We start from the raw sequence: 142,755 nt of genomic DNA, 5'->3' as shown, positions 1-142,755 counted from the left end.
AATGAGATTTTCAGTGAAGAGCAGCCAGGCACATTTTTAGCAAGTTTTACTTGTAAGTGGGGTTGGAAACACTTTTCAGGCTCAGTACTGGCCTCAAAAGATGCAGCCCTGATGTCTCTCATGATAGCAGGTGGTTAAGTAGAAATTCACTGCTCGGCTGACCCGGCAGGAACAAACGTATGCCAAAAATGTACGTAGAATGAGATTTTCAGTGAAGAGCAGCCAGGCACATTTTAGCAAGTTTTACTTGTAGGTGGGGATAGAAACGCTTTTCCGGCTCAGTACTGGGCTCAAAAGATGCAGCCCTGATGTCTCTCATGATAGCAGGTGGTTAAGTAGAAATTCGCTGCTCGGCTGACCCAGCAGGAGCAAACGTATGCCAAAAATGTACGTAGAATGAGATTTTCAGTGAATAGCAGCCAGGCACATTTTAGCAAGTATTACTTGTAAGTGGGGATGGAAACGCTTTTTAGGCTCAGTACTGGGCTCAAAAGATGCAGCCCTGATGTCTCTCATGATAGCAGGTGGTTAAGTAGAAATTCGCTGCTCGGCTGATCCAGCAGGAGCAAACATATGCGAAAAATGTTCGTAGAATGAGATTTTCAGTGAAGAGCAGCCAGGCACATTTTAGCAAGTTTTACTTGTAAGTGGATGTGGAAACGCTTTTCAGGCTCAGTACTGGGCTCAAAACATGCAGCCCTGATGTCTCTCATGATAGCAGGTGGTTAAGTAGAAATTCGCTGCTCGGCTGATCCAGCAGGAGCAAACATATGCTAAAAATGTACGTAGAATGAGATTTTCAGGGAAGAGCAGCCAGGCACATTTTTAGCAAGTTTTACTTGTAAGTGGGGTTGGAAACGCTTTTCAGGCTCAATACTGGGCTCAAAAGATGCAGCCCTGATGTCTCTCATGATAGCAGGTGGTTAAGTAGAAATTCGCTGCTCGGCTGACCCTGCAGGAGCAAACTTATGCTGAAAATGTTCATAGAATGAGATTTTCAGTGAAGAGCAGCCAGGCACATTTTAGCAAGTTTTACTTGTAAGTGGGGTTTAGCAAGTTTTACTTGTAAGTGGATGTGGAAACGCTTTTCAGGCTCAGTACTGGGCTCAAAACATGCAGCCCTGATGTCTCTCATGATAGCAGGTGGTTAAGTAGAAATTCGCTGCTCGGCTGATCCAGCAGGAGCAAACATATGCTAAAAATGTTCGTAGAATGAGATTTTCAGTGAAGAGCAGCCAGGCACATTTTTAGCAAGTTTTACTTGTAAGTGGGGTTGGAAACACTTTTCAGGCTCAGTACTGGCCTCAAAAGATGCAGCCCTGATGTCTCTCATGATAGCAGGTGGTTAAGTAGAAATTCACTGCTCGGCTGACCCGGCAGGAACAAACGTATGCCAAAAATGTACGTAGAATGAGATTTTCAGTGAAGAGCAGCCAGGCACATTTTAGCAAGTTTTACTTGTAGGTGGGGATAGAAACGCTTTTCCGGCTCAGTACTGGGCTCAAAAGATGCAGCCCTGATGTCTCTCATGATAGCAGGTGGTTAAGTAGAAATTCGCTGCTCGGCTGACCCAGCAGGAGCAAACGTATGCCAAAAATGTACGTAGAATGAGATTTTCAGTGAATAGCAGCCAGGCACATTTTAGCAAGTATTACTTGTAAGTGGGGATGGAAACGCTTTTTAGGCTCAGTACTGGGCTCAAAAGATGCAGCCCTGATGTCTCTCATGATAGCAGGTGGTTAAGTAGAAATTCGCTGCTCGGCTGATCCAGCAGGAGCAAACATATGCGAAAAATTTACCTAGAATGAGCTTTTCAGTGAAGAGCAGCCAGGCACATTTTAGCAAGTTTTACTTGTAAGTGGATGTGGAAACGCTTTTCAGGCTCAGTACTGGGCTCAAAACATGCAGCCCTGATGTCTCTCATGATAGCAGGTGGTTAAGTAGAAATTCGCTGCTCGGCTGATCCAGCAGGAGCAAACATACGCTAAAAATGTACGTAGAATGAGATTTTCAGGGAAGAGCAGCCAGGCACATTTTTAGCAAGTTTTACTTGTAAGTGGGGTTGGAAACGCTTTTCAGGCTCAATACTGGGCTCAAAAGATGCAGCCCTGATGTCTCTCATGATAGCAGGTGGTTAAGTAGAAATTCGCTGCTCGGCTGATCCAGCAGGAGCAAACATATGCGAAAAATGTACGTAGAATGAGCTTTTCAGTGAAGAGCAGCCAGGCACATTTTAGCAAGTTTTACTTGTAAGTGGATGTGGAAACGCTTTTCAGGCTCAGTACTGGGCTCAAAACATGCAGCCCTGATGTCTCTCATGATAGCAGGTGGTTAAGTAGAAATTCGCTGCTCGGCTGATGCAGCAGGAGCAAACATATGCTAAAAATGTACGTAGAATGAGATTTTCAGGGAAGAGCAGTCAGGCACATTTTTAGCAAGTTTTACTTGTAAGTGGGGTTGGAAACGCTTTTCAGGCTCAATACTGGGCTCAAAAGATGCAGCCCTGATGTCTCTCATGATAGCAGGTGGTTAAGTAGAAATTCGCTGCTCGGCTGACCCGGCAGGAACAAATGTATGCCAAAAATGTACGTAGAATGAGATTTTCAGTGAATAGCAGCCAGGCACATTTTAGCAAGTTTTACTTGTAAGTGGGGATGGAAACGCTTTTCAGGCTCAGTACTGGGCTCAAAAGATGCAGCCCTGATGTCTCTCATGATAGCAGGTGGTTAAGTAGAAATTCGCTGCTCGGCTGACCGGGCAGGAACAAACGTATGCTAAAAATGTACGTAGAATGAGATTTTCAGTGAAGAGCAGCCAGGCACATTTTAGCAAGTTTTACTTGTAGGTGGGGATAGAAACACTTTTCCGGCTCAGTACTGGGCTCAAAAGATGCAGCCCTGATGTCTCTCATGATAGCAGGTGGTTAAGTAGAAATTCGCTGCTCGGCTGACCCAGCAGGAGCAAACGTATGCCAAAAATGTACGTAGAATGAGATTTTCAGTGAATAGCAGCCAGGCACATTTTAGCAAGTATTACTTGTAAGTGGGGATGGAAACGCTTTTTAGGCTCAGTACTGGGCTCAAAAGATGCAGCCCTGATGTCTCTCATGATAGCAGGTGATTAAGTAGAAATTCGCTGCTCGGCTGATCCAGCAGGAGCAAACATATGTGAAAAATGTACCTAGAATGAGCTTTTCAGTGAAGAGCAGCCAGGCACATTTTAGCAAGTTTTACTTGTAAGTGGATGTGGAAACGCTTTTCAGGCTCAGTACTGGGCTCAAAACATGCAGCCCTGATGTCTCTCATGATAGCAGGTGGTTAAGTAGAAATTCGCTGCTCGGCTGATCCAGCAGGAGCAAACATATGCTAAAAATGTACGTAGAATGAGATTTTCAGGGAAGAGCAGCCAGGCACATTTTTAGCAAGTTTTACTTGTAAGTGGGGTTGGAAACGCTTTTCAGGCTCAATACTGGGCTCAAAAGATGCAGCCCTGATGTCTCTCATGATAGCAGGTGGTTAAGTAGAAATTCGCTGCTTGGCTGACCCTGCAGGAGCAAACGTATGCTAAAAATGTTCGTAGAATGAGATTTCCAGTGAAGAGCAGCCAGGCACATTTTAGCAAGTTTTACTTGTAAGTGGGGTTGGATACGCTTTTCAGGTTCAGTACTGGGCTCAAAAGATGCAGCCCTGATGTCTCTCATGATAGAAGGTGGTTAAGTAGAAATTCGCTGCTCGGCTGACCCGGCAGGAGCAAACATATGCTAAAAATGTACGTAGAATGAGCTTTTCAGTGAAGAGCAGCCAGGCACATTTTAGCAAGTTTTACTTGTAAGTGGATGTGGAAACGCTTTTCAGGCTCAGTACTGGGCTCAAAACATGCAGCCCTGATGTCTCTCATGATAGCAGGTGGTTAAGTAGAAATTCGCTGCTCGGCTGATCCAGCAGGAGCAAACATATGCTAAAAATGTTCGTAGAATGAGATTTTCAGTGAAGAGCAGCCAGGCACATTTTTAGCAAGTTTTACTTGTAAGTGGGGTTGGAAACACTTTTCAGGCTCAGTACTGGCCTCAAAAGTTGCAGCCCTGATGTCTCTCATGATAGCAGGTGGTTAAGTAGAAATTCGCTGCTCGGCTGACCCTGCAGGAGCAAACGTATGCGAAAAATGTTCGTAGAATGAGCTTTTCAGTGAAGAGCAGCCAGGCACATTTTAGCAAGTTTTACTTGTAAGTGGGGTTGGAAACGCTTTTCAGGCTCAATACTGGGCTCAAAAGAAGCAGCCCTGATGTCTCTCATGATAGCAGGTGGTTAAGTAGAAATTCGCTGCTCGGCTGATCCAGCAGGAGCAAACATATGTGAAAAATGTACGTAGAATGAGCTTTTCAGTGAAGAGCAGCCAGGCACATTTTAGCAAGTTTTACTTGTAAGTGGATGTGGAAACGCTTTTCAGGCTCAGTACTGGGCTCAAAACATGCAGCCCTGATGTCTCTCATGATAGCAGGTGGTTAAGTAGAAATTTGCTGCTCGGCTGATCCAGCAGGAGCAAACATATGCTAAAAATGTACGTAGAATGAGATTTTCAGGGAAGAGCAGTCAGGCACATTTTTAGCAAGTTTTACTTGTAAGTGGGGTTGGAAACGCTTTTCAGGCTCAGTACTGGGCTCAAAACATGCAGCCCTGATGTCTCTCATGATAGCAGGTGGTTAAGTAGAAATTCGCTGCTCGGCTGATCCAGCAGGAGCAAACATATGCGAAAAATTTACCTAGAATGAGCTTTTCAGTGAAGAGCAGCCAGGCACATTTTAGCAAGTTTTACTTGTAAGTGGATGTGGAAACGCTTTTCAGGCTCAGTACTGGGCTCAAAAGATGCAGCCCTGATGTCTCTCATGATAGCAGGTGGTTAAGTAGAAATTCGCTGCTCGGCTGATCCAGCAGGAGCAAACATATGCGAAAAATGTACGTAGAATGAGCTTTTCAGTGAAGAGCAGCCAGGCACATTTTAGCAAGTTTTACTTGTAAGTGGATGTGGAAACGCTTTTCAGGCTCAGTACTGGGCTCAAAACATGCAGCCCTGATGTCTCTCATGATAGCAGGTGGTTAAGTAGAAATTCGCTGCTCGGCTGATGCAGCAGGAGCAAACATATGCTAAAAATGTACGTCGAATGAGATTTTCAGGGAAGAGCAGTCAGGCACATTTTTAGCAAGTTTTACTTGTAAGTGGGGTTGGAAACGCTTTTCAGGCTCAATACTGGGCTCAAAAGATGCAGCCCTGATGTCTCTCATGATAGCAGGTGGTTAAGTAGAAATTCGCTGCTCGGCTGACCCTGCAGGAGCAAACTTATGCTGAAAATGTTCATAGAATGAGATTTTCAGTGAAGAGCAGCCAGGCACATTTTAGCAAGTTTTACTTGTAAGTGGGGTTTAGCAAGTTTTACTTGTAAGTGGATGTGGAAACGCTTTTCAGGCTCAGTACTGGGCTCAAAACATGCAGCCCTGATGTCTCTCATGATAGCAGGTGGTTAAGTAGAAATTCGCTGCTCGGCTGATCCAGCAGGAGCAAACATATGCTAAAAATGTACGTAGAATGAGATTTTCAGGGAAGAGCAGCCAGGCACATTTTTAGCAAGTTTTACTTGTAAGTGGGGTTGGAAACGCTTTTCAGGCTCAATACTGGGCTCAAAAGATGCAGCCCTGATGTCTCTCATGATAGCAGGTGGTTAAGTAGAAATTCGCTGCTCGGCTGACCCTGCAGGAGCAAACTTATGATGAAAATGTTCATAGAATGAGATTTTCAGTGAAGAGCAGCCAGGCACATTTTAGCAAGTTTTACTTGTAAGTGGGGTTGGAAACGCTTTTCAGGCTCAGTACTGGGCTCAAAAGATGCAGCCCGGATGTCTCTCATGATAGCAGGTGGTTAAGTAGAAATTCGCTGCTCGGCTGACCCGGCAGGAACAAATGTATGCCAAAAATGTACATAGAATGAGATTTTCAGTGCATAGCAGCCAGACACATTTTAGCAAGTTTTACTTGTAAGTGGGGATGGAAACGCTTTTCAGGCTCAGTACTGGGCTCAAAAGATGCAGCCCTGATGTCTCTCATGATAGCAGGTGGTTAAGTAGAAATTCGCTGCTCGGCTGATCCAGCAGGAGCAAACATATGCAAAAAATGTACGTAGAATGAGCTTTTCAGTGAAGAGCAGCCAGGCACATTTTAGCAAGTTTTACTTGTAAGTGGGGATGGAAACGCTATTCAGGCTCAGTACTGGGCTCAAAAGATGCAGCCTTGATGTCTCTCATGATAGCAGGTGGTTAGTAGAAATTCGCTGCTCGGCTGACCCGGCAGGAACAAACGTATGCCAAAAATGTACGTAGAATGAGATTTTCAGTGAAGAGCAGCCAGGCACATTTTAGCAAGTTTTACTTGTAGGTGGGGATAGAAACGCTTTTCAGGCTCAGTACTGGGCTCAAAAGATGCAGCCCTGATGTCTCTCATGATAGCAGGTGGTTAAGTAGAAATTCGCTGCTCGGCTGACCCAGCAGGAGCAAACGTATGCCAAAAATGTACGTGGAATGAGATTTTCAGTGAATAGCAGCCAGGCACATTTTAGCAAGTTTTACTTGTAGGTGGGGATGGAAACGCTTTTTAGGCTCAGTACTGGGCTCAAAAGATGCAGCCCTGATGTCTCTCATGATAGCAGGTGGTTAAGTAGAAATTCGCTGCTCGGCTGATCCAGCAGGAGCAAACATAAGCGAAAAATGTACGTAGAATGAGCTTTTCAGTGAAGAGCAGCCAGGCACATTTTAGCAAGTTTTACTTGTAAGTGGATGTGGAAACGCTTTTCAGGCTCAGTACTGGGCTCAAAAGATGCAGCCCTGATGTCTCTCATGATAGCAGGTGGTTAAGTAGAAATTCGCTGCTCGGCTGACCCTGCAGGAGCAAACGTATGCTAAAAATGTTCGTACAATGAGATTTTCAGTGAAGAGCAGCCAGGCACATTTTAGCAAGTTTTACTTGTAAGTGGGGTTGGAAACGCTTTTCAGGCTCAGTACTGGGCTCAAAAGATGCAGCCCTGATGTCTCTCATGATAGCAGGTGGTTAAGTAGAAATTCGCTGCTCGGCTGATCCAGCAGGAGCAAACATATGCGAAAAATGTACGTAGAATGAGCTTTTCAGTGAAGAGCAGCCAGGCACATTTTAGCAAGTTTTACTTGTAAGTGGATGTGGAAACGCTTTTCAGGCTCAGTACTGGGCTCAAAAGATGCAGCCCTGATGTCTCTCATGATAGCAGGTGGTTAAGTAGAAATTCGCTGCTCGGCTGACCCTGCAGGAGCAAACGTATGCTAAAAATGTTCGTACAATGAGATTTTCAGTGAAGAGCAGCCAGGCACATTTTAGCAAGTTTTACTTGTAAGTGGATGTGGAAACGCTTTTCAGGCTCAGTACTGGGCTCAAAAGATGCAGCCCTGATGTCTCTCATGATAGCAGGTGGTTAAGTAGAAATTCGCTGCTCGGCTGATCCAGCAGGAGCAAACATATGCGAAAAATGTACGTAGAATGAGCTTTTCAGTGAAGAGCAGCCAGGCACATTTTAGCAAGTTTTACTTGTAAGTGGATGTGGAAACGCTTTTCAGGCTCAGTACTGGGCTCAAAACATGCAGCCCTGATGTCTCTCATGATAGCAGGTGGTTAAGTAGAAATTCGCTGCTCGGCTGATGCAGCAGGAGCAAACATATGCTAAAAATGTACGTCGAATGAGATTTTCAGGGAAGAGCAGTCAGGCACATTTTTAGCAAGTTTTACTTGTAAGTGGGGTTGGAAACGCTTTTCAGGCTCAATACTGGGCTCAAAAGATGCAGCCCTGATGTCTCTCATGATAGCAGGTGGTTAAGTAGAAATTCGCTGCTCGGCTGACCCTGCAGGAGCAAACTTATGCTGAAAATGTTCATAGAATGAGATTTTCAGTGAAGAGCAGCCAGGCACATTTTAGCAAGTTTTACTTGTAAGTGGGGTTTAGCAAGTTTTACTTGTAAGTGGATGTGGAAACGCTTTTCAGGCTCAGTACTGGGCTCAAAACATGCAGCCCTGATGTCTCTCATGATAGCAGGTGGTTAAGTAGAAATTCGCTGCTCGGCTGATCCAGCAGGAGCAAACATATGCTAAAAATGTACGTAGAATGAGATTTTCAGGGAAGAGCAGCCAGGCACATTTTTAGCAAGTTTTACTTGTAAGTGGGGTTGGAAACGCTTTTCAGGCTCAATACTGGGCTCAAAAGATGCAGCCCTGATGTCTCTCATGATAGCAGGTGGTTAAGTAGAAATTCGCTGCTCGGCTGACCCTGCAGGAGCAAACTTATGCTGAAAATGTTCATAGAATGAGATTTTCAGTGAAGAGCAGCCAGGCACATTTTAGCAAGTTTTACTTGTAAGTGGGGTTGGAAACGCTTTTCAGGCTCAGTACTGGGCTCAAAAGATGCAGCCCGGATGTCTCTCATGATAGCAGGTGGTTAAGTAGAAATTCGCTGCTCGGCTGACCCGGCAGGAACAAATGTATGCCAAAAATGTACATAGAATGAGATTTTCAGTGCATAGCAGCCAGACACATTTTAGCAAGTTTTACTTGTAAGTGGGGATGGAAACGCTTTTCAGGCTCAGTACTGGGCTCAAAAGATGCAGCCCTGATGTCTCTCATGATAGCAGGTGGTTAAGTAGAAATTCGCTGCTCGGCTGATCCAGCAGGAGCAAACATATGCAAAAAATGTACGTAGAATGAGCTTTTCAGTGAAGAGCAGCCAGGCACATTTTAGCAAGTTTTACTTGTAAGTGGGGATGGAAACGCTATTCAGGCTCAGTACTGGGCTCAAAAGATGCAGCCTTGATGTCTCTCATGATAGCAGGTGGTTAGTAGAAATTCGCTGCTCGGCTGACCCGGCAGGAACAAACGTATGCCAAAAATGTACGTAGAATGAGATTTTCAGTGAAGAGCAGCCAGGCACATTTTAGCAAGTTTTACTTGTAGGTGGGGATAGAAACGCTTTTCAGGCTCAGTACTGGGCTCAAAAGATGCAGCCCTGATGTCTCTCATGATAGCAGGTGGTTAAGTAGAAATTTGCTGCTCGGCTGATCCAGCAGGAGCAAACATATGCGAAAAATGTACGTAGAATGAGCTTTTCAGTGAAGAGCAGCCAGGCACATTTTAGCAAGTTTTACTTGTAAGTGGATGTGGAAACGCTTTTCAGGCTCAGTACTGGGCTCAAAACATGCAGCCCTGATGTCTCTCAGGATAGCAGGTGGTTAAGTAGAAATTCGCTGCTCGGCTGATCCAGCAGGAGCAAACATATGCTAAAAATGTACGTAGAATGAGATTTTCAGGGAAGAGCAGCCAGGCACATTTTTTGCAAGTTTTACTTGTAAGTGGGGTTGGAAACGCTTTTCAGGCTCAATACTGGGCTCAAAAGATGCAGCCCTGATGTCTCTCATGATAGCAGGTGGTTAAGTAGAAATTCGCTGCTCGGCTGACCCTGCAGGAGCAAACGTATGTTAAAAATGTTCGTACAATGAGATTTTCAGTGAAGAGCAGCCAGGCACATTTTAGCAAGTTTTACTTGTGAGTGGGGTTGGAAACGCTTTTCAGGCTCAGTACTGGGCTCAAAAGATGCAACCCTGATGTCTCTCATGATAGCAGGTGGTTAAGTAGAAATTCGCTGCTCGGCTGACCCGGCAGGAACAAATGTATGCCAAAAATGAACATAGAATGAGATTTTCAGTGCATAGCAGCCAGGCACATTTTAGCAAGTTTTACTTGTAAGTGGGGATGGAAACGCTTTTTAGGCTCAGTACTGGGCTCAAAAGATGCAGCCCTGATGTCTCTCATGATAGCAGGTGGTTAAGTAGAAATTCGCTGCTCGGCTGATCCAGCAGGAGCAAACATATGCGAAAAATGTTCGTAGAATGAGATTTTCAGTGAAGAGCAGCCAGGCACATTTTAGCAAGTTTTACTTGTAAGTGGGGTTGGAAACACTTTTCAGGCTCAGTACTGGCCTCAAAAGATGCAGCCCTGATATCTCTCATGATAGCAGGTGGTTAAGTAGAAATTCGCTGCTCGGCTGACCCTGCAGGAGCAAACGTATGCTAAAAATGTTCGTAGAATGAGCTTTTCAGTGAAGAGCAGCCAGGCACATTTTAGCAAGTTTTACTTGTAAGTGGGGTTGGAAATGCTTTTCAGGCTCAATACTGGGCTCAAAAGATGCAGCCCTGATGTCTCTCATGATAGCAGGTGGTTAAGTAGAAATTCGCTGCTCGGCAGACCCGGCAGGAACAAACGTATGCCAAAAATGTACGTAGAATGAGATTTTCAGTGAATAGCAGCCAGGCACATTTTAGCAAGTTTTACTTGTAAGTGGGGATGGAAACGCTTTTTAGGCTCAGTACTGGGCTCAAAAGATGCAGCCCTGATGTCTCTCATGATAGCAGGTGGTTAAGTAGAAATTCGCTGCTCGGCTGATCCAGCAGGAGCAAACATATGCGAAAAATGTTCGTAGAATGAGATTTTCAGTGAAGAGCAGCCAGGCACATTTTAGCAAGTTTTACTTGTAAGTGGATGTGGAAACGCTTTTCAGGCTCAGTACTGGGCTCAAAACATGCAGCCCTGATGTCTCTCATGATAGCAGGTGGTTAAGTAGAAATTCGCTGCTCGGCTGATCCAGCAGGAGCAAACATATGCTAAAAATGTACGTAGAATGAGATTTTCAGGGAAGAGCAGCCAGGCACATTTTTAGCAAGTTTTACTTGTAAGTGGGGTTGGAAACGCTTTTCAGGCTCAATACTGGGCTCAAAAGATGCAGCCCTGATGTCTCTCATGATAGCAGGTGGTTAAGTAGAAATTCGCTGCTCGGCTGACCCTGCAGGAGCAAACTTATGCTGAAAATGTTCATAGAATGAGATTTTCAGTGAAGAGCAGCCAGGCACATTTTAGCAAGTTTTACTTGTAAGTGGGGTTGGAAACGCTTTTCAGGCTCAGTACTGGGCTCAAAAGATGCAGCCCGGATGTCTCTCATGATAGCAGGTGGTTAAGTAGAAATTCGCTGCTCGGCTGACCCGGCAGGAACAAATGTATGCCAAAAATGTACATAGAATGAGATTTTCAGTGCATAGCAGCCAGACACATTTTAGCAAGTTTTACTTGTAAGTGGGGATGGAAACGCTTTTCAGGCTCAGTACTGGGCTCAAAAGATGCAGCCCTGATGTCTCTCATGATAGCAGGTGGTTAAGTAGAAATTCGCTGCTCGGCTGATCCAGCAGGAGCAAACATATGCAAAAAATGTACGTAGAATGAGCTTTTCAGTGAAGAGCAGCCAGGCACATTTTAGCAAGTTTTACTTGTAAGTGGGGATGGAAACGCTATTCAGGCTCAGTACTGGGCTCAAAAGATGCAGCCTTGATGTCTCTCATGATAGCAGGTGGTTAGTAGAAATTCGCTGCTCGGCTGACCCGGCAGGAACAAACGTATGCCAAAAATGTACGTAGAATGAGATTTTCAGTGAAGAGCAGCCAGGCACATTTTAGCAAGTTTTACTTGTAGGTGGGGATAGAAACGCTTTTCAGGCTCAGTACTGGGCTCAAAAGATGCAGCCCTGATGTCTCTCATGATAGCAGGTGGTTAAGTAGAAATTCGCTGCTCGGCTGACCCAGCAGGAGCAAACGTATGCCAAAAATGTACGTGGAATGAGATTTTCAGTGAATAGCAGCCAGGCACATTTTAGCAAGTTTTACTTGTAGGTGGGGATGGAAACGCTTTTTAGGCTCAGTACTGGGCTCAAAAGATGCAGCCCTGATGTCTCTCATGATAGCAGGTGGTTAAGTAGAAATTCGCTGCTCGGCTGATCCAGCAGGAGCAAACATAAGCGAAAAATGTACGTAGAATGAGCTTTTCAGTGAAGAGCAGCCAGGCACATTTTAGCAAGTTTTACTTGTAAGTGGGGTTGGAAACACTTTTCAGGCTCAGTACTGGCCTCAAAAGATGCAGCCCTGATGTCTCTCATGATAGCAGGTGGTTAAGTAGAAATTCGCTGCTCGGCTGACCCTGCAGGAGCAAACGTATGCTAAAAATGTTCGTAGAATGAGCTTTTCAGTGAAGAGCAGCCAGGCACATTTTAGCAAGTTTTACTTGTAAGTGGGGTTGGAAACGCTTTTCAGGCTCAATACTGGGCTCAAAAGATGCAGCCCTGATGTCTCTCATGATAGCAGGTGGTTAAGTAGAAATTCGCTGCTCGGCAGACCCGGCAGGAACAAACGTATGCCAAAAATGTATGTAGAATGAGATTTTCAGTGAATAGCAGCCAGGCACATTTTAGCAAGTTTTACTTGTAAGTGGGGATGGAACGCTTTTTAGGCTCAGTACTGGGCTCAAAAGATGCAGCCCTGATGTCTCTCATGATAGCAGGTGGTTAAGTAGAAATTCACTGCTCGGCTGATCCAGCAGGAGCAAACATATGCGAAAAATGTTCGTAGAATGAGATTTTCAGTGAAGAGCAGCCAGGCACATTTTAGCAAGTTTTGCTTGTAAGTGGGGTTGGAAACGCTTTTTAGGCTCAATACTGGGCTCAAAAGATGCAGCCCTGATGTCTCTCATGATAGCAGGTGGTTAAGTAGAAATTCGCTGCTCGGCTGACCCGGCAGGAACAAATGCATGCCAAAAATATACGTAGAATGAGATTTTCAGTGAATGGCAGCCAGGCACATTTTAGCAAGTTTTACTTGTAAGTGGGGATGGAAACGCTTTTCAGGCTCAGTACTGGGCTCAAAAGATGCAGCCCTGATGTCTCTCATGCTAGCAGGTGGTTAAGTAGAAATTCGCTGCTCGGCTGACCCGGCAGGAACAAACGTATGCCAAAAATGTACGTAGAATGAGATTTTCAGTGAAGAGCAGCCAGGTACATTTTAGCAAGTTTTACTTGTAAGTGGATGTGGAAACAATTTTCAGGCTCAGTACTATGCAGCCCTGATGTCTCTCATGATAGCAGGTGGTTAAGTAGAAATTCGCTGCTCGGCTGATCCAGCAGGAGCAAACATATGCAAAAAATGTACGTAGAATGAGCTTTTCAGTGAAGAGCAGCCAGGCACATTTTAGTAAGTTTTACTTGTAAGTGGGGATGGAAACGCTTTTCAGGCTCAGTACTGGGCTCAAAAGATGCAGCCTTGATGTCTCTCATGATAGCAGGTGGTTAGTAGAAATTCGCTGCTCGGCTGACCCGGCAGGAACAAACGTATGCCAAAAATGTACGTAGAATGAGATTTTCAGTGAAGAGCAGCCAGGCACATTTTAGCAAGTTTTACTTGTAGGTGGGGATAGAAACGCTTTTCAGGCTCAGTACTGGGCTCAAAAGATGCAGCCCTGATGTCTCTCATGATAGCAGGTGGTTAAGTAGAAATTCGCTGCTCGGCTGACCCAGCAGGAGCAAACGTATGCCAAAAATGTACGTAGAATGAGATTTTCAGTGAATAGCACCCAGGCACATTTTAGCAAGTTTTACTTGTAAGTGGGGATGGAAACACTTTTTAGGCTCAGTACTGGGCTCAAAAGATGCAGCCCTGATGTCTCTCATGATAGCAGGTGGTTAAGTAGAAATTCGCTGCTCGGCTGATCCAGCAGGAGCAAACATATGCGAAAAATGTACGTAGAATGAGCTTTTCAGTGAAGAGCAGCCAGGCACATTTTAGCAAGTTTTACTTGTAAGTGGATGTGGAAACGCTTTTCAGGCTCAGTACTGGGCTCAAAACATGCAGCCCTGATGTCTCTCATGATAGCAGGTGGTTAAGTAGAAATTCGCTGCTCGGCTGATCCAGCAGGAGCAAACATATGCTAAAAATGTACGTAGAATGAGATTTTCAGGGAAGAGCAGCCAGGCACATTTTTTGCAAGTTTTACTTGTAAGTGGGGTTGGAAACGCTTTTCAGGCTCAATACTGGGCTCAAAAGATGCAGCCCTGATGTCTCTCATGATAGCAGGTGGTTAAGTAGAAATTCGCTGCTCGGCTGACCCTGCAGGAGCAAACGTATGCTAAAAATGTTCGTACAATGAGATTTTCAGTGAAGAGCAGCCAGGCACATTTTAGCAAGTTTTACTTGTGAGTGGGGTTGGAAACGCTTTTCAGGCTCAGTACTGGGCTCAAAAGATGCAACCCTGATGTCTCTCATGATAGCAGGTGGTTAAGTAGAAATTCGCTGCTCGGCTGACCCGGCAGGAACAAATGTATGCCAAAAATGAACATAGAATGAGATTTTCAGTGCATAGCAGCCAGGCACATTTTAGCAAGTTTTACTTGTAAGTGGGGATGGAAACGCTTTTTAGGCTCAGTACTGGGCTCAAAAGATGCAGCCCTGATGTCTCTCATGATAGCAGGTGGTTAAGTAGAAATTCGCTGCTCGGCTGATCCAGCAGGAGCAAACATATGCGAAAAATGTTCGTAGAATGAGATTTTCAGTGAAGAGCAGCCAGGCACATTTTAGCAAGTTTTACTTGTAAGTGGGGTTGGAAACACTTTTCAGGCTCAGTACTGGCCTCAAAAGATGCAGCCCTGATGTCTCTCATGATAGCAGGTGGTTAAGTAGAAATTCGCTGCTCGGCTGACCCTGCAGGAGCAAACGTATGCTAAAAATGTTCGTAGAATGAGCTTTTCAGTGAAGAGCAGCCAGGCACATTTTAGCAAGTTTTACTTGTAAGTGGGGTTGGAAATGCTTTTCAGGCTCAATACTGGGCTCAAAAGATGCAGCCCTGATGTCTCTCATGATAGCAGGTGGTTAAGTAGAAATTCGCTGCTCGGCAGACCCGGCAGGAACAAACGTATGCCAAAAATGTACGTAGAATGAGATTTTCAGTGAATAGCAGCCAGGCACATTTTAGCAAGTTTTACTTGTAAGTGGGGATGGAAACGCTTTTTAGGCTCAGTACTGGGCTCAAAAGATGCAGCCCTGATGTCTCTCATGATAGCAGGTGGTTAAGTAGAAATTCGCTGCTCGGCTGATCCAGCAGGAGCAAACATATGCGAAAAATGTTCGTAGAATGAGATTTTCAGTGAAGAGCAGCCAGGCACATTTTAGCAAGTTTTACTTGTAAGTGGATGTGGAAACGCTTTTCAGGCTCAGTACTGGGCTCAAAACATGCAGCCCTGATGTCTCTCATGATAGCAGGTGGTTAAGTAGAAATTCGCTGCTCGGCTGATCCAGCAGGAGCAAACATATGCTAAAAATGTACGTAGAATGAGATTTTCAGGGAAGAGCAGCCAGGCACATTTTTAGCAAGTTTTACTTGTAAGTGGGGTTGGAAACGCTTTTCAGGCTCAATACTGGGCTCAAAAGATGCAGCCCTGATGTCTCTCATGATAGCAGGTGGTTAAGTAGAAATTCGCTGCTCGGCTGACCCTGCAGGAGCAAACTTATGCTGAAAATGTTCATAGAATGAGATTTTCAGTGAAGAGCAGCCAGGCACATTTTAGCAAGTTTTACTTGTAAGTGGGGTTTAGCAAGTTTTACTTGTAAGTGGATGTGGAAACGCTTTTCAGGCTCAGTACTGGGCTCAAAACATGCAGCCCTGATGTCTCTCATGATAGCAGGTGGTTAAGTAGAAATTCGCTGCTCGGCTGATCCAGCAGGAGCAAACATATGCTAAAAATGTTCGTAGAATGAGATTTTCAGTGAAGAGCAGCCAGGCACATTTTTAGCAAGTTTTACTTGTAAGTGGGGTTGGAAACACTTTTCAGGCTCAGTACTGGCCTCAAAAGATGCAGCCCTGATGTCTCTCATGATAGCAGGTGGTTAAGTAGAAATTCACTGCTCGGCTGACCCGGCAGGAACAAACGTATGCCAAAAATGTACGTAGAATGAGATTTTCAGTGAAGAGCAGCCAGGCACATTTTAGCAAGTTTTACTTGTAGGTGGGGATAGAAACGCTTTTCCGGCTCAGTACTGGGCTCAAAAGATGCAGCCCTGATGTCTCTCATGATAGCAGGTGGTTAAGTAGAAATTCGCTGCTCGGCTGACCCAGCAGGAGCAAACGTATGCCAAAAATGTACGTAGAATGAGATTTTCAGTGAATAGCAGCCAGGCACATTTTAGCAAGTATTACTTGTAAGTGGGGATGGAAACGCTTTTTAGGCTCAGTACTGGGCTCAAAAGATGCAGCCCTGATGTCTCTCATGATAGCAGGTGGTTAAGTAGAAATTCGCTGCTCGGCTGATCCAGCAGGAGCAAACATATGCGAAAAATGTTCGTAGAATGAGATTTTCAGTGAAGAGCAGCCAGGCACATTTTAGCAAGTTTTACTTGTAAGTGGATGTGGAAACGCTTTTCAGGCTCAGTACTGGGCTCAAAACATGCAGCCCTGATGTCTCTCATGATAGCAGGTGGTTAAGTAGAAATTCGCTGCTCGGCTGATCCAGCAGGAGCAAACATATGCTAAAAATGTACGTAGAATGAGATTTTCAGGGAAGAGCAGCCAGGCACATTTTTAGCAAGTTTTACTTGTAAGTGGGGTTGGAAACGCTTTTCAGGCTCAATACTGGGCTCAAAAGATGCAGCCCTGATGTCTCTCATGATAGCAGGTGGTTAAGTAGAAATTCGCTGCTCGGCTGACCCTGCAGGAGCAAACTTATGCTGAAAATGTTCATAGAATGAGATTTTCAGTGAAGAGCAGCCAGGCACATTTTAGCAAGTTTTACTTGTAAGTGGGGTTTAGCAAGTTTTACTTGTAAGTGGATGTGGAAACGCTTTTCAGGCTCAGTACTGGGCTCAAAACATGCAGCCCTGATGTCTCTCATGATAGCAGGTGGTTAAGTAGAAATTCGCTGCTCGGCTGATCCAGCAGGAGCAAACATATGCTAAAAATGTTCGTAGAATGAGATTTTCAGTGAAGAGCAGCCAGGCACATTTTTAGCAAGTTTTACTTGTAAGTGGGGTTGGAAACACTTTTCAGGCTCAGTACTGGCCTCAAAAGATGCAGCCCTGATGTCTCTCATGATAGCAGGTGGTTAAGTAGAAATTCACTGCTCGGCTGACCCGGCAGGAACAAACGTATGCCAAAAATGTACGTAGAATGAGATTTTCAGTGAAGAGCAGCCAGGCACATTTTAGCAAGTTTTACTTGTAGGTGGGGATAGAAACGCTTTTCCGGCTCAGTACTGGGCTCAAAAGATGCAGCCCTGATGTCTCTCATGATAGCAGGTGGTTAAGTAGAAATTCGCTGCTCGGCTGACCCAGCAGGAGCAAACGTATGCCAAAAATGTACGTAGAATGAGATTTTCAGTGAATAGCAGCCAGGCACATTTTAGCAAGTATTACTTGTAAGTGGGGATGGAAACGCTTTTTAGGCTCAGTACTGGGCTCAAAAGATGCAGCCCTGATGTCTCTCATGATAGCAGGTGGTTAAGTAGAAATTCGCTGCTCGGCTGATCCAGCAGGAGCAAACATATGCGAAAAATTTACCTAGAATGAGCTTTTCAGTGAAGAGCAGCCAGGCACATTTTAGCAAGTTTTACTTGTAAGTGGATGTGGAAACGCTTTTCAGGCTCAGTACTGGGCTCAAAACATGCAGCCCTGATGTCTCTCATGATAGCAGGTGGTTAAGTAGAAATTCGCTGCTCGGCTGATCCAGCAGGAGCAAACATATGCTAAAAATGTACGTAGAATGAGATTTTCAGGGAAGAGCAGCCAGGCACATTTTTAGCAAGTTTTACTTGTAAGTGGGGTTGGAAACGCTTTTCAGGCTCAATACTGGGCTCAAAAGATGCAGCCCTGATGTCTCTCATGATAGCAGGTGGTTAAGTAGAAATTCGCTGCTCGGCTGACCCTGCAGGAGCAAACTTATGCTGAAAATGTTCATAGAATGAGATTTTCAGTGAAGAGCAGCCAGGCACATTTTAGCAAGTTTTACTTGTAAGTGGGGTTTAGCAAGTTTTACTTGTAAGTGGATGTGGAAACGCTTTTCAGGCTCAGTACTGGGCTCAAAACATGCAGCCCTGATGTCTCTCATGATAGCAGGTGGTTAAGTAGAAATTCGCTGCTCGGCTGATCCAGCAGGAGCAAACATATGCTAAAAATGTTCGTAGAATGAGATTTTCAGTGAAGAGCAGCCAGGCACATTTTTAGCAAGTTTTACTTGTAAGTGGGGTTGGAAACACTTTTCAGGCTCAGTACTGGCCTCAAAAGATGCAGCCCTGATGTCTCTCATGATAGCAGGTGGTTAAGTAGAAATTCACTGCTCGGCTGACCCGGCAGGAACAAACGTATGCCAAAAATGTACGTAGAATGAGATTTTCAGTGAAGAGCAGCCAGGCACATTTTAGCAAGTTTTACTTGTAGGTGGGGATAGAAACGCTTTTCCGGCTCAGTACTGGGCTCAAAAGATGCAGCCCTGATGTCTCTCATGATAGCAGGTGGTTAAGTAGAAATTCGCTGCTCGGCTGACCCAGCAGGAGCAAACGTATGCCAAAAATGTACGTAGAATGAGATTTTCAGTGAATAGCAGCCAGGCACATTTTAGCAAGTATTACTTGTAAGTGGGGATGGAAACGCTTTTTAGGCTCAGTACTGGGCTCAAAAGATGCAGCCCTGATGTCTCTCATGATAGCAGGTGGTTAAGTAGAAATTCGCTGCTCGGCTGATCCAGCAGGAGCAAACATATGCGAAAAATTTACCTAGAATGAGCTTTTCAGTGAAGAGCAGCCAGGCACATTTTAGCAAGTTTTACTTGTAAGTGGATGTGGAAACGCTTTTCAGGCTCAGTACTGGGCTCAAAACATGCAGCCCTGATGTCTCTCATGATAGCAGGTGGTTAAGTAGAAATTCGCTGCTCGGCTGATCCAGCAGGAGCAAACATATGCTAAAAATGTACGTAGAATGAGATTTTCAGGGAAGAGCAGCCAGGCACATTTTTAGCAAGTTTTACTTGTAAGTGGGGTTGGAAACGCTTTTCAGGCTCAATACTGGGCTCAAAAGATGCAGCCCTGATGTCTCTCATGATAGCAGGTGGTTAAGTAGAAATTCGCTGCTCGGCTGATCCAGCAGGAGCAAACATATGCGAAAAATGTACGTAGAATGAGCTTTTCAGTGAAGAGCAGCCAGGCACATTTTAGCAAGTTTTACTTGTAAGTGGATGTGGAAACGCTTTTCAGGCTCAGTACTGGGCTCAAAACATGCAGCCCTGATGTCTCTCATGATAGCAGGTGGTTAAGTAGAAATTCGCTGCTCGGCTGATGCAGCAGGAGCAAACATATGCTAAAAATGTACGTAGAATGAGATTTTCAGGGAAGAGCAGTCAGGCACATTTTTAGCAAGTTTTACTTGTAAGTGGGGTTGGAAACGCTTTTCAGGCTCAATACTGGGCTCAAAAGATGCAGCCCTGATGTCTCTCATGATAGCAGGTGGTTAAGTAGAAATTCGCTGCTCGGCTGACCCGGCAGGAACAAATGTATGCCAAAAATGTACGTAGAATGAGATTTTCAGTGAATAGCAGCCAGGCACATTTTAGCAAGTTTTACTTGTAAGTGGGGATGGAAACGCTTTTCAGGCTCAGTACTGGGCTCAAAAGATGCAGCCCTGATGTCTCTCATGATAGCAGGTGGTTAAGTAGAAATTCGCTGCTCGGCTGACCGGGCAGGAACAAACGTATGCTAAAAATGTACGTAGAATGAGATTTTCAGTGAAGAGCAGCCAGGCACATTTTAGCAAGTTTTACTTGTAGGTGGGGATAGAAACACTTTTCCGGCTCAGTACTGGGCTCAAAAGATGCAGCCCTGATGTCTCTCATGATAGCAGGTGGTTAAGTAGAAATTCGCTGCTCGGCTGACCCAGCAGGAGCAAACGTATGCCAAAAATGTACGTAGAATGAGATTTTCAGTGAATAGCAGCCAGGCACATTTTAGCAAGTATTACTTGTAAGTGGGGATGGAAACGCTTTTTAGGCTCAGTACTGGGCTCAAAAGATGCAGCCCTGATGTCTCTCATGATAGCAGGTGATTAAGTAGAAATTCGCTGCTCGGCTGATCCAGCAGGAGCAAACATATGTGAAAAATGTACCTAGAATGAGCTTTTCAGTGAAGAGCAGCCAGGCACATTTTAGCAAGTTTTACTTGTAAGTGGATGTGGAAACGCTTTTCAGGCTCAGTACTGGGCTCAAAACATGCAGCCCTGATGTCTCTCATGATAGCAGGTGGTTAAGTAGAAATTCGCTGCTCGGCTGATCCAGCAGGAGCAAACATATGCTAAAAATGTACGTAGAATGAGATTTTCAGGGAAGAGCAGCCAGGCACATTTTTAGCAAGTTTTACTTGTAAGTGGGGTTGGAAACGCTTTTCAGGCTCAATACTGGGCTCAAAAGATGCAGCCCTGATGTCTCTCATGATAGCAGGTGGTTAAGTAGAAATTCGCTGCTTGGCTGACCCTGCAGGAGCAAACGTATGCTAAAAATGTTCGTAGAATGAGATTTCCAGTGAAGAGCAGCCAGGCACATTTTAGCAAGTTTTACTTGTAAGTGGGGTTGGATACGCTTTTCAGGTTCAGTACTGGGCTCAAAAGATGCAGCCCTGATGTCTCTCATGATAGAAGGTGGTTAAGTAGAAATTCGCTGCTCGGCTGACCCGGCAGGAGCAAACATATGCTAAAAATGTACGTAGAATGAGCTTTTCAGTGAAGAGCAGCCAGGCACATTTTAGCAAGTTTTACTTGTAAGTGGATGTGGAAACGCTTTTCAGGCTCAGTACTGGGCTCTAAACATGCAGCCCTGATGTCTCTCATGATAGCAGGTGGTTAAGTAGAAATTCGCTGCTCGGCTGATCCAGCAGGAGCAAACATATGCTAAAAATGTTCGTAGAATGAGATTTTCAGTGAAGAGCAGCCAGGCACATTTTTAGCAAGTTTTACTTGTAAGTGGGGTTGGAAACACTTTTCAGGCTCAGTACTGGCCTCAAAAGATGCAGCCCTGATGTCTCTCATGATAGCAGGTGGTTAAGTAGAAATTCGCTGCTCGGCTGACCCTGCAGGAGCAAACGTATGCGAAAAATGTTCGTAGAATGAGCTTTTCAGTGAAGAGCAGCCAGGCACATTTTAGCAAGTTTTACTTGTAAGTGGGGTTGGAAACGCTTTTCAGGCTCAATACTGGGCTCAAAAGAAGCAGCCCTGATGTCTCTCATGATAGCAGGTGGTTAAGTAGAAATTCGCTGCTCGGCTGATCCAGCAGGAGCAAACATATGTGAAAAATGTACGTAGAATGAGCTTTTCAGTGAAGAGCAGCCAGGCACATTTTAGCAAGTTTTACTTGTAAGTGGATGTGGAAACGCTTTTCAGGCTCAGTACTGGGCTCAAAACATGCAGCCCTGATGTCTCTCATGATAGCAGGTGGTTAAGTAGAAATTTGCTGCTCGGCTGATCCAGCAGGAGCAAACATATGCTAAAAATGTACGTAGAATGAGATTTTCAGGGAAGAGCAGTCAGGCACATTTTTAGCAAGTTTTACTTGTAAGTGGGGTTGGAAACGCTTTTCAGGCTCAGTACTGGGCTCAAAACATGCAGCCCTGATGTCTCTCATGATAGCAGGTGGTTAAGTAGAAATTCGCTGCTCGGCTGATCCAGCAGGAGCAAACATATGCGAAAAATTTACCTAGAATGAGCTTTTCAGTGAAGAGCAGCCAGGCACATTTTAGCAAGTTTTACTTGTAAGTGGATGTGGAAACGCTTTTCAGGCTCAGTACTGGGCTCAAAAGATGCAGCCCTGATGTCTCTCATGATAGCAGGTGGTTAAGTAGAAATTCGCTGCTCGGCTGATCCAGCAGGAGCAAACATATGCGAAAAATTTACGTAGAATGAGCTTTTCAGTGAAGAGCAGCCAGGCACATTTTAGCAAGTTTTACTTGTAAGTGGATGTGGAAACGCTTTTCAGGCTCAGTACTGGGCTCAAAACATGCAGCCCTGATGTCTCTCATGATAGCAGGTGGTTAAGTAGAAATTCGCTGCTCGGCTGATGCAGCAGGAGCAAACATATGCTAAAAATGTACGTCGAATGAGATTTTCAGGGAAGAGCAGTCAGGCACATTTTTAGCAAGTTTTACTTGTAAGTGGGGTTGGAAACGCTTTTCAGGCTCAATACTGGGCTCAAAAGATGCAGCCCTGATGTCTCTCATGATAGCAGGTGGTTAAGTAGAAATTCGCTGCTCGGCTGACCCTGCAGGAGCAAACTTATGCTGAAAATGTTCATAGAATGAGATTTTCAGTGAAGAGCAGCCAGGCACATTTTAGCAAGTTTTACTTGTAAGTGGGGTTTAGCAAGTTTTACTTGTAAGTGGATGTGGAAACGCTTTTCAGGCTCAGTACTGGGCTCAAAACATGCAGCCCTGATGTCTCTCATGATAGCAGGTGGTTAAGTAGAAATTCGCTGCTCGGCTGATCCAGCAGGAGCAAACATATGCTAAAAATGTACGTAGAATGAGATTTTCAGGGAAGAGCAGCCAGGCACATTTTTAGCAAGTTTTACTTGTAAGTGGGGTTGGAAACGCTTTTCAGGCTCAATACTGGGCTCAAAAGATGCAGCCCTGATGTCTCTCATGATAGCAGGTGGTTAAGTAGAAATTCGCTGCTCGGCTGACCCTGCAGGAGCAAACTTATGCTGAAAATGTTCATAGAATGAGATTTTCAGTGAAGAGCAGCCAGGCACATTTTAGCAAGTTTTACTTGTAAGTGGGGTTGGAAACGCTTTTCAGGCTCAGTACTGGGCTCAAAAGATGCAGCCCGGATGTCTCTCATGATAGCAGGTGGTTAAGTAGAAATTCGCTGCTCGGCTGACCCGGCAGGAACAAATGTATGCCAAAAATGTACATAGAATGAGATTTTCAGTGCATAGCAGCCAGACACATTTTAGCAAGTTTTACTTGTAAGTGGGGATGGAAACGCTTTTCAGGCTCAGTACTGGGCTCAAAAGATGCAGCCCTGATGTCTCTCATGATAGCAGGTGGTTAAGTAGAAATTCGCTGCTCGGCTGATCCAGCAGGAGCAAACATATGCAAAAAATGTACGTAGAATGAGCTTTTCAGTGAAGAGCAGCCAGGCACATTTTAGCAAGTTTTACTTGTAAGTGGGGATGGAAACGCTATTCAGGCTCAGTACTGGGCTCAAAAGATGCAGCCTTGATGTCTCTCATGATAGCAGGTGGTTAGTAGAAATTCGCTGCTCGGCTGACCCGGCAGGAACAAACGTATGCCAAAAATGTACGTAGAATGAGATTTTCAGTGAAGAGCAGCCAGGCACATTTTAGCAAGTTTTACTTGTAGGTGGGGATAGAAACGCTTTTCAGGCTCAGTACTGGGCTCAAAAGATGCAGCCCTGATGTCTCTCATGATAGCAGGTGGTTAAGTAGAAATTCGCTGCTCGGCTGACCCAGCAGGAGCAAACGTATGCCAAAAATGTACGTGGAATGAGATTTTCAGTGAATAGCAGCCAGGCACATTTTAGCAAGTTTTACTTGTAGGTGGGGATGGAAACGCTTTTTAGGCTCAGTACTGGGCTCAAAAGATGCAGCCCTGATGTCTCTCATGATAGCAGGTGGTTAAGTAGAAATTCGCTGCTCGGCTGATCCAGCAGGAGCAAACATAAGCGAAAAATGTACGTAGAATGAGCTTTTCAGTGAAGAGCAGCCAGGCACATTTTAGCAAGTTTTACTTGTAAGTGGATGTGGAAACGCTTTTCAGGCTCAGTACTGGGCTCAAAAGATGCAGCCCTGATGTCTCTCATGATAGCAGGTGGTTAAGTAGAAATTCGCTGCTCGGCTGACCCTGCAGGAGCAAACGTATGCTAAAAATGTTCGTACAATGAGATTTTCAGTGAAGAGCAGCCAGGCACATTTTAGCAAGTTTTACTTGTAAGTGGGGTTGGAAACGCTTTTCAGGCTCAGTACTGGGCTCAAAAGATGCAGCCCTGATGTCTCTCATGATAGCAGGTGGTTAAGTAGAAATTCGCTGCTCGGCTGATCCAGCAGGAGCAAACATATGCGAAAAATGTACGTAGAATGAGCTTTTCAGTGAAGAGCAGCCAGGCACATTTTAGCAAGTTTTACTTGTAAGTGGATGTGGAAACGCTTTTCAGGCTCAGTACTGGGCTCAAAAGATGCAGCCCTGATGTCTCTCATGATAGCAGGTGGTTAAGTAGAAATTCGCTGCTCGGCTGACCCTGCAGGAGCAAACGTATGCTAAAAATGTTCGTACAATGAGATTTTCAGTGAAGAGCAGCCAGGCACATTTTAGCAAGTTTTACTTGTAAGTGGATGTGGAAACGCTTTTCAGGCTCAGTACTGGGCTCAAAAGATGCAGCCCTGATGTCTCTCATGATAGCAGGTGGTTAAGTAGAAATTCGCTGCTCGGCTGATCCAGCAGGAGCAAACATATGCGAAAAATGTACGTAGAATGAGCTTTTCAGTGAAGAGCAGCCAGGCACATTTTAGCAAGTTTTACTTGTAAGTGGATGTGGAAACGCTTTTCAGGCTCAGTACTGGGCTCAAAACATGCAGCCCTGATGTCTCTCATGATAGCAGGTGGTTAAGTAGAAATTCGCTGCTCGGCTGATGCAGCAGGAGCAAACATATGCTAAAAATGTACGTCGAATGAGATTTTCAGGGAAGAGCAGTCAGGCACATTTTTAGCAAGTTTTACTTGTAAGTGGGGTTGGAAACGCTTTTCAGGCTCAATACTGGGCTCAAAAGATGCAGCCCTGATGTCTCTCATGATAGCAGGTGGTTAAGTAGAAATTCGCTGCTCGGCTGACCCTGCAGGAGCAAACTTATGCTGAAAATGTTCATAGAATGAGATTTTCAGTGAAGAGCAGCCAGGCACATTTTAGCAAGTTTTACTTGTAAGTGGGGTTTAGCAAGTTTTACTTGTAAGTGGATGTGGAAACGCTTTTCAGGCTCAGTACTGGGCTCAAAACATGCAGCCCTGATGTCTCTCATGATAGCAGGTGGTTAAGTAGAAATTCGCTGCTCGGCTGATCCAGCAGGAGCAAACATATGCTAAAAATGTACGTAGAATGAGATTTTCAGGGAAGAGCAGCCAGGCACATTTTTAGCAAGTTTTACTTGTAAGTGGGGTTGGAAACGCTTTTCAGGCTCAATACTGGGCTCAAAAGATGCAGCCCTGATGTCTCTCATGATAGCAGGTGGTTAAGTAGAAATTCGCTGCTCGGCTGACCCTGCAGGAGCAAACTTATGCTGAAAATGTTCATAGAATGAGATTTTCAGTGAAGAGCAGCCAGGCACATTTTAGCAAGTTTTACTTGTAAGTGGGGTTGGAAACGCTTTTCAGGCTCAGTACTGGGCTCAAAAGATGCAGCCCGGATGTCTCTCATGATAGCAGGTGGTTAAGTAGAAATTCGCTGCTCGGCTGACCCGGCAGGAACAAATGTATGCCAAAAATGTACATAGAATGAGATTTTCAGTGCATAGCAGCCAGACACATTTTAGCAAGTTTTACTTGTAAGTGGGGATGGAAACGCTTTTCAGGCTCAGTACTGGGCTCAAAAGATGCAGCCCTGATGTCTCTCATGATAGCAGGTGGTTAAGTAGAAATTCGCTGCTCGGCTGATCCAGCAGGAGCAAACATATGCAAAAAATGTACGTAGAATGAGCTTTTCAGTGAAGAGCAGCCAGGCACATTTTAGCAAGTTTTACTTGTAAGTGGGGATGGAAACGCTATTCAGGCTCAGTACTGGGCTCAAAAGATGCAGCCTTGATGTCTCTCATGATAGCAGGTGGTTAGTAGAAATTCGCTGCTCGGCTGACCCGGCAGGAACAAACGTATGCCAAAAATGTACGTAGAATGAGATTTTCAGTGAAGAGCAGCCAGGCACATTTTAGCAAGTTTTACTTGTAGGTGGGGATAGAAACGCTTTTCAGGCTCAGTACTGGGCTCAAAAGATGCAGCCCTGATGTCTCTCATGATAGCAGGTGGTTAAGTAGAAATTCGCTGCTCGGCTGACCCAGCAGGAGCAAACGTATGCCAAAAATGTACGTGGAATGAGATTTTCAGTGAATAGCAGCCAGGCACATTTTAGCAAGTTTTACTTGTAGGTGGGGATGGAAACGCTTTTTAGGCTCAGTACTGGGCTCAAAAGATGCAGCCCTGATGTCTCTCATGATAGCAGGTGGTTAAGTAGAAATTCGCTGCTCGGCTGATCCAGCAGGAGCAAACATAAGCGAAAAATGTACGTAGAATGAGCTTTTCAGTGAAGAGCAGCCAGGCACATTTTAGCAAGTTTTACTTGTAAGTGGATGTGGAAACGCTTTTCAGGCTCAGTACTGGGCTCAAAAGATGCAGCCCTGATGTCTCTCATGATAGCAGGTGGTTAAGTAGAAATTCGCTGCTCGGCTGACCCTGCAGGAGCAAACGTATGCTAAAAATGTTCGTACAATGAGATTTTCAGTGAAGAGCAGCCAGGCACATTTTAGCAAGTTTTACTTGTAAGTGGGGTTGGAAACGCTTTTCAGGCTCAGTACTGGGCTCAAAAGATGCAGCCCTGATGTCTCTCATGATAGCAGGTGGTTAAGTAGAAATTCGCTGCTCGGCTGACCCGGCAGGAACAAATGTATGCCAAAAATGAACATAGAATGAGATTTTCAGTGCATAGCAGCCAGGCACATTTTAGCAAGTTTTACTTGTAAGTGGGGATGGAAACGCTTTTTAGGCTCAGTACTGGGCTCAAAAGATGCAGCCCTGATGTCTCTCATGATAGCAGGTGGTTAAGTAGAAATTCGCTGCTCGGCTGATCCAGCAGGAGCAAACATATGCGAAAAATGTTCGTACAATGAGATTTTCAGTGAAGAGCAGCCAGGCACATTTTAGCAAGTTTTACTTGTAAGTGGGGTTGGAAACACTTTTCAGGCTCAGTACTGGCCTCAAAAGATGCAGCCCTGATGTCTCTCATGATAGCAGGTGGTTAAGTAGAAATTCGCTGCTCGGCTGACCCTGCAGGAGCAAACGTATGCTAAAAATGTTCGTAGAATGAGCTTTTCAGTGAAGAGCAGCCAGGCACATTTTAGCAAGTTTTACTTGTAAGTGGGGTTGGAAACGCTTTTCAGGCTCAATACTGGGCTCAAAAGATGCAGCCCTGATGTCTCTCATGATAGCAGGTGGTTAAGTAGAAATTCGCTGCTCGGCAGACCCGGCAGGAACAAACGTATGCCAAAAATGTATGTAGAATGAGATTTTCAGTGAATAGCAGCCAGGCACATTTTAGCAAGTTTTACTTGTAAGTGGGGATGGAACGCTTTTTAGGCTCAGTACTGGGCTCAAAAGATGCAGCCCTGATGTCTCTCATGATAGCAGGTGGTTAAGTAGAAATTCACTGCTCGGCTGATCCAGCAGGAGCAAACATATGCGAAAAATGTTCGTAGAATGAGATTTTCAGTGAAGAGCAGCCAGGCACATTTTAGCAAGTTTTGCTTGTAAGTGGGGTTGGAAACGCTTTTTAGGCTCAATACTGGGCTCAAAAGATGCAGCCCTGATGTCTCTCATGATAGCAGGTGGTTAAGTAGAAATTCGCTGCTCGGCTGATCCAGCAGGAGCAAACATATGTGAAAAATGTACGTAGAATGAGCTTTTCAGTGAAGAGCAGCCAGGCACATTTTAGCAAGTTTTACTTGTAAGTGGATGTGGAAACGCTTTTCAGGCTCAGTACTGGGCTCAAAACATGCAGCCCTGATGTCTCTCATGATAGCAGGTGGTTAAGTAGAAATTCGCTGCTCGGCTGATGCAGCAGGAGCAAACATATGCTAAAAATGTACGTAGAATGAGATTTTCAGGGAAGAGCAGTCAGGCACATTTTTAGCAAGTTTTACTTGTAAGTGGGGTTGGAAACGCTTTTCAGGCTCAATACTGGGCTCAAAAGATGCAGCCCTGATGTCTCTCATGATAGCAGGTGGTTAAGTAGAAATTCGCTGCTCGGCTGACCCGGCAGGAACAAATGTATGCCAAAAATGTACGTAGAATGAGATTTTCAGTGAATAGCAGCCAGGCACATTTTAGCAAGTTTTACTTGTAAGTGGGGATGGAAACGCTTTTCAGGCTCAGTACTGGGCTCAAAAGATGCAGCCCTGATGTCTCTCATGATAGCAGGTGGTTAAGTAGAAATTCGCTGCTCGGCTGACCGGGCAGGAACAAACGTATGCTAAAAATGTACGTAGAATGAGATTTTCAGTGAAGAGCAGCCAGGCACATTTTAGTAAGTTTTACTTGTAGGTGGGGATAGAAACACTTTTCCGGCTCAGTACTGGGCTCAAAAGATGCAGCCCTGATGTCTCTCATGATAGCAGGTGGTTAAGTAGAAATTCGCTGCTCGGCTGACCCAGCAGGAGCAAACGTATGCCAAAAATGTACGTAGAATGAGATTTTCAGTGAATAGCAGCCAGGCACATTTTAGCAAGTATTACTTGTAAGTGGGGATGGAAACGCTTTTTAGGCTCAGTACTGGGCTCAAAAGATGCAGCCCTGATGTCTCTCATGATAGCAGGTGATTAAGTAGAAATTCGCTGCTCGGCTGATCCAGCAGGAGCAAACATATGTGAAAAATGTACCTAGAATGAGCTTTTCAGTGAAGAGCAGCCAGGCACATTTTAGCAAGTTTTACTTGTAAGTGGATGTGGAAACGCTTTTCAGGCTCAGTACTGGGCTCAAAACATGCAGCCCTGATGTCTCTCATGATAGCAGGTGGTTAAGTAGAAATTCGCTGCTCGGCTGATCCAGCAGGAGCAAACATATGCTAAAAATGTACGTAGAATGAGATTTTCAGGGAAGAGCAGCCAGGCACATTTTTAGCAAGTTTTACTTGTAAGTGGGGTTGGAAACGCTTTTCAGGCTCAATACTGGGCTCAAAAGATGCAGCCCTGATGTCTCTCATGATAGCAGGTGGTTAAGTAGAAATTCGCTGCTTGGCTGACCCTGCAGGAGCAAACGTATGCTAAAAATGTTCGTAGAATGAGATTTCCAGTGAAGAGCAGCCAGGCACATTTTAGCAAGTTTTACTTGTAAGTGGGGTTGGATACGCTTTTCAGGTTCAGTACTGGGCTCAAAAGATGCAGCCCTGATGTCTCTCATGATAGAAGGTGGTTAAGTAGAAATTCGCTGCTCGGCTGACCCGGCAGGAGCAAACATATGCTAAAAATGTACGTAGAATGAGCTTTTCAGTGAAGAGCAGCCAGGCACATTTTAGCAAGTTTTACTTGTAAGTGGATGTGGAAACGCTTTTCAGGCTCAGTACTGGGCTCTAAACATGCAGCCCTGATGTCTCTCATGATAGCAGGTGGTTAAGTAGAAATTCGCTGCTCGGCTGATCCAGCAGGAGCAAACATATGCTAAAAATGTTCGTAGAATGAGATTTTCAGTGAAGAGCAGCCAGGCACATTTTTAGCAAGTTTTACTTGTAAGTGGGGTTGGAAACACTTTTCAGGCTCAGTACTGGCCTCAAAAGATGCAGCCCTGATGTCTCTCATGATAGCAGGTGGTTAAGTAGAAATTCGCTGCTCGGCTGACCCTGCAGGAGCAAACGTATGCGAAAAATGTTCGTAGAATGAGCTTTTCAGTGAAGAGCAGCCAGGCACATTTTAGCAAGTTTTACTTGTAAGTGGGGTTGGAAACGCTTTTCAGGCTCAATACTGGGCTCAAAAGAAGCAGCCCTGATGTCTCTCATGATAGCAGGTGGTTAAGTAGAAATTCGCTGCTCGGCTGATCCAGCAGGAGCAAACATATGTGAAAAATGTACGTAGAATGAGCTTTTCAGTGAAGAGCAGCCAGGCACATTTTAGCAAGTTTTACTTGTAAGTGGATGTGGAAACGCTTTTCAGGCTCAGTACTGGGCTCAAAACATGCAGCCCTGATGTCTCTCATGATAGCAGGTGGTTAAGTAGAAATTTGCTGCTCGGCTGATCCAGCAGGAGCAAACATATGCTAAAAATGTACGTAGAATGAGATTTTCAGGGAAGAGCAGTCAGGCACATTTTTAGCAAGTTTTACTTGTAAGTGGGGTTGGAAACGCTTTTCAGGCTCAGTACTGGGCTCAAAACATGCAGCCCTGATGTCTCTCATGATAGCAGGTGGTTAAGTAGAAATTCGCTGCTCGGCTGATCCAGCAGGAGCAAACATATGCGAAAAATTTACCTAGAATGAGCTTTTCAGTGAAGAGCAGCCAGGCACATTTTAGCAAGTTTTACTTGTAAGTGGATGTGGAAACGCTTTTCAGGCTCAGTACTGGGCTCAAAAGATGCAGCCCTGATGTCTCTCATGATAGCAGGTGGTTAAGTAGAAATTCGCTGCTCGGCTGATCCAGCAGGAGCAAACATATGCGAAAAATGTACGTAGAATGAGCTTTTCAGTGAAGAGCAGCCAGGCACATTTTAGCAAGTTTTACTTGTAAGTGGATGTGGAAACGCTTTTCAGGCTCAGTACTGGGCTCAAAACATGCAGCCCTGATGTCTCTCATGATAGCAGGTGGTTAAGTAGAAATTCGCTGCTCGGCTGATGCAGCAGGAGCAAACATATGCTAAAAATGTACGTCGAATGAGATTTTCAGGGAAGAGCAGTCAGGCACATTTTTAGCAAGTTTTACTTGTAAGTGGGGTTGGAAACGCTTTTCAGGCTCAATACTGGGCTCAAAAGATGCAGCCCTGATGTCTCTCATGATAGCAGGTGGTTAAGTAGAAATTCGCTGCTCGGCTGACCCTGCAGGAGCAAACTTATGCTGAAAATGTTCATAGAATGAGATTTTCAGTGAAGAGCAGCCAGGCACATTTTAGCAAGTTTTACTTGTAAGTGGGGTTTAGCAAGTTTTACTTGTAAGTGGATGTGGAAACGCTTTTCAGGCTCAGTACTGGGCTCAAAACATGCAGCCCTGATGTCTCTCATGATAGCAGGTGGTTAAGTAGAAATTCGCTGCTCGGCTGATCCAGCAGGAGCAAACATATGCTAAAAATGTACGTAGAATGAGATTTTCAGGGAAGAGCAGCCAGGCACATTTTTAGCAAGTTTTACTTGTAAGTGGGGTTGGAAACGCTTTTCAGGCTCAATACTGGGCTCAAAAGATGCAGCCCTGATGTCTCTCATGATAGCAGGTGGTTAAGTAGAAATTCGCTGCTCGGCTGACCCTGCAGGAGCAAACTTATGCTGAAAATGTTCATAGAATGAGATTTTCAGTGAAGAGCAGCCAGGCACATTTTAGCAAGTTTTACTTGTAAGTGGGGTTGGAAACGCTTTTCAGGCTCAGTACTGGGCTCAAAAGATGCAGCCCGGATGTCTCTCATGATAGCAGGTGGTTAAGTAGAAATTCGCTGCTCGGCTGACCCGGCAGGAACAAATGTATGCCAAAAATGTACATAGAATGAGATTTTCAGTGCATAGCAGCCAGACACATTTTAGCAAGTTTTACTTGTAAGTGGGGATGGAAACGCTTTTCAGGCTCAGTACTGGGCTCAAAAGATGCAGCCCTGATGTCTCTCATGATAGCAGGTGGTTAAGTAGAAATTCGCTGCTCGGCTGATCCAGCAGGAGCAAACATATGCAAAAAATGTACGTAGAATGAGCTTTTCAGTGAAGAGCAGCCAGGCACATTTTAGCAAGTTTTACTTGTAAGTGGGGATGGAAACGCTATTCAGGCTCAGTACTGGGCTCAAAAGATGCAGCCTTGATGTCTCTCATGATAGCAGGTGGTTAGTAGAAATTCGCTGCTCGGCTGACCCGGCAGGAACAAACGTATGCCAAAAATGTACGTAGAATGAGATTTTCAGTGAAGAGCAGCCAGGCACATTTTAGCAAGTTTTACTTGTAGGTGGGGATAGAAACGCTTTTCAGGCTCAGTACTGGGCTCAAAAGATGCAGCCCTGATGTCTCTCATGATAGCAGGTGGTTAAGTAGAAATTCGCTGCTCGGCTGACCCAGCAGGAGCAAACGTATGCCAAAAATGTACGTGGAATGAGATTTTCAGTGAATAGCAGCCAGGCACATTTTAGCAAGTTTTACTTGTAGGTGGGGATGGAAACGCTTTTTAGGCTCAGTACTGGGCTCAAAAGATGCAGCCCTGATGTCTCTCATGATAGCAGGTGGTTAAGTAGAAATTCGCTGCTCGGCTGATCCAGCAGGAGCAAACATAAGCGAAAAATGTACGTAGAATGAGCTTTTCAGTGAAGAGCAGCCAGGCACATTTTAGCAAGTTTTACTTGTAAGTGGATGTGGAAACGCTTTTCAGGCTCAGTACTGGGCTCAAAAGATGCAGCCCTGATGTCTCTCATGATAGCAGGTGGTTAAGTAGAAATTCGCTGCTCGGCTGACCCTGCAGGAGCAAACGTATGCTAAAAATGTTCGTACAATGAGATTTTCAGTGAAGAGCAGCCAGGCACATTTTAGCAAGTTTTACTTGTAAGTGGGGTTGGAAACGCTTTTCAGGCTCAGTACTGGGCTCAAAAGATGCAGCCCTGATGTCTCTCATGATAGCAGGTGGTTAAGTAGAAATTCGCTGCTCGGCTGATCCAGCAGGAGCAAACATATGCGAAAAATGTACGTAGAATGAGCTTTTCAGTGAAGAGCAGCCAGGCACATTTTAGCAAGTTTTACTTGTAAGTGGATGTGGAAACGCTTTTCAGGCTCAGTACTGGGCTCAAAAGATGCAGCCCTGATGTCTCTCATGATAGCAGGTGGTTAAGTAGAAATTCGCTGCTCGGCTGACCCTGCAGGAGCAAACGTATGCTAAAAATGTTCGTACAATGAGATTTTCAGTGAAGAGCAGCCAGGCACATTTTAGCAAGTTTTACTTGTAAGTGGATGTGGAAACGCTTTTCAGGCTCAGTACTGGGCTCAAAAGATGCAGCCCTGATGTCTCTCATGATAGCAGGTGGTTAAGTAGAAATTCGCTGCTCGGCTGATCCAGCAGGAGCAAACATATGCGAAAAATGTACGTAGAATGAGCTTTTCAGTGAAGAGCAGCCAGGCACATTTTAGCAAGTTTTACTTGTAAGTGGATGTGGAAACGCTTTTCAGGCTCAGTACTGGGCTCAAAACATGCAGCCCTGATGTCTCTCATGATAGCAGGTGGTTAAGTAGAAATTTGCTGCTCGGCTGATGCAGCAGGAGCAAACATATGCTAAAAATGTACGTCGAATGAGATTTTCAGGGAAGAGCAGTCAGGCACATTTTTAGCAAGTTTTACTTGTAAGTGGGGTTGGAAACGCTTTTCAGGCTCAATACTGGGCTCAAAAGATGCAGCCCTGATGTCTCTCATGATAGCAGGTGGTTAAGTAGAAATTCGCTGCTCGGCTGACCCTGCAGGAGCAAACTTATGCTGAAAATGTTCATAGAATGAGATTTTCAGTGAAGAGCAGCCAGGCACATTTTAGCAAGTTTTACTTGTAAGTGGGGTTTAGCAAGTTTTACTTGTAAGTGGATGTGGAAACGCTTTTCAGGCTCAGTACTGGGCTCAAAACATGCAGCCCTGATGTCTCTCATGATAGCAGGTGGTTAAGTAGAAATTCGCTGCTCGGCTGATCCAGCAGGAGCAAACATATGCTAAAAATGTACGTAGAATGAGATTTTCAGGGAAGAGCAGCCAGGCACATTTTTAGCAAGTTTTACTTGTAAGTGGGGTTGGAAACGCTTTTCAGGCTCAATACTGGGCTCAAAAGATGCTGCCCTGATGTCTCTCATGATAGCAGGTGGTTAAGTAGAAATTCGCTGCTCGGCTGACCCTGCAGGAGCAAACTTATGCTGAAAATGTTCATAGAATGAGATTTTCAGTGAAGAGCAGCCAGGCACATTTTAGCAAGTTTTACTTGTAAGTGGGGTTGGAAACGCTTTTCAGGCTCAGTACTGGGCTCAAAAGATGCAGCCCGGATGTCTCTCATGATAGCAGGTGGTTAAGTAGAAATTCGCTGCTCGGCTGACCCGGCAGGAACAAATGTATGCCAAAAATGTACATAGAATGAGATTTTCAGTGCATAGCAGCCAGACACATTTTAGCAAGTTTTACTTGTAAGTGGGGATGGAAACGCTTTTCAGGCTCAGTACTGGGCTCAAAAGATGCAGCCCTGATGTCTCTCATGATAGCAGGTGGTTAAGTAGAAATTCGCTGCTCGGCTGATCCAGCAGGAGCAAACATATGCAAAAAATGTACGTAGAATGAGCTTTTCAGTGAAGAGCAGCCAGGCACATTTTAGCAAGTTTTACTTGTAAGTGGGGATGGAAACGCTATTCAGGCTCAGTACTGGGCTCAAAAGATGCAGCCTTGATGTCTCTCATGATAGCAGGTGGTTAGTAGAAATTCGCTGCTCGGCTGACCCGGCAGGAACAAACGTATGCCAAAAATGTACGTAGAATGAGATTTTCAGTGAAGAGCAGCCAGGCACATTTTAGCAAGTTTTACTTGTAGGTGGGGATAGAAACGCTTTTCAGGCTCAGTACTGGGCTCAAAAGATGCAGCCCTGATGTCTCTCATGATAGCAGGTGGTTAAGTAGAAATTCGCTGCTCGGCTGACCCAGCAGGAGCAAACGTATGCCAAAAATGTACGTGGAATGAGATTTTCAGTGAATAGCAGCCAGGCACATTTTAGCAAGTTTTACTTGTAGGTGGGGATGGAAACGCTTTTTAGGCTCAGTACTGGGCTCAAAAGATGCAGCCCTGATGTCTCTCATGATAGCAGGTGGTTAAGTAGAAATTCGCTGCTCGGCTGATCCAGCAGGAGCAAACATAAGCGAAAAATGTACGTAGAATGAGCTTTTCAGTGAAGAGCAGCCAGGCACATTTTAGCAAGTTTTACTTGTAAGTGGATGTGGAAACGCTTTTCAGGCTCAGTACTGGGCTCAAAAGATGCAGCCCTGATGTCTCTCATGATAGCAGGTGGTTAAGTAGAAATTCGCTGCTCGGCTGACCCTGCAGGAGCAAACGTATGCTAAAAATGTTCGTACAATGAGATTTTCAGTGAAGAGCAGCCAGGCACATTTTAGCAAGTTTTACTTGTAAGTGGGGTTGGAAACGCTTTTCAGGCTCAGTACTGGGCTCAAAAGATGCAGCCCTGATGTCTCTCATGATAGCAGGTGGTTAAGTAGAAATTCGCTGCTCGGCTGATCCAGCAGGAGCAAACATATGCGAAAAATGTACGTAGAATGAGCTTTTCAGTGAAGAGCAGCCAGGCACATTTTAGCAAGTTTTACTTGTAAGTGGATGTGGAAACGCTTTTCAGGCTCAGTACTGGGCTCAAAAGATGCAGCCCTGATGTCTCTCATGATAGCAGGTGGTTAAGTAGAAATTCGCTGCTCGGCTGACCCTGCAGGAGCAAACGTATGCTAAAAATGTTCGTACAATGAGATTTTCAGTGAAGAGCAGCCAGGCACATTTTAGCAAGTTTTACTTGTAAGTGGATGTGGAAACGCTTTTCAGGCTCAGTACTGGGCTCAAAAGATGCAGCCCTGATGTCTCTCATGATAGCAGGTGGTTAAGTAGAAATTCGCTGCTCGGCTGATCCAGCAGGAGCAAACATATGCGAAAAATGTACGTAGAATGAGCTTTTCAGTGAAGAGCAGCCAGGCACATTTTAGCAAGTTTTACTTGTAAGTGGATGTGGAAACGCTTTTCAGGCTCAGTACTGGGCTCAAAACATGCAGCCCTGATGTCTCTCATGATAGCAGGTGGTTAAGTAGAAATTCGCTGCTCGGCTGATGCAGCAGGAGCAAACATATGCTAAAAATGTACGTCGAATGAGATTTTCAGGGAAGAGCAGTCAGGCACATTTTTAGCAAGTTTTACTTGTAAGTGGGGTTGGAAACGCTTTTCAGGCTCAATACTGGGCTCAAAAGATGCAGCCCTGATGTCTCTCATGATAGCAGGTGGTTAAGTAGAAATTCGCTGCTCGGCTGACCCTGCAGGAGCAAACTTATGCTGAAAATGTTCATAGAATGAGATTTTCAGTGAAGAGCAGCCAGGCACATTTTAGCAAGTTTTACTTGTAAGTGGGGTTTAGCAAGTTTTACTTGTAAGTGGATGTGGAAACGCTTTTCAGGCTCAGTACTGGGCTCAAAACATGCAGCCCTGATGTCTCTCATGATAGCAGGTGGTTAAGTAGAAATTCGCTGCTCGGCTGATCCAGCAGGAGCAAACATATGCTAAAAATGTACGTAGAATGAGATTTTCAGGGAAGAGCAGCCAGGCACATTTTTAGCAAGTTTTACTTGTAAGTGGGGTTGGAAACGCTTTTCAGGCTCAATACTGGGCTCAAAAGATGCAGCCCTGATGTCTCTCATGATAGCAGGTGGTTAAGTAGAAATTCGCTGCTCGGCTGACCCTGCAGGAGCAAACTTATGCTGAAAATGTTCATAGAATGAGATTTTCAGTGAAGAGCAGCCAGGCACATTTTAGCAAGTTTTACTTGTAAGTGGGGTTGGAAACGCTTTTCAGGCTCAGTACTGGGCTCAAAAGATGCAGCCCGGATGTCTCTCATGATAGCAGGTGGTTAAGTAGAAATTCGCTGCTCGGCTGACCCGGCAGGAACAAATGTATGCCAAAAATGTACATAGAATGAGATTTTCAGTGCATAGCAGCCAGACACATTTTAGCAAGTTTTACTTGTAAGTGGGGATGGAAACGCTTTTCAGGCTCAGTACTGGGCTCAAAAGATGCAGCCCTGATGTCTCTCATGATAGCAGGTGGTTAAGTAGAAATTCGCTGCTCGGCTGATCCAGCAGGAGCAAACATATGCAAAAAATGTACGTAGAATGAGCTTTTCAGTGAAGAGCAGCCAGGCACATTTTAGCAAGTTTTACTTGTAAGTGGGGATGGAAACGCTATTCAGGCTCAGTACTGGGCTCAAAAGATGCAGCCTTGATGTCTCTCATGATAGCAGGTGGTTAGTAGAAATTCGCTGCTCGGCTGACCCGGCAGGAACAAACGTATGCCAAAAATGTACGTAGAATGAGATTTTCAGTGAAGAGCAGGCAGGCACATTTTAGCAAGTTTTACTTGTAGGTGGGGATAGAAACGCTTTTCAGGCTCAGTACTGGGCTCAAAAGATGCAGCCCTGATGTCTCTCATGATAGCAGGTGGTTAAGTAGAAATTCGCTGCTCGGCTGACCCAGCAGGAGCAAACGTATGCCAAAAATGTACGTGGAATGAGATTTTCAGTGAATAGCAGCCAGGCACATTTTAGCAAGTTTTACTTGTAGGTGGGGATGGAAACGCTTTTTAGGCTCAGTACTGGGCTCAAAAGATGCAGCCCTGATGTCTCTCATGATAGCAGGTGGTTAAGTAGAAATTCGCTGCTCGGCTGATCCAGCAGGAGCAAACATAAGCGAAAAATGTACGTAGAATGAGCTTTTCAGTGAAGAGCAGCCAGGCACATTTTAGCAAGTTTTACTTGTAAGTGGATGTGGAAACGCTTTTCAGGCTCAGTACTGGGCTCAAAAGATGCAGCCCTGATGTCTCTCATGATAGCAGGTGGTTAAGTAGAAATTCGCTGCTCGGCTGACCCTGCAGGAGCAAACGTATGCTAAAAATGTTCGTACAATGAGATTTTCAGTGAAGAGCAGCCAGGCACATTTTAGCAAGTTTTACTTGTAAGTGGGGTTGGAAACGCTTTTCAGGCTCAGTACTGGGCTCAAAAGATGCAGCCCTGATGTCTCTCATGATAGCAGGTGGTTAAGTAGAAATTCGCTGCTCGGCTGACCCGGCAGGAACAAATGTATGCCAAAAATGAACATAGAATGAGATTTTCAGTGCATAGCAGCCAGGCACATTTTAGCAAGTTTTACTTGTAAGTGGGGATGGAAACGCTTTTTAGGCTCAGTACTGGGCTCAAAAGATGCAGCCCTGATGTCTCTCATGATAGCAGGTGGTTAAGTAGAAATTCGCTGCTCGGCTGATCCAGCAGGAGCAAACATATGCGAAAAATGTTCGTACAATGAGATTTTCAGTGAAGAGCAGCCAGGCACATTTTAGCAAGTTTTACTTGTAAGTGGGGTTGGAAACACTTTTCAGGCTCAGTACTGGCCTCAAAAGATGCAGCCCTGATGTCTCTCATGATAGCAGGTGGTTAAGTAGAAATTCGCTGCTCGGCTGACCCTGCAGGAGCAAACGTATGCTAAAAATGTTCGTAGAATGAGCTTTTCAGTGAAGAGCAGCCAGGCACATTTTAGCAAGTTTTACTTGTAAGTGGGGTTGGAAACGCTTTTCAGGCTCAATACTGGGCTCAAAAGATGCAGCCCTGATGTCTCTCATGATAGCAGGTGGTTAAGTAGAAATTCGCTGCTCGGCAGACCCGGCAGGAACAAACGTATGCCAAAAATGTATGTAGAATGAGATTTTCAGTGAATAGCAGCCAGGCACATTTTAGCAAGTTTTACTTGTAAGTGGGGATGGAACGCTTTTTAGGCTCAGTACTGGGCTCAAAAGATGCAGCCCTGATGTCTCTCATGATAGCAGGTGGTTAAGTAGAAATTCACTGCTCGGCTGATCCAGCAGGAGCAAACATATGCGAAAAATGTTCGTAGAATGAGATTTTCAGTGAAGAGCAGCCAGGCACATTTTAGCAAGTTTTGCTTGTAAGTGGGGTTGGAAACGCTTTTTAGGCTCAATACTGGGCTCAAAAGATGCAGCCCTGATGTCTCTCATGATAGCAGGTGGTTAAGTAGAAATTCGCTGCTCGGCTGACCCGGCAGGAACAAATGCATGCCAAAAATATACGTAGAATGAGATTTTCAGTGAATGGCAGCCAGGCACATTTTAGCAAGTTTTACTTGTAAGTGGGGATGGAAACGCTTTTCAGGCTCAGTACTGGGCTCAAAAGATGCAGCCCTGATGTCTCTCATGCTAGCAGGTGGTTAAGTAGAAATTCGCTGCTCGGCTGACCCGGCAGGAACAAACGTATGCCAAAAATGTACGTAGAATGAGATTTTCAGTGAAGAGCAGCCAGGTACATTTTAGCAAGTTTTACTTGTAAGTGGATGTGGAAACAATTTTCAGGCTCAGTACTATGCAGCCCTGATGTCTCTCATGATAGCAGGTGGTTAAGTAGAAATTCGCTGCTCGGCTGATCCAGCAGGAGCAAACATATGCAAAAAATGTACGTAGAATGAGCTTTTCAGTGAAGAGCAGCCAGGCACATTTTAGTAAGTTTTACTTGTAAGTGGGGATGGAAACGCTTTTCAGGCTCAGTACTGGGCTCAAAAGATGCAGCCTTGATGTCTCTCATGATAGCAGGTGGTTAGTAGAAATTCGCTGCTCGGCTGACCTGGCAGGAACAAACGTATGCCAAAAATGTACGTAGAATGAGATTTTCAGTGAAGAGCAGCCAGGCACATTTTAGCAAGTTTTACTTGTAGGTGGGGATAGAAACGCTTTTCAGGCTCAGTACTGGGCTCAAAAGATGCAGCCCTGATGTCTCTCATGATAGCAGGTGGTTAAGTAGAAATTCGCTGCTCGGCTGACCCAGCAGGAGCAAACGTATGCCAAAAATGTACGTAGAATGAGATTTTCAGTGAATAGCACCCAGGCACATTTTAGCAAGTTTTACTTGTAAGTGGGGATGGAAACACTTTTTAGGCTCAGTACTGGGCTCAAAAGATGCAGCCCTGATGTCTCTCATGATAGCAGGTGGTTAAGTAGAAATTCGCTGCTCGGCTGATCCAGCAGGAGCAAACATATGCGAAAAATGTACGTAGAATGAGCTTTTCAGTGAAGAGCAGCCAGGCACATTTTAGCAAGTTTTACTTGTAAGTGGATGTGGAAACGCTTTTCAGGCTCAGTACTGGGCTCAAAACATGCAGCCCTGATGTCTCTCATGATAGCAGGTGGTTAAGTAGAAATTCGCTGCTCGGCTGATCCAGCAGGAGCAAACATATGCTAAAAATGTACGTAGAATGAGATTTTCAGGGAAGAGCAGCCAGGCACATTTTTTGCAAGTTTTACTTGTAAGTGGGGTTGGAAACGCTTTTCAGGCTCAATACTGGGCTCAAAAGATGCAGCCCTGATGTCTCTCATGATAGCAGGTGGTTAAGTAGAAATTCGCTGCTCGGCTGACCCTGCAGGAGCAAACGTATGCTAAAAATGTTCGTACAATGAGATTTTCAGTGAAGAGCAGCCAGGCACATTTTAGCAAGTTTTACTTGTGAGTGGGGTTGGAAACGCTTTTCAGGCTCAGTACTGGGCTCAAAAGATGCAACCCTGATGTCTCTCATGATAGCAGGTGGTTAAGTAGAAATTCGCTGCTCGGCTGACCCGGCAGGAACAAATGTATGCCAAAAATGAACATAGAATGAGATTTTCAGTGCATAGCAGCCAGGCACATTTTAGCAAGTTTTACTTGTAAGTGGGGATGGAAACGCTTTTTAGGCTCAGTACTGGGCTCAAAAGATGCAGCCCTGATGTCTCTCATGATAGCAGGTGGTTAAGTAGAAATTCGCTGCTCGGCTGATCCAGCAGGAGCAAACATATGCGAAAAATGTTCGTAGAATGAGATTTTCAGTGAAGAGCAGCCAGGCACATTTTAGCAAGTTTTACTTGTAAGTGGGGTTGGAAACACTTTTCAGGCTCAGTACTGGCCTCAAAAGATGCAGCCCTGATGTCTCTCATGATAGCAGGTGGTTAAGTAGAAATTCGCTGCTCGGCTGACCCTGCAGGAGCAAACGTATGCTAAAAATGTTCGTAGAATGAGCTTTTCAGTGAAGAGCAGCCAGGCACATTTTAGCAAGTTTTACTTGTAAGTGGGGTTGGAAATGCTTTTCAGGCTCAATACTGGGCTCAAAAGATGCAGCCCTGATGTCTCTCATGATAGCAGGTGGTTAAGTAGAAATTCGCTGCTCGGCAGACCCGGCAGGAACAAACGTATGCCAAAAATGTACGTAGAATGAGATTTTCAGTGAATAGCAGCCAGGCACATTTTAGCAAGTTTTACTTGTAAGTGGGGATGGAAACGCTTTTTAGGCTCAGTACTGGGCTCAAAAGATGCAGCCCTGATGTCTCTCATGATAGCAGGTGGTTAAGTAGAAATTCGCTGCTCGGCTGATCCAGCAGGAGCAAACATATGCGAAAAATGTTCGTAGAATGAGATTTTCAGTGAAGAGCAGCCAGGCACATTTTAGCAAGTTTTACTTGTAAGTGGATGTGGAAACGCTTTTCAGGCTCAGTACTGGGCTCAAAACATGCAGCCCTGATGTCTCTCATGATAGCAGGTGGTTAAGTAGAAATTCGCTGCTCGGCTGATCCAGCAGGAGCAAACATATGCTAAAAATGTACGTAGAATGAGATTTTCAGGGAAGAGCAGCCAGGCACATTTTTAGCAAGTTTTACTTGTAAGTGGGGTTGGAAACGCTTTTCAGGCTCAATACTGGGCTCAAAAGATGCAGCCCTGATGTCTCTCATGATAGCAGGTGGTTAAGTAGAAATTCGCTGCTCGGCTGACCCTGCAGGAGCAAACTTATGCTGAAAATGTTCATAGAATGAGATTTTCAGTGAAGAGCAGCCAGGCACATTTTAGCAAGTTTTACTTGTAAGTGGGGTTTAGCAAGTTTTACTTGTAAGTGGATGTGGAAACGCTTTTCAGGCTCAGTACTGGGCTCAAAACATGCAGCCCTGATGTCTCTCATGATAGCAGGTGGTTAAGTAGAAATTCGCTGCTCGGCTGATCCAGCAGGAGCAAACATATGCTAAAAATGTTCGTAGAATGAGATTTTCAGTGAAGAGCAGCCAGGCACATTTTTAGCAAGTTTTACTTGTAAGTGGGGTTGGAAACACTTTTCAGGCTCAGTACTGGCCTCAAAAGATGCAGCCCTGATGTCTCTCATGATAGCAGGTGGTTAAGTAGAAATTCACTGCTCGGCTGACCCGGCAGGAACAAACGTATGCCAAAAATGTACGTAGAATGAGATTTTCAGTGAAGAGCAGCCAGGCACATTTTAGCAAGTTTTACTTGTAGGTGGGGATAGAAACGCTTTTCCGGCTCAGTACTGGGCTCAAAAGATGCAGCCCTGATGTCTCTCATGATAGCAGGTGGTTAAGTAGAAATTCGCTGCTCGGCTGATCCAGCAGGAGCAAACATATGCGAAAAATTTACCTAGAATGAGCTTTTCAGTGAAGAGCAGCCAGGCACATTTTAGCAAGTTTTACTTGTAAGTGGATGTGGAAACGCTTTTCAGGCTCAGTACTGGGCTCAAAACATGCAGCCCTGATGTCTCTCATGATAGCAGGTGGTTAAGTAGAAATTCGCTGCTCGGCTGATCCAGCAGGAGCAAACATATGCTAAAAATGTACGTAGAATGAGATTTTCAGGGAAGAGCAGCCAGGCACATTTTTAGCAAGTTTTACTTGTAAGTGGGGTTGGAAACGCTTTTCAGGCTCAATACTGGGCTCAAAAGATGCAGCCCTGATGTCTCTCATGATAGCAGGTGGTTAAGTAGAAATTCGCTGCTCGGCTGATCCAGCAGGAGCAAACATATGCGAAAAATGTACGTAGAATGAGCTTTTCAGTGAAGAGCAGCCAGGCACATTTTAGCAAGTTTTACTTGTAAGTGGATGTGGAAACGCTTTTCAGGCTCAGTACTGGGCTCAAAACATGCAGCCCTGATGTCTCTCATGATAGCAGGTGGTTAAGTAGAAATTCGCTGCTCGGCTGATGCAGCAGGAGCAAACATATGCTAAAAATGTACGTAGAATGAGATTTTCAGGGAAGAGCAGTCAGGCACATTTTTAGCAAGTTTTACTTGTAAGTGGGGTTGGAAACGCTTTTCAGGCTCAATACTGGGCTCAAAAGATGCAGCCCTGATGTCTCTCATGATAGCAGGTGGTTAAGTAGAAATTCGCTGCTCGGCTGACCCGGCAGGAACAAATGTATGCCAAAAATGTACGTAGAATGAGATTTTCAGTGAATAGCAGCCAGGCACATTTTAGCAAGTTTTACTTGTAAGTGGGGATGGAAACGCTTTTCAGGCTCAGTACTGGGCTCAAAAGATGCAGCCCTGATGTCTCTCATGATAGCAGGTGGTTAAGTAGAAATTCGCTGCTCGGCTGATCCAGCAGGAGCAAACATATGCGAAAAATGTTCGTAGAATGAGATTTTCAGTGAAGAGCAGCCAGGCACATTTTAGCAAGTTTTACTTGTAAGTGGATGTGGAAACGCTTTTCAGGCTCAGTACTGGGCTCAAAACATGCAGCCCTGATGTCTCTCATGATAGCAGGTGGTTAAGTAGAAATTCGCTGCTCGGCTGATCCAGCAGGAGCAAACATATGCTAAAAATGTACGTAGAATGAGATTTTCAGGGAAGAGCAGCCAGGCACATTTTTAGCAAGTTTTACTTGTAAGTGGGGTTGGAAACGCTTTTCAGGCTCAATACTGGGCTCAAAAGATGCAGCCCTGATGTCTCTCATGATAGCAGGTGGTTAAGTAGAAATTCGCTGCTCGGCTGACCCTGCAGGAGCAAACTTATGCTGAAAATGTTCATAGAATGAGATTTTCAGTGAAGAGCAGCCAGGCACATTTTAGCAAGTTTTACTTGTAAGTGGGGTTTAGCAAGTTTTACTTGTAAGTGGATGTGGAAACGCTTTTCAGGCTCAGTACTGGGCTCAAAACATGCAGCCCTGATGTCTCTCATGATAGCAGGTGGTTAAGTAGAAATTCGCTGCTCGGCTGATCCAGCAGGAGCAAACATATGCTAAAAATGTTCGTAGAATGAGATTTTCAGTGAAGAGCAGCCAGGCACATTTTTAGCAAGTTTTACTTGTAAGTGGGGTTGGAAACACTTTTCAGGCTCAGTACTGGCCTCAAAAGATGCAGCCCTGATGTCTCTCATGATAGCAGGTGGTTAAGTAGAAATTCACTGCTCGGCTGACCCGGCAGGAACAAACGTATGCCAAAAATGTACGTAGAATGAGATTTTCAGTGAAGAGCAGCCAGGCACATTTTAGCAAGTTTTACTTGTAGGTGGGGATAGAAACGCTTTTCCGGCTCAGTACTGGGCTCAAAAGATGCAGCCCTGATGTCTCTCATGATAGCAGGTGGTTAAGTAGAAATTCGCTGCTCGGCTGACCCAGCAGGAGCAAACGTATGCCAAAAATGTACGTAGAATGAGATTTTCAGTGAATAGCAGCCAGGCACATTTTAGCAAGTATTACTTGTAAGTGGGGATGGAAACGCTTTTAGGCTCAGTACTGGGCTCAAAAGATGTAGCCCTGATGTCTCTCATGATAGCAGGTGGTTAAGTAGAAATTCGCTGCTCGGCTGATCCAGCAGGAGCAAACATATGCGAAAAATTTACCTAGAATGAGCTTTTCAGTGAAGAGCAGCCAGGCACATTTTAGCAAGTTTTACTTGTAAGTGGATGTGGAAACGCTTTTCAGGCTCAGTACTGGGCTCAAAACATGCAGCCCTGATGTCTCTCATGATAGCAGGTGGTTAAGTAGAAATTCGCTGCTCGGCTGATCCAGCAGGAGCAAACATATGCTAAAAATGTATGTAGAATGAGATTTTCAGGGAAGAGCAGCCAGGCACATTTTTAGCAAGTTTTACTTGTAAGTGGGGTTGGAAACGCTTTTCAGGCTCAATACTGGGCTCAAAAGATGCAGCCCTGATGTCTCTCATGATAGCAGGTGGTTAAGTAGAAATTCGCTGCTCGGCTGATCCAGCAGGAGCAAACATATGCGAAAAATGTACGTAGAATGAGCTTTTCAGTGAAGAGCAGCCAGGCACATTTTAGCAAGTTTTACTTGTAAGTGGATGTGGAAACGCTTTTCAGGCTCAGTACTGGGCTCAAAACATGCAGCCCTGATGTCTCTCATGATAGCAGGTGGTTAAGTAGAAATTCGCTGCTCGGCTGATGCAGCAGGAGCAAACATATGCTAAAAATGTACGTAGAATGAGATTTTCAGGGAAGAGCAGTCAGGCACATTTTTAGCAAGTTTTACTTGTAAGTGGGGTTGGAAACGCTTTTCAGGCTCAATACTGGGCTCAAAAGATGCAGCCCTGATGTCTCTCATGATAGCAGGTGGTTAAGTAGAAATTCGCTGCTCGGCTGACCCGGCAGGAACAAATGTATGCCAAAAATGTACGTAGAATGAGATTTTCAGTGAATGGCAGCCAGGCACATTTTAGCAAGTTTTACTTGTAAGTGGGGATGGAAACGCTTTTCAGGCTCAGTACTGGGCTCAAAAGATGCAGCCCTGATGTCTCTCATGATAGCTGGTGGTTAAGTAGAAATTCGCTGCTCGGCTGACCGGGCAGGAACAAACGTATGCTAAAAATGTACGTAGAATGAGATTTTCAGTGAAGAGCAGCCAGGCACATTTTAGCAAGTTTTACTTGTAGGTGGGGATAGAAACACTTTTCCGGCTCAGTACTGGGCTCAAAAGATGCAGCCCTGATGTCTCTCATGATAGCAGGTGGTTAAGTAGAAATTCGCTGCTCGGCTGACCCAGCAGGAGCAAACGTATGCCAAAAATGTACGTAGAATGAGATTTTCAGTGAATAGCAGCCAGGCACATTTTAGCAAGTATTACTTGTAAGTGGGGATGGAAACGCTTTTTAGGCTCAGTACTGGGCTCAAAAGATGCAGCCCTGATGTCTCTCATGATAGCAGGTGATTAAGTAGAAATTCGCTGCTCGGCTGATCCAGCAGGAGCAAACATATGCGAAAAATGTACCTAGAATGAGCTTTTCAGTGAAGAGCAGCCAGGCACATTTTAGCAAGTTTTACTTGTAAGTGGATGTGGAAACGCTTTTCAGGCTCAGTACTGGGCTCAAAACATGCAGCCCTGATGTCTCTCATGATAGCAGGTGGTTAAGTAGAAATTCGCTGCTCGGCTGATCCAGCAGGAGAAAACATATGCTAAAAATGTACGTAGAATGAGATTTTCAGGGAAGAGCAGCCAGGCACATTTTTAGCAAGTTTTACTTGTAAGTGGGGTTGGAAACGCTTTTCAGGCTCAATGCTGGACTCAAAAGATGCAGCCCTGATGTCTCTCATGATAGCAGGTGGTTAAGTAGAAATTCGCTGCTTGGCTGACCCTGCAGGAGCAAACGTATGCTAAAAATGTTCGTAGAATGAGATTTCCAGTGAAGAGCAGCCAGGCACATTTTAGCAAGTTTTACTTGTAAGTGGGGTTGGATACGCTTTTCAGGTTCAGTACTGGGCTCAAAAGATGCAGCCCTGATGTCTCTCATGATAGAAGGTGGTTAAGTAGAAATTCGCTGCTCGGCTGACCCGGCAGGAGCAAACATATGCTAAAAATGTACGTAGAATGAGCTTTTCAGTGAAGAGCAGCCAGGCACATTTTAGCAAGTTTTACTTGTAAGTGGATGTGGAAACGCTTTTCAGGCTCAGTACTGGGCTCAAAACATGCAGCCCTGATGTCTCTCATGATAGCAGGTGGTTAAGTAGAAATTCGCTGCTCGGCTGATCCAGCAGGAGCAAACATATGCTAAAAATGTTCGTAGAATGAGATTTTCAGTGAAGAGCAGCCAGGCACATTTTTAGCAAGTTTTACTTGTAAGTGGGGTTGGAAACACTTTTCAGGCTCAGTACTGGCCTCAAAAGATGCAGCCCTGATGTCTCTCATGATAGCAGGTGGTTAAGTAGAAATTCGCTGCTCGGCTGACCCTGCAGGAGCAAACGTATGCGAAAAATGTTCGTAGAATGAGCTTTTCAGTGAAGAGCAGCCAGGCACATTTTAGCAAGTTTTACTTGTAAGTGGGGTTGGAAACGCTTTTCAGGCTCAATACTGGGCTCAAAAGAAGCAGCCCTGATGTCTCTCATGATAGCAGGTGGTTAAGTAGAAATTCGCTGCTCGGCTGATCCAGCAGGAGCAAACATATGTGAAAAATGTACGTAGAATGAGCTTTTCAGTGAAGAGCAGCCAGGCACATTTTAGCAAGTTTTACTTGTAAGTGGATGTGGAAACGCTTTTCAGGCTCAGTACTGGGCTCAAAACATGCAGCCCTGATGTCTCTCATGATAGCAGGTGGTTAAGTAGAAATTTGCTGCTCGGCTGATCCAGCAGGAGCAAACATATGCTAAAAATGTACGTAGAATGAGATTTTCAGGGAAGAGCAGTCAGGCACATTTTTAGCAAGTTTTACTTGTAAGTGGGGTTGGAAACGCTTTTCAGGCTCAGTACTGGGCTCAAAACATGCAGCCCTGATGTCTCTCATGATAGCAGGTGGTTAAGTAGAAATTCGCTGCTCGGTTGATCCAGCAGGAGCAAACATATGCGAAAAATTTACCTAGAATGAGCTTTTCAGTGAAGAGCAGCCAGGCACATTTTAGCAAGTTTTACTTGTAAGTGGATGTGGAAACGCTTTTCAGGCTCAGTACTGGGCTCAAAAGATGCAGCCCTGATGTCTCTCATGATAGCAGGTGGTTAAGTAGAAATTCGCTGCTCGGCTGATCCAGCAGGAGCAAACATATGCGAAAAATGTACGTAGAATGAGCTTTTCAGTGAAGAGCAGCCAGGCACATTTTAGCAAGTTTTACTTGTAAGTGGATGTGGAAACGCTTTTCAGGCTCAGTACTGGGCTCAAAACATGCAGCCCTGATGTCTCTCATGATAGCAGGTGGTTAAGTAGAAATTCGCTGCTCGGCTGATGCAGCAGGAGCAAACATATGCTAAAAATGTACGTCGAATGAGATTTTCAGGGAAGAGCAGTCAGGCACATTTTTAGCAAGTTTTACTTGTAAGTGGGGTTGGAAACGCTTTTCAGGCTCAATACTGGGCTCAAAAGATGCAGCCCTGATGTCTCTCATGATAGCAGGTGGTTAAGTAGAAATTCGCTGCTCGGCTGACCCGGCAGGAACAAATGTATGCCAAAAATGTACGTAGAATGAGATTTTCAGTGAATAGCAGCCAGGCACATTTTAGCAAGTTTTACTTGTAAGTGGGGATGGAAACGCTTTTCAGGCTCAGTACTGGGCTCAAAAGATGCAGCCCTGATGTCTCTCATGATAGCAGGTGGTTAAGTAGAAATTCGCTGCTCGGCTGACCGGGCAGGAACAAACGTATGCTAAAAATGTACGTAGAATGAGATTTTCAGTGAAGAGCAGCCAGGCACATTTTAGCAAGTTTTACTTGTAAGTGGATGTGGAAACGCTTTTCAGGCTCAGTACTGGGCTCAAAACATGCAGCCCTGATGTCTCTCATGATAGCAGGTGGTTAAGTAGAAATTCGCTGCTCGGCTGATCCAGCAGGAGCAAACATATGCTAAAAATGTACGTAGAATGAGATTTTCAGGGAAGAGCAGCCAGGCACATTTTTTAGCAAGTTTTACTTGTAAGTGGGGTTGGAAATGCTTTTCAGGCTCAATACTGGGCTCAAAAGATGCAGCCCTGATGTCTCTCGTGATAGCAGGTGGTTAAGTAGAAATTCGCTGCTTGGCTGACCCTGCAGGAGCAAACGTATGCTAAAAATGTTCGTAGAATGAGATTTCCAGTGAAGAGCAGCCAGGCACATTTTAGCAAGTTTTACTTGTAAGTGGGGTTGGAAACGCTTTTCAGGCTCAGTACTGGGCTCAAAAGATGCAGCCCTGATGTCTCTCATGATAGAAGGTGGTTAAGTAGAAATTCGCTGCTCGGCTGACCCGGCAGGAGCAAACATATGCTAAAAATGTACGTAGAATGAGCTTTTCAGTGAAGAGCAGCCAGGCACATTTTAGCAAGTTTTACTTGTAAGTGGATGTGGAAACGCTTTTCAGGCTCAGTACTGGGCTCAAAACATGCAGCCCTGATGTCTCTCATGATAGCAGGTGGTTAAGTAGAAATTCGCTGCTCGGCTGATCCAGCAGGAGCAAACATATGCTAAAAATGTTCGTAGAATGAGATTTTCAGTGAAGAGCAGCCAGGCACATTTTTAGCAAGTTTTACTTGTAAGTGGGGTTGGAAACACTTTTCAGGCTCAGTACTGGCCTCAAAAGATGCAGCCCTGATGTCTCTCATGATAGCAGGTGGTTAAGTAGAAATTCGCTGCTCGGCTGACCCTGCAGGAGCAAACGTATGCGAAAAATGTTCGTAGAATGAGCTTTTCAGTGAAGAGCAGCCAGGCACATTTTAGCAAGTTTTACTTGTAAGTGGGGTTGGAAACGCTTTTCAGGCTCAATACTGGGCTCAAAAGAAGCAGCCCTGATGTCTCTCATGATAGCAGGTGGTTAAGTAGAAATTCGCTGCTCGGCTGATCCAGCAGGAGCAAACATATGTGAAAAATGTACGTAGAATGAGCTTTTCAGTGAAGAGCAGCCAGGCACATTTTAGCAAGTTTTACTTGTAAGTGGATGTGGAAACGCTTTTCAGGCTCAGTACTGGGCTCAAAACATGCAGCCCTGATGTCTCTCATGATAGCAGGTGGTTAAGTAGAAATTTGCTGCTCGGCTGATCCAGCAGGAGCAAACATATGCTAAAAATGTACGTAGAATGAGATTTTCAGGGAAGAGCAGTCAGGCACATTTTTAGCAAGTTTTACTTGTAAGTGGGGTTGGAAACGCTTTTCAGGCTCAGTACTGGACTCAAAACATGCAGCCCTGATGTCTCTCATGATAGCAGGTGGTTAAGTAGAAATTTGCTGCTCGGCTGATCCAGCAGGAACAAATGTATGCCAAAAATGTACGTAGAATGAGATTTTCAGTGAATAGCAGCCAGGCACATTTTAGCAAGTTTTACTTGTAAGTGGGGATGGAAACGCTTTTCAGGCTCAGTACTGGGCTCAAAAGATGCAGCCCTGATGTCTCTCATGATAGCAGGTGGTTAAGTAGAAATTCACTGCTCGGCTGACCCGGCAGGAACAAACGTATGCCAAAAATGTACGTAGAATGAGATTTTCAGTGAAGAGCAGCCAGGCACATTTTAGCAAGTTTTACTTGTAGGTGGGGATAGAAACGCTTTTCCGGCTCAGTACTGGGCTCAAAAGATGCAGCCCTGATGTCTCTCATGATAGCAGGTGGTTAAGTAGAAATTCGCTGCTCGGCTGACCCTGCAGGAGCAAACGTATGCTAAAAATGTTCGTAGAATGAGATTTTCAGTGAAGAGCAGCCAGGCACATTTTAGCAAGTTTTACTTGTAAGTGGGGTTGGAAACGCTTTTCAGGCTCAGTACTGGGCTCAAAAGATGCAGCCCTGATGTCTCTCATGATAGCAGGTGGTTAAGTAGAAATTCGCTGCTCGGCTGACCCGGCAGGAGCAAACATATGCTAAAAATGTACGTAGAATGAGCTTTTCAGTGAAGAGCAGCCAGGCACATTTTAGCAAGTTTTACTTGTAAGTGGATGTGGAAACGCTTTTCAGGCTCAGTACTGGGCTCAAAACATGCAGCCCTGATGTCTCTCATGATAGCAGGTGGTTAAGTAGAAATTCGCTGCTCGGCTGATCCAGCAGGAGCAAACATATGCTAAAAATGTTCGTAGAATGAGATTTTCAGTGAAGAGCAGCCAGGCACATTTTTAGCAAGTTTTACTTGTAAGTGGGGTTGGAAACACTTTTCAGGCTCAGTACTGGCCTCAAAAGATGCAGCCCTGATGTCTCTCATGATAGCAGGTGGTTAAGTAGAAATTCGCTGCTCGGCTGACCCTGCAGGAGCAAACGTATGCTAAAAATGTTCGTAGAATGAGCTTTTCAGTGAAGAGCAGCCAGGCACATTTTAGCAAGTTTTACTTGTAAGTGGGGTTGGAAACGCTTTTCAGGCTCAATACTGGCCTCAAAAGAAGCAGCCCTGATGTCTCTCATGATAGCAGGTGGTTAAGTAGAAATTCGCTGCTCGGCTGATCCAGCAGGAGCAAACATGTGCGAAAAATGTACGTAGAATGAGCTTTTCAGTGAAGAGCAGCCAGGCACATTTTAGCAAGTTTTACTTGTAAGTGGATGTGGAAACGCTTTTCAGGCTCAGTACTGGGCTCAAAACATGCAGCCCTGATGTCTCTCATGATAGCAGGTGGTTAAGTAGAAATTCGCTGCTCGGCTGATCCAGCAGGAGCAAACATATGCTAAAAATGTACGTAGAATGAGATTTTCAGGGAAGAGCAGTCAGGCACATTTTTAGCAAGTTTTACTTGTAAGTGGGGTTGGAAACGCTTTTCAGGCTCACTACTGGGCTCAAAAGATGCAGCCCTGATGTCTCTCATGATAGCAGGTGGTTAAGTAGAAATTCGCTGCTCGGCTGACCCGGCAGGAACAAATGTATGCCAAAAATGTACGTAGAATGAGATTTTCAGTGAATAGCAGCCAGACACATTTTAGCAAGTTTTACTTGTAAGTGGGGATGGAAACGCTTTTCAGCCTCAGTACTGGGCTCAAAAGATGCAGCCCTGATGTCTCTCATGATAGCAGGTGGTTAAGTAGAAATTCGCTGCTCGGCTGACCCGACAGAAACAAACGTATGCCAAAAATGTACGTAGAATGAGATTTTCAGTGAATAGCAGCCAGGCACATTTTAGCAAGTTTTACTTGTAAGTGGGGATGGAAACGCTTTTTAGGCTCAGTACTGGGCTCAAAAGATGCAGCCCTGATGTCTCTCATGATAGCAGGTGGTTAAGTAGAAATTCGCTGCTCGGCTGATCCAGCAGGAGCAAACATATGCGAAAAATGTACGTAGAATGAGCTTTTCAGTGAAGAGCAGCCAGGCACATTTTAGCAAGTTTTACTTGTAAGTGGATGTGGAAACGCTTTTCAGGCTCAGTACTGGGCTCAAAACATGCAGCCCTGATGTCTCTCATGATAGCAGGTGGTTAAGTAGAAATTCGCTGCTCGGCTGATCCAGCAGGAGCAAACATATGCTAAAAATGTATGTAGAATGAGATTTTCAGGGAAGAGCAGTCAGGCACATTTTTAGCAAGTTTTACTTGTAAGTGGGGTTGGAAACGCTTTTCAGGCTCAATACTGGGCTCAAAAGATGCAGCCCTGATGTCTCTCATGATAGCAGGTGGTTAAGTAGAAATTCGCTGCTCGGCTGACCCGGCAGGAACAAATGTATGCCAAAAATGAACATAGAATGAGATTTTCAGTGCATAGCAGCCAGGCACATTTTAGCAAGTTTTACTTGTAAGTGGGGATGGAAACGCTTTTTAGGCTCAGTACTGGGCTCAAAAGATGCAGCCCTGATGTCTCTCATGATAGCAGGTGGTTAAGTAGAAATTCGCTGCTCGGCTGATCCAGCAGGAGCAAACATATGCGAAAAATGTTCGTAGAATGAGATTTTCAGTGAAGAGCAGCCAGGCACATTTTAGCAAGTTTTACTTGTAAGTGGGGTTGGAAACACTTTTCAGGCTCAGTACTGGCCTCAAAAGATGCAGCCCTGATGTCTCTCATGATAGCAGGTGGTTAAGTAGAAATTCGCTGCTCGGCTGACCCTGCAGGAGCAAACGTATGCTAAAAATGTTCGTAGAATGAGCTTTTCAGTGAAGAGCAGCCAGGCACATTTTAGCAAGTTTTACTTGTAAGTGGGGTTGGAAACGCTTTTCAGGCTCAATACTGGGCTCAAAAGATGCAGCCCTGATGTCTCTCATGATAGCAGGTGGTTAAGTAGAAATTCGCTGCTCGGTTGACCCTGCAGGATCAAACGTATGCTAAAAATGTTCGTAGAATGAGCATTTCAGTGAAGAGCAGCCAGGCACATTTTAGTAAGTTTTACTTGTACGTGGAGTTGGAAACGCTTTTCAGGCTCAGTACTGGGCTCAAAACATGCAGCCCTGATGTCTCTCATGATAGCAGGTGGTTAAGTAGAAATTCGCTGCTCGGCTGACCCGGCAGGAACAAATGTATGCCAAAAATGTACGTAGAATGAGATTTTCAGTGAATAGCAGCCAGGCACATTTTAGCAAGTTTTACTTGTAAGTGGGGATGGAAACGCTTTTCAGGCTCAGTACTGGGCTCAAAAGATGCAGCCCTGATGTCTCTCATGATAGCAGGTGGTTAAGTAGAAATTCGCTGCTCGGCTGATCCAGCAGGAGCAAACATATGCGAAAAATGTTCGTAGAATGAGATTTTCAGTGAAGAGCAGCCAGGCACATTTTAGCAAGTTTTACTTGTAAGTGGGGTTGGAAACGCTTTTCAGGCTCAATACTGGGCTCAAAAGATGCAGCCCTGATGTCTCTCATGATAGCAGGTGGTTAAGTAGAAATTCGCTGCTCGGCTGATCCAGCAGGAGCAAACATATGCTAAAAATGTACGTAGAATGAGATTTTCAGGGAAGAGAAGTCAGGCACATTTTAGCAAGTTTTACTTGTAAGTGGGGATGGAAACGCTTTTCAGGCTCAGTACTGGGCTCAAAAGATGCAGCCCTGATGTCTCTCATGATAGCAGGTGGTTAAGTAGAAATTCGCTGCTCGGTTGACCCTGCAGGATCAAACGTATGCTAAAAATGTTCGTAGAATGAGCATTTCAGTGAAGAGCAGCCAGGCACATTTTAGTAAGTTTTACTTGTACGTGGAGTTAGAAACGCTTTTCAGGCTCAGTACTGGGCTCAAAACATGCAGCCCTGATGTCTCTCATGATAGCAGGTGGTTAAGTAGAAATTCGCTGCTCGGCTGACCCGGCAGGAACAAATGTATGCCAAAAATGTACGTAGAATGAGATTTTCAGTGAATAGCAGCCAGGCACATTTTAGCAAGTTTTACTTGTAAGTGGGGATGGAAACGCTTTTCAGGCTCAGTACTGGGCTCAAAAGATGCAGCCCTGATGTCTCTCATGATAGCAGGTGGTTAAGTAGAAATTCGCTGCTCGGCTGACCCGGCAGGAACAAACGTATGCCAAAAATGTACATAGAATGAGATTTTCAGTGAAGAGCAGCCAGGCACATTTTAGCAAGTTTTACTTGTAAGTGGATGTGGAAACGCTTTTCAGGCTCAGTACTATGCAGCCCTGATGTCTCTCATGATAGCAGGTGGTTAAGTAGAAATTCGCTGCTCGGCTGATCCAGCAGGAGCAAACATATGCAAAAAATGTACGTAGAATGAGCTTTTCAGTGAAGAGCAGCCAGGCACATTTTAGCAAGTTTTACTTGTAAGTGGGGATGGAAACGCTTTTTAGGCTCAGTACTGGGCTCAAAAGATGCAGCCCTGATGTCTCTCATGATAGCAGGTGGTTAAGTAGAAATTCGCTGCTCGGCTGATCCTGCAGGAGCAAACATATGCTAAAAATGTACGTAGAATGAGATTTTCAGGGAAGAGAAGTCAGGCACATTTTTAGCAAGTTTTACTTGTAAGTGGGGTTGGAAACGCTTTTCAGGCTCAATACTGGGCTCAAAAGATGCAGCCCTGATGTCTCTCATGATAGCAGGTGGTTAAGTAGAAATTCGCTGCTCGGCTGACCCGGCAGGAACAAATGTATGCCAAAAATGTACGTAGAATGAGATTTTCAGTGAATAGCAGCCAGACACATTTTAGCAAGTTTTACTTGTAAGTGGGGATGGAAACGCTTTTCAGGCTCAGTACTGGGCTCAAAACATGCAGCCCTGATGTCTCTCATGATAGCAGGTGGTTAAGTAGAAATTCGCTGCTCGGCTGATCCAGCAGGAGCAAACATATGCTAAAAATGTACGTAGAATGAGATTTTCAGGGAAGAGCAGTCAGGCACATTTTTAGCAAGTTTTACTTGTAAGTGGGGTTGGAAACGCTTTTCAGGCTCAATACTGGGCTCAAAAGATGCAGCCCTGATGTCTCTCATGATAGCAGGTGGTTAAGTAGAAATTCGCTGCTCGGCTGACCCGGCAGGAACAAATGTATGCCAAAAATGAACATAGAATGAGATTTTCAGTGCATAGCAGCCAGGCACATTTTAGCAAGTTTTACTTGTAAGTGGGGATGGAAACGCTTTTTAGGCTCAGTACTGGGCTCAAAAGATGCAGCCCTGATGTCTCTCATGATAGCAGGTGGTTAAGTAGAAATTCGCTGCTCGGCTGATCCAGCAGGAGCAAACATATGCGAAAAATGTTCGTAGAATGAGATTTTCAGTGAAGAGCAGCCAGGCACATTTTAGCAAGTTTAACTTGTAAGTGGGGTTGGAAACACTTTTCAGGCTCAGTACTGGCCTCAAAAGATGCAGCCCTGATGTCTCTCATGATAGCAGGTGGTTAAGTAGAAATTCGCTGCTCGGCTGACCCTGCAGGAGCAAACGTATGCTAAAAATGTTCGTAGAATGAGCTTTTCAGTGAAGAGCAGCCAGGCACATTTTAGCAAGTTTTACTTGTAAGTGGGGTTGGAAACGCTTTTCAGGCTCAATACTGGGCTCAAAAGATGCAGCCCTGATGTCTCTCATGATAGCAGGTGGTTAAGTAGAAATTCGCTGCTCGGCAGACCCGGCAGGAACAAACGTATGCCAAAAATGTACGTAGAATGAGATTTTCAGTGAATAGCAGCCAGGCACATTTTAGCAAGTTTTACTTGTAAGTGGGGATGGAAACGCTTTTTAGGCTCAGTACTGGGCTCAAAAGATGCAGCCCTGATGTCTCTCATGATAGCAGGTGGTTAAGTAGAAATTCGCTGCTCGGCTGATCCAGCAGGAGCAAACATATGCTAAAAATGTACGTAGAATGAGATTTTCAGGGAAGAGAAGTCAGGCACATTTTAGCAAGTTTTACTTGTAAGTGGGGATGGAAACGCTTTTCAGGCTCAGTACTGGGCTCAAAAGATGCAGCCCTGATGTCTCTCATGATAGCAGGTGGTTAAGTAGAAATTCGCTGCTCGGTTGACCCTGCAGGATCAAACGTATGCTAAAAATGTTCGTAGAATGAGCATTTCAGTGAAGAGCAGCCAGGCACATTTTAGTAAGTTTTACTTGTACGTGGAGTTGGAAACGCTTTTCAGGCTCAGTACTGGGCTCAAAACATGCAGCCCTGATGTCTCTCATGATAGCAGGTGGTTAAGTAGAAATTCGCTGCTCGGCTGACCCGGCAGGAACAAATGTATGCCAAAAATGTACGTAGAATGAGATTTTCAGTGAATAGCAGCCAGGCACATTTTAGCAAGTTTTACTTGTAAGTGGGGATGGAAACGCTTTTCAGGCTCAGTACTGGGCTCAAAAGATGCAGCCCTGATGTCTCTCATGATAGCAGGTGGTTAAGTAGAAATTCGCTGCTCGGCTGATCCAGCAGGAGCAAACATATGCGAAAAATGTTCGTAGAATGAGATTTTCAGTGAAGAGCAGCCAGGCACATTTTAGCAAGTTTTACTTGTAAGTGGGGTTGGAAACACTTTTCAGGCTCAGTACTGGCCTCAAAAGATGCAGCCCTGATGTCTCTCATGATAGCAGGTGGTTAAGTAGAAATTCGCTGCTCGGCAGACCCGGCAGGAACAAACGTATGCCAAAAATGTACGTAGAATGAGATTTTCAGTGAATAGCAGCCAGGCACATTTTAGCAAGTTTTACTTGTAAGTGGGGATGGAAACGCTTTTTAGGCTCAGTACTGGGCTCAAAAGATGCAGCCCTGATGTCTCTCATGATAGCAGGTGGTTAAGTAGAAATTCGCTGCTCGGCTGATCCAGCAGGAGCAAACATATGCTAAAAAGGTACGTAGAATGAGATTTTCAGGGAAGAGAAGTCAGGCACATTTTAGCAAGTTTTACTTGTAAGTGGGGATGGAAACGCTTTTCAGGCTCAGTACTGGGCTCAAAAGATGCAGCCCTGATGTCTCTCATGATAGCAGGTGGTTAAGTAGAAATTCGCTGCTCGGTTGACCCTGCAGGATCAAACGTATGCTAAAAATGTTCGTAGAATGAGCATTTCAGTGAAGAGCAGCCAGGCACATTTTAGTAAGTTTTACTTGTACGTGGAGTTGGAAACGCTTTTCAGGCTCAGTACTGGGCTCAAAACATGCAGCCCTGATGTCTCTCATGATAGCAGGTGGTTAAGTAGAAATTCGCTGCTCGGCTGACCCGGCAGGAACAAATGTATGCCAAAAATGTACGTAGAATGAGATTTTCAGTGAATAGCAGCCAGGCACATTTTAGCAAGTTTTACTTGTAAGTGGGGATGGAAACGCTTTTCAGGCTCAGTACTGGGCTCAAAAGATGCAGCCCTGATGTCTCTCATGATAGCAGGTGGTTAAGTAGAAATTCGCTGCTCGGCTGACCCGGCAGGAACAAACGTATGCCAAAAATGTACATAGAATGAGATTTTCAGTGAAGAGCAGCCAGGCACATTTTAGCAAGTTTTACTTGTAAGTGGATGTGGAAACGCTTTTCAGGCTCAGTACTATGCAGCCCTGATGTCTCTCATGATAGCAGGTGGTTAAGTAGAAATTCGCTGCTCGGCTGATCTAGCAGGAGCAAACATATGCAAAAAATGTACGTAGAATGAGCTTTTCAGTGAAGAGCAGCCAGGCACATTTTAGCAAGTTTTACTTGTAAGTGGGGATGGAAACGCTTTTTAGGCTCAGTACTGGGCTCAAAAGATGCAGCCCTGATGTCTCTCATGATAGCAGGTGGTTAAGTAGAAATTCGCTGCTCGGCTGATCCAGCAGGAGCAAACATATGCTAAAAATGTACGTAGAATGAGATTTTCAGGGAAGAGAAGTCAGGCACATTTTAGCAAGTTTTACTTGTAAGTGGGGATGGAAACGCTTTTCAGGCTCAGTACTGGGCTCAAAAGATGCAGCCCTGATGTCTCTCATGATAGCAGGTGGTTAAGTAGAAATTCGCTGCTCGGCTCACCCGGCTGGAACAAATGTATGCCAAAAATGTACGTAGAATGAGATTTTCAGTGAATAGCAGCCAGGCACATTTTAGCAAGTTTTACTTGTAAGTGGGGATGTAAATGCTTTTCAGGCTCAGTACTGGGCTCAAAAGATGCAGCCCTGATGTCTCTCATGATAGCAGGTGGTTAAGTAGAAATTCGCTGCTCGGCTGACACGGCAGGAACAAACGTATGCCAAAAATGTACGTAGAATGAGATTTTCAGTGAAGAGCAGCCAGGCACATTGTAGCAAGTTTTACTTGTAAGTGGGGATAGAAACGCTTTTCAGGCTCAGTACTGGGCTCAAAAGATGCAGCCCTGATGTCTCTCATGATAGCAGGTGGTTAAGTAGAAATTCGCTGCTCGGCTGATCCAGCAGGAGCAAACATATGCGAAAAATGTACGTAGAATGAGCTTTTCAGTGAAGAGCAGCCAGGCACATTTTAGCAAGTTTTACTTGTAAGTGGATGTGGAAACGCTTTTCAGGCTCAGTACTGGGCTCAAAACATGCAGCCCTGATGTCTCTCATGATAGCAGGTGGTTAAGTAGAAATTCGCTGCTCGGCTGATCCAGCAGGAGCAAACATATGCTAAAAATGTACGTAGAATGAGATTTTCAGGGAAGAGCAGTCAGGCACATTTTTAGCAAGTTTTACTTGTAAGTGGGGTTGGAAACGCTTTTCAGGCTCAATACTGGGCTCAAAAGATGCAGCCCTGATGTCTCTCATGATAGCAGGTGGTTAAGTAGAAATTCGCTGCTCGGCTGACCCTACAGGAGCAAATGTATGCCAAAAATGTACGTAGAATGAGATTTTCAGTGAATAGCAGCCAGGCACATTTTAGCAAGTTTTACTTGTAAGTGGGGATGGAAACGCTTTTCAGGCTCAGTACTGGGCTCAAAAGATGCAGCCCTGATGTCTCTCATGATAGCAGGTGGTTAAGTAGAAATTCACTGCTCGGCTGACCCGGCAGGAACAAACGTATGCCAAAAATGTACGTAGAATGAGATTTTCAGTGAAGAGCAGCCAGGCACATTTTAGCAAGTTTTACTTGTAGGTGGGGATAGAAACGCTTTTCCGGCTCAGTACTGGGCTCAAAATATGCAGCCCTGATGTCTCTCATGATAGCAGGTGGTTAAGTAGAAATTCGCTGCTCGGCTGACCCTGCAGGAGCAAACGTATGCTAAAAATGTTCGTAGAATGAGATTTTCAGTGAAGAGCAGCCAGGCACATTTTAGCAAGTTTTACTTGTAAGTGGGGTTGGAAACGCTTTTCAGGCTCAGTACTGGGCTCAAAAGATGCAGCCCTGATGTCTCTCATGATAGCAGGTGGTTAAGTAGAAATTCGCTGCTCGGCTGACCCGGCAGGAGCAAACATATGCTAAAAATGTACGTAGAATGAGCTTTTCAGTGAAGAGCAGCCAGGCACATTTTAGCAAGTTTTACTTGTAAGTGGATGTGGAAACACTTTTCAGGCTCAGTAATGGGCTCAAAACATGCAGCCATGATGTCTCTCATGATAGCAGGTGGTTAAGTAGAAATTCGCTGCTCGGCTGATCCAGCAGGAGCAAACATATGCTAAAAATGTTCGTAGAATGAGATTTTCAGTGAAGAGCAGCCAGGCACATTTTTAGCAAGTTTTACTTGTAAGTGGGGTTGGAAACACTTTTCAGGCTCAGTACTGGCCTCAAAAGATGCAGCCCTGATGTCTCTCATGATAGCAGGTGGTTAAGTAGAAATTCGCTGCTCGGCTGACCCTGCAGGAGCAAACGTATGCTAAAAATGTTCATAGAATGAGCTTTTCAGTGAAGAGCAGCCAGGCACATTTTAGCAAGTTTTACTTGTAAGTGGGGTTGGAAACGCTTTTCAGGCTCAATACTGGGCTCAAAAGAAGCAGCCCTGATGTCTCTCATGATAGCAGGTGGTTAAGTAGAAATTCGCTGCTCGGCTGACCCTGCAGGAGCAAACGTATGCTAAAAATGTTCGTAGAATGAGCTTTTCAGTGAAGAGCAGCCAGGCACATTTTAGCAAGTTTTACTTGTAAGTGGGGTTGGAAACGCTTTTCAGGCTCAATACTGGGCTCAAAAGAAGCAGCCCTGATGTCTCTCATGATAGCAGGTGGTTAAGTAGAAATTCGCTGCTCGGCTGATCCAGCAGGAGCAAACATATGCGAAAAATGTACGTAGAATGAGCTTTTCAGTGAAGAGCAGCCAGGCACATTTTAGCAAGTTTTACTTGTAAGTGGATGTGGAAACGCTTTTCAGGCTCAGTACTGGGCTCAAAACATGCAGCCCTGATGTCTCTCATGATAGCAGGTGGTTAAGTAGAAATTCGCTGCTCGGCTGATCCAGCAGGAGCAAACATATGCTAAAAATGTACGTAGAATGAGATTTTCAGGGAAGAGCAGTCAGGCACATTTTTAGCAAGTTTTACTTGTAAGTGGGGTTGGAAACGCTTTTCAGGCTCAATACTGGGCTCAAAAGATGCAGCCCTGATGTCTCTCATGATAGCAGGTGGTTAAGTAGAAATTCGCTGCTCGGCTGACCCGGCAGGAACAAATGTATGCCAAAAATGTACGTAGAATGAGATTTTCAGTGAATAGCAGCCAGACACATTTTAGCAAGTTTTACTTGTAAGTGGGGATGGAAACGCTTTTCAGGCTCAGTACTGGGCTCAAAAGATGCAGCCCTGATGTCTCTCATGATAGCAGGTGGTTAAGTAGAAATTCGCTGCTCGGCTGACCCGACAGGAACAAACGTATGCCAAAAATGTACGTAGAATGAGATTTTCAGTGAATAGCAGCCAGGCACATTTTAGCAAGTTTTACTTGTAAGTGGGGATGGAAACGCTTTTTAGGCTCAGTACTGGGCTCAAAAGATGCAGCCCTGATGTCTCTCATGATAGCAGGTGGTTAAGTAGAAATTTGCTGCTCGGCTGATCCAGCAGGAGCAAACATATGCGAAAAATGTACGTAGAATGAGCTTTTCAGTGAAGAGCAGCCAGGCACATTTTAGCAAGTTTTACTTGTAAGTGGATGTGGAAACGCTTTTCAGGCTCAGTACTGGGCTCAAAACATGCAGCCCTGATGTCTCTCATGATAGCAGGTGGTTAAGTAGAAATTCGCTGCTCGGCTGATCCAGCAGGAGCAAACATATGCTAAAAATGTACGTAGAATGAGATTTTCAGGGAAGAGCAGTCAGGCACATTTTTAGCAAGTTTTACTTGTAAGTGGGGTTGGAAACGCTTTTCAGGCTCAATACTGGGCTCAAAAGATGCAGCCCTGATGTCTCTCATGATAGCAGGTGGTTAAGTAGAAATTCGCTGCTCGGCTGACCCGGCAGGAACAAATGTATGCCAAAAATGTACGTAGAATGAGATTTTCAGTGAATAGCAGCCAGACACATTTTAGCAAGTTTTACTTGTAAGTGGGGATGGAAACGCTTTTCAGGCTCAGTACTGGGCTCAAAAGATGCAGCCCTGATGTCTCTCATGATAGCAGGTGGTTAAGTAGAAATTCGCTGCTCGGCTGACCCGACAGGAACAAACGTATGCCAAAAATGTACGTAGAATGAGATTTTCAGTGAATAGCAGCCAGGCACATTTTAGCAAGTTGTACTTGTAAGTGGGGATGGAAACGCTTTTTAGGCTCAGTACTGGGCTCAAAAGATGCAGCCCTGATGTCTCTCATGATAGCAGGTGGTTAAGTAGAAATTCGCTGCTCGGCTGATCCAGCAGGAGCAAACATATGCGAAAAATGTACGTAGAATGAGCTTTTCAGTGAAGAGCAGCCAGGCACATTTTAGCAAGTTTTACTTGTAAGTGGATGTGGAAACGCTTTTCAGGCTCAGTACTGGGCTCAAAACATGCAGCCCTGATGTCTCTCATGATAGCAGGTGGTTAAGTAGAAATTAGCTGCTCGGCTGATCCAGCAGGAGCAAACATATGCTAAAAATGTACGTAGAATGAGATTTTCAGGGAAGAGCAGTCAGGCACATTTTTAGCAAGTTTTACTTGTAAGTGGGGTTGGAAACGCTTTTCAGGCTCAATACTGGGCTCAAAAGATGCAGCCCTGATGTCTCTCATGATAGCAGGTGGTTAAGTAGAAATTCGCTGCTCGGCTGACCCGGCAGGAACAAATGTATGCCAAAAATGAACATAGAATGAGATTTTCAGTGCATAGCAGCCAGGCACATTTTAGCAAGTTTTACTTGTAAGTGGGGATGGAAACGCTTTTTAGGCTCAGTACTGGGCTCAAAAGATGCAGCCCTGATGTCTCTCATGATAGCAGGTGGTTAAGTAGAAATTCGCTGCTCGGCTGACCCTGCAGGAGCAAACGTATGCTAAAAATGTTCGTAGAATGAGCTTTTCAGTGAAGAGCAGCCAGGCACATTTTAGCAAGTTTTACTTGTAAGTGGGGTTGGAAACGCTTTTCAGGCTCAATACTGGGCTCAAAAGATGCAGCCCTGATGTCTCTCATGATAGCAGGTGGTTAAGTAGAAATTCGCTGCTCGGCAGACCCGGCAGGAACAAACGTATGCCAAAAATGTACGTAGAATGAGATTTTCAGTGAATAGCAGCCAGGCACATTTTAGCAAGTTTTACTTGTAAGTGGGGATGGAAACGCTTTTTAGGCTCAGTACTGGGCTCAAAAGATGCAGCCCTGATGTCTCTCATGATAGCAGGTGGTTAAGTAGAAATTCGCTGCTCGGCTGATCCAGCAGGAGCAAACATATGCTAAAAATGTACGTAGAATGAGATTTTCAGGGAAGAGAAGTCAGGCACATTTTAGCAAGTTTTACTTGTAAGTGGGGATGGAAACGCTTTTCAGGCTCAGTACTGGGCTCAAAAGATGCAGCCCTGATGTCTCTCATGATAGCAGGTGGTTAAGTAGAAATTCGCTGCTCGGTTGACCCTGCAGGATCAAACGTATGCTAAAAATGTTCGTAGAATGAGCATTTCAGTGAAGAGCAGCCAGGCACATTTTAGTAAGTTTTACTTGTACGTGGAGTTGGAAACGCTTTTCAGGCTCAGTACTGGGCTCAAAACATGCAGCCCTGATGTCTCTCATGATAGCAGGTGGTTAAGTAGAAATTCGCTGCTCGGCTGACCCGGCAGGAACAAATGTATGCCAAAAATGTACGTAGAATGAGATTTTCAGTGAATAGCAGCCAGGCACATTTTAGCAAGTTTTACTTGTAAGTGGGGATGGAAACGCTTTTCAGGCTCAGTACTGGGCTCAAAAGATGCAGCCCTGATGTCTCTCATGATAGCAGGTGGTTAAGTAGAAATTCGCTGCTCGGCTGACCCGGCAGGAACAAACGTATGCCAAAAATGTACATAGAATGAGATTTTCAGTGAAGAGCAGCCAGGCACATTTTAGCAAGTTTTACTTGTAAGTGGATGTGGAAACGCTTTTCAGGCTCAGTACTATGCAGCCCTGATGTCTCTCATGATAGCAGGTGGTTAAGTAGAAATTCGCTGCTCGGCTGATCCAGCAGGAGCAAACATATGCAAAAAATGTACGTAGAATGAGCTTTTCAGTGAAGAGCAGCCAGGCACATTTTAGCAAGTTTTACTTGTAAGTGGGGATGGAAACGCTTTTTAGGCTCAGTACTGGGCTCAAAAGATGCAGCCCTGATGTCTCTCATGATAGCAGGTGGTTAAGTAGAAATTCGCTGCTCGGCTGATCCAGCAGGAGCAAACATATGCTAAAAATGTACGTAGAATGAGATTTTCAGGGAAGAGAAGTCAGGCACATTTTAGCAAGTTTTACTTGTAAGTGGGGATGGAAACGCTTTTCAGGCTCAGTACTGGGCTCAAAAGATGCAGCCCTGATGTCTCTCATGATAGCAGGTGGTTAAGTAGAAATTCGCTGCTCGGCTCACCCGGCAGGAACAAATGTATGCCAAAAATGTACGTAGAATGAGATTTTCAGTGAATAGCAGCCAGGCACATTTTAGCAAGTTTTACTTGTAAGTGGGGATGGAAATGCTTTTCAGGCTCAGTACTGGGCTCAAAAGATGCAGCCCTGATGTCTCTCATGATAGCAGGTGGTTAAGTAGAAATTCGCTGCTCGGCTGACACGGCAGGAACAAACGTATGCCAAAAATGTACGTAGAATGAGATTTTCAGTGAAGAGCAGCCAGGCACATTGTAGCAAGTTTTACTTGTAAGTGGGGATAGAAACGCTTTTCAGGCTCAGTACTGGGCTCAAAAGATGCAGCCCTGATGTCTCTCATGATAGCAGGTGGTTAAGTAGAAATTCGCTGCTCGGCTGATCCAGCAGGAGCAAACAAATGCGAAAAATGTACGTAGAATGAGCTTTTCAGTGAAGAGCAGCCAGGCACATTTTAGCAAGTTTTACTTGTAAGTGGATGTGGAAACACTTTTCAGGCTCAGTACTGGGCTCAAAACATGCAGCCCTGATGTCTCTCATGATAGCAGGTGGTTAAGTAGAAATTCGCTGCTCGGCTGATCCAGCAGGAGCAAACATATGCTAAAAATGTACGTAGAATGAGATTTTCAGGGAAGAGCAGTCAGGCACATTTTTAGCAAGTTTTACTTGTAAGTGGGGTTGGAAACGCTTTTCAGGCTCAATACTGGGCTCAAAAGATGCAGCCCTGATGTCTCTCATGATAGCAGGTGGTTAAGTAGAAATTCGCTGCTCGGTTGACCCGGCAGGAGCAAATGTATGCCAAAAATGTACGTAGAATGAGATTTTCAGTGAATAGCAGCCAGGCACATTTTAGCAAGTTTTACTTGTAAGTGGGGATGGAAACGCTTTTCAGGCTCAGTACTGGGCTCAAAAGATGCAGCCCTGATGTCTCTCATGATAGCAGGTGGCTAAGTAGAAATTCACTGCTCGGCTGACCCGGCAGGAACAAACGTATGCCAAAAATGTACGTAGAATGAGATTTTCAGTGAAGAGCAGCCAGGCACATTTTAGCAAGTTTTACTTGTAGGTGGGGATAGAAACGCTTTTCCGGCTCAGTACTGGGCTCAAAAGATGCAGCCCTGATGTCTCTCATGATAGCAGGTGGTTAAGTAGAAATTCGCTGCTCGGCTGACCCAGCAGGAGCAAACGTATGCCAAAAATGTACGTAGAATGAGATTTTCAGTGAATAGCAGCCAGGCACATTTTAGCAAGTATTACTTGTAAGTGGGGATGGAAACGCTTTTTAGGCTCAGTACTGGGCTCAAAAGATGCAGCCCTGATGTCTCTCATGATAGCAGGTGGTTAAGTAGAAATTCGCTGCTCGGCTGATCCAGCAGGAGCAAACATATGCGAAAAATGTACCTAGAATGAGCTTTTCAGTGAAGAGCAGCCAGGCACATTTTAGCAAGTTTTACTTGTAAGTGGATGTGGAAACATTTTTCAGGCTCAGTACTGGGCTTAAAACATGCAGCCCTGATGTCTCTCATGATAGCAGGTGGTTAAGTAGAAAATCGCTGCTCGGCTGATCCAGCAGGAGCAAACATATGCTAAAAATGTACGTAGAATGAGATTTTCAGGGAAGAGCAGCCAGGCACATTTTTAGCAAGTTTTACTTGTAAGTGGGGTTGGAAACGCTTTTCAGGCTCAATACTGGGCTCAAAAGATGCAGCCCTGATGTCTCTCATGATAGCAGGTGGTTAAGTAGAAATTCGCTGCTTGGCTGACCCTGCAGGAGCAAACGTATGCTAAAAATGTTCGTAGAATGAGATTTCCAGTGAAGAGCAGCCAGGCACATTTTAGCAAGTTTTACTTGTAAGTGGGGTTGGAAACGCTTTTCAGGCTCAGTACTGGGCTCAAAAGATGCAGCCCTGATGTCTCTCATGATAGAAGGTGGTTAAGTACAAATTCGCTGCTCGGCTGACCCGGCAGGAGCAAACATATGCTAAAAATGTACGTAGAATGAGCTTTTCAGTGAAGAGCAGCCAGGCACATTTTAGCAAGTTTTACTTGTAAGTGGATGTGGAAACGCTTTTCAGGCTCAGTACTGGGCTCAAAACATGCAGCCCTGATGTCTCTCATGATAGCAGGTGGTTAAGTAGAAATTCGCTGCTCGGCTGATCCAGCAGGAGCAAACATATGCTAAAAATGTTCGTAGAATGAGATTTTCAGTGAAGAGCAGCCAGGCACATTTTTAGCAAGTTTTACTTGTAAGTGGGGTTGGAAACACTTTTCAGGCTCAGTACTGGCCTCAAAAGATGCAGCCCTGATGTCTCTCATGATAGCAGGTGGTTAAGTAGAAATTCGCTGCTCGGCTGACCCTGCAGGAGCAAACGTATGCGAAAAATGTTCGTAGAATGAGCTTTTCAGTGAAGAGCAGCCAGGCACATTTTAGCAAGTTTTACTTGTAAGTGGGGTTGGAAACGCTTTTCAGGCTCAATACTGGGCTCAAAAGAAGCAGCCCTGATGTCTCTCATGATAGCAGGTGGTTAAGTAGAAATTCGCTGCTCGGCTGATCCAGCAGGAGCAAACATATGCGAAAAATGTACGTAGAATGAGCTTTTCAGTGAAGAGCAGCCAGGCACATTTTAGCAAGTTTTACTTGTAAGTGGATGTGGAAACGCTTTTCAGGCTCAGTACTGGGCTCAAAACATGCAGCCCTGATGTCTCTCATGATAGCAGGTGGTTAAGTAGAAATTTGCTGCTCGGCTGATCCAGCAGGAGCAAACATATGCTAAAAATGTACGTAGAATGAGATTTTCAGGGAAGAGCAGTCAGGCACATTTTTAGCAAGTTTTACTTGTAAGTGGGGTTGGAAACGCTTTTCAGGCTCAATACTGGGCTCAAAAGATGCAGCCCTGATGTCTCTCATGATAGCAGGTGGTTAAGTAGAAATTCGCTGCTCGGCTGACCCAGCAGGAACAAATGTATGCCAAAAATGTACGTAGAATGAGATTTTCAGTGAATAGCAGCCAGACACATTTTAGCAAGTTTTACTTGTAAGTGGGGATGGAAACGCTTTTCAGGCTCAGTACTGGGCTCAAAAGATGCAGCCCTGATGTCTCTCATGATAGCAGGTGGTTAAGTAGAAATTCGCTGCTCGGCTGACCCGACAGGAACAAACGTATGCCAAAAATGTACGTAGAATGAGATTTTCAGTGAATAGCAGCCAGGCACATTTTAGCAAGTTTTACTTGTAAGTGGGGATGGAAACGCTTTTTAGGCTCAGTACTGGGCTCAAAAGATGCAGCCCTGATGTCTCTCATGATAGCAGGTGGTTAAGTAGAAATTCGCTGCTCGGCTGATCCAGCAGGAGCAAACATATGCTAAAAATGTACGTAGAATGAGCTTTTCAGTGAAGAGCAGCCAGGCACATTTTAGCAAGTTTTACTTGTAAGTGGATGTGGAAACGCTTTTCAGGCTCAGTACTGGGCTCAAAACATGCAGCCCTGATGTCTCTCATGATAGCAGGTGGTTAAGTAGAAATTCGCTGCTCGGCTGATCCAGCAGGAGCAAACATATGCTAAAAATGTACGTAGAATGAGATTTTCAGGGAAGAGCAGTCAGGCACATTTTTAGCAAGTTTTACTTGTAAGTGGGGTTGGAAACGCTTTTCAGGCTCAATACTGGGCTCAAAAGATGCAGCCCTGATGTCTCTCATGATAGCAGGTGGTTAAGTAGAAATTCGCTGCTCGGCTGACCCGGCAGGAACAAATGTATGCCAAAAATGTACGTAGAATGAGATTTTCAGTGAATAGCATCCAGGCACATTTTAGCAAGTTTTACTTGTAAGTGGGGATGGAAACGCTTTTCAGGCTCAGTACTGGGCTCAAAAGATGCAGCCCTGATGTCTCTCATGATAGCAGGTGGTTAAGTAGAAATTCACTGCTCGGCTGACCCGGCAGGAACAAACGTATGCCAAAAATGTACGTAGAATGAGATTTTCAGTGAAGAGCAGCCAGGCACATTTTAGCAAGTTTTACTTGTAGGTGGGGATAGAAACGCTTTTCCGGCTCAGTACTGGGCTCAAAAGATGCAGCCCTGATGTCTCTCATGATAGCAGGTGGTTAAGTAGAAATTCGCTGCTCGGCTGACCCAGCAGGAGCAAACGTATGCCAAAAATGTACGTAGAATGAGATTTTCAGTGAATAGCAGCCAGGCACATTTTAGCAAGTATTACTTGTAAGTGGGGATGGAAACGCTTTTTAGGCTCAGTACTGGGCTCAAAAGATGCAGCCCTGATGTCTCTCATGATAGCAGGTGGTTAAGTAGAAATTCGCTGATCGGCTGATCCAGCAGGAGCAAACATATGCGAAAAATGTACCTAGAATGAGCTTTTCAGTGAAGAGCAGCCAGGCACATTTTAGCAAGTTTTACTTGTAAGTGGATGTGGAAACGCTTTTCATGCTCAGTACTGGGCTCAAAACATTCAGCCCTGATGTCTCTCATGATAGCAGGTGGTTAAGTAGAAATTCGCTGCTCGGCTGATCCAGCAGGAGCAAACATATGCTAAAAATGTACGTAGAATGAGATTTTCAGGGAAGAGCAGCCAGGCACATTTTTAGCAAGTTTTACTTGTAAGTGAGGTTGGAAACGCTTTTCAGGCTCAATACTGGGCTCAAAAGATGCAGCCCTGATGTCTCTCATGATAGCAGGTGGTTAAGTAGAAATTCGCTGCTCGGCTGACCCTGCAGGAGCAAACGTATGCTAAAAATGTTCGTAGAATGAGATTTTCAGTGAAGAGCAGCCAGGCACATTTTAGCAAGTTTTACTTGTAAGTGGGGTTGGAAACGCTTTTCAGGCTCAGTACTGGGCTCAAAAGATGCAGCCCTGATGTCTCTCATGATAGCAGGTGGTTAAGTCGAAAATCGCTGCTCGGCTGACCCGGCAGGAGCAAACATATGCTAAAAATGTACGTAGAATGAGCTTTTCAGTGAAGAGAAGCCAGGCACATTTTAGCAAGTTTTACTTGTAAGTGGATGTGGAAACGCTTTTCAGGCTCAGTACTGGGCTCAAAACATGCAGCCCTGATGTCTCTCATGATAGCAGGTGGTTAAGTAGAAATTCGCTGCTCGGCTGATCCAGCAGGAGCAAACATATGCTAAAAATGTTCGTAGAATGAGATTTTCAGTGAAGAGCAGCCAGGCACATTTTTAGCAAGTTTTACTTGTAAGTGGGGTTGGAGCACTTTTCAGGCTCAGTACTGGCCTCAAAAGATGCAGCCCTGATGTCTCTCATGATAGCAGGTGGTTAAGTAGAAATTCGCTGCTCGGCTGACCCTGCTGGAGCAAACGTATGCTAAAAATGTTCGTAGAATGAGCTTTTCAGTGAAGAGCAGCCAGGCACATTTTAGCAAGTTTTACTTGTAAGTGGGGTTGGAAACGCTTTTCAGGCTCAATACTGGGCTCAAAAGAAGCAGCCCTGATGTCTCTCATGATAGCAGGTGGTTAAGTAGAAATTCGCTGCTCGGCTGATCCAGCAGGAGCAAACATATGCGAAAAATGTACGTAGAATGAGCTTTTCAGTGAAGAGCAGCCAGGCACATTTTAGCAAGTTTTACTTGTAAGTGGATGTGGAAACGCTTTTCAGGCTCAGTACTGGGCTCAAAACATGCAGCCCTGATGTCTCTCATGATAGCAGGTGGTTAAGTAGAAATTCGCTGCTCGGCTGATCCAGCAGGAGCAAACATATGCTAAAAATGTACGTAGAATGAGATTTTCAGGGAAGAGCAGTCAGGCACATTTTTAGCAAGTTTTACTTGTAAGTGGGGTTGGAAACGCTTTTCAGGCTCAATACTGGGCTCAAAAGATGCAGCCCTGATGTCTCTCATGATAGCAGGTGGTTAAGTAGAAATTCGCTGCTCGGCTGACCCGGCAGGAACAAATGTATGCCAAAAATGTACGTAGAATGAGATTTTCAGTGAATAGCAGCCAGACACATTTTAGCAAGTTTTACTTGTAAGTGGGGATGGAAACGCTTTTCAGGCTCAGTACTGGGCTCAAAAGATGCAGCCCTGATGTCTCTCATGATAGCAGGTGGTTAAGTAGAAATTCGCTGCTCGGCTGACCCGACAGGAACAAACGTATGCCAAAAATGTACGTAGAATGAGATTTTCAGTGAATAGCAGCCAGGCACATTTTAGCAAGTTTTACTTGTAAGTGGGGATGGAAACGCTTTTTAGGCTCAGTACTGGGCTCAAAAGATGCAGCCCTGATGTCTCTCATGATAGCAGGTGGTTAAGTAGAAATTTGCTGCTCGGCTGATCCAGCAGGAGCAAACATATGCGAAAAATGTACGTAGAATGAGCTTTTCAGTGAAGAGCAGCCAGGCACATTTTAGCAAGTTTTACTTGTAAGTGGATGTGGAAACGCTTTTCAGGCTCAGTACTGGGCTCAAAACATGCAGCCCTGATGTCTCTCATGATAGCAGGTGGTTAAGTAGAAATTCGCTGCTCGGCTGATCCAGCAGGAGCAAACATATGCTAAAAATGTACGTAGAATGAGATTTTCAGGGAAGAGCAGTCAGGCACATTTTTAGCAAGTTTTACTTGTAAGTGGGGTTGGAAACGCTTTTCAGGCTCAATACTGGGCTCAAAAGATGCAGCCCTGATGTCTCTCATGATAGCAGGTGGTTAAGTAGAAATTCGCTGCTCGGCTGACCCGGCAGGAACAAATGTATGCCAAAAATGTACGTAGAATGAGATTTTCAGTGAATAGCAGCCAGACACATTTTAGCAAGTTTTACTTGTAAGTGGGGATGGAAACGCTTTTCAGGCTCAGTACTGGGCTCAAAAGATGCAGCCCTGATGTCTCTCATGATAGCAGGTGGTTAAGTAGAAATTCGCTGCTCGGCTGACCCGACAGGAACAAACGTATGCCAAAAATGTACGTAGAATGAGATTTTCAGTGAATAGCAGCCAGGCACATTTTAGCAAGTTTTACTTGTAAGTGGGGATGGAAACGCTTTTTAGGCTCAGTACTGGGCTCAAAAGATGCAGCCCTGATGTCTCTCATGATAGCAGGTGGTTAAGTAGAAATTCGCTGCTCGGCTGATCCAGCAGGAGCAAACATATGCGAAAAATGTACGTAGAATGAGCTTTTCAGTGAAGAGCAGCCAGGCACATTTTAGCAAGTTTTACTTGTAAGTGGATGTGGAAACGTTTTTCAGGCTCAGTACTGGGCTCAAAACATGCAGCCCTGATGTCTCTCATGATAGCAGGTGGTTAAGTAGAAATTCGCTGCTCGGCTGATCCAGCAGGAGCAAACATATGCTAAAAATGTACGTAGAATGAGATTTTCAGGGAAGAGCAGTCAGGCACATTTTTAGCAAGTTTTACTTGTAAGTGGGGTTGGAAACGCTTTTCAGGCTCAATACTGGGCTCAAAAGATGCAGCCCTGATGTCTCTCATGATAGCAGGTGGTTAAGTAGAAATTCGCTGCTCGGCTGACCCGGCAGGAACAAATGTATGCCAAAAATGAACATAGAATGAGATTTTCAGTGCATAGCAGCCAGGCACATTTTAGCAAGTTTTACTTGTAAGTGGGGATGGAAACGCTTTTTAGGCTCAGTACTGGGCTCAAAAGATGCAGCCCTGATGTCTCTCATGATAGCAGGTGGTTAAGTAGAAATTCGCTGCTCGGCTGATCCAGCAGGAGCAAACATATGCGAAAAATGTTCGTAGAATGAGATTTTCAGTGAAGAGCAGCCAGGCACATTTTAGCAAGTTTTACTTGTAAGTGGGGTTGGAAACACTTTTCAGGCTCAGTACTGGCCTCAAAAGATGCAGCCCTGATGTCTCTCATGATAGCAGGTGGTTAAGTAGAAATTCGCTGCTCGGCTGACCCTGCAGGAGCAAACGTATGCTAAAAATGTTCGTAGAATGAGCTTTTCAGTGAAGAGCAGCCAGGCACATTTTAGCAAGTTTTACTTGTAAGTGGGGTTGGAAACGCTTTTCAGGCTCAATACTGGGCTCAAAAGATGCAGCCCTGATGTCTCTCATGATAGCAGGTGGTTAAGTAGAAATTCGCTGCTCGGTAGACCCGGCAGGAACAAACGTATGCCAAAAATGTACGTAGAATGAGATTTTCAGTGAATAGCAGCCAGGCACATTTTAGCAAGTTTTACTTGTAAGTGGGGATGGAAACGCTTTTTAGGCTCAGTACTGGGCTCAAAAGATGCAGCCCTGATGTCTCTCATGATAGCAGGTGGTTAAGTAGAAATTCGCTGCTCGGCTGATCCAGCAGGAGCAAACATATGCTAAAAATGTACGTAGAATGAGATTTTCAGGGAAGAGAAGTCAGGCACATTTTAGCAAGTTTTACTTGTAAGTGGGGATGGAAACGCTTTTCAGGCTCAGTACTGGGCTCAAAAGATGCAGCCCTGATGTCTCTCATGATAGCAGGTGGTTAAGTAGAAATTCGCTGCTCGGTTGACCCTGCAGGATCAAACGTATGCTAAAAATGTTCGTAGAATGAGCATTTCAGTGAAGAGCAGCCAGGCACATTTTAGTAAGTTTTACTTGTACGTGGAGTTGGAAACGCTTTTCAGGCTCAGTACTGGGCTCAAAACATGCAGCCCTGATGTCTCTCATGATAGCAGGTGGTTAAGTAGAAATTCGCTGCTCGGCTGACCCGGCAGGAACAAATGTATGCCAAAAATGTACGTAGAATGAGATTTTCAGTGAATAGCAGCCAGGCACATTTTAGCAAGTTTTACTTGTAAGTGGGGATGGAAACGCTTTTCAGGCTCAGTACTGGGCTCAAAAGATGCAGCCCTGATGTCTCTCATGATAGCAGGTGGTTAAGTAGAAATTCGCTGCTCGGCTGACCCGGCAGGAACAAACGTATGCCAAAAATGTACATAGAATGAGATTTTCAGTGAAGAGCAGCCAGGCACATTTTAGCAAGTTTTACTTGTAAGTGGATGTGGAAACGCTTTTCAGGCTCAGTACTATGCAGCCCTGATGTCTCTCATGATAGCAGGTGGTTAAGTAGAAATTCGCTGCTCGGCTGATCCAGCAGGAGCAAACATATGCAAAAAATGTACGTAGAATGAGCTTTTCAGTGAAGAGCAGCCAGGCACATTTTAGCAAGTTTTACTTGTAAGTGGGGATGGAAACGCTTTTTAGGCTCAGTACTGGGCTCAAAAGATGCAGCCCTGATGTCTCTCATGATAGCAGGTGGTTAAGTAGAAATTCGCTGCTCGGCTGATCCAGCAGGAGCAAACATATGCTAAAAATGTACGTAGAATGAGATTTTCAGGGAAGAGAAGTCAGGCACATTTTAGCAAGTTTTACTTGTAAGTGGGGATGGAAACGCTTTTCAGGCTCAGTACTGGGCTCAAAAGATGCAGCCCTGATGTCTCTCATGATAGCAGGTGGTTAAGTAGAAATTCGCTGCTCGGCTCACCCGGCAGGAACAAATGTATGCCAAAAATGTACGTAGAATGAGATTTTCAGTGAATAGCAGCCAGGCACATTTTAGCAAGTTTTACTTGTAAGTGGGGATGGAAACGCTTTTCAGGCTCAGTACTGGGCTCAAAAGATGCAGCCCTGATGTCTCTCATGATAGCAGGTGGTTAAGTAGAAATTCGCTGCTCGGCTGACACGGCAGGAACAAACGTATGCCAAAAATGTACGTAGAATGAGATTTTCAGTGAAGAGCAGCCAGGCACATTGTAGCAAGTTTTACTTGTAAGTGGGGATAGAAACGCTTTTCAGGCTCAGTACTGGGCTCAAAAGATGCAGCCCTGATGTCTCTCATGATAGCAGGTGGTTAAGTAGAAATTCGCTGCTCGGCTGATCCAGCAGGAGCAAACATATGCGAAAAATGTACGTAGAATGAGCTTTTCAGTGAAGAGCAGCCAGGCACATTTTAGCAAGTTTTACTTGTAAGTGGATGTGGAAACGCTTTTCAGGCTCAGTACTGGGCTCAAAACATGCAGCCCTGATGTCTCTCATGATAGCAGGTGGTTAAGTAGAAATTCGCTGCTCGGCTGATCCAGCAGGAGCAAACATATGCTAAAAATGTACGTAGAATGAGATTTTCAGGGAAGAGCAGTCAGGCACATTTTTAGCAAGTTTTACTTGTAAGTGGGGTTGGAAACGCTTTTCAGGCTCAATACTGGGCTCAAAAGATGCAGCCCTGATGTCTCTCATGATAGCAGGTGGTTAAGTAGAAATTCGCTGCTCGGCTGACCCGGCAGGAGCAAATGTATGCCAAAAATGTACGTAGAATGAGATTTTCAGTGAATAGCAGCCAGGCACATTTTAGCAAGTTTTACTTGTAAGTGGGGATGGAAACGCTTTTCAGGCTCAGTACTGGGCTCAAAATATGCAGCCCTGATGTCTCTCATGATAGCAGGTGGCTAAGTAGAAATTCACTGCTCGACTGACCCGGCAGGAACAAACGTATGCCAAAAATGTACGTAGAATGAGATTTTCAGTGAAGAGCAGCCAGGCACATTTTAGCAAGTTTTACTTGTAGGTGGGGATAGAAACGCTTTTCCGGCTCAGTACTGGGCTCAAAAGATGCAGCCCTGATGTCTCTCATGATAGCAGGTGGTTAAGTAGAAATTCGCTGCTCGGCTGACCCAGCAGGAGCAAACGTATGCCAAAAATGTACGTAGAATGAGATTTTCAGTGAATAGCAGCCAGGCACATTTTAGCAAGTATTACTTGTAAGTGGGGATGGAAACGCTTTTTAGGCTCAGTACTGGGCTCAAAAGATGCAGCCCTGATGTCTCTCATGATAGCAGGTGGTTAAGTAGAAATTCGCTGCTCGGCTGATCCAGCAGGAGCAAACATATGCGAAAAATGTACCTAGAATGAGCTTTTCAGTGAAGAGCAGCCAGGCACATTTTAGCAAGTTTTACTTGTAAGTGGATGTGGAAACATTTTTCAGGCTCAGTACTGGGCTCAAAACATGCATCCCTGATGTCTCTCATGATAGCAGGTGGTTAAGTAGAAATTCGCTGCTCGGCTGATCCAGCAGGAGCAAACATATGCTAAAAATGTACGTAGAATGAGATTTTCAGGGAAGAGCAGCCAGGCACATTTTTAGCAAGTTTTACTTGTAAGTGGGGTTGGAAACGCTTTTCAGGCTCAATACTGGGCTCAAAAGATGCAGCCCTGATGTCTCTCATGATAGCAGGTGGTTAAGTAGAAATTCGCTGCTTGGCTGACCCTGCAGGAGCAAACGTATGCTAAAAATGTTCGTAGAATGAGATTTCCAGTGAAGAGCAGCCAGGCACATTTTAGCAAGTTTTACTTGTAAGTGGGGTTGGAAACGCTTTTCAGGCTCAGTACTGGGCTCAAAAGATGCAGCCCTGATGTCTCTCATGATAGAAGGTGGTTAAGTACAAATTCGCTGCTCGGCTGATCCAGCAGGAGCAAACATATGCTAAAAATGTACGTAGAATGAGCTTTTCAGTGAAGAGCAGCCAGGCACATTTTAGCAAGTTTTACTTGTAAGTGGATGTGGAAACGCTTTTCAGGCTCAGTACTGGGCTCAAAACATGCAGCCCTGATGTCTCTCATGATAGCAGGTGGTTAAGTAGAAATTCGCTGCTCGGCTGATCCAGCAGGAGCAAACATATGCTAAAAATGTTCGTAGAATGAGATTTTCAGTGAAGAGCAGCCAGGCACATTTTTAGCAAGTTTTACTTGTAAGTGGGGTTGGAAACACTTTTCAGGCTCAGTACTGGCCTCAAAAGATGCAGCCCTGATGTCTCTCATGATAGCAGGTGGTTAAGTAGAAATTCGCTGCTCGGCTGACCCTGCAGGAGCAAACGTATGCGAAAAATGTTCGTAGAATGAGCTTTTCAGTGAAGAGCAGCCAGGCACATTTTAGCAAGTTTTACTTGTAAGTGGGGTTGGAAACGCTTTTCAGGCTCAATACTGGGCTCAAAAGAAGCAGCCCTGATGTCTCTCATGATAGCAGGTGGTTAAGTAGAAATTCGCTGCTCGGCTGATCCAGCAGGAGCAAACATATGCGAAAAATGTACGTAGAATGAGCTTTTCAGTGAAGAGCAGCCAGGCACATTTTAGCAAGTTTTACTTGTAAGTGGATGTGGAAACGCTTTTCAGGCTCAGTACTGGGCTCAAAATATGCAGCCCTGATGTCTCTCATGATAGCAGGTGGTTAAGTAGAAATTTGCTGCTCGGCTGATCCAGCAGGAGCAAACATATGCTAAAAATGTACGTAGAATGAGATTTTCAGGGAAGAGCAGTCAGGCACATTTTTAGCAAGTTTTACTTGTAAGTGGGGTTGGAAACGCTTTTCAGGCTCAATACTGGGCTCAAAAGATGCAGCCCTGATGTCTCTCATGATAGCAGGTGGTTAAGTAGAAATTCGCTGCTCGGCTGACCCGGCAGGAACAAATGTATGCCAAAAATGTACGTAGAATGAGATTTTCAGTGAATAGCAGCCAGACACATTTTAGCAAGTTTTACTTGTAAGTGGGGATGGAAACGCTTTTCAGGCTCAGTACTGGGCTCAAAAGATGCAGCCCTGATGTCTCTCATGATAGCAGGTGGTTAAGTAGAAATTCGCTGCTCGGCTGACCCGACAGGAACAAACGTATGCCAAAAATGTACGTAGAATGAGATTTTCAGTGAATAGCAGCCAGGCACATTTTAGCAAGTTTTACTTGTAAGTGGGGATGGAAACGCTTTTTAGGCTCAGTACTGGGCTCAAAAGATGCAGCCCTGATGTCTCTCATTATAGCAGGTGGTTAAGTAGAAATTCGCTGCTCGGCTGATCCAGCAGGAGCAAACATATGCTAAAAATGTACGTAGAATGAGCTTTTCAGTGAAGAGCAGCCAGGCACATTTTAGCAAGTTTTACTTGTAAGTGGATGTGGAAACGCTTTTCAGGCTCAGTACTGGGCTCAAAACATGCAGCCCTGATGTCTCTCATGATAGCAGGTGGTTAAGTAGAAATTCGCTGCTCGGCTGACCCAGCAGGAGCAAACGTATGCCAAAAATGTACGTAGAATGAGATTTTCAGTGAATAGCAGCCAGGCACATTTTAGCAAGTATTACTTGTAAGTGGGGATGGAAACGCTTTTTAGGCTCAGTACTGGGCTCAAAAGATGCAGCCCTGATGTCTCTCATGATAGCAGGTGGTTAAGTAGAAATTCGCTGATCGGCTGATCCAGCAGGAGCAAACATATGCGAAAAATGTACCTAGAATGAGCTTTTCAGTGAAGAGCAGCCAGGCACATTTTAGCAAGTTTTACTTGTAAGTGGATGTGGAAACGCTTTTCATGCTCAGTACTGGGCTCAAAACATTCAGCCCTGATGTCTCTCATGATAGCAGGTGGTTAAGTAGAAATTCGCTGCTCGGCTGACCCTGCAGGAGCAAACGTATGCTAAAAATGTTCGTAGAATGAGATTTTCAGTGAAGAGCAGCCAGGCACATTTTAGCAAGTTTTACTTGTAAGTGGGGTTGGAAACGCTTTTCAGGCTCAGTACTGGGCTCAAAAGATGCAGCCCTGATGTCTCTCATGATAGCAGGTGGTTAAGTCGAAAATCGCTGCTCGGCTGACCCGGCAGGAGCAAACATATGCTAAAAATGTACGTAGAATGAGCTTTTCAGTGAAGAACAGCCAGGCACATTTTAGCAAGTTTTACTTGTAAGTGGATGTGGAAACGCTTTTCAGGCTCAGTACTGGGCTCAAAACATGCAGCCCTGATGTCTCTCATGATAGCAGGTGGTTAAGTAGAAATTCGCTGCTCGGCTGATCCAGCAGGAGCAAACATATGCTAAAAATGTTCGTAGAATGAGATTTTCAGTGAAGAGCAGCCAGGCACATTTTTAGCAAGTTTTACTTGTAAGTGGGGTTGGAGCACTTTTCAGGCTCAGTACTGGCCTCAAAAGATGCAGCCCTGATGTCTCTCATGATAGCAGGTGGTTAAGTAGAAATTCGCTGCTCGGCTGACCCTGCAGGAGCAAACGTATGCTAAAAATGTTCGTAGAATGAGCTTTTCAGTGAAGAGCAGCCAGGCACATTTGAGCAAGTTTTACTTGTAAGTGGGGTTGGAAACGCTTTTCAGGCTCAATACTGGGCTCAAAAGAAGCAGCCCTGATGTCTCTCATGATAGCAGGTGGTTAAGTAGAAATTCGCTGCTCGGCTGATCCAGCAGGAGCAAACATATGCGAAAAATGTACGTAGAATGAGCTTTTCAGTGAAGAGCAGCCAGGCACATTTTAGCAAGTTTTACTTGTAAGTGGATGTGGAAACGCTTTTCAGGCTCAGTACTGGGCTCAAAACATGCAGCCCTGATGTCTCTCATGATAGCAGGTGGTTAAGTAGAAATTCGCTGCTCGGCTGATCCAGCAGGAGCAAACATATGCTAAAAATGTACGTAGAATGAGATTTTCAGGGAAGAGCAGTCAGGCACATTTTTAGCAAGTTTTACTTGTAAGTGGGGTTGGAAACGCTTTTCAGGCTCAATACTGGGCTCAAAAGATGCAGCCCTGATGTCTCTCATGATAGCAGGTGGTTAAGTAGAAATTCGCTGCTCGGCTGACCCGGCAGGAACAAATGTATGCCAAAAATGTACGTAGAATGAGATTTTCAGTGAATAGCAGCCAGACACATTTTAGCAAGTTTTACTTGTAAGTGGGGATGGAAATGCTTTTCAGGCTCAGTACTGGGCTCAAAAGATGCAGCCCTGATGTCTCTCATGATAGCAGGTGGTTAAGTAGAAATTCGCTGCTCGGCTGACCCGACAGGAACAAACGTATGCCAAAAATGTACGTAGAATGAGATTTTCAGTGAATAGCAGCCAGGCACATTTTAGCAAGTTTTACTTGTAAGTGGGGATGGAAACGCTTTTTAGGCTCAGTACTGGGCACAAAAGATGCAGCCCTGATGTCTCTCATGATAGCAGGTGGTTAAGTAGAAATTCGCTGCTCGGCTGATCCAGCAGGAGCAAACATATGCGAAAAATGTACGTAGAATGAGCTTTTCAGTGAAGAGCAGCCAGGCACATTTTAGCAAGTTTTACTTGTAAGTGGATGTGGAAACGCTTTTCAGGCTCAGTACTGGGCTCAAAACATGCAGCCCTGATGTCTCTCATGATAGCAGGTGGTTAAGTAGAAATTCGCTGCTCGGCTGATCCAGCAGGAGCAAACATATGCTAAAAATGTACGTAGAATGAGATTTTCAGGGAAGAGCAGTCAGGCACATTTTTAGCAAGTTTTACTTGTAAGGGGGGTTGGAAACGCTTTTCAGGCTCAATACTGGGCTCAAAAGATGCAGCCCTGATGTCTCTCATGATAGCAGGTGGTTAAGTAGAAATTCGCTGCTCGGCTGACCCTGCAGGAGCAAACGTATGCCAAAAATGTACGTAGAATGAGATTTTCAGTGAATAGCAGCCAGGCACATTTTAGCAAGTTTTACTTGTAAGTGGGGATGGAAACGCTTTTTAGGCTCAGTACTGGGCTCAAAAGATGCAGCCCTGATGTCTCTCATGATAGCAGGTGGTTAAGTAGAAATTCGCTGCTCGGCTGATCCAGCAGGAGCAAACATATGCGAAAAATGTACGTAGAATGAGCTTTTCAGTGAAGAGCAGCCAGGCACATTTTAGCAAGTTTTACTTGTAAGTGGATGTGGAAACGCTTTTCAGGCTCAGTACTGGGCTCAAAAGATGCAGCCCTGATGTCTCTCATGATAGCAGGTGGTTAAGTAGAAATTCGCTGCTCGGCAGACCCGGCAGGAACAAACGTATGCCAAAAATGTACGTAGAATGAGATTTTCAGTGAATAGCAGCCAGGCACATTTTAGCAAGTTTTACTTGTAAGTGGGGATGGAAACGCTTTTTAGGCTCAGTACTGGGCTCAAAAGATGCAGCCCTGATGTCTCTCATGATAGCAGGTGGTTAAGTAGAAATTCGCTGCTCGGCTGATCCAGCAGGAGCAAACATATGCTAAAAATGTACGTAGAATGAGATTTTCAGGGAAGAGAAGTCAGGCACATTTTAGCAAGTTTTACTTGTAAGTGGGGATGGAAACGCTTTTCAGGCTCAGTACTGGGCTCAAAAGATGCAGCCCTGATGTCTCTCATGATAGCAGGTGGTTAAGTAGAAATTCGCTGCTCGGTTGACCCTGCAGGATCAAACGTATGCTAAAAATGTTCGTAGAATGAGCATTTCAGTGAAGAGCAGCCAGGCACATTTTAGTAAGTTTTACTTGTACGTGGAGTTGGAAACGCTTTTCAGGCTCAGTACTGGGCTCAAAACATGCAGCCCTGATGTCTCTCATGATAGCAGGTGGTTAAGTAGAAATTCGCTGCTCGGCTGACCCGGCAGGAACAAATGTATGCCAAAAATGTACGTAGAATGAGATTTTCAGTGAATAGCAGCCAGGCACATTTTAGCAAGTTTTACTTGTAAGTGGGGATGGAAACGCTTTTCAGGCTCAGTACTGGGCTCAAAAGATGCAGCCCTGATGTCTCTCATGATAGCAGGTGGTTAAGTAGAAATTCGCTGCTCGGCTGACCCGGCAGGAACAAACGTATGCCAAAAATGTACATAGAATGAGATTTTCAGTGAAGAGCAGCCAGGCACATTTTAGCAAGTTTTACTTGTAAGTGGATGTGGAAACGCTTTTCAGGCTCAGTACTATGCAGCCCTGATGTCTCTCATGATAGCAGGTGGTTAAGTAGAAATTCGCTGCTCGGCTGATCCAGCAGGAGCAAACATATGCAAAAAATGTACGTAGAATGAGCTTTTCAGTGAAGAGCAGCCAGGCACATTTTAGCAAGTTTTACTTGTAAGTGGGGATGGAAACGCTTTTTAGGCTCAGTACTGGGCTCAAAAGATGCAGCCCTGATGTCTCTCATGATAGCAGGTGGTTAAGTAGAAATTCGCTGCTCGGCTGATCCAGCAGGAGCAAACATATGCTAAAAATGTACGTAGAATGAGATTTTCAGGGAAGAGAAGTCAGGCACATTTTAGCAAGTTTTACTTGTAAGTGGGGATGGAAACGCTTTTCAGGCTCAGTACTGGGCTCAAAAGATGCAGCCCTGATGTCTCTCATGATAGCAGGTGGTTAAGTAGAAATTCGCTGCTCGGCTCACCCGGCAGGAACAAATGTATGCCAAAAATGTACGTAGAATGAGATTTTCAGTGAATAGCAGCCAGGCACATTTTAGCAAGTTTTACTTGTAAGTGGGGATGGAAACGCTTTTCAGGCTCAGTACTGGGCTCAAAAGATGCAGCCCTGATGTCTCTCATGATAGCAGGTGGTTAAGTAGAAATTCGCTGCTCGGCTGACACGGCAGGAACAAACGTATGCCAAAAATGTACGTAGAATGAGATTTTCAGTGAAGAGCAGCCAGGCACATTGTAGCAAGTTTTACTTGTAAGTGGGGATAGAAACGCTTTTCAGGCTCAGTACTGGGCTCAAAAGATGCAGCCCTGATGTCTCTCATGATAGCAGGTGGTTAAGTAGAAATTCGCTGCTCGGCTGATCCAGCAGGAGCAAACATATGCGAAAAATGTACGTAGAATGAGCTTTTCAGTGAAGAGCAGCCAGGCACATTTTAGCAAGTTTTACTTGTAAGTGGATGTGGAAACGCTTTTCAGGCTCAGTACTGGGCTCAAAACATGCAGCCCTGATGTCTCTCATGATAGCAGGTGGTTAAGTAGAAATTCGCTGCTCGGCTGATCCAGCAGGAGCAAACATATGCTAAAAATGTACGTAGAATGAGATTTTCAGGGAAGAGCAGTCAGGCACATTTTTAGCAAGTTTTACTTGTAAGTGGGGTTGGAAACGCTTTTCAGGCTCAATACTGGGCTCAAAAGATGCAGCCCTGATGTCTCTCATGATAGCAGGTGGTTAAGTAGAAATTCGCTGCTCGGCTGACCCGGCAGGAGCAAATGTATGCCAAAAATGTACGTAGAATGAGATTTTCAGTGAATAGCAGCCAGGCACATTTTAGCAAGTTTTACTTGTAAGTGGGGATGGAAACGCTTTTCAGGCTCAGTACTGGGCTCAAAAGATGCAGCCCTGATGTCTCTCATGATAGCAGGTGGCTAAGTAGAAATTCACTGCTCGACTGACCCGGCAGGAACAAACGTATGCCAAAAATGTACGTAGAATGAGATTTTCAGTGAAGAGCAGCCAGGCACATTTTAGCAAGTTTTACTTGTAGGTGGGGATAGAAACGCTTTTCCGGCTCAGTACTGGGCTCAAAAGATGCAGCCCTGATGTCTCTCATGATAGCAGGTGGTTAAGTAGAAATTCGCTGCTCGGCTGACCCAGCAGGAGCAAACGTATGCCAAAAATGTACGTAGAATGAGATTTTCAGTGAATAGCAGCCAGGCACATTTTAGCAAGTATTACTTGTAAGTGGGGATGGAAACGCTTTTTAGGCTCAGTACTGGGCTCAAAAGATGCAGCCCTGATGTCTCTCATGATAGCAGGTGGTTAAGTAGAAATTCGCTGCTCGGCTGATCCAGCAGGAGCAAACATATGCGAAAAATGTACCTAGAATGAGCTTTTCAGTGAAGAGCAGCCAGGCACATTTTAGCAAGTTTTACTTGTAAGTGGATGTGGAAACATTTTTCAGGCTCAGTACTGGGCTCAAAACATGCAGCCCTGATGTCTCTCATGATAGCAGGTGGTTAAGTAGAAATTCGCTGCTCGGCTGATCCAGCAGGAGCAAACATATGCTAAAAATGTACGTAGAATGAGATTTTCAGGGAAGAGCAGCCAGGCACATTTTTAGCAAGTTTTACTTGTAAGTGGGGTTGGAAACGCTTTTCAGGCTCAATACTGGGCTCAAAAGATGCAGCCCTGATGTCTCTCATGATAGCAGGTGGTTAAGTAGAAATTCGCTGCTTGGCTGACCCTGCAGGAGCAAACGTATGCTAAAAATGTTCGTAGAATGAGATTTCCAGTGAAGAGCAGCCAGGCACATTTTAGCAAGTTTTACTTGTAAGTGGGGTTGGAAACGCTTTTCAGGCTCAGTACTGGGCTCAAAAGATGCAGCCCTGATGTCTCTCATGATAGAAGGTGGTTAAGTACAAATTCGCTGCTCGGCTGACCCGGCAGGAGCAAACATATGCTAAAAATGTACGTAGAATGAGCTTTTCAGTGAAGAGCAGCCAGGCACATTTTAGCAAGTTTTACTTGTAAGTGGATGTGGAAACGCTTTTCAGGCTCAGTACTGGGCTCAAAACATGCAGCCCTGATGTCTCTCATGATAGCAGGTGGTTAAGTAGAAATTCGCTGCTCGGCTGATCCAGCAGGAGCAAACATATGCTAAAAATGTTCGTAGAATGAGATTTTCAGTGAAGAGCAGCCAGGCACATTTTTAGCAAGTTTTACTTGTAAGTGGGGTTGGAAACACTTTTCAGGCTCAGTACTGGCCTCAAAAGATGCAGCCCTGATGTCTCTCATGATAGCAGGTGGTTAAGTAGAAATTCGCTGCTCGGCTGACCCTGCAGGAGCAAACGTATGCGAAAAATGTTCGTAGAATGAGCTTTTCAGTGAAGAGCAGCCAGGCACATTTTAGCAAGTTTTACTTGTAAGTGGGGTTGGAAACGCTTTTCAGGCTCAATACTGGGCTCAAAAGAAGCAGCCCTGATGTCTCTCATGATAGCAGGTGGTTAAGTAGAAATTCGCTGCTCGGCTGATCCAGCAGGAGCAAACATATGCGAAAAATGTACGTAGAATGAGCTTTTCAGTGAAGAGCAGCCAGGCACATTTTAGCAAGTTTTACTTGTAAGTGGATGTGGAAACGCTTTTCAGGCTCAGTACTGGGCTCAAAATATGCAGCCCTGATGTCTCTCATGATAGCAGGTGGTTAAGTAGAAATTTGCTGCTCGGCTGATCCAGCAGGAGCAAACATATGCTAAAAATGTACGTAGAATGAGATTTTCAGGGAAAGCAGTCAGGCACATTTTTAGCAAGTTTTACTTGTAAGTGGGGTTGGAAACGCTTTTCAGGCTCAATACTGGGCTCAAAAGATGCAGCCCTGATGTCTCTCATGATAGCAGGTGGTTAAGTAGAAATTCGCTGCTCGGCTGACCCGGCAGGAACAAATGTATGCCAAAAATGTACGTAGAATGAGATTTTCAGTGAATAGCAGCCAGACACATTTTAGCAAGTTTTACTTGTAAGTGGGGATGGAAACGCTTTTCAGGCTCAGTACTGGGCTCAAAAGATGCAGCCCTGATGTCTCTCATGATAGCAGGTGGTTAAGTAGAAATTCGCTGCTCGGCTGACCCGACAGGAACAAACGTATGCCAAAAATGTACGTAGAATGAGATTTTCAGTGAATAGCAGCCAGGCACATTTTAGCAAGTTTTACTTGTAAGTGGGGATGGAAACGCTTTTTAGGCTCAGTACTGGGCTCAAAAGATGCAGCCCTGATGTCTCTCATGATAGCAGGTGGTTAAGTAGAAATTCGCTGCTCGGCTGATCCAGCAGGAGCAAACATATGCTAAAAATGTACGTAGAATGAGCTTTTCAGTGAAGAGCAGCCAGGCACATTTTAGCAAGTTTTACTTGTAAGTGGATGTGGAAACGCTTTTCAGGCTCAGTACTGGGCTCAAAACATGCAGCCCTGATGTCTCTCATGATAGCAGGTGGTTAAGTAGAAATTCGCTGCTCGGCTGACCCAGCAGGAGCAAACGTATGCCAAAAATGTACGTAGAATGAGATTTTCAGTGAATAGCAGCCAGGCACATTTTAGCAAGTATTACTTGTAAGTGGGGATGGAAACGCTTTTTAGGCTCAGTACTGGGCTCAAAAGATGCAGCCCTGATGTCTCTCATGATAGCAGGTGGTTAAGTAGAAATTCGCTGATCGGCTGATCCAGCAGGAGCAAACATATGCGAAAAATTTACCTAGAATGAGCTTTTCAGTGAAGAGCAGCCAGGCACATTTTAGCAAGTTTTACTTGTAAGTGGATGTGGAAACGCTTTTCATGCTCAGTACTGGGCTCAAAACATTCAGCCCTGATGTCTCTCATGATAGCAGGTGGTTAAGTAGAAATTCGCTGCTCGGCTGACCCTGCAGGAGCAAACGTATGCTAAAAATGTTCGTAGAATGAGATTTTCAGTGAAGAGCAGCCAGGCACATTTTAGCAAGTTTTACTTGTAAGTGGGGTTGGAAACGCTTTTCAGGCTCAGTACTGGGCTCAAAAGATGCAGCCCTGATGTCTCTCATGATAGCAGGTGGTTAAGTCGAAAATCGCTGCTCGGCTGACCCGGCAGGAGCAAACATATGCTAAAAATGTACGTAGAATGAGCTTTTCAGTGAAGAGCAGCCAGGCACATTTTAGCAAGTTTTACTTGTAAGTGGATGTGGAAACGCTTTTCAGGCTCAGTACTGGGCTCAAAACATGCAGCCCTGATGTCTCTCATGATAGCAGGTGGTTAAGTAGAAATTCGCTGCTCGGCTGATCCAGCAGGAGCAAACATATGCTAAAAATGTTCGTAGAATGAGATTTTCAGTGAAGAGCAGCCAGGCACATTTTTAGCAAGTTTTACTTGTAAGTGGGGTTGGAGCACTTTTCAGGCTCAGTACTGGCCTCAAAAGATGCAGCCCTGATGTCTCTCATGATAGCAGGTGGTTAAGTAGAAATTCGCTGCTCGGCTGACCCTGCAGGAGCAAACGTATGCTAAAAATGTTCGTAGAATGAGCTTTTCAGTGAAGAGCAGCCAGGCACATTTTAGCAAGTTTTACTTGTAAGTGGGGTTGGAAACGCTTTTCAGGCTCAATACTGGGCTCAAAAGAAGCAGCCCTGATGTCTCTCATGATAGCAGGTGGTTAAGTAGAAATTCGCTGCTCGGCTGATCCAGCAGGAGCAAACATATGCGAAAAATGTACGTAGAATGAGCTTTTCAGTGAAGAGCAGCCAGGCACATTTTAGCAAGTTTTACTTGTAAGTGGATGTGGAAACGCTTTTCAGGCTCAGTACTGGGCTCAAAACATGCAGCCCTGACGTCTCTCATGATAGCAGGTGGTTAAGTAGAAATTCGCTGCTCGGCTGATCCAGCAGGAGCAAACATATGCTAAAAATGTACGTAGAATGAGATTTTCAGGGAAAGCAGTCAGGCACATTTTTAGCAAGTTTTACTTGTAAGTGGGGTTGGAAACGCTTTTCAGGCTCAATACTGGGCTCAAAAGATGCAGCCCTGATGTCTCTCATGATAGCAGGTGGTTAAGTAGAAATTCGCTGCTCGGCTGACCCGGCAGGAACAAATGTATGCCAAAAATGTACGTAGAATGAGATTTTCAGTGAATAGCAGCCAGACACATTTTAGCAAGTTTTACTTGTAAGTGGGGATGGAAACGCTTTTCAGGCTCAGTACTGGGCTCAAAAGATGCAGCCCTGATGTCTCTCATGATAGCAGGTGGTTAAGTAGAAATTCGCTGCTCGGCTGACCCGACAGGAACAAACGTATGCCAAAAATGTACGTAGAATGAGATTTTCAGTGAATAGCAGCCAGGCACATTTTAGCAAGTTTTACTTGTAAGTGGGGATGGAAACGCTTTTTAGGCTCAGTACTGGGCTCAAAAGATGCAGCCCTGATGTCTCTCATGATAGCAGGTGGTTAAGTAGAAATTCGCTGCTCGGCTGATCCAGCAGGAGCAAACATATGCTAAAAATGTACGTAGAATGAGCTTTTCAGTGAAGAGCAGCCAGGCACATTTTAGCAAGTTTTACTTGTAAGTGGATGTGGAAACGCTTTTCAGGCTCAGTACTGGGCTCAAAACATGCAGCCCTGATGTCTCTCATGATAGCAGGTGGTTAAGTAGAAATTCGCTGCTCGGCTGACCCAGCAGGAGCAAACGTATGCCAAAAATGTACGTAGAATGAGATTTTCAGTGAATAGCAGCCAGGCACATTTTAGCAAGTATTACTTGTAAGTGGGGATGGAAACGCTTTTTAGGCTCAGTACTGGGCTCAAAAGATGCAGCCCTGATGTCTCTCATGATAGCAGGTGGTTAAGTAGAAATTCGCTGATCGGCTGATCCAGCAGGAGCAAACATATGCGAAAAATTTACCTAGAATGAGCTTTTCAGTGAAGAGCAGCCAGGCACATTTTAGCAAGTTTTACTTGTAAGTGGATGTGGAAACGCTTTTCATGCTCAGTACTGGGCTCAAAACATTCAGCCCTGATGTCTCTCATGATAGCAGGTGGTTAAGTAGAAATTCGCTGCTCGGCTGACCCTGCAGGAGCAAACGTATGCTAAAAATGTTCGTAGAATGAGATTTTCAGTGAAGAGCAGCCAGGCACATTTTAGCAAGTTTTACTTGTAAGTGGGGTTGGAAACGCTTTTCAGGCTCAGTACTGGGCTCAAAAGATGCAGCCCTGATGTCTCTCATGATAGCAGGTGGTTAAGTCGAAAATCGCTGCTCGGCTGACCCGGCAGGAGCAAACATATGCTAAAAATGTACGTAGAATGAGCTTTTCAGTGAAGAGCAGCCAGGCACATTTTAGCAAGTTTTACTTGTAAGTGGATGTGGAAACGCTTTTCAGGCTCAGTACTGGGCTCAAAACATGCAGCCCTGATGTCTCTCATGATAGCAGGTGGTTAAGTAGAAATTCGCTGCTCGGCTGATCCAGCAGGAGCAAACATATGCTAAAAATGTTCGTAGAATGAGATTTTCAGTGAAGAGCAGCCAGGCACATTTTTAGCAAGTTTTACTTGTAAGTGGGGTTGGAGCACTTTTCAGGCTCAGTACTGGCCTCAAAAGATGCAGCCCTGATGTCTCTCATGATAGCAGGTGGTTAAGTAGAAATTCGCTGCTCGGCTGACCCTGCAGGAGCAAACGTATGCTAAAAATGTTCGTAGAATGAGCTTTTCAGTGAAGAGCAGCCAGGCACATTTTAGCAAGTTTTACTTGTAAGTGGGGTTGGAAACGCTTTTCAGGCTCAATACTGGGCTCAAAAGAAGCAGCCCTGATGTCTCTCATGATAGCAGGTGGTTAAGTAGAAATTCGCTGCTCGGCTGATCCAGCAGGAGCAAACATATGCGAAAAATGTACGTAGAATGAGCTTTTCAGTGAAGAGCAGCCAGGCACATTTTAGCAAGTTTTACTTGTAAGTGGATGTGGAAACGCTTTTCAGGCTCAGTACTGGGCTCAAAACATGCAGCCCTGACGTCTCTCATGATAGCAGGTGGTTAAGTAGAAATTCGCTGCTCGGCTGATCCAGCAGGAGCAAACATATGCTAAAAATGTACGTAGAATGAGATTTTCAGGGAAGAGCAGTCAGGCACATTTTTAGCAAGTTTTACTTGTAAGTGGGGTTGGAAACGCTTTTCAGGCTCAATACTGGGCTCAAAAGATGCAGCCCTGATGTCTCTCATGATAGCAGGTGGTTAAGTAGAAATTCGCTGCTCGGCTGATCCAGCAGGAGCAAACATATGCTAAAAATGTACGTAGAATGAGATTTTCAGGGAAGAGAAGTCAGGCACATTTTAGCAAGTTTTACTTGTAAGTGGGGATGGAAACGCTTTTCAGGCTCAGTACTGGGCTCAAAAGATGCAGCCCTGATGTCTCTCATGATAGCAGGTGGTTAAGTAGAAATTCGCTGCTCGGTTGACCCTGCAGGATCAAACGTATGCTAAAAATGTTCGTAGAATGAGCATTTCAGTGAAGAGCAGCCAGGCACATTTTAGTAAGTTTTACTTGTACGTGGAGTTGGAAACGCTTTTCAGGCTCAGTACTGGGCTCAAAACATGCAGCCCTGATGTCTCTCATGATAGCAGGTGGTTAAGTAGAAATTCGCTGCTCGGCTGACCCGGCAGGAACAAATGTATGCCAAAAATGTACGTAGAATGAGATTTTCAGTGAATAGCAGCCAGGCACATTTTAGCAAGTTTTACTTGTAAGTGGGGATGGAAACGCTTTTCAGGCTCAGTACTGGGCTCAAAAGATGCAGCCCTGATGTCTCTCATGATAGCAGGTGGTTAAGTAGAAATTCGCTGCTCGGCTGACCCGGCAGGAACAAACGTATGCCAAAAATGTACATAGAATGAGATTTTCAGTGAAGAGCAGCCCGGCACATTTTAGCAAGTTTTACTTGTAAGTGGATGTGGAAACGCTTTTCAGGCTCAGTACTATGCAGCCCTGATGTCTCTCATGATAGCAGGTGGTTAAGTAGAAATTCGCTGCTCGGCTGATCCAGCAGGAGCAAACATATGCAAAAAATGTACGTAGAATGAGCTTTTCAGTGAAGAGCAGCCAGGCACATTTTAGCAAGTTTTACTTGTAAGTGGGGATGGAAACGCTTTTTAGGCTCAGTACTGGGCTCAAAAGATGCAGCCCTGATGTCTCTCATGATAGCAAGTGGTTAAGTAGAAATTCGCTGCTCGGCTGATCCAGCAGGAGCAAACATATGCTAAAAATGTACGTAGAATGAGATTTTCAGGGAAGAGAAGTCAGGCACATTTTAGCAAGTTTTACTTGTAAGTGGGGATGGAAACGCTTTTCAGGCTCAGTACTGGGCTCAAAAGATGCAGCCCTGATGTCTCTCATGATAGCAGGTGGTTAAGTAGAAATTCGCTGCTCGGCTCACCCGGCAGGAACAAATGTATGCCAAAAATGTACGTAGAATGAGATTTTCAGTGAATAGCAGCCAGGCACATTTTAGCAAGTTTTACTTGTAAGTGGGGATGGAAACGCTTTTCAGGCTCAGTACTGGGCTCAAAAGATGCAGCCCTGATGTCTCTCATGATAGCAGGTGGTTAAGTAGAAATTCGCTGCTCGGCTGACACGGCAGGAACAAACGTATGCCAAAAATGTACGTAGAATGAGATTTTCAGTGAAGAGCAGCCAGGCACATTGTAGCAAGTTTTACTTGTAAGTGGGGATAGAAACGCTTTTCAGGCTCAGTACTGGGCTCAAAAGATGCAGCCCTGATGTCTCTCATGATAGCAGGTGGTTAAGTAGAAATTCGCTGCTCGGCTGATCCAGCAGGAGCAAACATATGCGAAAAATGTACGTAGAATGAGCTTTTCAGTGAAGAGCAGCCAGGCACATTTTAGCAAGTTTTACTTGTAAGTGGATGTGGAAACGCTTTTCAGGCTCAGTACTGGGCTCAAAACATGCAGCCCTGATGTCTCTCATGATAGCAGGTGGTTAAGTAGAAATTCGCTGCTCGGCTGATCCAGCAGGAGCAAACATATGCTAAAAATGTACGTAGAATGAGATTTTCAGGGAAGAGCAGTCAGGCACATTTTTAGCAAGTTTTACTTGTAAGTGGGGTTGGAAACGCTTTTCAGGCTCAATACTGGGCTCAAAAGATGCAGCCCTGATGTCTCTCATGATAGCAGGTGGTTAAGTAGAAATTCGCTGCTCGGCTGACCCGGCAGGAGCAAATGTATGCCAAAAATGTACGTAGAATGAGATTTTCAGTGAATAGCAGCCAGGCACATTTTAGCAAGTTTTACTTGTAAGTGGGGATGGAAACGCTTTTCAGGCTCAGTACTGGGCTCAAAAGATGCAGCCCTGATGTCTCTCATGATAGCAGGTGGCTAAGTAGAAATTCACTGCTCGACTGACCCGGCAGGAACAAACGTATGCCAAAAATGTACGTAGAATGAGATTTTCAGTGAAGAGCAGCCAGGCACATTTTAGCAAGTTTTACTTGTAGGTGGGGATAGAAACGCTTTTCCGGCTCAGTACTGGGCTCAAAAGATGCAGCCCTGATGTCTCTCATGATAGCAGGTGGTTAAGTAGAAATTCGCTGCTCGGCTGACCCAGCAGGAGCAAACGTATGCCAAAAATGTACGTAGAATGAGATTTTCAGTGAATAGCAGCCAGGCACATTTTAGCAAGTATTACTTGTAAGTGGGGATGGAAACGCTTTTTAGGCTCAGTACTGGGCTCAAAAGATGCAGCCCTGATGTCTCTCATGATAGCAGGTGGTTAAGTAGAAATTCGCTGCTCGGCTGATCCAGCAGGAGCAAACATATGCGAAAAATGTACCTAGAATGAGCTTTTCAGTGAAGAGCAGCCAGGCACATTTTAGCAAGTTTTACTTGTAAGTGGATGTGGAAACATTTTTCAGGCTCAGTACTGGGCTCAAAACATGCAGCCCTGATGTCTCTCATGATAGCAGGTGGTTAAGTAGAAATTCGCTGCTCGGCTGATCCAGCAGGAGCAAACATATGCTAAAAATGTACGTAGAATGAGATTTTCAGGGAAGAGCAGCCAGGCACATTTTTAGCAAGTTTTACTTGTAAGTGGGGTTGGAAACGCTTTTCAGGCTCAATACTGGGCTCAAAAGATGCAGCCCTGATGTCTCTCATGATAGCAGGTGGTTAAGTAGAAATTCGCTGCTTGGCTGACCCTGCAGGAGCAAACGTATGCTAAAAATGTTCGTAGAATGAGATTTCCAGTGAAGAGCAGCCAGGCACATTTTAGCAAGTTTTACTTGTAAGTGGGGTTGGAAACGCTTTTCAGGCTCAGTACTGGGCTCAAAAGATGCAGCCCTGATGTCTCTCATGATAGAAGGTGGTTAAGTACAAATTCGCTGCTCGGCTGACCCGGCAGGAGCAAACATATGCTAAAAATGTACGTAGAATGAGCTTTTCAGTGAAGAGCAGCCAGGCACATTTTAGCAAGTTTTACTTGTAAGTGGATGTGGAAACGCTTTTCAGGCTCAGTACTGGGCTCAAAACATGCAGCCCTGATGTCTCTCATGATAGCAGGTGGTTAAGTAGAAATTCGCTGCTCGGCTGATCCAGCAGGAGCAAACATATGCTAAAAATGTTCGTAGAATGAGATTTTCAGTGAAGAGCAGCCAGGCACATTTTTAGCAAGTTTTACTTGTAAGTGGGGTTGGAAACGCTTTTCAGGCTCAATACTGGGCTCAAAAGATGCAGCCCTGATGTCTCTCATGATAGCAGGTGGTTAAGTAGAAATTCGCTGCTCGGCTGACCCGGCAGGAACAAATGTATGCCAAAAATGTACGTAGAATGAGATTTTCAGTGAATAGCAGCCAGACACATTTTAGCAAGTTTTACTTGTAAGTGGGGATGGAAACGCTTTTCAGGCTCAGTACTGGGCTCAAAAGATGCAGCCCTGATGTCTCTCATGATAGCAGGTGGTTAAGTAGAAATTCGCTGCTCGGCTGACCCGACAGGAACAAACGTATGCCAAAAATGTACGTAGAATGAGATTTTCAGTGAATAGCAGCCAGGCACATTTTAGCAAGTTTTACTTGTAAGTGGGGATGGAAACGCTTTTTAGGCTCAGTACTGGGCTCAAAAGATGCAGCCCTGATGTCTCTCATGATAGCAGGTGGTTAAGTAGAAATTCGCTGCTCGGCTGATCCAGCAGGAGCAAACATATGCTAAAAATGTACGTAGAATGAGATTTTCAGGGAAGAGAAGTCAGGCACATTTTAGCAAGTTTTACTTGTAAGTGGGGATGGAAACGCTTTTCAGGCTCAGTACTGGGCTCAAAAGATGCAGCCCTGATGTCTCTCATGATAGCAGGTGGTTAAGTAGAAATTCGCTGCTCGGCTCACCCGGCAGGAACAAATGTATGCCAAAAATGTACGTAGAATGAGATTTTCAGTGAATAGCAGCCAGGCACATTTTAGCAAGTTTTACTTGTAAGTGGGGATGGAAACGCTTTTCAGGCTCAGTACTGGGCTCAAAAGATGCAGCCCTGATGTCTCTCATGATAGCAGGTGGTTAAGTAGAAATTCGCTGCTCGGCTGACACGGCAGGAACAAACGTATGCCAAAAATGTACGTAGAATGAGATTTTCAGTGAAGAGCAGCCAGGCACATTGTAGCAAGTTTTACTTGTAAGTGGGGATAGAAACGCTTTTCAGGCTCAGTACTGGGCTCAAAAGATGCAGCCCTGATGTCTCTCATGATAGCAGGTGGTTAAGTAGAAATTCGCTGCTCGGCTGATCCAGCAGGAGCAAACATATGCGAAAAATGTACGTAGAATGAGCTTTTCAGTGAAGAGCAGCCAGGCACATTTTAGCAAGTTTTACTTGTAAGTGGATGTGGAAACGCTTTTCAGGCTCAGTACTGGGCTCAAAACATGCAGCCCTGATGTCTCTCATGATAGCAGGTGGTTAAGTAGAAATTCGCTGCTCGGCTGATCCAGCAGGAGCAAACATATGCTAAAAATGTACGTAGAATGAGATTTTCAGGGAAGAGCAGTCAGGCACATTTTTAGCAAGTTTTACTTGTAAGTGGGGTTGGAAACGCTTTTCAGGCTCAATACTGGGCTCAAAAGATGCAGCCCTGATGTCTCTCATGATAGCAGGTGGTTAAGTAGAAATTCGCTGCTCGGCTGACCCGGCAGGAGCAAATGTATGCCAAAAATGTACGTAGAATGAGATTTTCAGTGAATAGCAGCCAGGCACATTTTAGCAAGTTTTACTTGTAAGTGGGGATGGAAACGCTTTTCAGGCTCAGTACTGGGCTCAAAAGATGCAGCCCTGATGTCTCTCATGATAGCAGGTGGCTAAGTAGAAATTCACTGCTCGACTGACCCGGCAGGAACAAACGTATGCCAAAAATGTACGTAGAATGAGATTTTCAGTGAAGAGCAGCCAGGCACATTTTAGCAAGTTTTACTTGTAGGTGGGGATAGAAACGCTTTTCCGGCTCAGTACTGGGCTCAAAAGATGCAGCCCTGATGTCTCTCATGATAGCAGGTGGTTAAGTAGAAATTCGCTGCTCGGCTGACCCAGCAGGAGCAAACGTATGCCAAAAATGTACGTAGAATGAGATTTTCAGTGAATAGCAGCCAGGCACATTTTAGCAAGTATTACTTGTAAGTGGGGATGGAAACGCTTTTTAGGCTCAGTACTGGGCTCAAAAGATGCAGCCCTGATGTCTCTCATGATAGCAGGTGGTTAAGTAGAAATTCGCTGCTCGGCTGATCCAGCAGGAGCAAACATATGCGAAAAATGTACCTAGAATGAGCTTTTCAGTGAAGAGCAGCCAGGCACATTTTAGCAAGTTTTACTTGTAAGTGGATGTGGAAACATTTTTCAGGCTCAGTACTGGGCTCAAAACATGCAGCCCTGATGTCTCTCATGATAGCAGGTGGTTAAGTAGAAATTCGCTGCTCGGCTGATCCAGCAGGAGCAAACATATGCTAAAAATGTACGTAGAATGAGATTTTCAGGGAAGAGCAGCCAGGCACATTTTTAGCAAGTTTTACTTGTAAGTGGGGTTGGAAACGCTTTTCAGGCTCAATACTGGGCTCAAAAGATGCAGCCCTGATGTCTCTCATGATAGCAGGTGGTTAAGTAGAAATTCGCTGCTTGGCTGACCCTGCAGGAGCAAACGTATGCTAAAAATGTTCGTAGAATGAGATTTCCAGTGAAGAGCAGCCAGGCACATTTTAGCAAGTTTTACTTGTAAGTGGGGTTGGAAACGCTTTTCAGGCTCAGTACTGGGCTCAAAAGATGCAGCCCTGATGTCTCTCATGATAGAAGGTGGTTAAGTACAAATTCGCTGCTCGGCTGACCCGGCAGGAGCAAACATATGCTAAAAATGTACGTAGAATGAGCTTTTCAGTGAAGAGCAGCCAGGCACATTTTAGCAAGTTTTACTTGTAAGTGGATGTGGAAACGCTTTTCAGGCTCAGTACTGGGCTCAAAACATGCAGCCCTGATGTCTCTCATGATAGCAGGTGGTTAAGTAGAAATTCGCTGCTCGGCTGATCCAGCAGGAGCAAACATATGCTAAAAATGTTCGTAGAATGAGATTTTCAGTGAAGAGCAGCCAGGCACATTTTTAGCAAGTTTTACTTGTAAGTGGGGTTGGAAACGCTTTTCAGGCTCAATACTGGGCTCAAAAGATGCAGCCCTGATGTCTCTCATGATAGCAGGTGGTTAAGTAGAAATTCGCTGCTCGGCTGACCCGGCAGGAACAAATGTATGCCAAAAATGTACGTAGAATGAGATTTTCAGTGAATAGCAGCCAGACACATTTTAGCAAGTTTTACTTGTAAGTGGGGATGGAAACGCTTTTCAGGCTCAGTACTGGGCTCAAAAGATGCAGCCCTGATGTCTCTCATGATAGCAGGTGGTTAAGTAGAAATTCGCTGCTCGGCTGACCCGACAGGAACAAACGTATGCCAAAAATGTACGTAGAATGAGATTTTCAGTGAATAGCAGCCAGGCACATTTTAGCAAGTTTTACTTGTAAGTGGGGATGGAAACGCTTTTTAGGCTCAGTACTGGGCTCAAAAGATGCAGCCCTGATGTCTCTCATGATAGCAGGTGGTTAAGTAGAAATTCGCTGCTCGGCTGATCCAGCAGGAGCAAACATATGCTAAAAATGTACGTAGAATGAGCTTTTCAGTGAAGAGCAGCCAGGCACATTTTAGCAAGTTTTACTTGTAAGTGGATGTGGAAACGCTTTTCAGGCTCAGTACTGGGCTCAAAACATGCAGCCCTGATGTCTCTCATGATAGCAGGTGGTTAAGTAGAAATTCGCTGCTCGGCTGACCCAGCAGGAGCAAACGTATGCCAAAAATGTACGTAGAATGAGATTTTCAGTGAATAGCAGCCAGGCACATTTTAGCAAGTATTACTTGTAAGTGGGGATGGAAACGCTTTTTAGGCTCAGTACTGGGCTCAAAAGATGCAGCCCTGATGTCTCTCATGATAGCAGGTGGTTAAGTAGAAATTCGCTGATCGGCTGATCCAGCAGGAGCAAACATATGCGAAAAATTTACCTAGAATGAGCTTTTCAGTGAAGAGCAGCCAGGCACATTTTAGCAAGTTTTACTTGTAAGTGGATGTGGAAACGCTTTTCATGCTCAGTACTGTGCTCAAAACATTCAGCCCTGATGTCTCTCATGATAGCAGGTGGTTAAGTAGAAATTCGCTGCTCGGCTGACCCTGCAGGAGCAAACGTATGCTAAAAATGTTCGTAGAATGAGATTTTCAGTGAAGAGCAGCCAGGCACATTTTAGCAAGTTTTACTTGTAAGTGGGGTTGGAAACGCTTTTCAGGCTCAGTACTGGGCTCAAAAGATGCAGCCCTGATGTCTCTCATGATAGCAGGTGGTTAAGTCGAAAATCGCTGCTCGGCTGACCCGGCAGGAGCAAACATATGCTAAAAATGTACGTAGAATGAGCTTTTCAGTGAAGAGCAGCCAGGCACATTTTAGCAAGTTTTACTTGTAAGTGGATGTGGAAACGCTTTTCAGGCTCAGTACTGGGCTCAAAACATGCAGCCCTGATGTCTCTCATGATAGCAGGTGGTTAAGTAGAAATTCGCTGCTCGGCTGATCCAGCAGGAGCAAACATATGCTAAAAATGTTCGTAGAATGAGATTTTCAGTGAAGAGCAGCCAGGCACATTTTTAGCAAGTTTTACTTGTAAGTGGGGTTGGAGCACTTTTCAGGCTCAGTACTGGCTTCAAAAGATGCAGCCCTGATGTCTCTCATGATAGCAGGTGGTTAAGTAGAAATTCGCTGCTCGGCTGACCCTGCAGGAGCAAACGTATGCTAAAAATGTTCGTAGAATGAGCTTTTCAGTGAAGAGCAGCCAGGCACATTTTAGCAAGTTTTACTTGTAAGTGGGGTTGGAAACGCTTTTCAGGCTCAATACTGGGCTCAAAAGAAGCAGCCCTGATGTCTCTCATGATAGCAGGTGGTTAAGTAGAAATTCGCTGCTCGGCTGATCCAGCAGGAGCAAACATATGCGAAAAATGTACGTAGAATGAGCTTTTCAGTGAAGAGCAGCCAGGCACATTTTAGCAAGTTTTACTTGTAAGTGGATGTGGAAACGCTTTTCAGGCTCAGTACTGGGCTCAAAACATGCAGCCCTGATGTCTCTCATGATAGCAGGTGGTTAAGTAGAAATTCGCTGCTCGGCTGATCCAGCAGGAGCAAACATATGCTAAAAATGTACGTAGAATGAGATTTTCAGGGAAGAGCAGTCAGGCACATTTTTAGCAAGTTTTACTTGTAAGTGGGGTTGGAAACGCTTTTCAGGCTCAATACTGGGCTCAAAAGATGCAGCCCTGATGTCTCTCATGATAGCAGGTGGTTAAGTAGAAATTCGCTGCTCGGCTGACCCGGCAGGAACAAATGTATGCCAAAAATGTACGTAGAATGAGATTTTCAGTGAATAGCAGCCAGACACATTTTAGCAAGTTTTACTTGTAAGTGGGGATGGAAATGCTTTTCAGGCTCAGTACTGGGCTCAAAAGATGCAGCCCTGATGTCTCTCATGATAGCAGGTGGTTAAGTAGAAATTCGCTGCTCGGCTGACCCGACAGGAACAAACGTATGCCAAAAATGTACGTAGAATGAGATTTTCAGTGAATAGCAGCCAGGCACATTTTAGCAAGTTTTACTTGTAAGTGGGGATGGAAACGCTTTTTAGGCTCAGTACTGGGCACAAAAGATGCAGCCCTGATGTCTCTCATGATAGCAGGTGGTTAAGTAGAAATTCGCTGCTCGGCTGATCCAGCAGGAGCAAACATATGCGAAAAATGTACGTAGAATGAGCTTTTCAGTGAAGAGCAGCCAGGCACATTTTAGCAAGTTTTACTTGTAAGTGGATGTGGAAACGCTTTTCAGGCTCAGTACTGGGCTCAAAACATGCAGCCCTGATGTCTCTCATGATAGCAGGTGGTTAAGTAGAAATTCGCTGCTCGGCTGATCCAGCAGGAGCAAACATATGCTAAAAATGTACGTAGAATGAGATTTTCAGGGAAGAGCAGTCAGGCACATTTTTAGCAAGTTTTACTTGTAAGGGGGGTTGGAAACGCTTTTCAGGCTCAATACTGGGCTCAAAAGATGCAGCCCTGATGTCTCTCATGATAGCAGGTGGTTAAGTAGAAATTCGCTGCTCGGCTGACCCTGCAGGAGCAAACGTATGCCAAAAATGTACGTAGAATGAGATTTTCAGTGAATAGCAGCCAGGCACATTTTAGCAAGTTTTACTTGTAAGTGGGGATGGAAACGCTTTTTAGGCTCAGTACTGGGCTCAAAAGATGCAGCCCTGATGTCTCTCATGATAGCAGGTGGTTAAGTAGAAATTCGCTGCTCGGCTGATCCAGCAGGAGCAAACATATGCGAAAAATGTACGTAGAATGAGCTTTTCAGTGAAGAGCAGCCAGGCACATTTTAGCAAGTTTTACTTGTAAGTGGATGTGGAAACGCTTTTCAGGCTCAGTACTGGGCTCAAAACATGCAGCCCTGATGTCTCTCATGATAGCAGGTGGTTAAGTAGAAATTCGCTGCTCGGCTGATCCAGCAGGAGCAAACATATGCTAAAAATGTACGTAGAATGAGATTTTCAGGGAAGAGCAGTCAGGCACATTTTTAGCAAGTTTTACTTGTAAGTGGGGTTGGAAACGCTTTTCAGGCTCAATACTGGGCTCAAAAGATGCAGCCCTGATGTCTCTCATGATAGCAGGTGGTTAAGTAGAAATTCGCTGCTCGGCTGACCCTGCAGGAGCAAACGTATGCTAAAAATGTTCGTAGAATGAGCTTTTCAGTGAAGAGCAGCCAGGCACATTTTAGCAAGTTTTACTTGTAAGTGGGGTTGGAAACGCTTTTCAGGCTCAATACTGGGCTCAAAAGAAGCAGCCCTGATGTCTCTCATGATAGCAGGTGGTTAAGTAGAAATTCGCTGCTCGGCTGATCCAGCAGAAGCAAACATATGCGAAAAATGTACGTAGAATGAGCTTTTCAGTGAAGAGCAGCCAGGCACATTTTAGCAAGTTTTACTTGTAAGTGGGGTTGGAAACGCTTTTCAGGCTCAATACTGGGCTCAAAAGATGCAGCCCTGATGTCTCTCATGATAGCAGGTGGTTAAGTAGAAATTCGCTGCTCGGCTGACCCGGCAGGAACAAATGTATGCCAAAAATGTACGTAGAATGAGATTTTCAGTGAATAGCAGCCAGACACATTTTAGCAAGTTTTACTTGTAAGTGGGGATGGAAACGCTTTTCAGGCTCAGTACTGGGCCCAAAAGATGCAGCCCTGATGTCTCTCATGATAGCAGGTGGTTAAGTAGAAATTCGCTGCTCGGCTGACCCGGCAGGAACAAATGTATGCCAAAAATGTACGTAGAATGAGATTTTCAGTGAATAGCAGCCAGACACATTTTAGCAAGTTTTACTTGTAAGTGGGGATGGAAACGCTTTTCAGGCTCAGTACTGGGCTCAAAAGATGCAGCCCTGATGTCTCTCATGATAGCAGGTGGTTAAGTAGAAATTTGCTGCTCGACTGACCCGACAGGAACAAACGTATGCCAAAAATGTACGTAGAATGAGATTTTCAGTGAATAGCAGCCAGGCACATTTTAGCAAGTTTTACTTGTAAGTGGGGATGGAAACGCTTTTTAGGCTCAGTACTGGGCTCAAAAGATGCAGCCCTGATGTCTCTCATGATAGCAGGTGGTTAAGTAGAAATTCGCTGCTTGGCTGATCCAGCAGGAGCAAACATATGCGAAAAATGTACGTAGAATGAGCTTTTCAGTGAAGAGCAGCCAGGCACATTTTAGCAAGTTTTACTTGTAAGTGGATGTGGAAACGCTTTTCAGGCTCAGTACTGGGCTCAAAACATGCAGCCCTGATGTCTCTCATGATAGCAGGTGGTTAAGTAGAAATTCGCTGCTCGGCTGATCCAGCAGGAGCAAACATATGCTAAAAATGTACGTAGAATGAGATTTTCAGGGAAGAGCAGTCAGGCACATTTTTAGCAAGTTTTACTTGTAAGTGGGGTTGGAAACGCTTTTCAGGCTCAATACTGGGCTCAAAAGATGCAGCCCTGATGTCTCTCATGATAGCAGGTGGTTAAATAGAAATTCGCTGCTCGGCTGACCCGGCAGGAACAAACGTATGCCAAAAATGTACGTAGAATGAGATTTTCAGTGAAGAGCAGCCAGGCACATTTTAGCAAGTTTTACTTGTAAGTGGGGATGGAAACGCTTTTCAGGCTCAGTACTGGGCTCAAAAGATGCAGCCCTGATGTCTCTCATGATAGCAGGTGGTTAAGTAGAAATTCGCTGCTCGGCTGACCCTGGAGGAGCAAACGAATGCTAAAAATGTTCGTAGAATGAGATTTTCAGTGAAGAGCAGCCAGGCACATTTTAGCAAGTTTTACTTGTATGTGGGGTTGGAAACGCTTTTCAGGCTCAATACTGGGCTCAAAAGATGCAGCCCTGATGTCTCTCATGATAGCAGGTGGTTAAGTAGAAATTCGCTGCTCGGCTGACCCGGCAGGAACAAACATATGCCAAAAATGTACGTAGAATGAGATTTTCAGTGAATAGCAGCCAGGCACATTTTAGCAAGTTTTACTTGTAAGTGGGGATGGAAACGCTTTTTAGGCTCAGTACTGGGCTCAAAAGATGCAGCCCTGATGTCTCTCATGATAGCAGGTGGTTAAGTAGAAATTCGCTGCTCGGCTGATCCAGCAGGAGCAAACATATGCTAAAAATGTACGTAGAATGAGATTTTCAGGGAAGAGCAGTCAGGCACATTTTTAGCAAATTTTACTTGTAAGTGGGGTTGGAAACGCTTATCAGGCTCAATACTGGGCTCAAAAGATGCAGCCCTGATGTCTCTCATGATAGCAGGTGGTTAAGTAGAAATTCGCTGCTCGGCTGACCCGGCAGGAACAAATGTATGCCAAAAATGTACGTAGAATGAGATTTTCAGTGAATGGCAGCCAGGCACATTTTAGCAAGTTTTACTTAAAAGTGGGGATGGAAACGCTTTTCAGGCTCAGTACTGGGCTCAAAAGATGCAGCCCTGATGTCTCTCATGATAGCAGGTGGTTAAGTAAAAATTCGCTGCTCGGCTGACCCGGCAGGAACAAACGTATGCCAAAATTGTACGTAGAATGAGATTTTCAGTGAAGAGCAGCCAGGCACATTTTAGCAAGTTTTACTTGTAAGTGGGGATGTAAACGCTTTTCAGGCTCAGTACTGGGCTCAAAAGATGCAGCCCTGATGTCTCTCATGATAGTAGGTGGTTAAGTAGAAATTCGCTGCTCGGCTGACCCGGCAGGAACAAATGTATGCCAAAAATGTACGTAGAATGAGATTTTCAGTGAATAGCAGCCAGGCACATTTTAGCAAGTTTTACTTGTAAGTGGGGATGGAAACGCTTTTCAGGCTCAGTACTGGGCTCAAAAGATGCAGCCCTGATGTCTCTCATGATAGCAGGTGGTTAAGTAGAAATTCGCTGCTCGGCCGATCCAGCAGGAGCAAACATATGCGAAAAATGTACGTAGAATGAGCTTTTCAGTGAAGAGCAGCCAGGCACATTTTAGCAAGTTTTACTTGTAAGTGGATGTGGAAACGCTTTTCAGGCTCAGTACTGGGCTCAAAACATGCAGCCCTGATGTCTCTCATGATAGCAGGTGGTTAAGTAGAAATTCGCTGCTCGGCTGATCCAGCAGGAGCAAACATATGATAAAAATGTACATAGAATGAGATTTTCAGGGAAGAGCAGTCAGGCACATGTTTAGCAAGTTTTACTTGTAAGTGGGGTTGGAAACGCTTTTCAGGCTCAATACTGGGCTCAAAAGATGCAGCCCTGATGTCTCTCATGATAGCAGGTGGTTAAGTAGAAATTCGCTGCTCGGCTGACCCGGCAGGAACAAATGTATGCCAAAAATGTACGTAGAATGAGATTTTCAGTGAATGGCAGCCAGGCACATTTTAGCAAGTTTTACTTAAAAGTGGGGATGGAAACGCTTTTCAGGCTCAGTACTGGGCTCAAAAGATGCAGCCCTGATGTCTCTCATGATAGCAGGTGGTTAAGTAAAAATTCGCTGCTCGGCTGACCCGGCAGGAACAAACGTATGCCAAAATTGTACGTAGAATGAGATTTTCAGTGAAGAGCAGCCAGGCACATTTTAACAAGTTTTACTTGTAAGTGGGGATGTAAACGCTTTTCAGGCTCAGTACTGGGCTCAAAAGATGCAGCCCTGATGTCTCTCATGATAGCAGGTGGTTAAGTAGAAATTCGCTGCTCGGCTGACCCGGCAGGAACAAATGTATGCCAAAAATGTACGTAGAATGAGATTTTCAGTGAATAGCAGCCAGGCACATTTTAGCAAGTTTTACTTGTAAGTGGGGATGGAAACGCTTTTCAGGCTCAGTACTGGGCTCAAAAGATGCAGCCCTGATGTCTCTCATGATAGCAGGTGGTTAAGTAGAAATTCGCTGCTCGGCTGACCCGGCAGGAACAAACGTATGCCAAAAATGTATGCAGAATGAGGTTTTCAGTGAATAGCAGCCAGGGACATTCTAGCAAGTTTTACTTGTAAGTGGGTTTGGAAACGCTTTTCAGGCTCAGTACTGGGCTCAAAAGATGCAGCCCTGAGGTCTCTCACGATAGCAGGTGGGTAAGTAGAAATTTGCCGCTCGGCTGACCCAGCAGGAGCAAACGTATGCCAAAAATCGACGCTGAACCAGCTTTTCAGTGAAGAGCATCCGGGGACATTCTAGCAAGTTTTACTTGTAAGTGGGGTTGGGAACGCTTTTTAGGCTCAGTACTGGGCTCAAAAGATGCAGCCCTGAGGTCTCTCATGATAGCAGAAGGGTAAGTAGAAATTCACCACTAGGCTGACCCGGCAGGAGCAAACGTATGCCAAAAATGTACGCAGCATGTGCTTTTCAGTGAAACACAGCCAGGGACATTCAGGCAAGTTTGACTTGTAAGTGGGATTGGAAACGCTTTTCAGGCTCAATACTGGGCTCAAAAGATGCAGCCCTGAGTTCTCTCATGATAGCAGGTGGGTAAGTTGGAATTCACCGCTCAGCTGACCCTGCAGGAGCAAACATATGCCAAAAATCGACACTGAACCAGCTTTTCAATGAAGAGCAGCAAGGCACATTCTAGCAAGTTTTACTTGTAAGTGGGGTTGGAAACACTTTTCAGGCTCAGTACTGGGCTCAAAAGATGCAGCCCTGAGGTCTCTCATGATAGCAGGTGGGTAAGTGGAAATTCGCCGCGGCTGACCAAGCAGGAGCAAACGTATGCCAAAAATCGACGCTGAACCAGCTTTTCAGTGAAGAGCAGCAAGGGACATTCTAGCAAGTTTTACTTGTAAGTGGGGTTGGAAATGCTTTTCAGGCTCAGTACTGGGCACAAAAGATGCGGCCCTGAGGTCTCTCCTGATAGCAGGTGGGTAAGTAGAAATTCGCAGCTCGGCTGACCTGGCAGGAACAAACGTATGCCAAAAATGTACGCAGAACCAGCTTTTCAGTGAATAGCAGCCAGGGACATTCTAGCAAGTTTCACTTGTAAGTGGGGTTGGAAACGCTTTTCAGGCTCAGTACTGGGCTCAAAAGATGCAGCCCTGAGGTCTCTCACGATAGCAGGTGGGTAAGTAGAAATTTGCCGCTTGGCTGACCCAGCAGGAGCAAACGTATGCCAAAAATCGACGCTGAACCAGCTTTTCAGTGAAGAGCATCCGGGGACATTCTAGCAAGTTTTACTTGTAAGTGGGGTTGGGAACGCTTTTTAGGCTCAGTACTGGGCTCAAAAGATGCAGCCCTGAGGTCTCTCATGATAGCAGAAGGGTAAGTAGAAATTCACCACTAGGCTGACCCGGCAGGAGCAAACGTATGCCAAAAATGTACGCAGCATGTGCTTTTCAGTGAAACACAGCCAGGGACATTCAGGCAAGTTTGACTTGTAAGTGGGATTGGAAATGCTTTTCAAGCTCAGTACTGGGCTCAAAAGATGCAGCCCTGAGGTCTCTCCTGATAGCAGGTGGGTAAGTAGAAATTCGCAGCTCGGCTGACCCGGCAGGGGCAAACGTATGCCAAACATGTATGCAGAACCATTTTTCAGTGAATAGCAGCCAGGGACATTCTAGCAAGTTTCACTTGTAAGTGGGGTTGGAAATGCTTTTTAGGCTCAGTACTGGGCTCAAAAGATGCAGCCCCGAGGTCTCTCATGATAGCAGGTGGGTAAGTAGAAATTCGCCGCTCAGCTGACCCTGCAGGAGCAAACGTATGCCAAAAATTGACGCAGAAACATCTTTTCAGTGAATAGCAGCCAGGCACATTCAAGCAAGTTTTACTTGTAAGTGGGGTTGGAAACACTTTTAAGGCTCAGTACTGGGCTCAAAAGATACAGCCCTGAGGTCACTCATGATAGCAGGTGTGTAAGTAGAAATTCGCCACACGGCTGACCCAGCTGGAGCAAACGTATGCCAAAAATCGACACTGAAACATCTTTTCAGTGAATAGCAGCCAGGCACATTCTAGCATGTTTTACTTGTAAGTGAGGATGGAAACACTTTTCAGGCTTTCAGGCTCAGTACTGGGCTCAAAAGATGCAGCCCTGAAGTCTCTCATGATAGCAGGTGGGTAAGTATAATTTCGCCCGCTCGGCTGACCCAGCAGGAGCAAACGTATGCCAAAAATGTACGCAGAACCAGCTTTTCAATGAATAGCAGCCAGGCACATTCTAGCAAGTTTTACTTGTAAGTGGGGTTGGAAACGCTTTTCAGGCTCAGTACTGGGCTAAAAATATGTAGCCCTGAGGTCTCTCATGATAGCAGGTGGGTAAGTAGAAATTCGCTGCTCGGCTGACCCGGCAGGAGCAAAAGTATGCCAAAAATGTATGCAGAATGAGGTTTTCAGTGAATAGCAGCCAGGGACATTCTAGCAAGTTTTACTTGTAAGTGGGTTTGGAAACGCTTTTCAGGCTCAGTACTGGGCTCAAAAGATGCAGCCCTGAGGTCTCTCATGATAGCAGGTGGGTATGTAGAAATTCGCCACTCGGCTGACCCGGCAGGAGCAAACATATGCCAAAAATCGACCCAGAATCACCTTTTCGTTGAAGAGCAGCCAGGGACATTCTAGCAAGTTTTACTTGTAAGTGGGGTTGGAAACACTTTTCAAGCTCAGTACTGGGCTCAAAAGATGCAGCCCTGAGGTCTCTCCTGATAGCAGGTGGGTAAGTAGAAATTCGCCACACGGCTGACCCAGCAGGAGCAAACGTATGCCAAAAATTGACTCTGAACCAGCTTTTCAGTGAATAGCAGCCAGGGACATTCTAGTAAGTTTTACTTGTAAGTGGGATTGGAAACACTTTTCAGGCTCAATACTGGGCTCAAAAGATGCAGCCCTGAGGTCTCACCTGATAGGAGGTGGGTATGTAGAAATTCGCCACTCGGCTGACCCGGCAGGAGCAAACATATGCCAAAAATCGACCCAGAATCACCTTTTCGTTGAAGAGCAGCCAGGGACATTCTAGCAAGTTTTACTTGTAAGTGGGGTTGGAAACACTTTTCAAGCTCAGTACTGGGCTCAAAAGATGCAGCCCTGAGGTCTCTCCTGATAGCAGGTGGGTAAGTAGAAATTCGCAGCTCGGCTGACCCGGCAGGAGCAAACGTATGCCAAAAATGTATGCAGAACCAGTTTTCAGTGAATGGCAGCCAGGGACATTCTAGCAAGTTTTACTTGTAAGTGGGGTTGGAAACACTTTTCAGGCTCAGTACTGGGCTCAAAAGATACAGCCCTGAGGTCACTCATGATAGCAGGTGGGTAAGTAGAAATTCGCCACACGGCTGACCCAGCAGGAGCAAACGTATGCCAAAAATCGACACAGAAACATCTTTTCAGTGAATAGCAGCCAGTCACATTCTAGCAAGTTTTACTTGTAAGTGAGGATGGAAATGCTTTTCAGGCTTTCAGGCTCAGTACTGGGCTCAAAAGATGCAGCCCTGAAGTCTCTCATGATAGCAGGTGGGTAAGTATAATTTCGCCCGCTCGGCTGACCCAGCAGGAGCAAACGTATGCCAAAAATGTACGCAGAACCAGCTTTTCAATGAATAGCAGCCAGGCACATTCTAGCAAGTTTTACTTGTAAGTGGGGTTGGAAACGCTTTTCAGGCTCAGTACTGGGCTAAAAATATGTAGCCCTGAGGTCTCTCATGATAGCAGGTGGGTAAGTAGAAATTTGCTGCTCGGCTGACCCGGCAGGAGCAAAAGTATGCCAAAAATGTATGCAGAATGAGGTTTTCAGTGAATAGCAGCCAGGGACATTCTAGCAAGTTTTACTTGTAAGTGGGTTTGGAAACGCTTTTCAGGCTCAGTACTGGGCTCAAAAGATGCAGCCCTGAGGTCTCTCATGATAGCAGGTGGGTAAGTAGAAATTCGCTGCTCGGCTGACCCAGCAGGAGCAAACGTATGCCAAAAATTGACTCTGAACCAGCTTTTCAGTGAATAGCAGCCAGGGACATTCTAGCAAGTTTTACTTGTAAGTGGGTTTGGAAACGCTTTTCAGACTCAGAACTGGGCTCAAAAGATACAGCCCTGAGGTCTCTCATGATAGCAGGTGGGTAAGTAGAAATTCGCCACTCGGCTGACCCGGCAGGACCAAACGTATGCCAAAAATGTACGCAGCATGTGCTTTTCAGTGAAACACAGCCAGGGACATTCTAGCAAGTTTTACTTGTAAGTGGGATTGGAAACGCTTTTCAGGCTCAATACTGGGCTCAAAAGATGCAGCCCTGAGGTCTCTCCTGATAGGAGGTGGGTATGTAGAAATTCGCCGCTCGGCTGACCCGGCAGGAGCAAACATATGCCAAAAATCGACCCAGAACCACCTTTTCGTTGAAGAGCAGCCAGGGACATTCTAGCAAGTTTTACTTGTAAGTGGGGTTGGAAACACTTTTCAAGCTCAGTACTGGGCTCAAAAGATGCGGCCCTGAGGTCTCTCCTGATAGCAGGTGGGTAAGTAGAAATTCACAGCTCGGCTGACCTGGCAGGAACAAACGTATGCCAAAAATGTACGCAGAACCAGCTTTTCAGTGAATAGCAGCCAGGGACATTCTAACAAGTTTCACTTGTAAGTGGGGTTGGAAACGCTTTTCAGGCTCAGTACTGGGCTCAAAAGATGCAGCCCTGAGGTCTCTCATGATAGCAGGTGGGTAAGTAGAAATTCACCGCTCTGCTGACCCGGCAGGAGCAAACGTATGCCAAAAATGTTCGCAGAATGATCTTTTCAGTGAATAGCAGCCAGGGACATTCTAGCAAGTTTTACTTGTAAGTGGGGTTGGAAACACTTTTCAAGCTCAGTACTGGGCTCAAAAGATGCAGCCCTGAGGTCTCTCATGAGAGCAGGTGGGTAAGTAGAAATTCGCTGCTCGGCTGACCTGGCAAGAGCAAACGTATGCCAAAAATGTACGCAGAATGAGATTTTCAGTGAATAGCAGCCAGGGACATTCTAGCAAGTTTTACTTGTAAGTGGGATTGGAAACACTTTTCAGGCTCAGTACTGGGCTCAAAAGATGCAGCCATGAGGTCTCTCATGATAGCAGGTGGGTAAATTGGAATTCGCTGCTCGTTTGACCCTGCAGGAGCAAACGCATGCCAAAAATCGACGCTGAACCAGCTTTTCAGTGAAGAGCATCCAGGGACATTCTAGCAAGTTTTACTTGTAAGTGGGGTTGGGAACGCTTTTTAGGCTCAGTACTTGGCTCAAAAGATGCAGCCCTGAGGTCTCTCATGATAGCAGGTGGGTAAGTAGAAATTCGCCACTAGGCTGACCCGGCAGGAGCAAACGTATGCCACAAATCGACGCTGAACCAGCTTTTCAGTGAAGAGCATCCAGGGACATTCTAGCAAGTTTTACTTGTAAGTGGGGTTGGGAACGCTTTTTAGGCTCAGTACTGGGCTCAAAAGATGGAGCCCTGAGGTCTCTCATGATAGCAGGTGGGTAGGTAGAAATTCGCCACTAGGCTGACCCGGCAGGAGCAAACGTATGCCAAAAATGTACGCAGCATGTGCTTTTCAGTAAAACACAGCCAGGGACATTCTAGCAAGTTTTACTTGTAAGTGGGGTTGGAAACGCTTTTCAGGCTCAGTACTGGGCTCAAAAGATGCAGCCCTGAGGTCTCTCATGATAGCAGGTGGGTAAGTAGAAATTCGCCACTAGGCTGACCCGGCAGGAGCAAACGTATGCCACAAATCGACGCTGAACCAGCTTTTCAGTGAAGAGCATCCAGGGACATTCTAGCAAGTTTTACTTGTAAGTGGGGTTGGGAACGCTTTTTAGGCTCAGTACTGGGCTCAAAAGATGCAGCCCTGAGGTCTCTCATGATAGCAGGTGGGTTAGTAGAAATTCGCCACTAGGCTGACCCGGCAGGAGCAAACGTATGCCAAAAATGTACGCAGCATGTGCTTTTCAGTGAAACACAGCCAGGGACATTCTAGCAAGTTTTACTTGTAAGTGGGGTTAGAAACGCTTTTCAGGCTCAGTACTGGGCTCAAAAGATGCAGCCCTGAGGTCTCTCACGATAGCAGGTGGGTAAGTAGAAATTTGCCGCTCGGCTGACCCAGCAGGAGCAAACGTATGCCAAAAATCGACGCTGAACCAGCTTTTCAGTGAAGAGCATCCGGGGACATTCTAGCAAGTTTTACTTGTAAGTGGGGTTGGGAACGCTTTTTAGGCTCAGTACTGGCCTCAAAAGATGCAGCCCTGAGGTCTCTCATGATAGCAGAAGGGTAAGTAGAAATTCGCCACTAGGCTGACCCGGCAGGAGCAAACGTATGCCAAAAATGTACGCAGCATGTGCTTTTCAGTGAAACACAGCCAGGGACATTCTAGCAAGTTTTACTTGTAAGTGGGATTGGAAACGCTTTTCAGGCTCAATACTGGGCTCAAAAGATGCAGCCCTGAGTTCTCTCATGATAGCAGGTGGGTAAGTTGGAATTTGCCGCTCAGCTGACCCTGCAGGAACAAACATATGCCAAAAATCGACACTGAACCAGCTTTTCAATGAAGAGCAGCCAGGCACATTCTAGCAAGTTTTACTTGTAAGTGGGGTTGGAAACACTTTTCAGGCTCAGTACTGGGCTCAAAAGATGCAGCCCTGAGGTCTCTCATGATAGCAGGTGGGTAAGTGGAAATTCGCCGCGGCTGACCAAGCAGGAGCAAACGTATGCCAAAAATCGACGCTGAACCAGCTTTTCAGTGAAGAGCAGCAAGGGACATTCTAGCAAGTTTTACTTGTAAGTGGGGTTGGAAATGCTTTTCAGGCTCAGTACTGGGCACAAAAGATGCGGCCCTGAGGTCTCTCCTGATAGCAGGTGGGTAAGTAGAAATTCGCAGCTCGGCTGACCTGGCAGGAACAAACGTATGCCAAAAATGTACGCAGAACCAGCTTTTCAGTGAATAGCAGCCAGGGACATTCTAGCAAGTTTCACTTGTAAGTGGGGTTGGACACGCTTTTCAGGCTCAGTACTGGGCTCAAAAGATGCAGCCCTGAGGTCTCTCATGATAGCAGGTGGGTAAGTAGAAATTCGCCGCACTGCTGACCCGCCAGGAGCAAACGTATGCCAAAAATGTTTGCAGAATGATCTTTTCAGTGAATAGCTGCCAGGGACATTCTAGCAAGTTTTACTTGTAAGTGGGGTTGGAAACTCTTTTCAAGCTCAGTACTGGGCTGAAAAGATGAAGCCCTGAGTTCTCTCATGATAGCAGGTGGGTAAGTAGAAATTCGCCGCTCTGCTGACCTGGCAGGAGCAAACGTATGCCAAAAATGTACGCAGAATGAGATTTTCAGTGAATAGCAGCCAGGGACATTCTAGCAAGTTTTACTTGTAAGTGGGATTGGAAACACTTTTCAGGCTCAGTACTGGGCTCAAAAGATGCAGCCATGAGGTCTCTCATGATAGCAGGTGGGTAAATTGGAATTCGCAGCTCGTTTCACCCTGCAGGAACAAACGCATGCCAAAAATCGACGCTGAACCAGCTTTTCAGTGAAGAGCATCCAGGGACATTCTAGCAAGTTTTACTTGTAAGTGGGGTTGGGAACGCTTTTTAGGCTCAGTACTGGGCTCAAAAGATGCAGCCCTGAGGTCTCTCATGATAGCAGGTGGGTAAGTAGAAATTCGCCACTAGGCTGACCCGGCAGGAGCAAACGTATACCAAAAATCGACGCTGAACCAGCTATTCAGTGAAGAGCATCCAGGGACATTCTAGCAAGTTTTACTTGTAAGTGGGGTTGGGAACGCTTTTTAGGCTCAGTACTGGGCTCAAAAGATGCAGCCCTGAGGTCTCTCATGATAGCAGGTGGGTAAGTAGAAATTCGCCACTAGGCTGACCCGGCAGGAGCAAACGTATGCCAAAAATGTACGCAGCATGTGCTTTTCAGTGAAACACAGCCAGGGACATTCTAGCAAGTTTTACTTGTAAGTGGGGTTGTAAACGCTTTTCAGGCTCAGTAATGGGCTCAAAAGATGCAGCCCTGAGGTCTCTCGTGATAGCAGGTGGGTAAGTAGAAATTCGCTGCTCGGCTGACCCAGCAGGAGCAAACGTATGCCAAAAATTGACTCTGAACCAGCTTTTCAGTGAATAGCAGCCAGGGACATTCTAGCAAGTTTTACTTGTAAGTGGGTTTGGAAACGCTTTTCAGGCTCAGAACTGTGCTCAAAAGATACAGCCCTGAGGTCTCTCATGATAGTAGGTGGGTAAGTAGAAATTCGCCACTCGGCTGACCCAGCAGGAGCAAACGTATGCCAAAAATGTACGCAGAATGAGATTTTCAGTGAATAGCAGCCAGGGACATTCTAGCAAGTTTTACTTGTAAGTGGGATTGGAAACACTTTTCAGGCTCAGTACTGGGCTCAAAAGATGCAGCCATGAGGTCTCTCATGATAGCAGGTGGGTAAATTTGAATTCGCTGCTCGTTTGACCCTGCAGGAGCAAACGCATGCCAAAAATTGACGCTGAACCAGCTTTTCAGTGAAGAGCATCCAGGGACATTCTAGCAAGTTTTACTTGTAAGTGGGGTTGGAAACGCTTTTTAGGCTCAGTACTGGGCTCAAAAGATGCAGCCCTGAGGTCTCTCATGATAGCAGGTGGGTAAGTAGAAATTTGCCACTAGGCTGACCCAGCAGGAGCAAACGTATGCCAAAAATGTACGCAGCATGTGCTTTTCAGTAAAACATAGCCAGGGACATTCTAGCAAGTTTTACTTGTAAGTGGGGTTGGAAACGCTTTTCCGGCTCAGTACTGGGCTCAAAAGATGCAGCCCTGAGGTCTTTCACGATAGCAGGTGGGTAAGTAGAAATTTGCCACTCAGCTGACCCAGCAGGAGCAAACGTATGCCAAAAATCGACGCTGAACCAGCTTTTCAGTGAAGAGCATCCGGGGACATTCTAGCAAGTTTTACTTGTAAGTGGGGTTGGGAACGCTTTTTAGGCTCAGTACTGGGCTCAAAAGATGCAGCCCTGAGGTCTCTCATGATAGCAGAAGGGTAAGTAGAAATTCGCCACTAGGCTGACCCGGCAGGAGCAAACGTATGCCAAAAATCGACGCTGAACCAGCTTTTCAGTGAAGAGCATCCGGGGACATTCGAGCAAGTTTTACTTGTAAGTGGGGTTGGGAACGCTTTTTAGGCTCAGTACTGGGCTCAAAAGATGCAGCCCTGAGGTCTCTCATGATAGCAGAAGGGTAAGTAGAAATTCGCCACTAGGCTGACCCGGCAGGAGCAAACGTATGCCAAAAATGTACGCAGCATGTGCTTTTCAGTGAAACACAGCCAGGGACATTCTAGCAAGTTTTACTTGTAAGTGGGATTGGAAACGCTTTTCAGGCTCAATACTGGGCTCAAAAGATGCAGCCCTGAGTTCTCTCATGATAGCAGGTGGGTAAGTTGGAATTCGCCGCTCAGCTGACCCTGCAGGAGCAAACATATGCCAAAAATCGACACTGAACCAGCTTTTCAATGAAGAGCAGCCAGGCACATTCTAGCAAGTTTTACTTGTAAGTGGGGTTGGAAACACTTTTCAGGCTCAGTACTGGGCTCAAAAGATGCAGCCCTGAGGTCTCTCATGAAAGCAGGTGGGTAAGTGGAAATTCGCCGCGGCTGACCAAGCAGGAGCAAACGTATGCCAAAAATCGACGCTGAACCAGCTTTTCAGTGAAGAGCAGCAAGGGACATTCTAGCAAGTTTTACTTGTAAGTGGGGTTGGAAATGCTTTTCAGGCTCAGTACTGGGCACAAAAGATGCGGCCCTGAGGTCTCTCCTGATAGCAGGTGGGTAAGTAGAAATTCGCAGCTCGGCTGACCTGGCAGGAACAAACGTATGCCAAAAATGTACGCAGAACCAGCTTTTCAGTGAATAGCAGCCAGGGACATTCTAGCAAGTTTCACTTGTAAGTGGGGTTGGAAACGCTTTTCAGGCTCAGTACTGGGCTCAAAAGATGCAGCCCTGAGGTCTCTCATGATAGCAGGTGGGTAAGTAGAAATTTGCCGCTCTGCTGACCCGCCAGGAGCAAACGTATGCCAAAAATGTTTGCAGAATGATCTTTTCAGTGAATAGCAGCCAGGGACATTCTAGCAAGTTTTACTTGTAAGTGGGGTTGGAAACACTTTTCAAGCTCAGTACTGGGCTCAAAAGATGCAGCCCTGAGGTCTCTCGTGATAGCAGGTGGGTAAGTAGAAATTCGCCGCTCTGCTGACCTGGCAGGAGCAAACGTATGCCAAAAATGTACGCAGAATGAGATTTTCAGTGAATAGCAGCCAGGGACATTCTAGCAAGTTTTACTTGTAAGTGGGATTGGAAACACTTTTCAGGCTCAGTACTAGGCTCAAAAGATGCAGCCATGAGGTCTCTCATGATAGCAGGTGGGTAAGTTGGAATTTGCTGCTCGTTTGACCCTGCAGGAGCAAACGCATGCCAAAAATCGACGCTGAACCAGCTTTTCAGTGAAGAGCATCCAGGGACATTCTAGCAAGTTTTACTTGTAAGTGGGGTTGGGAACGCTTTTTAGGCTCAGTACTGGGCTCAAAAGATGCAGCCCTGAGGTCTCTCATGATAGCAGGTGGGTAAGTAGAAATTCGCCACTAGGCTGACCCGGCAGGAGCAAACGTATGCCAAAAATCGACGCTGAACCAGCTATTCAGTGAAGAGCATCCAGGGACATTCTAGCAAGTTTTACTTGTAAGTGGGGTTGGGAACGCTTTTTAGGCTCAGTACTGGGCTCAAAAGATGCAGCCCTGAGGTCTCTCATGATAGCAGGTGGGTAAGTAGAAATTCGCCACTAGGCTGACCCGGCAGGAGCAAACGTATGCCAAAAATGTACGCAGCATGTGCTTTTCAGTGAAACACAGCCAGGGACATTCAGGCAAGTTTTACTTGTAAGTGGGATTGGAAACGCTTTTCAGGCTCAATACTGGGCTCAAAAGATGCAGCCCTGAGTTCTCTCATGATAGCAGGTGGGTAAGTTGGAATTCGCCGCTCAGCTGACCCTGCAGGAGCAAACATATGCCAAAAATCGACACTGAACCAGCTTTTCAATGAAGAGCAGCAAGGCACATTCTAGCAAGTTTTACTTGTAAGTGGGGTTGGAAACACTTTTCAGGCTCAGTACTGGGCTCAAAAGATGCAGCCCTGAGGTCTCTCATGATAGCAGGTGGGTAAGTGGAAATTCGCCGCGGCTGACCAAGCAGGAGCAAACATATGCCAAAAATCGACGCTGAATCAGCTTTTCAGTGAAGAGCAGCAAGGGACATTCTAGCAAGTTTTACTTGTAAGTGGGGTGGAAATGCTTTTCAGGCTCAGTACTGGGCACAAAAGATGCGGCCCTGAGGTCTCTCCTGATAGCAGGTGGGTAAGTAGAAATTCGCAGCTCGGCTGACCTGGCAGGAACAAACGTATGCCAAAAATGTACGCAGAACCAGCTTTTCAGTGAATAGCAGCCAGGGACATTCTAGCAAGTTTTACTTGTAAGTGGGATTGGAAACTCTTTTCAGGCTCAGTACTGGGCTCAAAAGATGCAGCCCTGAGGTCTCTCATGATAGCAGGTGGGTAAATTGGAATTTGCTGCTCGTTTGACCCTGCAGGAGCAAACGCATGCCAAAAATCGACGCTGAACCAGCTTTTCAGTGAAGAGCATCCAGGGACATTCTAGCAAGTTTTACTTGTAAGTGGGGTTGGGAACGCTTTTTAGGCTCAGTACTGGGCTCAAAAGATGCAGCCCTGAGGTCTCTCATGATAGCAGGTGGGTAAGTAGAAATTCGCCACTAGGCTGACCCGGCAGGAGCAAACGTATGCCAAAAATCGACGCTGAACCAGCTTTTCAGTGAAGAGCATCCAGGGACATTCTAGCAAGTTTTACTTGTAAGTGGGATTGGAAACACTTTTCAGGCTCAATACTGGGCTCAAAAGATGCAGCCCTGAGGTCTCACCTGATAGGAGGTGGGTATGTAGAAATTCGCCACTCGGCTGACCCGGCAGGAGCAAACATATGCCAAAAATCGACCCAGAATCACCTTTTCGTTGAAGAGCAGCCAGGAGCATTCTAGCAAGTTTTACTTGTAAGTGGGGTTGGAAACACTTTTCAAGCTCAGTACTGGGCTCAAAAGATGCAGCCCTGAGGTCTCTCCTGATAGCAGGTGGGTAAGTAGAAATTCGCAGCTCGGCTGACCCGGCAGGAGCAAACGTATGCCAAAAATGTACGCAGAACCAGCTTTTCAGTGAATAGCAGCCAGGGACATTCTAGCAAGTTTCACTTGTAAGTGGGGTTGGAAACGCTTTTCAGGCTCAGTACTGGGCTCAAAAGTTGCTGCCCTGAGGTCTCTCATGATAGCAGGTGGGTAAGTAGAAATTTGCCGCTCTGCTGACCCGGCAGGAGCGAACGTATGCCAAAAATGTTTGCAGAATGATCTTTTCAGTGAATAGCAGCCAGGGACATTCTAGCAAGTTTTACTTGTAGGTGGGGTTGGAAACACTTTTCAAGCTCAGTACTGGGCTCAAAAGATACAGCCCTGAGGTCTCTCATGATAGCAGGTGGGTAAGTAGAAATTCGCTGCTCGGCTGACCTGGCAGGAGCAAACGTATGCCAAAAATGTACGCAGAATGAGATTTTCAGTGAATAGCAGCCAGGGACATTCTAGCAAGTTTTACTTGTAAGTGGGATTGGAAACACTTTTCAGGCTCAGTACTGGGCTCAAAAGATGCAGCCATGAGGTCTCTCATGATAGCAGGTGGGTAAATTGGAATTCGCTGCTCGTTTGACCCTGCAGGAGCAAACGCATGCCAAAAATCGACGCTGAACCAGCTTTTCAGTGAAGAGCATCCAGGGACATTCTAGCAAGTTTTACTTGTAAGTGGGGTTGGGAATGCTTTTTAGGCTCAGTACTGGGCTCAAAAGATGCAGCCCTGAGGTCTCTCATGATAGCAGGTGGGTAAGTAGAAATTCGCCACTAGGCTGAACCGGCAGGAGCAAACGTATGCCAAAAATCGACGCTGAACCAGCTTTTCAGTGAAGAGCATCCAGGGACATTCTAGCAAGTTTTACTTGTAAGTGGGGTTGGGAACGCTTTTTAGGCTCAGTACTGGGCTCAAAAGATGCAGCCCTGAGGTCTCTCATGATAGCAGGTGGGTAAGTAGAAATTCGCCATTAGGCTGACCCGGCAGGAGCAAACGTATGCCAAAAATGTACGCAGCATGTGCTTTTCAGTGAAACACAGCCAGGGACATTCTAGCAAGTTTTACTTGTAAGTGGGGTTGGAAACGCTTTTCAGGCTCAGTACTGGGCTCAAAAGATGCAGCCCTGAGGTCTCTCACGATAGCAGGTGGGTAAGAAGAAATTTGCCGCTCGGCTGACCCAGCAGGAGCAAACGTATGCCAAAAATCGACGCTGACGCAGTGAAGAGCATCCGGGGACATTCTAGCAAGTTTTACTTGTAAGTGGGGTTGGGAACGCTTTTTAGGCTCAGTACTGGGCTCAAAAGATGCAGCCCTGAGGTCTCTCATGATAGCAGAAGGGTAAGTAGAAATTCGCCACTAGGCTGACCCGACAGGAGCAAACGTATGCCAAAAATGTACGCAGCATGTGCTTTTCAGTGAAACACAGCCAGGGACATTCTAGCAAGTTTTACTTGTAAGTGGGATTGGAAACGCTTTTCAGGCTCAATACTGGGCTCAAAAGATGCAGCCCTGAGTTATCTCATGATAGCAGGTGGGTAAGTTGGAATTCGCCGCTCAGCTGACCCTGCAGGAGCAAACATATGCCAAAAATCGACACTGAACCAGCTTTTCAATGAAGAGCAGCCAGGCACATTCTAGCAAGTTTTACTTGTAAGTGGGGTTGGAAACACTTTTCAGGCTCAGTACTGGGCTCAAAATATGCAGCCCTGAGGTCTCTCCTGATAGCAGGTGGGTAAGTAGAATTTCGCATCTCGGCTGACCCGGCAGGAGCAAACGTATGCCAAAAATGTATGCAGAACCAGTTTTCAGTGAATAGCAGCCAGGGACATTCTAGCAAGTTTTACTTGTAAGTGGGGTTGGAAACACTTTTCAGGCTCAGTACTGGGCTCAAAAGATACAGCCCTGAGGTCACTCATGATAGCAGGTGGGTAAGTAGAAATTCGCCACACGGCTGACCCAGCAGGAGCAAACGTATGCCAAAAATCGACACAGAAGCATCTTTTCAGTGAATAGCAGCCAGGCACATTCTAGCAAGTTTTACTTGTAAGTGAGGATGGAAACGCTTTTCAGGCTTTCAGGCTCAGTACTGGGCTCAAAAGATGCAGCCCTGAAGTCTCTTATGATAGCAGGTGGGTAAGTATAATTTCGCCCACACGGCTGACCCAGCAGGAGCAAACGTATGCCAAAAATGTACGCAGAACCAGCTTTTCAATGAATAGCAGCCAGGCACATTCTAGCAAGTTTTACTTGTAAGTGGGGTTGGAAACGCTTTTCAGGCTCAGTACTGGGCTAAAAATATGTAGCCCTGAGGTCTCTCATGATAGCAGGTGGGTAAGTAGAAATTCGCTGCTCGGCTGACCCGGCAGGAGCAAAAGTATGCCAAAAATGTATGCAGAATGAGGTTTTCAGTGAATAGCAGCCAGGGACATTCTTGCAAGTTTTACTTGTAAGTGGGTTTGGAAACGCTTTTCAGGCTCAGTACTGGGCTCAAAAGATGCAGCCCTGAGGTCTCTCATGATAGCAGGTGGGTAAGTAGAAATTCGCTGCTCGGCTGACCCGGCAGGAGCAAACATATGCCAAAAATCGACCCAGAATCACCTTTTCGTTGAAGAGCAGCCAGGGACATTCTAGCAAGTTTTACTTGTAAGTGGGTTTGGAAACGCTTTTCAGGCTCAGAACTGGGCTCAACAGATACAGCCCTGAGGTCTCTCATGATAGCAGGTGGGTAAGTAGAAATTCGCCACTCGGCTGACCCGGCAGGAGCAAACGTATGCCAAAAATGTATGCAGAACCAGTTTACAGTGAATAGCAGCCAGGGACATTCTGGCAAGTTTTACTTGTAAGTGGGGTTGGAAATGCTTTTTAGGCTCAGTACTGGGCTCAAAAGATGCAGCCCTGAGGTCTCTCATGATAGCAGGTGGGTAATTAGAAATTCGCCGCTCAGCTGACCCTGCAGGAGCAAACGTATGCCAAAAATCGACGCAGAAATATCTTTTCAGTGAATAGCAGCCAGGCACATTCAAGCAAGTTTTACTTGTAAGTGGGGTTGGAAACACTTTTCAGGCTCAGTACTGGGCTCAAAAGATACAGCCCTGAGGTCAGTCATGATAGCAGAAGGGTAAGTAGAAATTCGCCACTAGGCTGACCCGACAGGAGCAAACGTATGCCAAAAATGTACGCAGCATGTGCTTTTCAGTGAAACACAGCCAGGGACATTCTAGCAAGTTTTACTTGTAAGTGGGATTGGAAACGCTTTTCAGGCTCAATACTGGGCTCAAAAGATGCAGCCCTGAGTTATCTCATGATAGCAGGTGGGTAAGTTGGAATTCGCCGCTCAGCTGACCCTGCAGGAGCAAACATATGCCAAAAATCGACACTGAACCAGCTTTTCAATGAAGAGCAGCCAGGCACATTCTAGCAAGTTTTACTTGTAAGTGGGGTTGGAAACACTTTTCAGGCTCAGTACTGGGCTCAAAAGATGCAGCCCTGAGGTCTCTCATGATAGCAGGTGGGTAAGTGGAAATTCGCCACGGCTGACCAAGCAGGAGCAAACATATGCCAAAAATCGACGCTGAACCAGCTTTTCAGTGAAGAGCAGCCAGGGACATTCTAGCAAGTTTTACTTGTAAGTGGGGTTGGAAACACTTTTCAAGCTCAGTACTGGGCTCAAAATATGCAGCCCTGAGGTCTCTCCTGATAGCAGGTGGGTAAGTAGAATTTCGCATCTCGGCTGACCCGGCAGGAGCAAACGTATGCCAAAAATGTATGCAGAACCAGTTTTCAGTGAATAGCAGCCAGGGACATTCTAGCAAGTTTTACTTGTAAGTGGGGTTGGAAACACTTTTCAGGCTCAGTACTGGGCTCAAAAGATACAGCCCTGAGGTCACTCATGATAGCAGGTGGGTAAGTAGAAATTCGCCACACGGCTGACCCAGCAGGAGCAAACGTATGCCAAAAATCGACACAGAAACATCTTTTCAGTGAATAGCAGCCAGGCACATTCTAGCAAGTTTTACTTGTAAGTGAGGATGGAAACGCTTTTCAGGCTTTCAGGCTCAGTACTGGGCTCAAAAGATGCAGCCCTGAAGTCTCTTATGATAGCAGGTGGGTAAGTATAATTTCGCCCACACGGCTGACCCAGCAGGAGCAAACGTATGCCAAAAATGTACGCAGAACCAGCTTTTCAATGAATAGCAGCCAGGCACATTCTAGCAAGTTTTACTTGTAAGTGGGGTTGGAAACGCTTTTCAGGCTCAGTACTGGGCTAAAAATATGTAGCCCTGAGGTCTCTCATGATAGCAGGTGGGTAAGTAGAAATTCGCTGCTCGGCTGACCCGGCAGGAGCAAAAGTATGCCAAAAATGTATGCAGAATGAGGTTTTCAGTGAATAGCAGCCAGGGACATTCTTGCAAGTTTTACTTGTAAGTGGGTTTGGAAACGCTTTTCAGGCTCAGTACTGGGCTCAAAAGATGCAGCCCTGAGGTCTCTCATGATAGCAGGTGGGTAAGTAGAAATTCGCTGCTCGGCTGACCCGGCAGGAGCAAACATATGCCAAAAATCGACCCAGAATCACCTTTTCGTTGAAGAGCAGCCAGGGACATTCTAGCAAGTTTTACTTGTAAGTGGGTTTGGAAACGCTTTTCAGGCTCAGAACTGGGCTCAACAGATACAGCCCTGAGGTCTCTCATGATAGCAGGTGGGTAAGTAGAAATTCGCCACTCGGCTGACCCGGCAGGAGCAAACGTATGCCAAAAATGTATGCAGAACCAGTTTACAGTGAATAGCAGCCAGGGACATTCTGGCAAGTTTTACTTGTAAGTGGGGTTGGAAATGCTTTTTAGGCTCAGTACTGGGCTCAAAAGATGCAGCCCTGAGGTCTCTCATGATAGCAGGTGGGTAATTAGAAATTCGCCGCTCAGCTGACCCTGCAGGAGCAAACGTATGCCAAAAATCGACGCAGAAATATCTTTTCAGTGAATAGCAGCCAGGCACATTCAAGCAAGTTTTACTTGTAAGTGGGGTTGGAAACACTTTTCAGGCTCAGTACTGGGCTCAAAAGATACAGCCCTGAGGTCAGTCATGATAGTCGGTGGGTAAGTAGAAATTTGCCACACGGCTGACCCAGCAGGAGCAAACGTATGCCAAAAATCGACACAGAAACATCTTTTCAGTGAATAGCAGCCAGGCACATTCTAGCAAGTTTTACTTGTAAGTGAGGATGGAAACGCTTTTCAGGCTTTCGGGCTCAGTACTGGGCTCAAAAGATGCAGCCCTGAAGTCTCTCATGATAGCAGGTGGGTAAGTATAATTTCGCCTGCTCGGCTGACCCAGCACGAGCAAACGTATGCCAAAAATCTACGCAGAACCAGCTTTTCAATTAATAGCAGCCAGGCACATTCTAGCAAGTTTTACTTGTAAGTGGGATTGGAAACGCTTTTCAGGCTCAGTACTGGGCTAAAAATATGTAGCCCTGAGGTCTCTCATGATAGCAGGTGGGTAAGTAGAAATTCGCTGCTCGGCTGACCCGGCAGGAGCAAAAGTATGCCAAAAATGTATGCAGAATGAGGTTTTCAGTGAATAGCACCCAGGGACATTCTAGCAAGTTTTACTTGTAAGTGGGTTTGGAAACGCTTTTCAGGCTCAGTACTGGGCTCAAAAGATGCAGCCCTGAGGTCTCTCATGATAGCAGGTGGGTAAGTAGAAATTCGCTGCTCGGCTGACCCAGCAGGAGCAAACGTATGCCAAAAATTGACTCTGAACCAGCTTTTCAGTGAATAGCAGCCAGGGACATTCTAGCAAGTTTTACTTGTAAGTGGGTTTGGAAACGCTTTTCAGGCTCAGAACTGGGCTCAAAAGATACAGCCCTGAGGTCTCTCATGATAGCAGGTGGGTAAGTAGAAATTCGCCACTCGGCTGACCCAGCAGGAGCAAACGTATGCCAAAAATGTACGCAGAATGAGATTTTCAGTGAATAGCAGCCAGGGACATTCTAGCAAGTTTTACTTGTAAGTGGGATTGGAAACACTTTTCAGGCTCAGTACTGGGCTCAAAAGATGCAGCCATGAGGTCTCTCATGATAGCAGGTGGGTAAATTTGAATTCGCTGCTCGTTTGACCCTGCAGGAGCAAACGCATGCCAAAAATCGACGCTGAACCAGCTTTTCAGTGAAGAGCATCCAGGGACATTCTAGCAAGTTTTACTTGTAAGTGGGGTTGGGAACGCTTTTTAGGCTCAGTACTGGGCTCAAAAGATGCAGCCCTGAGGTCTCTCATGATAGCAGGTGGGTAAGTAGAAATTCGCCACTAGGCTGACCCGGCAGGAGCAAACGTATGCCAAAAATGTACGCAGCATGTGCTTTTCAGTAAAACACAGCCAGGGACATTCTAGCAAGTTTTACTTGTAAGTGGGGTTGGAAACGCTTTTCAGGCTCAGTACTGGGCTCAAAAGATGCAGCCCTGAGGTCTCTCACGATAGCAGGTGGGTAAGTAGAAATTTGCCGCTCGGCTGACCAAGCAGGAGCAAACGTATGCCAAAAATCGACGCTGAACCTGCTTTTCAGTGAAGAGCATCCGGGGACATTCTAGCAAGTTTTACTTGTAAGTGGGGTTGGGAACGCTTTTTAGGCTCAGTACTGGGCTCAAAAGATGCAGCCCTGAGGTCTCTCATGATAGCAGAAGGGTAAGTAGAAATTCGCCACTAGGCTGACCCGGCAGGAGCAAACGTATGCCAAAAATGTACGCAGCATGTGCTTTTCAGTGAAACACAGCCAGGGACATTCTAGCAAGTTTTACTTGTAAGTGGGATTGGAAACGCTTTTCAGGCTCAATACTGGGCTCAAAAGATGCAGCCCTGAGTTCTCTCATGATAGCAGGTGGGTAAGTTGGAATTTGCCGCTCAGCTGACCCTGCAGGAACAAACATATGCCAAAAATCGACACTGAACCAGCTTTTCAATGAAGAGCAGCCAGGCACATTCTAGCAAGTTTTACTTGTAAGTGGGGTTGGAAACACTTTTCAGGCTCAGTACTGGGCTCAAAAGATGCAGCCCTGAGGTCTCTCATGATAGCAGGTGGGTAAGTGGAAATTCGCCGCGGCTGACCAAGCAGGAGCAAACGTATGCCAAAAATCGACGCTGAACCAGCTTTTCAGTGAAGAGCAGCAAGGGACATTCTAGCAAGTTTTACTTGTAAGTGGGGTTGGAAATGCTTTTCAGGCTCAGTACTGGGCACAAAAGATGCGGCCCTGAGGTCTCTCCTGATAGCAGGTGGGTAAGTAGAAATTCGCAGCTCGGCTGACCTGGCAGGAACAAACGTATGCCAAAAATGTACGCAGAACCAGCTTTTCAGTGAATAGCAGCCAGGGACATTCTAGCAAGTTTCACTTGTAAGTGGGGTTGGAAACGCTTTTCAGGCTCAGTACTGGGCTCAAAAGATGCAGCCCTGAGGTCTCTCATGATAGCAGGTGGGTAAGTAGAAATTCACCGCTCTGCTGACCCGCCAGGAGCAAACGTATGCCAAAAATGTTTGCAGAATGATCTTTTCAGTGAATAGCAGCCAGGGACATTCTAGCAAGTTTTACTTGTAAGTGGGGTTGGAAACTCTTTTCAAGCTCAGTACTGGGCTCAAAAGATGCAGCCCTGAGGTCTCTCATGATAGCAGGTGGGTAAGTAGAAATTCGCCGCTCTGCTGACCTGGCAGGAGCAAACGTATGCCAAAAATGTACGCAGAATGAGATTTTCAGTGAATAGCAGCCAGGGACATTCTAGCAAGTTTTACTTGTAAGTGGGATTGGAAACACTTTTCAGGCTCAGTACTGGGCTCAAAAGATGCAGCCATGAGGTCTCTCATGATAGCAGGTGGGTAAATTGGAATTCGCAGCTCGTTTGACCCTGCAGGAGCAAACGCATGCCAAAAATCGACGCTGAACCAGCTTTTCAGTGAAGAGCATCCAGGGACATTCTAGCAAGTTTTACTTGTAAGTGGGGTTGGGAACGCTTTTTAGGCTCAGTACTGGGCTCAAAAGATGCAGCCCTGAGGGATCTCATGATAGCAGGTGGGTAAGTAGAAATTCGCCACTAGGCTGACCCGGCAGGAGCAAACGTATGCCAAAAATCGACGCTGAACCAGCTATTCAGTGAAGAGCATCCAGGGACATTCTAGCAAGTTTTACTTGTAAGTGGGGTTGGGAACGCTTTTTAGGCTCAGTACTGGGCTCAAAAGATGCAGCCCTGAGGTCTCTCATGATAGCAGGTGGGTAAGTAGAAATTCGCCACTAGGCTGACCCGGCAGGAGCAAACGTATGCCAAAAATTTACGCAGCATGTGCTTTTCAGTGAAACACAGCCAGGGACCTTCTAGCAAGTTTTACTTGTAAGTGGGGTTGGAAACGCTTTTCAGGCTCAGTAATGGGCTCAAAAGATGCAGCCCTGAGGTCTCTCATCATAGCAGGTGGGTAAGTAGAAATTCGCTGCTCGGCTGACCCAGCAGGAGCAAACGTATGCCAAAAATTGACTCTGAACCAGCTTTTCAGTGAATAGCAGCCAGGGACATTCTAGCAAGTTTTACTTGTAAGTGGGTTTGGAAACGCTTTTCAGGCTCAGAACTGTGCTCAAAAGATACAGCCCTGAGGTCTCTCATGATAGTAGGTGGGTAAGTAGAAATTCGCCACTCGGCTGACCCAGCAGGAGCAAACGTATGCCAAAAATGTACGCAGAATGAGATTTTCAGTGAATAGCAGCCAGGGACATTCTAGCAAGTTTTACTTGTAAGTGGGATTGGAAACACTTTTCAGGCTCAGTACTGGGCTCAAAAGATGCAGCCATGAGGTCTCTCATGATAGCAGGTGGGTAACTTTGAATTCGCTGCTCGTTTGACCCTGCAGGAGCAAACGCATGCCAAAAATCGACGCTGAACCAGCTTTTCAGTGAAGAGCATCCAGGGACATTCTAGCAAGTTTTACTTGTAAGTGGGGTTGGAAACGCTTTTTAGGCTCAGTACTGGGCTCAAAAGATGCAGCCCTGAGGTCTCTCATGATAGCAGGTGGGTAAGTAGAAATTTGCCACTAGGCTGACCCGGCAGGAGCAAACGTATGCCAAAAATGTACGCAGCATGTGCTTTTCAGTAAAACATAGCCAGGGACATTCTAGCAAGTTTTACTTGTAAGTGGGGTTGGAAACGCTTTTCAGGCTCAGTACTGGGCTCAAAAGATGCAGCCCTGAGGTCTCTCACGATAGCAGGTGGGTAAGTAGAAATTTGCCGCTCGGCTGACCCAGCAGGAGCAAACGTATGCCAAAAATCGACGCTGAACCAGCTTTTCAGTGAAGAGCATCCGGGGACATTCTAGCAAGTTTTACTTGTAAGTGGGGTTGGGAACGCTTTTTAGGCTCAGTACTGGGCTCAAAAGATGCAGCCCTGAGGTCTCTCATGATAGCAGAAGGGTAAGTAGAAATTCACCACTAGGCTGACCCGGCAGGAGCAAACGTATGCCAAAAATCAACGCTGAACCAGCTTTTCAGTGAAGAGCATCCGGGGACATTCTAGCAAGTTTTACTTGTAAGTGGGGTTGGGAACGCTTTTCAGGCTCAGTACTGGGCTCAAAAGATGCAGCCCTGAGGTCTCTCATGATAACAGAAGGGTAAGTAGAAATTCGCCACTAGGCTGACCCGGCAGGAGCAAACGTATGCCAAAAATGTACGCAGCATGTGCTTTTCAGTGAAACACAGCCAGGGACATTCTAGCAAGTTTTACTTGTAAGTGGGATTGGAAACGCTTTTCAGGCTCAATACTGGGCTCAAAAGATGCAGCCCTGAGTTCTCTCATGATAGCAGGTGGGTAAGTTGGAATTCGCCGCTCAGCTGACCCTACAGGAGCAAACATATGCAGAAAATCGACACTGAACCAGCTTTTCAATGAAGAGCAGCCAGGCACATTCTAGCAAGTTTTACTTGTAAGTGGGGTTGGAAACACTTTTCAGGCTCAGTACTGGGCTCAAAAGATGCAGCCCTGAGGTCTCTCATGATAGCAGTTGGGTAAGTGGAAATTCGCCGCGGCTGACCAAGCAGGAGCAAACGTATGCCAAAAATCGACGCTGAACCAGCTTTTCAGTGAAGAGCAGCAAGGGACATTCTAGCAAGTTTTACTTGTAAGGGGGTTGGAAATGCTTTTCAGGCTCAGTACTGGGCACAAAAGATGCGGCCCTGAGGTCTCTCCTGATAGCAGGTGGGTAAGTAGAAATTCGCAGCTCGGCTGACCTGGCAGGAACAAACGTATGCCAAAAATGTACGCAGAACCAGCTTTTCAGTGAATAGCAGCCAGGGACATTCTAGCAAGTTTCACTTGTAAGTGGGGTTGGAAACGCTTTTCAGGCTCAGTACTGGGCTCAAAAGATGCAGCCCTGAGGTCTCTCATGATAGCAGGTGGGTAAGTAGAAATTTGCCGCTCTGCTGACCCGCCAGGAGCAAACGTATGCCAAAAATGTTTGCAGAATGATCTTTTCAGTGAATAGCAGCCAGGGACATTCTAGCAAGTTTTACTTGTAAGTGGGGTTGGAAACACTTTTCAAGCTCAGTACTGGGCTCAAAAGATGCAGCCCTGAGGTCTCTCGTGATAGCAGGTGGGTAAGTAGAAATTCGCCGCTCTGCTGACCTGGCAGGAGCAAACGTATGCCAAAAATTTACGCAGAATGAGATTTTCAGTGAATAGCAGCCAGGGACATTCTAGCAAGTTTTACTTGTAAGTGGGATTGGAAACACTTTTCAGGCTCAGTACTGGGCTCAAAAGATTCAGCCATGAGGTCTCTCATGATAGCAGGTGGGTAAGTTGGAATTTGCTGCTCGTTTGACCCTGCAGGAGCAAACGCATGCCAAAAATCGACGCTGAACCAGCTTTTCAGTGAAGAGCATCCAGGGACATTCTAGCAAGTTTTACTTGTAAGTGGGGTTGGGAACGCTTTTTGGGCTCAGTACTGGGCTCAAAAGATGCAGCCCTGAGGTCTCTCATGATAGCAGGTGGGTAAGTAGAAATTCGCCACTAGGCTGACTCGGCAGGAGCAAACGTATGCCAAAAATCGACGCTGAACCAGCTATTCAGTGAAGAGCATCCAGGGACATTCTAGCAAGTTTTACTTGTAAGTGGGGTTGGGAACGCTTTTTAGGCTCAGTACTGGGCTCAAAAGATGCAGCCCTGAGGTCTCTCATGATAGCAGGTGGGTAAGTAGAAATTCGCCACTAGGCTGACCCGGCAGGAGCAAACATATGCCAAAAATGTACGCAGCATGTGCTTTTCAGTGAAACACAGCCAGGGACATTCTAGCAAGTTTTACTTGTAAGTGGGGTTGGAAACGCTTTTCAGGCTCAGTACTGGGCTCAAAAGATGCAGCCCTGAGGTCTCTCATGATAGCAGGTGGGTAAGTAGAAATTCGCTGCTCGGCTGACCCAGCAGGAGCAAACGTATGCCAAAAATTGACTCTGAACCAGCTTTTCAGTGAATAGCAGCCAGGGACATTCTAGCAAGTTTTACTTGTAAGTGGGTTTGGAAACGCTTTTCAGGCTCAGAACTGTGCTCAAAAGATACAGCCCTGAGGTCTCTCATGATAGCAGGTGGGTAAGTAGAAATTCGCCACTCGGCTGACCCAGCAGGAGCAAACGTATGCCAAAAATGTACGCAGAATGAGATTTTCAGTGAATAGCAGCCAGGGACATTCTAGCAAGTTTTTTCCTTGTAAGTGGGATTGGAAACACTTTTCAGGCTCAGTACTGGGCTCAAAAGATGCACCCATGAGGTCTCTCATGATAGCAGGTGGGTAAATTTGAATTCGCTGCTCGTTTGACCCTGCAGGAGCAAACGCATGCCAAAAATCGACGCTGAACCAGCTTTTCAGTGAAGAGCATCCAGGGACATTCTAGCAAGTTTTACTTGTAAGTGGGGTTGGGAACGCTTTTTAGGCTCAGTACTGGGCTCAAAAGATGCAGCCCTGAGGTCTCTCATGATAGCAGGTGGGTAAGTAGAAATTCGCCACTAGGCTGACCCGGCAGGAGCAAACGTATGCCAAAAATGTACGCAGCATGTGCTTTTCAGTAAAACACAGCCAGGGACATTCTAGCAAGTTTTACTTGTAAGTGGGATTGGAAACGCTTTTCAGGCTCAGTACTGGGCTCAAAAGATGCAGCCCTGAGGTCTCTCACGATAGCAGGTGGGTAAGTAGAAATTTGCCGCTCGGCTGACCCAGCAGGAGCAAACGTATGCCAAAAATGTACGCAGCATGTGCTTTTCAGTGAAACACAGCCAGGGACATTCTAGCAAGTTTTACTTGTAAGTGGGATTGGAAACGCTTTTCAGGCTCAATACTGGGCTCAAAAGATGCAGCCCTGAGTTCTCTCATGATAGCAGGTGGGTAAGTTGGAATTCGCCGCTCAGCTGACCCTGCAGGAGCAAACATATGCCAAAAATCGACACTGAACCAGCTTTTCAATGAAGAGCAGCCAGGCACATTCTAGCAAGTTTTACTTGTAAGTGGGGTTAGAAACACTTTTCAGGCTCAGTACTGGGCTCAAAAGATGCAGCCCTGAGGTCTCTCATGATAGCAGGTGGGTAAGTGGAAATTCGCCGCGGCTGACCAAGCAGGAGCAAACGTATGCCAAAAACTCGACGCTGAACCAGCTTTTCAGTGAAGAGCAGCAAGGGACATTCTAGCAAGTTTTACTTGTAAGTGGGGTTGGAAATGCTTTTCAGGCTCAGTACTGGGCACAAAAGATGCGGCCCTGAGGTCTCTCCTGATAGCAGGTGGGTAAGTAGAAATTCGCAGCTCGGCTGACCTGGCAGGAACAAACGTATGCCAAAAATGTACGCAGAACCAGCTTTTCAGTGAATAGCAGCCAGGGACATTCTAGCAAGTTTCACTTGTAAGTGGGGTTGGAAACGCTTTTCAGGCTCAGTACTGGGCTCAAAAGATGCAGCCCTGAGGTCTCTCATGATAGCAGGTGGGTAAGTAGAAATTCGTCGCTCTGCTGACCCGGCAGGAGCAAACGTATGTCAAAAATGTTTGCAGAATGATCTTTTCAGTGAATAGCAGCCTGGGACATTCTAGCAAGTTTTACTTGTAAGTGGGGTTGGAAATGCTTTTCAGGCTCAGTACTGGGCTCAAAAGATGCAGCCCTGAGGTCTCTCATGATAGCAAGTGGGTAAGTAGAAATTCGCTGCTCGGCTGACCTGGCAGGAGCAAACGTGTGCCAAAAATGTACGCAGAATGAGATTTTCAGTGAATAGCAGCCAGGGACATTCTAGCAAGTTTTACTTGTAAGTGGGATTGGAAACACTTTTCAGGCTCAGTACTGGGCTCAAAAGATGCAGCCATGAGGTCTCTCATGATAGCAGGTGGGTAAATTGGAATTCGCTGCTCGTTTGACCCTGCAGGAGCAAACGCATGCCAAAAATCGACGCTGAACCAGCTTTTCAGTGAAGAGCATCCAGGGACATTCTAGCAAGTTTTACTTGTAAGTGGGGTTGGGAACGCTTTTTAGGCTCAGTACTGGGCTCAAAAGATGCAGCCCTGAGGTCTCTCATGATAGCAGGTGGGTAAGTAGAAATTCGCCACTAGGCTGACCTGGCAGGAGCAAAGGTATGCCAAAAATCGACGCTGAACCAGCTTTTCAGTGAAGAGCATCCAGGGACATTCTAGCAAGTTTTACTTGTAAGTGGGGTTGGGAACGCTTTTTAGGCTCAGTACTGGGCTCAAAAGATGCAGCCCTGAGGTCTCTCATGATAGCAGGTGGGTAAGTAGAAATTCGCCACTAGGCTGACCCGGCAGCAGCAAACGTCTGCCAAAAATGTACGCAGCATGTGCTTTTCAGTGAAACACAGCCAGGGACATTCTAGAAAGTTTTACTTGTAAGTGGGGTTGGAAACGCTTTTCAGGCTCAGTACTGGGCTCAAAAGATGCAGCCCTGAGGTCTCTCACGATAGCAGGTGGGTAAGTAGAAATTTGCCGCTCGGCTGACCCAGCAGGAGCAAACGTATGCCAAAAATCGACGCTGAACCAGCATTTCAGTGAAGAGCATCCGGGGACATTCTAGCAAGTTTTACTGGTAAGTGGGGTTGGGAACGCTTTCTAGGCTCAGTACTGGGCTCAAAAGATGCAGCCCTGAGGTCTCTCATGATAGCAGGTGGGTAAGTGGAAATTCGCCGCGGCTGACCAAGCAGGAGCAAACGTATGCCAAAAATCGACGCTGAACCAGCTTTTCAGTGAAGAGCAGCAAGGGACATTCTAGCAAGTTTTACTTGTAAGTGGGGTTGGAAATGCTTTTCAGGCTCAGTACTGGGCACAAAACATGCAGCCCTGAAGTCTCTCATGATAGCAGGTGGGTAAGTAGAAATTCGCTGCTCGGCTGACCTGGCAGGAGCAAACGTATGCCAAAAATGTACGCAGAATGAGGTTTTCAGTGAATAGCAGCCAGGCGCATTCTAGCAAGTTTTAATTGTAAGTGGGGTTGGAAACGCTTTTCAGGCTCAGTACTGGGCTCAAAAGATGCAGCCCTGAGGTCTCTCATGATAGCAGGTGGGTAAGTAGAAATTCGCCACAGGCTAACCCGGCAGGAGCAAACGTATGCCAAAAATGTACGCAGCATGTGCTTTTCAGTGAAACACAGCCAGGGACATTCTAGCAAGTTTTACTTGTAAGTGGGATTGGAAACGCTTTTCAGGCTCAATACTGGGCTCAAAAGATGCAGCCCTGAGTTCTCTCATGATAGCAGGTGGGTAAGTTGGAATTCGCCGCTCAGCTGACCCTGCAGGAGCAAACATATGCCAAAAATCGACACTGAACCAGCTTTTCAATGAAGAGCAGCCAGGCACATTCTAGCAAGTTTTACTTGTAAGTGGGGTTGGAAATGCTTTTCAGGCTCAGTACTGGGCACAAAACATGCAGCCCTGGAGTCTCTCATGATAGCAGGTGGGTAAGTAGAAATTCGCTGCTCGGCTGACCTGGCAGGAGCAAACGTATGCCAAAAATGTACGCAGAATTAGGTTTTCAGTGAATAGCAGTCAGGGACATTCTAGTAAGTTTTACTTGTAAGTGGGGTTGGAAACACTTTTCAGGCTCAGTACTGGGCTCAAAATATGCAGCCCTGAGGTCTCTCACGATAGCAGGTGGGTAAGTAGAAATTCGCCGCTCGGCTGACCCAGCAGGAGCAAACGTATGCCAAAAATCGACGCTGAACCAGCTTTTCAGTGAAGAGCATCCAGGGACATTCTAGCAAGTTTTACTTGTAAGTGGGGTTGGGAACGCTTTTTAGGCTCAGTACTGGGCTCAAAAGATGCAGCCCTGAGGTCTCTCATGATAGCAGGTGGGTAAGTAGAAATTCGCCACTAGGCTGACCCGGCAGGAGCAAACGTATGCCAAAAATGTACGCAGCATGTGCTTTTCAGTAAAACACAGCCAGGGACATTCTAGCAAGTTTTACTTGTAAGTGGGGTTGGAAACGCTTTTCAGGCTCAGTACTGGGCTCAAAAGATGCAGCCCTGAGGTCTCTCACGATAGCAGGTGAGGAAGTAGAAATTTGCCGCTCGGCTGACCCAGCAGGAGCAAACGTATGCCAAAAATGTACGCAGCATGTGCTTTTCAGTGAAACACAGCCAGGGACATTCTAGCAAGTTTTACTTGTAAGTGGGATTGGAAACGCTTTTCAGGCTCAATACTGGGCTCAAAAGATGCAGCCCTGAGTTCTCTCATGATAGCAGGTGGGTAAGTTGGAATTCGCCGCTCAGCTGACCCTGCAGGAGCAAACATATGCCAAAAATCGACACTGAACCAGCTTTTCAATGAAGAGCAGCCAGGCACATTCTAGCAAGTTTTACTTGTAAGTGGGGTTAGAAACACTTTTCAGGCTCAGTACTGGGCTCAAAAGATGCAGCCCTGAGGTCTCTCATGATAGCAGGTGGGTAAGTGGAAATTCGCCGTGGCTGACCAAGCAGGAGCAAACGTATGCCAAAAACTCGACGCTGAACCAGCTTTTCAGTGAAGAGCAGCAAGGGACATTCTAGCAAGTTTTACTTGTAAGTGGGGTTGGAAATGCTTTTCAGGCTCAGTACTGGGCACAAAAGATGCGGCCCTGAGGTCTCTCCTGATAGCAGGTGGGTAAGTAGAAATTCGCAGCTCGGCTGACCTGGCAGGAACAAACGTATGCCAAAAATGTACGCAGAACCAGCTTTTCAGTGAATAGCAGCCAGGGACATTCTAGCAAGTTACACTTGTAAGTGGGGTTGGAAACGCTTTTCAGGCTCAGTACTGGGCTCAAAAGATGCAGCCCTGAGGTCTCTCATGATAGCAGGTGGGTAAGTAGAAATTCGCCGCTCTGCTGACCCGGCAGGAGCAAACGTATGTCAAAAATGTTTGCAGAATGATCTTTTCAGTGAATAGCAGCCTGGGACATTCTAGCAAGTTTTACTTGTAAGTGGGGTTGGAAACGCTTTTCAGGCTCAGTACTGGGCTCAAAAGATGCAGCCCTGAGGTCTCTCATGATAGCAGGTGGGTAAGTAGAAATTCGCTGCTCGGCTGACCTGGCAGGAGCAAACGTATGCCAAAAATGTACGCAGAATGAGATTTTCAGTGAATAGCAGCCAGGGACATTCTAGCAAGTTTTACTTGTAAGTGGGATTGGAAACACTTTTCAGGCTCAGTACTGGGCTCAAAAGATGCAGCCATGAGGTCTCTCATGATAGCAGGTGGGTAAATTGGAATTCGCTGCTCGTTTGACCCTGCAGGAGCAAACGCATGCCAAAAATCGACGCTGAACCAGCTTTTCAGTGAAGAGCATCCAGGGACATTCTAGCAAGTTTTACTTGTAAGTGGGGTTGGGAACGCTTTTTAGGCTCAGTACTGGGCTCAAAAGATGCAGCCCTGAGGTCTCTCATGATAGCAGGTGGGTAAGTAGAAATTCGCCACTAGGCTGACCTGGCAGGAGCAAAGGTATGCCAAAAATCGACGCTGAACCAGCTTTTCAGTGAAGAGCATCCAGGGACATTCTAGCAAGTTTTACTTGTAAGTGGGGTTGGGAACGCTTTTTAGGCTCAGTACTGGGCTCAAAAGATGCAGCCCTGAGGTCTCTAATGATAGCAGGTGGGTAAGTAGAAATTCGCCACTAGGCTGACCCGGCAGGAGCAAACGTATGCCAAAAATGTACGCAGCATGTGCTTTTCAGTGAAACACAGCCAGGGACATTCTAGAAAGTTTTACTTGTAAGTGGGGTTGGAAACACTTTTCAGGCTCAGTACTGGGCTCAAAAGATGCAGCCCTGAGGTCTCTCACGATAGCAGGTGGGTAAGTAGAAATTTGCCGCTTGGCTGACCCAGCAGGAGCAAACGTATGCCAAAAATCGACGCTGAACCAGCATTTCAGTGAAGAGCATCCGGGGACATTCTAGCAAGTTTTACTTGTAAGTGGGGTTGGGAACGCTTTTTAGGCTCAGTACTGGGCTCAAAAGATGCAGCCCTGAGGTCTCTCATGATAGCAGGTGGGTAAGTGGAAATTCGCCGCGGCTGACCAAGCAGGAGCAAACGTATGCCAAAAATCGACGCTGAACCAGCTTTTCAGTGAAGAGCAGCAAGGGACATTCTAGCAAGTTTTACTTGTAAGTGGGGTTGGAAATGCTTTTCAGGCTCAGTACTGGGCACTAAACATGCAGCCCTGAAGTCTCTCATGATAGCAGGTGGGTAAGTAGAAATTCGCTGCTCGGCTGACCTGGCAGGAGCAAACGTATGCCAAAAATGTACGCAGAATGAGGTTTTCAGTGAATAGCAGCCAGGCGCATTCTAGCAAGTTTTAATTGTAAGTGGGGTTGGAAACGCTTTTCAGGCTCAGTACTGGGCTCAAAAGATGCAGCCCTGAGGTCTCTCATGATAGCAGGTGGGTAAGTAGAAATTCGCCACAGGCTGACCCGGCAGGAGCAAACGTATGCCAAAAATGTACGCAGCATGTGCTTTTCAGTGAAACACAGCCAGGGACATTCTAGCAAGTTTTACTTGTAAGTGGGATTGGAAACGCTTTTCAGGCTCAATACTGGGCTCAAAAGATGCAGCCCTGAGTTCTCTCATGATAGCAGGTGGGTAAGTTGGAATTCGCCGCTCAGCTGACCCTGCAGGAGCAAACATATGCCAAAAATCGACACTGAACCAGCTTTTCAATGAAGAGCAGCCAGGCACATTCTAGCAAGTTTTACTTGTAAGTGGGGTTGGAAATGCTTTTCAGGCTCAGTACTGGGCACAAAACATGCAGCCCTGAAGTCTCTCATGATAGCAGGTGGGTAAGTAGAAATTCGCTGCTCGGCTGACCTGGCAGGAGCAAACGTATGCCAAAAATGTACGCAGAATTAGGTTTTCAGTGAATAGCAGTCAGGGACATTCTAGTAAGTTTTACTTGTAAGTGGGGTTGGAAACACTTTTCAGGCTCAGTACTGGGCTCAAAATATGCAGCCCTGAGGTCTCTCACGATAGCAGGTGGGTAAGTAGAAATTCGCCGCTCGGCTGACCCAGCAGGAGCAAACGTATGCCAAAAATCGACGCTGAACCAGCTTTTCAGTGAAGAGCATCCAGGGACATTCTAGCAAGTTTTACTTGTAAGTGGGGTTGGGAACGCTTTTCAGGCTCAGTACTGGGCACAAAACATGCAGCCCTGAAGTCTCTCATGATAGCAGGTGGGTAAGTAGAAATTCGCTGCTCGGCTGACCTGGCAGGAGCAAACGTATGCCAAAAATGTACGCAGAATTAGGTTTTCAGTGAATAGCAGCCAGGCGCATTCTAGCAAGTTTTAATTGTAAGTGGGGTTGGAAACGCTTTTAAGGCTCAGTACTGGGCTCAAAAGATGCAGCCCTGTGGTCTCTCATGATAGCAGGTGGGTAAGTAGAAATTTGCCGCTCGGCTGACCCAGCAGGAGCAAACGTATGCCAAAAATTGACGCAGAACCAGCTTTTCAATGAATAGCAGCCAGGCACATTCTAGCAAGTTTTAATTGTAAGTGGGGTTGGAAATGCTTTTCAGGCTCAGTACTGGGCTCAAAAGATGCAGCCCTGAGGTCTCTCATGATAGCAGGTGGGTAAGTAGAAATTCGCCGCTCAGCTGACCCTGCAGGAGCAACCGTATGCCAAAAATCGACGCAGAAACATCTTTTCAGTGAATAGCAGTCAAGCACATTCTAGCAAGTTTTACTTGTAAGTGGGGTTGGAAACACTTTTCAGGCTCAGTACTGGGCTCAAAAGATACAGCCCTGAGGTCTCTCACGATAGCAGAAGGGTAAGTAGAAATTTGCCGCTCGGCTGACCCAGCAGGAGCAAACGTATGCCAAAAATCGACGCTGAACCAGCTTTTCAGTGAAGAGCATCCGGGGACATTCTAGCAAGTTTTACTTGTAAGTGGGGTTGGGAACGCTTTTTAGGCTCAGTACTGGGCTCAAAAGATGCAGCCCTGAGGTCTCTCATGATAGCAGGTGGGTAAGTGGAAATTCGCCGCGGCTGACCAAGCAGGAGCAAACGTATGCCAAAAATCGACGCTGAACCAGCTTTTCAGTGAAGAGCAGCAAGGGACATTCTAGCAAGTTTTACTTGTAAGTGGGGTTGGAAATGCTTTTCAGGCTCAGTACTGGGCACAAAACATGCAGCCCTGAAGTCTCTCATGATAGCAGGTGGGTAAGTAGAAATTCGCTGCTCGGCTGACCTGGCAGGAGCAAACGTATGCCAAAAATGTACGCAGAATGAGGTTTTCAGTGAATAGCAGCCAGGCGCATTCTAGCAAGTTTTAATTGTAAGTGGGGTTGGAAACGCTTTTCAGGCTCAGTACTGGGCTCAAAAGATGCAGCCCTGAGGTCTCTCATGATAGCAGGTGGGTAAGTAGAAATTCGCCACAGGCTGACCCGGCAGGAGCAAACGTATGCCAAAAATGTACGCAGCATGTGCTTTTCAGTGAAACACAGCCAGGGACATTCTAGCAAGTTTTACTTGTAAGTGGGATTGGAAACGCTTTTCAGGCTCAATACTGGGCTCAAAAGATGCAGCCCTGAGTTCTCTCATGATAGCAGGTGGGTAAGTTGGAATTCGCCGCTCAGCTGACCCTGCAGGAGCAAACATATGCCAAAAATCGACACTGAACCAGCTTTTCAATGAAGAGCAGCCAGGCACATTCTAGCAAGTTTTACTTGTAAGTGGGGTTGGAAATGCTTTTCAGGCTCAGTACTGGGCACAAAACATGCAGCCCTGAAGTCTCTCATGATAGCAGGTGGGTAAGTAGAAATTCGCTGCTCGGCTGACCTGGCAGGAGCAAACGTATGCCAAAAATGTACGCAGAATTAGGTTTTCAGTGAATAGCAGTCAGGGACATTCTAGTAAGTTTTACTTGTAAGTGGGGTTGGAAACACTTTTCAGGCTCAGTACTGGGCTCAAAATATGCAGCCCTGAGGTCTCTCACGATAGCAGGTGGGTAAGTAGAAATTCGCCGCTCGGCTGACCCAGCAGGAGCAAACGTATGCCAAAAATCGACGCTGAACCAGCTTTTCAGTGAAGAGCATCCAGGGACATTCTAGCAAGTTTTACTTGTAAGTGGGGTTGGGAACGCTTTTCAGGCTCAGTACTGGGCACAAAACATGCAGCCCTGAAGTCTCTCATGATAGCAGGTGGGTAAGTAGAAATTCGCTGCTCGGCTGACCTGGCAGGAGCAAACGTATGCCAAAAATGTACGCAGAATTAGGTTTTCAGTGAATAGCAGCCAGGCGCATTCTAGCAAGTTTTAATTGTAAGTGGGGTTAGAAACGCTTTTAAGGCTCAGTACTGGGCTCAAAAGATGCAGCCCTGAGGTCTCTCATGATAGCAGGTGGGTAAGTAGAAATTTGCCGCTCGGCTGACCCAGCAGGAGCAAACGTATGCCAAAAATTGACGCAGAACCAGCTTTTCAATGAATAGCAGCCAGGCACATTCTAGCAAGTTTTAATTGTAAGTGGGGTTGGAAATGCTTTTCAGGCTCAGTACTGGGCTCAAAAGATGCAGCCCTGAGGTCTCTCATGATAGCAGGTGGGTAAGTAGAAATTTGCCGCTCAGCTGACCCTGCAGGAGCAACCGTATGCCAAAAATCGACGCAGAAACATCTTTTCAGTGAATAGCAGTCAAGCACATTCTAGCAAGTTTTACTTGTAAGTGGGGTTGGAAACACTTTTCAGGCTCAGTACTGGGCTCAAAAGATACAGCCCTGAGGTCTCTCACGATAGCAGAAGGGTAAGTAGAAATTTGCCGCTCGGCTGACCCAGCAGGAGCAAACGTATGCCAAAAATCGACGCTGAACCAGCTTTTCAGTGAAGAGTATCCGGGGACATTCTAGCAAGTTTTACTTGTAAGTGGGGTTGGGAACGCTTTTTAGGCTCAGTACTGGGCTCAAAAGATGCAGCCCTGAGGTCTCTCATGATAGCAGGTGGGTAAGTGGAAATTCGCCGCGGCTGACCAAGCAGGAGCAAACGTATGCCAAAAATCGACGCTGAACCAGCTTTTCAGTGAAGAGCAGCAAGGGACATTATAGCAAGTTTTACTTGTAAGTGGGGTTGGAAATGCTTTTCAGGCTCAGTACTGGGCACAAAACATGCAGCCCTGAAGTCTCTCATGATAGCAGGTGGGTAAGTAGAAATTCGCTGCTCGGCTGACCTGGCAGGAGCAAACGTATGCCAAAAATGTACGCAGAATGAGGTTTTCAGTGAATAGCAGCCAGGCGCATTCTAGCAAGTTTTAATTGTAAGTGGGGTTGGAAACGCTTTTCAGGCTCAGTACTGGGCTCAAAAGATGCAGCCCTGAGGTCTCTCATGATAGCAGGTGGGTAAGTAGAAATTCGCCACAGGCTGACCCGGCAGGAGCAAACGTATGCCAAAAATGTACGCAGCATGTGCTTTTCAGTAAAACACAGCCAGGGACATTCTAGCAAGTTTTACTTGTAAGTGGGATTGGAAACGCTTTTCAGGCTCAATACTGGGCTCAAAAGATGCAGCCCTGAGTTCTCTCATGATAGCAGGTGGGTAAGTTGGAATTCGCCGCTCAGCTGACCCTGCAGGAGCAAACATATGCCAAAAATCGACACTGAACCAGCTTTTCAATGAAGAGCAGCCAGGCACATTCTAGCAAGTTTTACTTGTAAGTGGGGTTGGAAATGCTTTTCAGGCTCAGTACTGGGCACAAAACATGCAGCCCTGAAGTCTCTCATGATAGCAGGTGGGTAAGTAGAAATTCGCTGCTCGGCTGACCTGGCAGGAGCAAACGTATGCCAAAAATGTATGCAGAATTAGGTTTTCAGTGAATAGCAGTCAGGGACATTCTAGTAAGTTTTACTTGTAAGTGGGGTTGGAAACACTTTTCAGGCTCAGTACTGGGCTCAAAATATGCAGCCCTGAGGTCTCTCACGATAGCAGGTGGGTAAGTAGAAATTCGCCGCTCGGCTGACCCAGCAGGAGCAAACGTATGCCAAAAATCGACGCTGAACCAGCTTTTCAGTGAAGAGCATCCAGGGACATTCTAGCAAGTTTTACTTGTAAGTGGGGTTGGGAACGCTTTTCAGGCTCAGTACTGGGTACAAAACATGCAGCCCTGAAGTCTCTCATGATAGCAGGTGGGTAAGTAGAAATTCGCTGCTCGGCTGACCTGGCAGGAGCAAACGTATGCCAAAAATGTACGCAGAATTAGGTTTTCAGTGAATAGCAGCCAGGCGCATTCTAGCAAGTTTTAATTGTAAGTGGGGTTGGAAACACTTTTAAGGCTCAGTACTGGGCTCAAAAGATGCAGCCCTGAGGTCTCTCATGATAGCAGGTGGGTAAGTAGAAATTTGCCGCTCGGCTGACCCAGCAGGAGCAAACGTATGCCAAAAATTGACGCAGAACCAGCTTTTCAATGAATAGCAGCCAGGCACATTCTAGCAAGTTTTAATTGTAAGTGGGGTTGGAAATGCTTTTCAGGCTCAGTACTGGGCTCAAAAGATGCAGCCCTGAGGTCTCTCATGATAGCAGGTGGGTAAGTAGAAATTCGCCGCTCAGCTGACCCTGCAGGAGCAACCGTATGCCAAAAATCGACGCAGAAACATCTTTTCAGTGAATAGCAGTCAAGCACATTCTAGCAAGTTTTACTTGTAAGTGGGGTTGGAAACACTTTTCAGGCTCAGTACTGGGCTCAAAAGATACAGCCCAGAGGTCACTCATGATAGCAGGTGGGTAAGTAAAAATTCGCCACACGGCTGACCAAGCAGGAGCAAACGTATGCCAAAAATCGACACAGAAACATCTTTTCAGTGAATAGCAGCCAGGCACATTCTAGCAAGTTTTACTTGTAAGTGAGGATGGAAACGCTTTTCAGGCTTTCAGGCTCAGTACTGGGCTCAAAAGATGCAGCCCTGAAGTCTCTCATGATAGCAGGTGGGTAAGTATAAATTCGCCCGCTCGGCTGACCCAGCAGGAGCAAACGTATGCCAAAAATGTACGCAGAACCAGCTTTTCAATGAATAGCAGCCAGGCACATTCTAGCAAGTTTTACTTGTAAGTGGGGTTGGAAACGCTTTTCAGGCTCAGTACTGGGCTCAAAAGATGCAGCCCTGAGGTCTCTCATGATAGCAGGTGGGTAAGTAGAAATTCACTGCTCGGCTGACCCGGCAGGAGCAAAAGTATGCCAAAAATGTATGCAGAATGAGGTTTTCAGTGAATAGCAGCCAGGTACATTCTAGCAAGTTTTACTTGTAAGTGGGGTTGGAAATGCTTTTCAGGCTCAGTACTGGGCACAAAACATGCAGCCCTGAAGTCTCTCATGATAGCAGGTGGGTAAGTAGAAATTCGCTGCTCGGCTGACCTGGCAGGAGCAAACGTATGCCAAAAATGTACGCAGAATGAGGTTTTCAGTGAATAGCAGCCAGGCGCATTCTAGCAAGTTTTAATTGTAAGTGGGGTTGGTAACGCTTTTCAGGCTCAGTACTGGGCTCAAAAGATGCAGCCCTGAGGTCTCTCATGATAGCAGGTGGGTAAGTAGAAATTCGCCGCTCGGCTCACCCAGCAGGAGCAAACGTATGCCAAAAATTGACGCAGAACCAGCTTTTCAATGAATAGCAGCCAGGCACATTCTAGCAAGTTTTAATTGTAAGTGGGGTTGGAAATGCTTTTCAGGCTCAGTACTGGGCTCAAAAGATGCAGCCCTGAGGTCTCTCATGATAGCAGGTGGGTAAGTAGAAATTCGCCGCTCAGCTGACCCTGCAGGAGCAACCGTATGCCAAAAATCGACGCCGAAACATCTTTTCAGTGAATAGCAGCCAGGCACATTCTAGCAAGTTTTTCTTGTAAGTGAGGATGGAAACGCTTTTCAGGCTTTCAGGCTCAGTACTGGGCTCAAAAGATGCAGCCCTGAAGTCTCTCATGATAGCAGGTGGGTAAGTATAAATTTGCCCGCTCGGCTGACCCAGCAGGAGCAAACGTATGCCAAAAATGTACGCAGAACCAGCTTTTCAATGAATAGCAGCCAGGCACATTCTAGCAAGTTTTACTTGTAAGTGGGGTTGGAAACACTATTCAGGCTCAGTACTGGGCTAAAAAGATGCAGCCCTGAGGTCTCTCATGATAGCAGGTGGGTAAGTAGAAATTCACTGCTCGGCTGACCCGGCAGGAGCAAAAGTATGCCAAAAATTTGTACTGGGCACAAAACATGCAGCCCTGAAGTCTCTCATGATAGCAGGTGGGTAAGTAGAAATTCGCTGCTCGGCTGACCTGGCAGGAGCAAACGTATGCCAAAAATGTACGCAGAATGAGGTTTTCAGTGAATAGCAGCCAGGGACATTCTAGTAAGTTTTACTTGTAAGTGGGGTTGGAAACACTTTTCAGGCTCAGTACTGGGCTCAAAAGATGCAGCCATGAGGTCTCCCATGATAGCAGGTGGGTAAATTGGAATTCACCGCTCGGCTGACCCTGCAGGAGCAAACGCATGCCAAAAATTGAAGCAGAAACTGCTTTTCAGTGAATAGCAGCCAGGCACATTCGAGCAAGTTTTACTTGTAATTGGGGTTGGAAACGCTTTTCAGGCTCAGTACTGGGCTCAAAAGATGCAGCCCTAAGTTCTCTCATGATAGCAGGTGGGTAAGTAAAAATTTGCCGCACGGCTGACCCAGCAGGAGCAAACGTATGCCAAAAATGTACGCAGAACCAGCTTTTCAATTAATCGCAGCCCTGAGGTCTCTCATGATAGCAGGTGGGTAAGTAGAAATTCGCCGCTCGGCTGACCCAGCAGGAGGAAAACGTATGCCAAAAATTGACGGTGAACCAGCTTTCCAGTGAAGAGCAGCCAGGGACACTCTAGCAAGTTTTACTTGTAAGTGGGTTTGGGAACGCTTTTCAGGCTCAGTACTGGGCTCAAAAGATGCAGCCATGAGGTCTCTCATTATGGCAGGTGGGTAAGTAGAAATTCGCCGCTCGGCTGACCCAGCAGGAGCAAACGTATGCCAAAAATGTACGCAGAACCAGATTTTCAATGAATAGCAGCCAGAAACATTCTAGCATGTTTTACTTGTAAGTGGGGTTGGAAACGCTTTTTAGGCTCAGTACTGGGCTCAAAAGATGCAGCCCTGAGGTCTCTCATGATAGCAGGTGGGTAAGTAGAAATTCGCCGCTCAGCTGACCCTGCAGGAGCAAACATATGCCAAAAATCAACGCAGAAACATCTTTTCAGTGAATAGCAGCCAGGCACATTCTAGCAAGTTTTACTTGTAAGTGGGGTTGGAAACACTTTTCAGGCTCAGTACTGGGCTCAAAAGATAAAGCCCTGAGGTCACTCATGATAGCAGGTGGGTAAGTAGAAATTCGCCACACGGCTGACCCAGCAGGAGCAAACGTATGCCAAAAATCGACACAGAAACATCTTTTCAGTGAATAGCAGCCAGGCACATTCTAGCAAGTTTTTCTTGTAAGTGAGGATGGAAACGCTTTTCAGGCTTTCAGGCTCAGTACTGGGCTCAAAAGATGCAGCCCTGAAGTCTCTCATGATAGCAGGTGGGTAAGTATAAATTTGCCCGCTCGGCTGACCCAGCAGGAGCAAACGTATGCCAAAAATGTACGCAGAACCAGCTTTTCAATGAATAGCAGCCAGGCACATTCTAGCAAGTTTTACTTGTAAGTGGGGTTGGAAACGCTATTCAGGCTCAGTACTGGGCTAAAAAGATGCAGCCCTGAGGTCTCTCATGATAGCAGGTGGGTAAGTAGAAATTCACTGCTCGGCTGACCCGGCAGGAGCAAAAGTATGCCAAAAATTTGTACTGGGCACAAAACATGCAGCCCTGAAGTCTCTCATGATAGCAGGTGGGTAAGTAGAAATTCGCTGCTCGGCTGACCTGGCAGGAGCAAACGTATGCCAAAAATGTACGCAGAATGAGGTTTTCAGTGAATAGCAGCCAGGGACATTCTAGTAAGTTTTACTTGTAAGTGGGGTTGTAAACACTTTTCAGGCTCAGTACTGGGCTCAAAAGATGCAGCCATGAGGTCTCCCATGGTAGCAGGTGGGTAAATTGGAATTCGCCGCTCGGCTGACCCTGCAGGAGCAAACGCATGCCAAAAATTGAAGCAGAAACTGCTTTTCAGTGAATAGCAGCCAGGCACATTCGAGCAAGTTTTACTTGTAATTGGGGTTGGAAACGCTTTTCAGGCTCAGTACTGGGCTCAAAAGATGCAGCCCTAAGTTCTCTCATGATAGCAGGTGGGTAAGTAAAAATTTGCCGCATGGCTGACCCAGCAGGAGCAAACGTATGCCAAAAATGTACGCAGAACCAGCTTTTCAATTAATCGCAGCCAGAAACATTCTAGCATGTTTTACTTGTAAGTGGGGTTGGAAACGCTTTTTAGGCTCAGTACTGGGCTCAAAAGATGCAGCCCTGAGGTCTCTCATGATAGCAGGTGGGTAAGTAGAAATTCGCCGCTCGGCTGACCCAGCAGGAGGAAAACGTATGCCAAAAATTGACGGTGAACCAGCTTTCCAGTGAAGAGCAGCCAGGGACACTCTAGCAAGTTTTACTTGTAAGTGGGTTTGGGAACGCTTTTCAGGCTCAGTACTGGGCTCAAAAGATGCAGCCATGAGGTCTCTCATTATGGCAGGTGGGTAAGTAGAAATTCGCCGCTCGGCTGACCCAGCAGGAGCAAACGTATGCCAAAAATGTACGCAGAACCAGATTTTCAATGAATAGCAGCCAGAAACATTCTAGCATGTTTTACTTGTAAGTGGGGTTGGAAACGCTTTTTAGGCTCAGTACTGGGCTCAAAAGATGCAGCCCTGAGGTCTCTCATGATAGCAGGTGGGTAAGTAGAAATTCGCCGCTCAGCTGACCCTGCAGGAGCAAACATATGCCAAAAATCGACGCAGAAACATCTTTTCAGTGAATAGCAGCCAGGCACATTCTAGCAAGTTTTACTTGTAAGTGGGGTTGGAAACACTTTTCAGGCTCAGTACTGGGCTCAAAAGATAAAGCCCTGAGGTCACTCATGATAGCAGGTGGGTAAGTAGAAATTCGCCACACGGCTGACCCAGCAGGAGCAAACGTATGCCAAAAATCGACACAGAAACATCTTTTCAGTGAATAGCAGCCAGGCACATTCTAGCAAGTTTTACTTGTAAGTGAGGATTGAAACGCTTTTCAGGCTTTCAGGCTCAGTACTGGGCTCAAAAGATGAAGCCCTGAGGTCTCTCATGATAGCAGGTGGGTAAGTAGAAATTCGCTGCTCGGCTGACCCGGCAGGAGCAAAAGTTTGCCAGAAATGTATGCAGAATGAGGTTTTCAGGGAATAGCAGCCAGGGACATTCTAGCAAGTTTTACTTGTAAGTGGGGTTGGAAACGCTTTTCAGGCTCAGTACTGGGCTCAAAAGATGCAGCCCTGAGGTCTCTCATGATAGCAGGTGGGTAAGTAGAAATTCGCTGCTCGGCTGACCTAGCAGGAGCAAACGTATGCCAAAAATTGACTCTGAACCAGCTTTTCAGTGAATAGCAGCCAGGGACATTCTAGCAAGTTTTACTTGTAAGTGGGGTTGGAAACACTTTTCAAGCTCAGTACTGGGCTCAAAAGATGCAGCCCTGAGGTCTCTCCTGATAGCAGGTGGGTAAGTAGAAATTCGCAGCTCGGCTGACCCGGCAGGAGCAAACGTATGCCAAAAATGTATGCAGAACCAGTTTTCAGTGAATAGCAGCCAGGGACAATCTAGCAAGTTTTACTTGTAAGTGGGGTTGGAAATGCTTTTTAGGCTCAGTACTGGGCTTAAAAGATGCAGCCCTGAGGTCTCTCATGATAGCAGGTGGGTAAGTAGAAATTTGCCGCTCAGCTGACCCTGCAGGGAGCAAACGTATGCCAAAAATCTACGCAGAAACATCTTTTCAGTGAATAGCAGCCAGGCACATTCAAGCAAGTTTTACTTGTAAGTGGGGTTGGAAACACTTTTCAGGCTCAGTACTGGGCTCAAAAGATACAGCCCTGAGGTCACTCATGATAGCAGGTTGGTAAGTAGAAATTCGCCACACGGCTGACCCAGCAGGAGCAAACGTATGCCAAAAATCGACACAGAAACATCTTTTCAGTGATTAGCAGCCAGGCACATTCTAGCAAGTTTTACTTGTAAGTGAGGATGGAAACGCTTTTCAGGCTCAGTACTGGGCTCAAAAGATGCAGCCCTGAAGTCTCTCATGATAGCAGGTGGGTAAGTATAATTTCGCCCGCTCGGCTGACCCAGCAGGAGCAAACGTATGCCAAAAATGTACGC

Source organism: Lissotriton helveticus, chromosome 3_1, assembly GCF_964261635.1.
Source record: "Lissotriton helveticus chromosome 3_1, aLisHel1.1, whole genome shotgun sequence".
Taxonomy (NCBI): Eukaryota; Metazoa; Chordata; class Amphibia; order Caudata; family Salamandridae; genus Lissotriton; species Lissotriton helveticus.
This window is presented reverse-complemented; position numbering follows the sequence as displayed.